Source organism: Aythya marila, assembly GCF_965140915.1.
Source record: "Aythya marila genome assembly, chromosome: Z".
Taxonomy (NCBI): domain Eukaryota; kingdom Metazoa; phylum Chordata; class Aves; order Anseriformes; family Anatidae; genus Aythya; species Aythya marila.
Window position 1 is genome coordinate 24,365,873 of NC_139080.1, and position 105,875 is coordinate 24,471,747.

General features: G+C 38.5%; 1 protein-coding gene across 3 annotated transcripts; it reads left to right on the forward strand.

The window, feature by feature from the left end:
* Positions 1 to 10,515: 10,515 nt before the first annotated feature.
* Positions 10,516 to 98,146, forward strand: HOMER1 (homer scaffold protein 1). Of its 3 annotated transcripts, XM_082784189.1 has the most exons (10): positions 30,072 to 30,106; positions 30,187 to 30,335; positions 31,167 to 31,323; positions 38,391 to 38,522; positions 43,175 to 43,267; positions 50,339 to 50,481; positions 74,476 to 74,632; positions 88,750 to 88,860; positions 90,341 to 90,421; positions 94,371 to 98,146. In XM_082784189.1, the coding sequence occupies exons 2-10, from the start codon at positions 30,277 to 30,279 to the stop codon at positions 94,557 to 94,559; spliced, it is 1,122 nt and encodes a 373-aa protein (XP_082640315.1). In that variant the 5' UTR covers positions 30,072 to 30,106; positions 30,187 to 30,276; the 3' UTR covers positions 94,560 to 98,146. The 3 variants fall into 3 exon arrangements, with proteins under 3 accessions (XP_082640316.1, XP_082640317.1, XP_082640315.1); XM_082784190.1 differs by lacking the exons at positions 30,072 to 30,106; positions 30,187 to 30,335 and adding an exon at positions 10,516 to 10,650; XM_082784191.1 differs by lacking the exons at positions 30,072 to 30,106; positions 30,187 to 30,335 and adding an exon at positions 14,861 to 15,066.
* Positions 98,147 to 105,875: the final 7,729 nt, after the last annotated feature.

Genomic DNA, 105,875 nt, shown 5'->3' on the forward strand with positions numbered 1-105,875 from the left:
TCCACAAACAGGTCAAATCTAATGGCAATATTCTTCCCTAGTAACACAGCAATATATCTGTGAATCTACTTTGATGAGAGATTTCTCTTATATTTTGGGGGTGGGAGGTATGAGAAAAGCTGTTGTGTTTTGATTACAGGAAGAGAACTCGAAACTACAGTGAGAGGTTTTGAACAGCAAAAATATTTCTAAGAAATAAGAGGTAAAAGCATGTAAACTGTAATTATATGCTTTCCATATAATTTCCAAATATTGTCCAACTCTGGAGAGGTGAAGAGGTGTAGGAAATAACATCCTATTATTCTCTTTGTTAGATGTCATTAAGGGAGTACTGGGCAGTAACAGTATTTTTTCTGTGCATATTTATATGCTGTCAAGTCTTTGAATAAACCATTATTTTCTATGGCTTAAGCAGCTCTCTGTTATTGATAGGGAAAAACTGTAAATTCTATATATTTGCATTTACAACTGAGGTAATAAAATAGCTGACTGCTCACCCTCAAAAATAACTCAAACCTGATTACAACAAACAGGTAAGCACCTGTTTGTGCTTTAGTTTTCTGTCATATATACTGGACAGTTCATGCAGGTAACTCTTTGCGGTCTGAGGAGATTACATGTCCAAGAGCATAAGTAAACATGTTGACTTCTTCAATTCTTATCACTTCATTTTTTTATTTATTTTTTTATTATTATTTTTTAAGAACTACAGTGCTGAAAGGTATTAAACTTATTCCTCTTGAAAGGTCACATCATGATTTTCCTTCCTCGCTTGAAGATTGTTTCATACTTATAACTAGTTTCTAACATAATCCTCAAAACACAGCTGCAATGTAACTACTGCATGATGGAAGGGAACAACTTTCAGGATATGCTTTTCTTTAAGATCTTGACTGCTGCCATAGCACCATTCTTGTACATAGGGCAAGCAATGAATAAATAAATAAATAAATAGGATTAGCCTACAAGAAATTGAGATGCAAGCAAGCTATGAGAAAACATCAAAGAAACATCTTAAATGCTAAAATTATAACAAAATATGATTTACTTTCTTTTAAACAATTAAGAAGACATGCATTAAGACTCTGAGCTTTATTGCTTGTGGATGATTCACTGACTCTGAATTTATTAAAAAATGTAGTATATGTCCTCCTCATCCCACTGAATTTTCTGACTGTGGAAAAACTCTTCTGAGTGTGTCCAGATAAAACACTTAAAATGTAAGGAAAAATAAATTATATATAAGCAGTGAATATCGTTTTGAATACATATATATATATATATATTCAAAGTGTTACCAGCATGATGCTCACCAACCCCTTCCAGGAGTGGGGCCAATTGGTGACAAAGTAAGAAATGATCCATTTCACAGAGCCCAAAGTCAGCCAGCATCCCCAGTGAAGTTTTGTTCTGTCCAGGAGGTCTGACAGAAGAAGTTCATGCAAGGAGATGTCTCTGAAAGAGGGTCCATTCTGGGTAGAAATCAAGTTATTTCTATATAGTAGAGACATAAGAGGTCATCAGACACCACCACCTGAGGCAGCCAGTAGCTACTGCTAACTTCTTTTTCCCCTAGGACAGCTAGTAGAGGATGTTTTTTTTTGTTCTCTCAGACAAATGTTTACTTTTCCCAAACAGTTTTTCTACTCTTCAATCTGAAAGAGCCAGTAGCTGTTGCTAATTCCCTTTTTCCCAGGCTGTGTCCCACCCTTTGACTGTTGTTTACCTCTCTGGACAATAAGTAGTTTCTTGGTTTTGTGCATCTTGAGGGTATCTCAGGATGTCTGTGGTTCTCAGGTACCCAGCTGCACTTCAAAGCTGCCAGCTGTGCTTCCCAAGGATGCTTCAGGTTCACAGGGCTGGCTTTTAGGTCAGGTTCCCAGCCTAGCAGCTCCCAGGCTGGCAAACATCTTCTGTCAGTGTTTCAGCAGATATTCTCTGCTGTCAGTGTTTCCCTGTTACAACTAGCTGTCTTTTATGGCTGCTCCCATCAGATAGGGGAGGAGTGTGAGGAGGAAGAAGTGGCCAAGACAAACTGTTACGGACTGACCACAGGTCCCCTTTCCCACCCCCTTCTGCTTCTTAAGGGAGAAGGGGACATAGGAGTGAAGTTAATTCTGGGAAAAAGGCAGAGAGAGATGTGTTCAGGTTTTTCTCTTTGTTTCTTATCATCCTACTCTGTTTTTAACTGTCAGTAAATTAAATTAATTTGCTGCAAGTAAAGTGTGTTTTGCCCATGGTGGTAATTGGTAAATGATCACCCTGTCTTTATATTGATGCATAGATATTTCATCTTATTTTATTCCAAATCCTTTTGAGGAGGGGGACAGAAACTATGGCTGGGTGGGGATCTGCCAGCCAAGGCCAGCCCACCACCTACATCTACAGAAAATAATTTTTCAAAAAGCTACCTAGTATCCTTATTTGACTGGGAAAAAAAAATATCTTTTGGCATGCACATCGAAAATATCTCACAGAAGTTATTGTAGGCTCATAACTACAATAAAGAATCTTAAACCTTAAGAAATTCAAGTTGATGGTTAAAAATCAAGTATGTTACTATGTAGAAGTCTAGATCAAAAAAATTTCCTGTTTCATTAGAACACACATTTTCCTGTTTCATTAGAACACACTCAGAGCTGTCGTCTGGGCGAGTGAGGGGAATATCTCAGTTTTTAGAAAAGCAGTTTACTCAGCTGTGGAACAACAAGGTCTGAAATGGTTTGACTTTGAGGTCACTGCCCAGTATCATTTCAGGGTATGCAGTAGAAGTTTTAGGTTTCCTTCTGTGACAAGTATGAGGATAGATACTATGAAGTTAATTAATACGCTGAAAATCAGATTTGACTTTCTATATCAGATTTTTCTTAATTTTTCTGAGTGGGAGTTGTGCCCTCTATGGTGCTTCCCATAAGGTAAAAGCAGAGATGTGTACAAGAATGCTTCCTAAGGTTTATATAGTTCCCATGAAGTAAGAGAATCTGTTAAAAATAAATAAATAAAAATTAAAAGTACTAACTGCAGTAGACAATGGGGTGGGGTGGGGATGAATGCTACCTCATGGCATCTGTCAGGATACTCTGACCTGCTTTAACTTTCAGACTACATGTACTGGTCAATTGATGGGTAATGGATTATCTACATTTATATGGCTAAAATCAATATCAAGCAGCATCTGAAGAGATTTAAGGCTGAAATACTTAGTAAATTGATTCAAATTACTCTGTCCTGGTGATTTGAACCAATTTTGAGTGCTTAGGGCTCAGTTACATGGGCAAACAAGCTTATGAGCCCAAATGCCTGGTTATTATACACAGGCCCAGCAAAAGGCATGCAACCCCAGGACATCATGCAGTGTCTCAGCAGCAGCACCCTTGTCCCTTCCTGGCCCTCCATGAGGCCGTGCCACAGGAGGAGGATGTTGGATGGGACTGCATGGGAGGCTGCACCGGTTGCCCTGCCTAGCCCATGAGCTGATAGTGTGGCTAACAGAAGACAAGGCAGAGTAGCTGGAAGCACACTGTGAGGTGTTTGGCCCCATCAGCAGGCAAGAGGAAAAAGAAATAGTATATTTTTTTTAGACAGCTTGAAAGAAATATGGGGGTGGAAGTGTCTTGGTTGGTGGTGGGGCAAGACAGTGGGTGCTGACATGGGGCTATTACTGAGCTTGTTAAGTCATTAGGTGAGCAGGATTAAGATGAAAAGACAAAGAGAATAAATGGAATGCATCAGAAAATAGGAACAGAGATAGAGGAGAAAGGTAACATCCCAATCTGAATTCTGTATTTCACAGATTTGTAAAAAGGAAAACCTTAACCCCTTTACATAAATCATAGACATAGAAAGAACTATGCTAAACTATGCCGGTAGAATTTAAATGTAATGCCAGGCATTTGGAGGTTGGGAAATGACAGAAATGATGTTGCTTCTGTAATTTTAATTCAGCTACTTTATGTGTATGCCTTATGTTGAAATAATACATCTGTTAGTCTGTTCAAACAGAAATCCTATTAACACTAATCCTAACTGTTAGAATCCCCCAAATCTTTAGTCTCCCAGGAGATGGATAGAACTCATGCCAACTTTAGAGGAGCCCCTCAGCTAGAATTGCACAGGTAGTGTAGCAAGGAGGAGTTAGACTTCCTGGAACAGCATTTAGCTGCAATGACTATAAAATCATCCTCTCTGTTCCTTTATTTCTCTATTTGCACTTAAAACCTGCTTCTGTGGCTCTTCTATGGCTCTGTAGCCTTGCACTGTAAGCCTTTTTTTCCAGGCAGGTAAAGATTGTTTCCTCCAGGAAAGGCATACTTTCCAAGTAATGCAATAAACAAGACCTCTTAGAGGAAAGTTTTCCTTCTTTGCAGATCTGTCTTCATAGCAGAACTGTCCTATTCATTGAGTGAGGTGGGAATTCTGTGCAATATATATACATTTATATAAAATCATGTAATGACTTCATCATTATGTATATACACAAGAAGAAGATGAGTTTTCCTGTATACCCTCACTTCTGGAATTTCTAATGCTTGGCAGAGGAATGGAAAAGGACTAAAACTGGGGAAAAAAAAATAAATAAAATAAAATAAAATAAAATAAAATAAAATAAAATAAAATAAAATAAAATAAAATAAAATAAAATAAAATAAAAAGATATTCAGAATATTCACGGCCAAATTTCTCTTTCCTGCTTCACAGCATGGAGATGTTAGTACTTCTCAAAGGAAGCTTGGTCAAAACTTTCTCATGGGCACAAGATAACAAACGTGTAGGACTTCATTCTTAGCAGCAGCTGAAGTCCAGGTGCATGGAAACTCTGTAAATAGAATAAATTTATCCAAATACCACTCTCAAAGTCCCAGAAAAACTCACCACTAAGAAGGAAAACTCAGGCAGAAAATTAGGCAGTTTCTTCAAATATTTCCAGAGAGATTCCATTGTTAGAACTTCTAGAAGAATTAAAAAAAAATAAGTAGGAAAGAAGAACTGCTGGAAACAGAAGCTAATTATTCTAAGGCAATCTCATACTCAGTAGTGAATGAATACTTCATATACTGCAAGCTTTCAGACACTGGGAAACAATCTTAATAATACCAATCTACTATTTCAAAGATGGGAGCAATTGGAGGAACAGATACAGAAATCATGGATGAAATTTGGTATTTGTTAGGAGCTCTACTAGAAATCAAGTTAGTCTGTTTTGACAGGAGTTTGATATTTTTCTCTATCAAAAAGAGAAATGCCATATGACTGCTATGACTTAATCTTTCTGGAAACACAGATCATATTGCCTGTAGTGTAAATATTACTGAAAAAGGTTTTTTATAAGTATGCAGTTTCTCGGATGTGACCCACAGAGAAAAGATGGCTTTTTGTCTGCAAATACAGTTTTGCCAAGAAAGGAGCGTTCTTGGAGAGGGTTCATATTCACAATGCCATTATTGCTATATTCCAAAACTAATAAGCAAAATATATTTGTCTTCTTCTTTATGTTGTTGTTTTATGTTTGTTTTACAGTATTTTCAGCATCTTCAGCTGAAATTGCAAAAATACCTGTAAGGAACTGGGGAAACAAGTTGAGTAATGTATCTAGATAAACTTGGAGTACTTAGACAGAAATGACAAGCTGACATAATCAGTCTGTTGGCATAAACTGTGCTTTCTCTGTGGTCAGAAAAAACATGGGAAGGAATTGCAGCCACTGATAAATCTGACTAGGAAATGAAAGCATTACTCAGGGTTCAGTATCTTAAAAAAAAATCCTGTAGGGGTGTAGTGCCACAGAACTGTGTAGGAGATGTGTGATCTATTTGTGGTGGTAAAACAATGAGATGTTGGAAGTGGGTGCCGGAAAACTAGCATTCACTGGCAACAGGACTGAGTTAGAAATATTGGACCATAAGGCATCTGAGGGAATTATGTCATACAGTTGCTTTCAAAAACAAATCTAGTCCTAGTTTCACAGTACCACATTTCCTTGAATATAAAGCAGCACTTAAGTTCCTTCATCTATTCCAGAAGAAAAAAAAAAATGGTGAATATAAATTCTTCCAGAATCCCTCCAGGCCCACCTGATATGACAGTGAAGATTTTTTTAGACTGATGAAAATGCAGACAGAAACCTTGAGCTCAGGGAAGAAGAGGCCATTTACTCTCTTCCCCTCTCTTCTCTATTTCATTTATAAATTAAATACAGATCCTGCCAGTGAAAATGATGGAGAAGTGATCCCACTCACTGAAAGAACCATGTGTGTGGGGAGAAAGATTTGTGATTAGGCAAGAGAAAGCAGGGCAAAGAAAAGGCATAAAAGAGTAGGAGGGAGGAAGAGACACAGAACAGCGGCAGTGCATGAGAAGAAGTGAGGAAAGTGCGAGGTGCTGGCTCCCTCATCTTCAAAGGGAATAAACACTCCTTAGGGATTTTGGAATTTACACTCCTTGGGCATTAAACCAAACAGCAGCTGATGTAAGGGAGCAGCCCAGAGTCGTGGTCGCAGTGGTGACTGCAGGCTGCGATCCACCAGAGCGTGTCTCCCTACAGCTTCCTTCACCTCTCCCACCTGGAGGCAGCGAGGGCTGCCACCCGCATCCTGTGATGATTCTTCAGTCATTGTCTCTTTTACACCTGTTTTTTGAATTTAGTTTGGATGGCTGCTCTTGAAGCTACCAGCTCCTTGAAAATCAACCTTTGGATTGCCAGGAGAAATTATCAACAGAAAGTTTGTATCTTCTATTCTTTCGTCCTTTAACATCTTTTGCTCTGTTGTTTGTGTTGGCCTCAGCCAGAACATTTGGAAAGCATAATTACTATGTTACTTCATATTTTAGTTTGACAGACCAAACTAGCCAAGTTTTATTTTTCTACTCTCAAATAACAGCGCTCAGGTTCCCTAAACATCCTTATCATTTGTCTGGTTTTGTTGTGGGTACAATTCCTTTCTGTTCAAAGTGCTGGCTGGAGCTGAACAAGGGATTACATATCAAATCTTTCAACTGGAATTTCCCTGTCTCTCTTTATCTTTTTCATAGGAACCATAGCTCATAACCAATGTGTGATCTATGTATAGAGATCTGGTTTTGCACGGGAATACAGAGTTACCAGGCAGAGTTACTCAAAACATAGACCCTTGTGTTGCTTCCTTGCTTTTCCAGCCCTGTTCTGCTGCTGTTCTGGGACTTTGGCCAGGCCAGTGGCCATGCTGGTGCTCAGCAGGCTAGGGACTGGGATGGCACAGCCATCTGTGTTTTTTCCATCTGCAGGTATCCCACTGGGAGATTCAACCCACGCTCCTCTTAGAGGTACTGATGCTGCTGCCAAGTTTACAGGTGTTGCCCCAGCTGGTTGGCCATTTAGGGCAAGGGTGTCAGAACAGGGCTTGGCAGCTCAGTCGCTGGCTATGAACACACGTGCCAGGAATACACTGCTTCACAGCAGCAGCCAACAGGCTTTCTCCTGCACCATCCTGTGCTTTGCCCTGCCTGAAGCCATCCACCTCTCGTCTGACGGTGGCATTCCTTACAGAACGTTACAGCCACTGACCTGCTGGTAGTTTCCAGCGGGCAGTGTGTGCTCTGCAGCTTAAGACCGCCTCCACCAGTGCTCCAGACAAAGAGAAGGTTCTAAAGCAATGGCAAAGCTGAACCTCTAGCTATCACCATCGAATTTCACTGCATTGTATTTCTTCAGTCTTCAAGATAAGGTGATCGTGTATCGCTTCTGTTAATGGCACAGTATGCTGCCTATCACTTAATCTCCTAGCTTGCTGTCTTTATATCTGCATGTACAGTGCAGCTTTAGCTGATGGATGTCACCATGTTTTCTTACATTAATTTGTGGAACGGCAAGACGGAGAAGTGATTTCAGTTAGCTTGGCAAGCATAAACAAAGGCTTTTTCCACCAGACAAATAATGTTAACTCAACCAAATCAACCTGGAAACTTATCAAAATTGTAAAAGCATGTAATTGAGAGGAAGCTTAAGGCTTAGAGATAGCTTAGTCAGACCTGAAGAACAATAACAATAAATATGGAAGGGAAGCAAGAAATTACATGGAGCTGCTACGCTTAATTGTAACAATAAATTAACACTGTTTAAAAGAAAAACTAAGAATAAGGAGAAGAATACGGAGAAGAAGGAGAAAGAATACAAAGGAGGAGAAGAAAAAGATACTATGAGATTTGTAGGCTTTTTTTTTTTTTTTTTTTTTTTTTTTTTCCCTGTAGCTCTTGTTACCCTACCCAGGATCTTACCTGTCCCCCCGGTACTCACATATTGTTATTTATAGAGGAGCATGAAACATATAGGGCATTTCACAAGTCAGTATAAATACATTCTTGGTATCCCACACAGGGTTGTTCTTGAGATGGCAGTTTTGTTTTGTCCCTGAATCTGTTCACACCTCTGTTTCTCAAGTGCACATGCATTTTTTTTTCCCCTGGGGGCTCACTGTCTGTTTGGTTTCTTTTATATTTTTTCTTTTATCTTCAGTCTCAGTGAATTCTGTTTTTGCACCCATGCAGTGGGAAAACATCATACTTCATGCAAGCCAAATATGTGAACGAGTTGAAAGGCAGAGAGACAGATGGAGCCATCTCTGTGATATCTAAATAAAATACTTTGGGCATAGTGAAATACTAAAGCATTTTCATTAGTGTGCGAGCTTGAGCTGAAAGAATAAAACCGATGCAACAGTTGCTTGTGTATGGATTTAAAGCCTTGGTTTCTTTGCTCTTGACCTGCTGTTACTGCATGCAAAATGTCATGTGGGCCTTTGAGAAGCTCATCAATCTGGGCTCCCAGCTCCTTGACATCAATGAAAATATTTATAAGGCATGTGCTGTTTACATTTGTCTAGACTGAACTATTTTTTATCCTAGTCTGTAACACTGAAAAGAGTGAAACAATGTGGAAGAAAAAAAAAAAAAAAAAAACAACAAACAAACAGCATGGATCTTTGTTTTTCCCCAAACAACAACTGAGACTGCCATGAACAGGCTTGCTGCTAGAAACCTGTACATCTCGTTTGGTGTTCGGTGGGCGATGCATAGAGCTTCATCTCTCTCAGACTGAGTATGTGAAGCCCCCCGGATGACAACAGCAGCCCAGAAGAGCAAAGCAGCCTGACTGTAACCGTGCACATTGAGCGCTGCCCACACCAAACCTCAGACCGACGCCACCACAAACACTCGGAACTTTCTGTAGCGTGGTGCCCTCGGTTTAGGCTTTAAGTTAGTGAGAAACGTGAAGCTGAGGAAGGCGTCGTTCTCCCCCCCGTGTCCATCCGTGTGGCACCCCGCTGCTGCTGCTGCTGCTGGGGACGACTCACGGCAGGCTTCTCACGCTGGGGTCTGTCCGCAGCTTCCCGTTGCCATTTGGCTCACTCGCCCTCCTCCCTCCTCTCGGGGACGGGTCTCCTTCCCCTTCCCCGGGGCGCCCACCCCCCGCGGCTCGCCCACAGCCCCCCTCCGGCGCCTCCTCCCGTCCCCGACCCGCAGCGGGCGCACGGAGGCGGCCGCACTCCCCCCCTCCCCTCAGCCCCTCCGCCCTGCCCTATTATAGCCGCGCTTCCGGCCCGGCGGTCCGCTCTGACGTCATCCCCCGCACGGCGGTGACGTCAGCGCCGGGAGCGGGGCGTGACGTCGGTGCGTAGGGGAGCGCGGTGACGTGATGGGCTATTTAAGGGCGGCCGGGCGGCGGATGGAGGCAGAGCGGGCGGGAGCCGCGGCGGGGCGGCGCCGTAGGGGCGGGGCGGGGCCGCTGCCAGCGCCCGGTACCGGCACCGCGGGGCCGTCGGGGGCCGTCGGGGGGGTGCGGGCGGCGGAGCAGCAGCAGCAGCAGCCGGGCACCGCCTGACGCGGCGCTGCCTCCCCGCATCCCTCCCACCTCCTCCTCCCTCCCTCCCACCCCAGCGGCGGGGCTGTGCCGAGCCCGCGGCCCCGCCGCAGAGCATCGCGGGCTCGCTCCGCGCCGCCCCTCCCCGCTTCCCTCCCTCCCTCCGCACCGGCACCGACCCCCAGCGCGATGCCCGCCGCCCGCTCGCCGCAGCAGGAGGCGTGACGGCCGCCGCCGGACCCACCGCCGCCACCTCCCGCACCTCCACAGCCACCGCAGCCACCGGCGGGGGCGAGCGCAGCGGCGGCGGCACCCCCGGTGCCCGCGGGGGGACGCGCGGCCGCAGCCCCCCGCCGCCTCCTCCTCTTCCTCCTCCTCCTCCTCATCCTCTCCTCCTCATCCTTTTTCCTCCTCCTCGTTGTCGTCGTCCTCCGGCCGCCGCACGCCGGGAGCCCGATGCCGGTGCCGCGGCTCGCCCAGCCTCCTCGGGAAGATGCGCCGCTGCCCGCCGCGCTGCCGGCGGGGCTGCTGCTAGCCGGAGCGGCGGCGCGGAGCCCTGCGCCCACCGCCTGCCCCCGTCCCTGAGCCGCCAGCGCCGCAGCCGCCAGCCCCGCGCGGAGAGGAGGCGCCGCAGGGAGGAGGGGACCCGTCTGCCCCCGGAGCCGCTGCCTGCGGGCGGCCATGGGAGCCCGGCCCGCGGGGGGCGCTCCCTAGGGTGCGGGCGGCCGCCGCCGAGGTCCCCCCGCCTCCCCCAGCCCCGGGCCTGCGAGGCGAGGAGCGGCCCGCGAGGCACCGCCGGTGCCCGGCGCCGCCATGGGGTAAGGAGCCGGGGGGCTGGGGGCGGCGGGGGGCAGCGCTGCGCAGCCCGCGGGCTCGGGGGTCGCGGCTGCAGGGAGCCCGGCACCTTCCTTCCTTCCATCCCTCCTCCCAGCAGGGCGAGGGGAAGCTTTGCCGTGAGCCGTGCTCCGGCTCATGCAGGAGGAGTAACGCAGGTACCCGTGAAAACTTTCCGCGGCTGTGTCCTCGTGGAGCGCACCCCGCTTCTGTCCCCATCGGCTCCGAGCCGGGTGGATGCCCGTCTGCATGCACGGGCAGCAGAGGCCCGCTGTGGTTTGGCTATCTGCAGGCTCGCAGTGCACGACCAAGCCTATGTGCTGGCTTTCTCAATGCCGGCACGTAGTGAAAGGTATAGAGGTGACCGCTCGAGCCCTTTTGTGTGCTGGTCGTGCAGGAACCTGAGCGTGAAGGCGGTAATGTGGAGGGAGCTGCGAGTGCTTCTGTGCTCGAGCTGCTAAGGGTGCTTGGTATTCTCCAGTGTAGTAATTTGCTGGGAGGGAGGCAACAGCTGCATCCCTGCCGCTGCCCTAGTCGCTGGAGCACGCTCCCTGTACAAGATGCAGGGAGGAACGGCTTCTTTTCAGTCTTTAGGTCTTGTTTTCCTCCTGTATTCATTTCCATTCGAAACAAATAAATGATGCATCCAAGCAGAATAAGCCTAAGCTTGCAGCTGCTGTCTGCATTTTCAGGGAAGTGGTAGTGTGTTTCAAAAACCTGCCAAAATTCTAAATGATAGTATAATATTTTGGGTTTCTGTATTTTTGAAACTGATAAACAGGCAGGATTACTTAGTCTTTTAAATTCACGTAATGGAAAACATTTCTTTAAAATAAGAACTGCTCATAGATTTGTCATTCAGGTGTAACTCACTGCAAATACTGGGAAGGGCTGTAGAGTAATAAACTTGATACTTTCTCCAGAATTAAACCGAGCCTTTCTGGATACAAACACCTGACTTAAAACTAAACAAAAAAAGATGACCCTTCCATTTCATAAACTAACTGCTGCTGCTGTTCTCGTGCAGCGGTGTTCTCATGCAGCAGTTCCCTAATAACAGTACAAACCCTTATCTGTAGAGGGAGTGGTAATAACCCTACATACTGAAGGACTACAAAAATTACTTGGAGAAGGAATGTGAAGTTGCTTGTGTGATGAGTTCTGGGTGGGATCTTGGCACACTGAGATGAAGGCAAAATTTGCTGGCACATACTCTGAAGACTCTTTAGATGGTACACACTGGGGCATGGCAACATAGAGTTCCTTTGCAGAACATCTTTTAACAGATGGACAAAACCAGGAATGTGGGTGTGTGTTACTGGTAGGCTCCCTCCTACGTAAGTGTGACTGAGCAGACCCAGCACCAGCTCTGAGGTCTGCAGTTATGTACTGGACATTTGCTAACATTCATAGCAGAGGTCCTCTTCCAAACACTGTCTTGATCTAAATCAAGATCATCTAAATGCTGTTGCCTGTGGATTTCAGGCTGCTTTGAGACCAGCACATGCTAGACTCTTAATGCTGCAGTTATTTAAAAAATACTCTTCTGATACTCTGCTAAGGTCTTAAAATCAAGCCCTCTAGAAGCAGATTGCAAGTGACTGATTATTCATTTACATGGCCACATGAAGGTCTGTGTACTGCATTCTGTATTTAATGGTGCTGCTGTCTAGCATGAGCTTGTCTGGTGAACTTGTAGTGCCTGGATGGTGGTGAGTTTACCTATGCCAGTGGTCAGAACAAAGAAGGTGTGGGACTATGGAGCAATACTGGCTTACCTGACCAGCAATAGCTTTCCTAGTCGTACGTGTTGTAGCGAAGTATTCACTGTTCTGCCAGCATAGTTCAGCCTGCTCAGCTCACCGTGTGCCATCCAGCACGCGAGGTAATTATGCAGAGTATGCGGTAGGTACTGAGCTCTAGGTGACTGGTCTCTGAAGCTATACGGCAGCTAATTACTTGTTCTGAGAAACTCGCAGCTTCAGAGCAGTTCATAGGGTGCAGTAGTTGAGGAGCCACTATTCTTAGTGCTGTGTCTTGTGTATCCGTGGGTGTTCCTCTTCTCATATGGGAGAAGGTAAATGAATCAAGCCTGAGGCAAAGACCAGGTGCTCTGGTGTTGGATGTCCACTCTTGTTCTTCTACCTGCCGCTCTCTCTCATTGTCTTCTAGTTTGTGCTTCATCAGTATGTTCTGTGCTAGTTCGTGCTGTGTCTCTTTTGTATTGCCAGTATCGAGACATAAAAACATTACCAGTATTGTACAATGGCATCTTTGAGCAGGGATTTGATTATATTAAAAATCCTGAAGAAACAGTTAACTAAACATACTCAGAATGTGTATTGGTAGCCCAGATTAATGTATACATTCACTAGTTAAATTACCGCATTTTACCGGTCATTGGCAGTGCTTTTACTTCAGTTGATGGCAGGGGAATTGGAGGTTAGTATTTGTAGGCTATGGTGCTGTCATTGCTGAGGATGGAGTGAAATGCAGTTGATGCTGGAATCTGTACAGCCATGAATTCTGGTAGAGAGTTTGTTCTGTGAAACTTAATCTCTGGGATTAATTCCCAGTTTATCAATCAGTAGTTTCTCTGTAGCTACTTTCCTTTTTGGCCTTTTGTGTTGTGGACAGGCATCCAAATTCATTTAACTGTCTTTTCCCTTCACTCCTGCTGAATGATGTGGAATTACAAGGTAAAAGTTTCTTTAGATCTGCTTGTCTCTGTCATGTCATGTTAATCAAGGTGTCTTTATAAAGACTTCAGCTTCACTTTTGTTGGACTATATTTAGTATGTTGTCTTCGCAGAGATGGTTATGGTATGTGTCAGTTTGAGATGGCAGAATTACAATACTAGAGTTCTTAAGCTGGCTAGAGAATACTGTGGAAGATGAATATTTTAAGATGTACCTATTTGCATCGTGGTTGCCTGGAAATAAGTGTTTTGTTTTAATTTTTGACAATTAGGGAAAATTGGCTGTTACTGACTGGTTCACTCTTAGCTCCTATCCTTGCTGAAGTATGGTGGGTTGGTCAAACACATTTCCTTAAGGCAAAGTCCTGTTTTGAAGGGAGGGTGCTACGGTATATAGAGGAACTGAGAATGATGAACTCTAGAATGTAATAACTTACAAAGCTAGTCTGAAGCCTTAGAATCTGAAAATATGCATTAACTGGGGACATGGGAAGCTTGCTGTGGAAAGTGGGTTTTGTTTGCTACCTGTTGACTTCTTGCTTTTTTCAGGTGATTCCAAACCAAACTCTTGTCCTATAAGTTTTCGATTTCCTTTCTCTAGCTGGGCGATGAGCACTAAAAAGCTACTAGGAGCCAGAAACATTGTTAACCATTGAAGCATTGTTAACCATTGAATTTGACCTCACTTGAGTTCTTCAGCCTTCTTCACTCCCACGCAGATAATAGGTCTCCCAAAACCTCACCTTAGCAACTTCGATCAGATGTGCTCCTCCTGACACAGAAGTATTGCAGATAAAAGGGCAGAAGGTGTGACTTCTTGGTGGTGTTTCAGTGTTACTTCAATTCCTGATCATCTTGCCATCTCAAGTGCAATATGAGACGCTCGTTGTGGGAAAGCAGCAAGTGGCAGCAAGGTAGTTTGTGGTGTCTCTTGTAGCTGTGTGTAGAGTGTAGCAGAAACAGATCAATATCACTTGCTGTAGGCAACACCCACAAAACTTGATCGTCTGTAAAAAAATAAAAAAAAAAAAATTGGTAAGGTATAAATACCTAGACAGATGGACTGTATGTAAATCAGCTTGAAATGGTTAATAAACTACTTTGTGAGGCAGTAAGGCATGGAGACCTCTACCTGCTTAAGTTATCCTCTGTCACGGTAGTTTTATGAGCATGAAATTAGCATGAGAAATCTAAAACAGCTCTTCTGGCTTGTCAAAACATAACTGAGTATCCTGAATGCCATGGGGGATAACCTCCATATTGATTCAGTAAAGGTGTTTGTAATAACTTAAGGTTTTTTTTGAACATCTGATCTGTTTCAATATTGCTGTGCATTATAGATTGTATTGATCAGCTCTTTGGGTGAAGTCCTAATTCTGCTGACAAACATGTAAATCCTTCTCATTTGTCATGATGAGATTATTTTTCATCTCAATGTCTCCAAGCAAACATCAGACTAATGTTTTTTTTGTGTTCTTGCACAGTCTCCCTCCCAGCCACAACTCCCGTCATCTTGCAGGCCTCATGGTTGGATGTCAGGCCGGCACTTGAGGAACTATGCAGTCTTGGAACCAAAGAGACAAAGAAAGTAATAAACTGAAGTACTGTAGCAGGCCATCACTGCTAACCAGGGAAAATGATAACACCTAAGTGGCATGAGACTGTTTATGCTTCCTAATTAATAACATAAGTTGAAATCAGGTATCGTGTTTATGGAAATTTTGTTGGAAAACATTTTCTCTTTGTGATTGACTCTTAAGACTGTAATTTGATGTAAAGCTCATAGCTGGTCAGTCTTTAAATCACAGCCTTCCAAGTCTATGCCTATGCATTAGCATACTACAAAGAGAAGACAAGATCTAGAGATGCAGCACTGATTTACTACAAGTTTCTCAATAGTGTAGGTGCCTGAAACATGATTTTAGTTAAGCCCATGATTTTCTAGTGTATTCCAGATCAGTGACCATCTAAACAGTGCAAATATTATGTGCAGATTAGAAACCTAGCTTTTCCATTTGTTTAATTATATATATCTTATATAGATAAGATCTATCTATCTACATAAGATATATCTATATATCTATATATATCTTATCTATATCTATATAATCATATCTCTAATTCTGAAGTTGCTAAGGTCTAAAATGAGTGTCAAGGGATGGTCACTCTTAAAGAAGTCCTAAGAGGTAAGGGTGTGAATATGGTGTAGAGTTATCCACTGAGACTAGGGCAATACCTGCGGCTCATGTCACTATAGGCATGTATTTATGCAGAAATTCAGTGCGCTTGGGTTTTAGTAGCGTGCATTTTGTATCTGAGACAACAGTGCACTCTTTCAAGAGAAAAATCTCAGGCTTCCCTGCGTGTGGTTATAGTTCTAGTAGCAGGAAACTGTAACAATGAACAAAGAAACTATTCTGTATTACTTGCTAATAAGTAAAAATAAGATAATTTGGTCCATCCCCTTCTTTTTTTTTTTTTCTTGTTTCTTTCCTTCCTAAGATACCATGTTAGGTATTTAAAAGCCATACTTATACAGAAGACATCTGTAGAAGGTTCATGTGAAGAGACGTGAATGAAGCACAATGGGTGCGGAAGCATCACATTAGTAAATATAACATTTTAGACCTAATTGTGAACATCAGTTTCTTTTCTTGATTCTGTTGTATCTTGGCTTTTATTTTTCCCAAAACTGGGTAATACAGGATCCACTGAAATTAGCATTACACTCAAGACAAGTTAGAGGGAAAGCCAGAGGGAGCTGTGATTTTGTGCCACATACAGTCTTGCACATGCACTGTTGGGCCCTTTTGTATCTATACAGTGTCCTGGTGGTAACGTTGTGTCATCTGCTCCATTCTGCAAAGTAATGGAGCAATTTTGGATTTAGTATTGATTTTTCTGGAACTGCCTCACAAATGTGCTTCTGGCAAGACACTGCATTCTGACACATTTTTCTGGTGGCAGGTAGTGGTGAATGCCAGTCATCATTAAAAAAAATTTAGTCTAGGCAGACACTGTTTAAGCATTCAATAGATCATGCTGGATTGCCAGATATAAGCATATATTGACATTTCCAGTATCTTGTCATGATTTTTTTTTTTTTTTTTCCCCAGCTACAGATACCAAGTGAGCTAACTTAAGACACGAGTGTGACTGGTTTTGAGTAATAGCTTTGCTTGAACAAAGAAGGAAGCGCTTGAAATAGGTAGTTCCTCTCAGGTTCTTCTTACTCCTCCATGTACTTGCAAACAATTCACATGCATTGCTTTGTCCATCTTTTGTGGCTGTATTCTACATCAATATCTTGATCATTAAGTTTTCACTGAGCTAGTCACCAAAAAAAAAGGGAACAACAGAAGATGGGGACTGCTTTATCTTGTTAGCACCTACTGTGGCACAAATGCTTGACTATGCAGTATGCCAGGTAAGCATTTTAACTGAGCTACTACACAGCTGTAAAAATGCAGGAGTTGGCTCAAGCGTAGTGCCATTGCAGGTGAGTTAGGCCTACCTTTTTCTACAGCAGTGTCTGCTTACCCTGGCAGGAAGTGTTGAAATGCCCTAGTTTGCTCCTCAGTTTTGAAGCTGAAGCCTGGAAGGTGTTTCTTTTTTTGAGGCTGTCCACCAGTTTGAGTCTCTCAGCATGTTGAGCAATAGCATTTTTCTTCCTTTCCTGTTGTCTTTCGTAGTGAAAGAAATAGCATAATATAGTTAAGGTTTTAGAATTTTAAAAACATTTTTAAATTACTTGTTCTGTAAACAGTATATTATAGCCTTGAACCCATAGTTAATCTTGGAGCTATTCTTGTAGCAGGATATATAAGGAGATCTTCCTTCAGTTTTGAAAACTGAAGAATGACATTTAAATGGTCAACACTTAACAGTGAAGTGTTGGTGAAATAAATCATCTTTGACATGTGTTCTCACAATTCCTACTACTTGTGCTTGTTCATTTCCAACAGTCTGCTAGCCCTGGCTTCACTGTACAAAAATGTAAAAGAATATTCTGCCTTATACTGTTGAAACCAGTATATGTGTTTTCTCTAACACGTGATTCACAGTGGACTATGCTGCCTTGTAGGGCGATCTTAGGGTACAAAGTATTTTCTATGCCAACAAAAATAAGCGTATATATTCTTGGTAGTTTTGCTGTCAAATTATTCCATACCATAACTGGGGCTCTAAGCAGCTCCTTGGCCAATTGACTTTGAAACTGCTTTTGCACCAGCTGTATTTTCCATTGACTTTTGTGTGAGTATAAGTGACAGATAATCTGCAATTAGACAGGAACAATTTCTTCTCATTTAAATTATTTTCACATTCTGAGTACCGTTTTCCAGTTTTCCAAATGCTTTGTCAGCATTCCAGTATATGTTTCTTCCATGCCAATATTTGTTCTTGTTCTTCTGCAAAACATAACAATTTCATTCTTTCCTAAATCTGTGTCTGATTTAGCAAACTTGCTGCTCAGACATCCAGAACTCTGCATCTAGACATAGGCAGGAATTGGGTTCCTACCACGAAGTGATTGACAATGCTTGGGAAGAAGTGGTGTCTTTTTGAACTTCTTGTCTTGAGCAAGAAATATCCCTAACCAGAGTGGCACAATAGCAGTTAATCTTAACTGAAACTTCACTGTCTTGGTGACCTGCTTATGTCACCTGACATCCTAATGAAGTCAAGTTAAAAAATAAAATAGAATACATGATGTTTGCCTTTGTAAAGAAATGTTCATCTTAATTTGCACATAAGCACTGAGTGTTTTTTTTTTTTTTTTGCAGTTAAGTATGGTACTTAACTGCACTTAGTGCTTCTTACTCTTAGAATTCTGTTTACCAAGTGAAGTAGCTCTGTTGCATAGTATGTACACTGTTTCTAAACACAAAACCTGTTAGTGATCAAGGGATGCCAGTTTCTGCTACATGGACGTGTATTTTCTGCCTCAGTTAAACCTCTTTTGGATGTAAACATGTGAGCACTGTGTGCTTCGGTTGGGTAAGGCTATACTATGTTTTGCATATGTGAGTAAAATGTTTTTACATACAGCTTCTTTGAAAGTGACTTTGCGACGGTAAGCGTTTTGTAAGTAAATAATCACAGAATGGTTTAGGTTGGAAGGGACCTTAAAGACCTCCCAGTTCTGTCCTCCTGCCGTGGGCATGGACACCTCCCACCAGACCAGGTAGCCCAAAGTCCCATCCAGCCTGGCCTTGAGCACCTCCAGGGATGGGGCATCCACAGCTTCTCTGGGCAGCCTGTGCCAGGGCCTCACTACCCTCTGAGTAAAGAATTTCTTCCTTTTATCTAAGCAAAATCTATCCTGTTTTAGTTTAAAGCCATTCCCCCTTGTCCTGTCCCTACACTCCCTGACCAAGAGTCCCTCCCCAGCTTTCCTATAGGCTCCCTTTAGGCACAGGAAGGCCGCTATAAGGTCTCCCTGGTGCCTTCTCTTCTCCAGGCTGAACAGCCCCAACTCCCTCAGCTTCTCTTCATAGAAGAAATAGTACAATAATATAATATAGTAAACCTACTTGTTTCTGACCACTGCTTATTTCAAGGATATGGAAACAGTAAGACTTCGTGTTCCTAGTGTTAAGTATCTATTCTAACATTTATGCAAAGCTGCGAGGGAAGGAAGCTTTTCTACTTGGTTCATACATGAGTTTCGAATGCGTTGAACCCTACCAGTCCATTCAGGTACCATGTGAGAAAAATAGCTCCTGTTCATGAAAAGAGGTAATACTGAGATAACTAGCTAGCACTGGTTCCTGGTCTTTGATTAGATGTTTCCTCACTATAATGGCATGAATTCCTTGCTTGAATATGTTTGAATAATTAAATACAGGCTTTAACATAGGTAATTCTAATTCCTAGTGACGTAGAGAAAATTCTAGTTTTACCAGGTCCACAGAAACTTGGAAAAAAACCCTTCTGTGCAGACTGCTGTGCATTTTGTTTCTCAGTTTGTCAGAATGCTGAGCAGTTTCCTGAGACTGGATTCTGTCTGGTAATTCCACTTCCAAGAAGTAAAGTAACTTCCACATGGGTAAATACCTGGTACCTACCTGCTAACCTAGTCAGAACAACTGTCATTGTGAGGTGCCTTTCTGATGTCTAAATTACATTTTAAAGTGTTGTTTGCAAACTAGTTGATATTTGTGTTCCAGTACAAGTGGCACATGACTCTGCCTTTACCAGTGCAACCAAAGCAAGGATGTGAGCAGCCAGTGAAGAGATGCTTCTTTATTCAGAAGGCAATATCCATGGGTAGTACTGATGGGTTGTGCTTCCAGCACCATCACCTTCCCTGTGAGCTGCTTATTGGTGAGACAGCCTAGTCCTAGCATGGCTCTTCCTCTGCTGCAGTCAGGGTCCATCCCTGTAGCACAGCATTTGGCATGATGTCCTCGAAGCGCCTTGTGTGATTTCTCTTGCAAACTGCTCCAGAGGAATGGGATTGGGGGTCCTGTGTTAGGATGAGTTTCAGACCCTATTTTGCATGTGTGTTGTGAACAGTCAAGGGAATGGAGATCTGTCACTTCCAGTTATGGCTCAATATAGATGCAACCACTGCTTCCTAAATTCAATAGTGCTTACTAGGCTGTAAGTTATTAAAAGGGAGGGACTTGCTGGCATGGTAATGGCATACTCAAAGTGAATTAAAGAGGCTTTATAGTTCCTGCAGTGCTCAGTGGGATGATACAAATTGATTTGTTACTTATGAATATAAAATTAATTTGTTTACCTTTCTGGGAGTCTAATTCAGTTCCTTGACACAAATGAAATAATCTGATTCTCATCTTGTGATGTGGACCAATGATTCTTTTTGAAACATAGCATACAGCTGCAGCAATCTGGAAGGAGCTGCAGTTGGTGGTGGTGGTAGTGACAAAATGTGTGTTTTTCCAGCCCGGTTCATTCTACCCATTCCATATGTAAGTTCTGATACTTCTGTGCTGGTGGAAGTGCGTCTTCAGCATTAAGGCATCTGCAGTCAAGGTTGCAGTAGTGATTTACTTCAAGGCATCTATTTCTGAGGGTTAAATGTAAAAGCTCTCAAAACTGATTGTTAACGGGCAATTTCTTAATGTTCTGGTAAGGGCTTTGTCGGGTTTAAGCTGGAAATAAAGGGAATGACAAGTGCCAAGGCCACTAGAATAAAAAGCATTTTCTCATGTAGAAGGCAGAAATTAGTAACTTAGAGATGAAGAAGGTGAAATGGAATTGGTTGATGGGGTGAGAAGTGGTAAGAAGATGTGGTTATTTCTGTATGGAGATGTACAAGGAAGCAAATCGAAACTTAAAGCCAATAAAGAGAGTAACGAAAGAGCAGTGCTAAGAAACATTACAAAGAGGGTTGCTAAAAATGATGGTGCCAAGTGAGGAAGCCCTATTTTGCTACAGAAACTCATTAGAGACAAATTCCAAGTGCCTCATACTAAACAGGGAAGATGCCTATTCCTTACTTTACTTTTTCCTCATGTGAACAACTTACCAAGCAATCTATTCTTTAGAACAGCAAAATTATGACTAGCATTGAGTGTTTTTTCTCAAAGTCAAAGATGATCTGAAAAAATTAGTTATGTATTTTTAGTGAAGTTAAACTTAATTTTAAATACTTGCTCTGTTTATCTTCTATTTGCTGATTATCTCAGTCAAAGCACTTAATGAAGTGACTGTATGATCCTGTCTTCCTTCTATTCCTTTTAGGTTCCAAAATCCACACCTCTCTCTATTGACAAATACACCATCTGTGTCCCTGTTGCCACATACTCATGAAAAACAGCAGTGAGGAAGTTTGGCACAGGCTATGACAAGATTTGATGAAGGGCACAAAATCACATTGAATGTCAAATTAGAAAATATTGAATTTAGAGAAACTTACGTAGTGAGTGGTAAGATCTTGGTATGGATTTTTTCCAGTAACACTCTGGCATGTTTGTCTGCCCACAGAACTTGAGCAGCACATGGTAGCTGGGGACATTATAGAAAAGGCTTTTCTTCCAGTTTGGACCTTTAAAATATTAGAATTATAGAAATGATAGCAAGTTTGAATTTATTTTTTTAATCAGGTTAACAGTACAGTGTACATATCTTAATTTTATGTGTTCAGAATGCAGAAGCTTGTAGTTCAGTGTGTTCTGTTTTGATCAGGACATAAGGACATGTTGGCTCTGTTTGTTTAGACCTCAGCAGAAGTGTCTTTACCATCTTGGCAGCCTCAGAAAGTAGCAGTGCTAGTGACAAAATGACTACAAAAAAATGACTACACAAAAAGTCATTTTGTGCAGTTAGGAGACAGACTTCTACCTGAGTTTCATCATGGGGAGGGCGAAAAGCTGAGACACTATCTAGAGAGCAGGATGAAATGCTTGAGCTACAGGTGCCATAATGACTCACATCTAAGTAAGCAAAATTTTATTGCAGAATACTCTGTGCTCTGTCCTCTTATTTCAGAAAATGCCCACATACATTCATGTTTTGGTTTCTGCTTTCTCTGATTTGTGACAAAGCAAACCATGTGTTTTTGCTGTTGATCTGGACATAGAGCATATCTGTTAAGGCCACCTGATTTCACTGTGTCAAGGATGAATTTGATTCATTGCTTGCTTAAAGGAAAATGAATGGAGCAATGCCATTTATATTTTCCTTGTATTCTCAGAAATACTAACGCACCCAGGGGATTTGATTTCAACTTCTCTGCTGTTATCTCAAATTAGCTTGGGACAAGAAGAAGGAAAAAAAAGAAATTGGAAGCATCTTCATGCAGTGAAGTTACCAAAATAATTTATTCCATCAATCTCATGAGTTCTAAGTTAATGTATTTCCTATCTGACATTTTAGGTGTCTGAAGAGTGGATGATGAGGCAGAGGACAATTCTTTGCTTCTGAGTGCTTTTGCATCTTCTCTGCCTGGTGATGTGGTGAGGGCCAAAGAAGGCCGGCTATGAGGGGGTTGTTCTTAATGTAAGATATTTAGGCAGAATCTAGTTGACATGCTGTGCTCAAAGTATACGAACTTAGTTCATAGATAACTTCGTTTTTAATTTTGCATGTCTTTTTAATTGTTTTAAGAAATCTGAAGCAATGTGTCAGTCCTGTCTGTGTAGCTCCATGTGTGTAATAGCTTTAAGGTGTATATATGTGTATAAATATATGTAGAGTGATATGTGTAAATACTGATCAGACTGTGTCAAAATGAGTGTGATGTTAAGGTAATGAAAGGAAACAGAACAAAGAGCATCAGAGACAAATGTTTAGGGGACAGCTGTTTAAGGGACTCTTATTCCTGCTGCTTTGGAGGGTTTCACAGTCAGTGAAATGGAGCCTACTCTATTCTTTGCACAGTTTTCTTTTTTTTTTTTTTTAAGACTGCTCCCCGTCCTGCCTGAATAATTTTTTATAGGGGCGTTTTTATAGGGGCATTGATGTTTCAAATATAAGATTTCTGAGAATTTTATGAGAATAAAGACAGGGTCTTCCTGAACTGCCAGAAAGGTTTCAGGTGGAAGTTTTCTTTTGTTGGACACTGGAGATCCAACTGTGAGATAGAATTTGGTGTTAGACAAATATATTTTTTAATTCTACTATTTTTACGGATACTTATATGTCTTGCTAAAGTAGAAGAAAAGGGGTTGTCATCACCAGCAATTCCTTATTAAGTGAACAGAATGTGTCTCTGAATGATAGGGTGTCTCTTCAGGATGAAACAAATGGTACAGGTATAAAACTTGGTGAATATGAAATCCTCTGTTGCATTTCCACTGGAATCAGTACCATGTTATTTCTTCTATATCTGTATTCTTTTTTCTTGTTCTGTCTTCTACAAACCCACTTTCTTCCCTTTACTCAGACTGATTTTGACATTGACTCATAATTTGACACCTTATATTATCATGCATTTGGGGCCAAAACCAAATCCATAATTGCCTATCTTCACTAGAAGTAATACCACTGCTCTGGAGTCCTTTCCTGTAAGATATTTTTCAAATAAACCCATAATAGACTCATTTCCAGTAGTAAACAACTCTTAAAGTAACTTGCAGCATGTTGTGATTTCCCATTCACTGGACTGAAGCTACTAAATCAATTTGAATTCTAAAACCAGCTATGACTCAAAGTCTGTGTCACCGTTGTGCAATGCAGTTTGACTAAGAAGGGAGTCCAGCAATGCTTTTGTTTATTTATGTACTCTTCAATATTAGAAGCTGTTTAATCATTTCAGGAGGAGGTTTGCTATTATCTTTTAAAGTTATTTGACATCTAAGGAATTTTAAAAATCTGAATGTTTGAATAATTATTTAGAATTTTCTGTCTGATTTGTAATTTCAAAGAATTGTAATTATTTCAAAGCATGCTGTGTTTCGTACCATCTTTCAGACTTCCTTGTTCATATGTTAGAGTGAATGAGGAGAAGAAAGAGCATGGGAGTTAGCACAGACTGTGCAGCATAGGCACAGATAGAGGGGACAGAATGGGACAGGAGTCCACAGGCTGGGTTTTGGACCTTTCCTGCCTAAAAACAGGCAATACTCTGCATCAGAATGTCTACTGTAGATTTTTTTAAATGTGTATTGCAAACAGAGGCTATAACTTTTGCTTGGAAAAGCAAACAGTGTTAGAACTGGCCAGAGCTGGTTAAGCCAGCAGGCCTTGCAGATGTCTTGTCCCATATCAGCAAAACCTTGCTTTTTGTTCACCTGTGACAGGAGGTGAATTTCATAAAATGAAAACATGAGCAGATAACTAAATCATTTGCTTCTGGCTTCCCGTGTCTTATGTCTGTTAAGTACTGCACAGTATCTGACTTCAAGCTGAAGCACTTCAGTTGGTCGAAACTTCAGATCCTTGAAATTCTCACAATGTGGCGATGTTTCTGGCCCAGGTAAAGGTATTGTTTCCTTAACCTTTTAGGTTTAATGAAATGTTCTAGCCCATTTTTCTCCCCTCAACTCCTGACAAATTGCTGCTATTACTTGTGATGATATGCTGGCTCAGAAGTGGTCAAAGATCCAATACTGAAAGCTGATCGTTAAATGGGAACAAAACAGTTTAGAAAATAGCTTGAAGGCACTGCTCTCTGCAGAATTATGTAGTCATAAAGCATATTGTATAAAGTAAGTCACTGAATGCTACAAGTAAATAGGCATATATCGTATTAACTTATGTCGGAATACAGAAAAATAAGCTTTTAAGAGCAACTTCCTAAACTTTGACTGTGAGTAAGCCTGCCTTAAACCCAAAACCTAACAGCAAAAGCAAATTTAAGAATGCAAGTGTAAAACTAGATACATAACTGGTGGCATGGAAGATTTTGATCTGTTTGCTAAATTGTAACTTTTTTCTTACTATTTCAAACTCATTTTATGATAAAGTTCTTAGTACATGTATAAAATGTAGAAAGCAAAATCCTAGGACTTACTCATTTCACAAGTATACTGAGTATGTTTCAAGTACTTTATAATCTTCATTCTTATTTCAAGATGTTAATTGTCACAGTCATCTTCTGTCCAGAAAAAGATTTTATTTTAGAGCAGTTTCCCATACAACAATAAGCCAATGTTATGTGATACTATCCCCATAAGCTACTGCACACAGTGTTTATCAGACTTCAGGAATTCACACAGCATTTTTAAAACTATGGAAAATTCTGTATTTTTCTCTTGCTCTGTGTTTACAGAGCCTGTTGATGCAGACTCATGAGAAACCATTGGTCATGTTTGGATGCCATAGTTGACAAATTAGTTTTGACTGTAGCTGCACTGTTAATCTCTTTTCTCACTTCTTTTCAGGGATCCCTCATGAAGCTGCTTAGAGTAACAAAAGCTTGCTGCAGTTTTATGAACAAGCCAGGGAGAGGTGGTTTTTTTCATTTTTTTTTTTTTTTTTAAGATTGTAGTAGGGCATTGGGAGAAAGCTGTAGTTTTGGTATGCTGTCATTTTGAAAAAGCAGAGAAGTCTTTGTCTTAACCTAAATCTGAGGATAACCAGCAAACATGTGAGAGATCTTGTAGAAGATTCACACTTTCTGAGACAAAGAGAAATTGGCATGGATGACAGGTAGTACAGTGGCCCAGAGCTTAGTGCAGACTTACTGCCTGTGAAACTGTGTGTGATGCCTACCAAGAGAGCTTGCAGTCCTCAGGACTGCCAGAGCATGTGTGCAAGGTGCCACGTGGCATGGTCTTCTGTATGCATCACTGCAATGTGCTGAGGGCGGTACACTTTTTGTCCAAGCTTTGTTGTGGGTAGGAAACTCGGTGCGTGGCTGTACCCCTCCATTTCTGAGCACAGGGATGTTGTCCTGTTTTATTTGAATATTTGTAGCATCGTCTCCCTCAGAACCTCTGAAACAAATCTGAGGGGTGAGATCCTGCTTTATGTGTAACTTGCAGATGTGTTGAAAAGGAACTCCAGGCATTTATTGTTGGACTCATCTTGAAAAAAGTCTTGTATATGAACTCCATGTTCCTCAAAAACAGTCTTGATAAATATGGTTCTCTAATGTGCGTTAAGTTTAAGATCCATATTTGGGAAAATAGAAATGGTTCAGATGATGGACATAACCATTCATTCTCACGGACTTTCTGTTACTTGGGTATTTTAGAGCTATCTTAGCTGAGCTGAGTAGAAGGACCCCATCATAATGGACCTGTTTATTCTTTCCTTTTGGTCTTACTGCTTTTTTTTTTTTTTTTTTTCTCTAGTCCTTCATCTCTGTTCTTGTGTCTCTACAGGGCAATCCCTGACTACCTCTCATGTGGTGTGGCACCCCTACTACTAAAGCACTGGCAGTTTAGCTCAGTATGAGGTAGAGGGAGGTTTTTTGTTTGTCTTTTTATTTGTTTTATGCACACTGGAAGGGAAGGCAGCTAGGACATCAGCTAATGTTGTAGAAGTTCACACCTTTTTTTTCAGTGGCCTTATAGTTTTTAGAGTAGTTAAAACAGAATCCCAAGATTGAGAAGATGTAGATACTTCAGCAGTGAAAATAACTTGGAAGTCATGTTCATTCAACTGTTAGGACACAGGTTTGTCTCCTAAACCTAACTAAGGACAGGGCACATACCAACAAATCGATTTGTGTATCAGTGACAGGAAAAAAAGAAAGGTGTGATGCTACCTCCTTAAGTGGTGCTTATCATCCTTCTTTAGTCCTCACATTGCCAGTTAAGTCCAGGAGCACTTACCACTTGCTGCTTTTCAGTCTGTTTGACTATTGTAATGTTGCAGTGTAAGCAAATTAACAGCAGCATAGTGGCTTATAATGTTTTTGCCGTGCCTGAGCGAACATTTGTAATAGTTGATCTGTGTTACTGTGACAGTTTGCTAGTCTGTTTTCTTATTCAGGATATTTCTGGAAAAATGGATGACTTCTCATTGTAATTAGTGATGAGTTCTTGCCTTAGTTCTTATTAGTGCCTTTATTAAGTACTAAATACCTCATGGTCATGAAAGAATGATATGAGAAAGCTGAAAGAAAGAGAGGGAAGAGTAAGAAAGTTACAGTTTCCACAGGATTATTTTTACTTAAAGTTGTTTTTTCTCGTGTAGTTTTTATTGGCAAAGGTACATTTATATGTTTTTATGTATATATACACTTGCACAGTGTGCATGTCTGAGCTCTTAGCAAGAGAAAAAGGAAGCTGTTCTCCTGTTTAATACAACTAGTAGTACTTCAGCTGAGTTAATTTAAACTTGCATACTGGGTGAGCACCGTGTCCTGCGAGGATAATGGAATAACAAAAAGTCTCAGAGTATAGATTGGTTAACTGAAGTTGTAAATATTGTATGTTTTACATACTAACTTATGTTTGCATCTGAATGTTTTAGCAAATCTAAAATTGAAGTAGCTCTATCGTGTGTTGCCAAATGAAAGTACAAGTGATGTAATTGTACAGCAGCTTTGAAGGTCAATAGCGGCAGATTAGTGACTGATTCTATAACACTCTTTATCCTGTAGACGTAAGGTAACTCACATTTGTGTGAAGAAATAATCAGTATAAACGTTCGTCATCAAGTGTCACAACTTATTCTAGTTAATCTAATTTTAGGGACATCTGAAGTTCAGCATCCTTGTTTGAAAAAAAAAAAAACAACTTGTAATTACCCCAGTAATCTGGCAAAATCATAATTTATCTAATTGCTTTATACTTTTATGCCATGGTTTTTAGCAGTTTCTGCTACTAGACAGCTTGTCATTCAGCAGACATCTAGCTTTAGTTAAAACATGGAAAGAAAAGGCTATAACTAGTTTTGAATGTCTCAGTTGTATGATATCCTGATGTATTGTGATAGAATTGAATAGCAGTTCCGGTCAAATGTGTATTCGTTATCCACACATCTATGATTTAGGTTCAGTTCTTTTTTTGTCTTTTTAGTTAATGTGGTTAGGGCCATTATTTTCTTTCCAGCGTCAGCCTTCATCCAAATAATTCTGGATGGCTTCTAAGACTTTTTTTTTAATGGTCTCAGTGTTAAAGAACTGGTTGCATTATGGTAATATGCATTACATTGCATTTGGGTATGCTCAACTGGGAAATACATGGAAGATATTTTCATCTAATATTGAAAATGAGAACAAAATTTTAAATATGAGGAAGTAATTATAGACATTCAAAGGAGCTATAAGAATTAGTTTAAAGATTATGTAAAACAAAAGGGCTATAAAAGTCACTTTTGCATAACTTTTCTGTTTGTGCAAGGGACTGGGGCCAGGAAAACAGACAGCCAACCTCAGATAACTGGGTGGTATAGGAGAACATTAATGATGCTGAGTGTATGAAGGACTAGCAAGTGCATTGATATCCCTTGGCTGTATACCTTCTTCTTTACCTCTCACTGAAACAATACTGTCTTTGGTTTGTTCCATATTCCTCCTATAGTTCTTTGAACACCCAGTGTAGGAGAACACATTCTGGCAGATGGGCTTCAAGAAACCTTAACTTCACAGCCGAAGAATACAATTCTGCTACTGAAAGCAGCTGGCCCTGAGTGCTGTCACTTCCAAGAATTAGAAATCTTACTAAGAGTTCACATGTACTTGTTTATAATGAGGCCAGATTGAAACCCTTTGACTGTGATTACCCCATGTCCTAATTTCTTCTTTTGCTTTTATTTTTGGCAGAAAAATGTATTAAGAGTTTGCCTCTTACTTAAAGGGAGATGATGCCAGGGACAAAAGACATGTTTATTCATGCCCTAGAAATGGGAGAAAGCAAAATAAATAAATAAAGAAACCTACAGTTATACCCAACTTCAAATTTCGGTAGTTCATATCTTTGGGAGTTGATGGAAACATTCCCTGAAGTATACAGCAATCTATTTATCAATTAAGTGGAGTCAAATTCAAAGTAACAACCATCTTAGTAATACTAAAATATTTATAGATTTCTGTGCAATACTGCCTAGAATCAAAGAACAATTTATAGTGGAAAGGACCTTAAAGATAACCCAGTTCCAACCCCTTTGCAATGGTCAGGGATGTGTCTCACTAGATCAGGTTGCTCAAAGCCCTGTCCAGTCTGGCCTTGAGCACTTCCAGATGGGGTATCCACAGCTTCTCCATACAACCTGTTCCAGTGCTTCATCACCCTCTGAGTGAAGAATTTCTTCCTTATATCTAACTTAAATCTTGCCTCTTTTAGTTTAAAATCACTACCCCCTTGTCCTATCACTACAGGCCCTTGTCAAAATTCTGTCTTTCTTACAATACTCCTTTAATCATGAAACGACCACAATGAGGTCTGCCTGTAGCCTTCATTTCTCCAGTCTGAACAATCCCAACTCCCCTCAACCTGTCCTCACAGGACAGGTGCTCCAGCCCTCTGATCATCGTTGTGGCCCTTCTCTGGACCCACTCCAACACCTCCATGTCTGTCTTGGCTGGGGACCCCAGACCTGGATGCAGGGCTCCAGGTGGGGTCTTGTGAGAGCAAAGAAGAGGGGCAGAGTCATTTCCCTTTACCCTGCTGGCCACGCTGCTTTTGATGTACCTCAGTATATGGTTGTCTTTCTGGTTGGCTGCAAGCTCATATGGCTGGCCGATGTTGAGCTCTTCATTTGCTGTCGTTCCCAGGTTCCTCCCCATGTGGTTGCTTTCCATCCATTTATCCTCTGGTCTGTACTCATTTTTGGGATTGCCCTGATCAAAGTTGTGGGCCTTCATGATTTGGTAAACTTTGTGAGGTTCATCTGGGCCCAGTTCTCAAGCCTGTCCAGGTCACTCTGGATGGTATCCTTTCCTTCTGTCATGTCAACTGCACCGTTCAGCTTGATGTTGCCTGAAAACTTCCTGAGGACATGCTCAATCCCACTGTTTTGTGTCATTGGTAGTGGATTATATCAAATAGTACTGGTCATAAGATGGACCCATGAGAGACATGACTTGTTGCTGACTTCCACGTGGACGTTGAGCTGTTGACCACAATTGTCTGGCTGTGACCATCCAGCCAGTTCCTTATCCACCGAGTAGTGCTGCCTTCAAATCTTCAATTTAAAGAGAAGAATGTCATGTGTGACCATGTCAAAGGCCTTGCAGAAGTCTGGGTAGATGACTTTGGTTGGTCTTCCCTTGTCAACTGCTGCAGTCACTCCATCCCAGAAGGCCGCCACGTTGGTTGGGCACAATTTACCCTTGGTGAAGCTGTGCTGGATGTCTTGGAGCAGCTCCTTGTCCTGCGTGTGCCTGAACGTTGCTTCCAGGAGACTCTGTTCCATGTTCTTTCCAGGCACAGAGGTGAGGCAGACTAGTCATTAGTACCGCAGCTCTTCCTTCTACCTGTTTTAAATACAGGAGTGATACTTCCCTTTTTCCAGGCACTGGGACTTATCTGACTGCCAGGATTTGTCAAATATGCTGGAGAGAGGCATGGCAACTCCATCAGTCACCTCCCTCAGGACTCTGAGATGCATGTCATCAGACCCCCTAGGCTTGTGCCTGTTCAATTTCATCAGGTGGTCAAGAGGTAGTCTTCCTTTTCTGGCTAATGTACCCATAGAATCCCTTCTTATGATTCTCTGCATCCCTTGCCATGTTCAACTCCAGCTGTGCCTTGTCTTTCTTTATCTCTTCCTTACCAGCCTGGGCAGCATCCCGATGGTACTCCCATGCCACATATCTTGATAGTGATCATGTGGAAAAGTATGTTTAATGTTTGAAAGTAACTTCTCAGTTACATAATTTTATTTGCTAAACAGTTAACTTTGAACAATGCATGTTACACATACTTAGTGTTTCTGTGAAAACATTGAGGTGTAAAGTTTTAAAGAGTGAGGCTGTCAGAACAATTATAATGTTCCTGATCCTAGTTAATGTCAGTTTTAGAGCAATCACCTTGAATTAGCCATTTCAGTTTCAGATTATGGCCATAAAATGTATTTGAAAAACCAGAGTATTAAAAGACTTGAGAAGATAAGCACTCAGTTTCACACTTTCTGCAATGTGCAGTGAAATGAGATGAAGTTTTACACGTGTATCAGTGGCAGCTTAGCGGGATAGGTGGAAGGTGATAGGAGGGGAGGGAAGTGGATGGGACAGGGCCGAATGTATGTTTAGAGGTGTCTTTATCTGACTGTACAGCTAGGTGTCCATTTTCGCTGCAGAAGGCTTACATTTTGCTTGCGTATGTATGTTAATACTCTTTATTTGCTGTTTGTAGCAACAAAAAAAGTTATTGGGGAAAAAATACTGAGCAAAGTAAAACATGAATATCTCAGTTGGCACAACTGTTAGATAATGTTATTGCATATAAGTTACTTCCCTATCAAATTAATGACTTCTACTTTCTGTTCTTCAGGGAACAACCCATCTTCAGCACCCGAGCTCATGTCTTCCAGATTGACCCAAACACTAAGAAGAACTGGGTTCCCACCAGCAAGCATGCTGTTACTGTGTCCTACTTCTATGACAGCACAAGAAATGTCTACAGGATAATCAGTTTGGATGGCTCCAAGGTAGATTTTATTTTGGAGAACTTGCATGCTGATTGATTTTTGTAATTTTCTAGTCTGACATCCTTCATGTATCTTTCTAGATACTTCTAGCATTAGTGATGTGCTAAAATTGTTATATTGTTTCACTAGATGTTTTCAGTGTTCACTGAAAAAGTGTTTTACTTGTGTTCATATTTATTTTGATAAAGCTGTTGCTGAAGTTAACGATGACCTGCTACTTAGTTAATATTGAGCTGTCTTAAAAAAACATTCCCCATGAGGTGTAGTAAAAAGCACAGGGTGTTACAATAAGCTCTTTTTATTTCGCTGTCAATATCATTGGCTTCAGCATTATGAAAGAGATTTGTTCAGTGCCTGTAATCTCTCAGTAGATACTTCTTTGTTACCTAGTCTTCAATTTTTAGAAGTATAGAATGTGACTCTCCATAGTAAGCTTTTATAAAAACTCATTTGGGTTGGCCTTTAGGTGAGGGTTATCTTTTTTTTTCTAAGTTAGGAAAAATAATGTGTTGAGCTGCTGTTGTAAGAAATATTAATGTAATAATTTAGAGGATTTGGGGTAAAAGCTTGACTGTTGCATAGGTTCTACCCAAGTGGGTATAAGAACAGTAGCTTTACAAGCATTATGTCAGAAACTTCAGCAATAAGATCACTAAAGATATACAAAGTGTAATGGAAAGCTGTAATTCTTTCAAGGTACATCACTTACAGCTTCTGGGGGTGTGTCAATTCATGATGGTTGGAACTAAAACACTGGTAAAGCATAGTAGTATTCACAGAGATTTCTTGGCTATTTGTTGAAAGCTGAAAAGCATTACTCTGCATTTTTAAGAATATCTAGAGTATTTCTATTTTAGTGGAGGAAAGAATTTCTATCATACAGAAGTTTGTAGGAGTTTTTTGTCAAGGATCATTATGAATACCTCTTTTGGTGACTGAGACTGCCATAAAAGTTTGGCAAAATGTCTCAGAGTTTAATTCATACTTTTTCTTCCTTTCCCAGCCTTTTTTCCAATGATTATTCATTCTGTCAGATAATTAAGATACCTTTTGTGTGACCATTTAGAAAATACTTTTGGACTGGGGCTAGATGCTGTATGAAATGGAGGCTGCTAGTTGTAATCTGAAGCACCTAAGCTGATCTGCAGTTTACAAAACCCTTCTGATATCCACTGGAGTCCCTTTGCCTTTGTCTAAAGCTGCACTTCTTGCAATATGACTGCTGAGTTTTTGTTTACTTGCTCTTTTTCTACTGCAGCATTTCCTTTATATGTACAGTACTATTGGCAAAGTGTATTGATAATGCGGTCTGTCACTTAATTTACTCTCTGATCGCTGCATTGTTAATAATGTTTTCATACCAAGTATTATGTGTCTGACTAAAATCGAGGATCACAATCATGATTCAGACCCATTGTTTTAGCTATCACAACACTGCTCTGAAACATACACAGATGAATAGCAGGGGCACGTGTGGAAGAACTTTCAAGAGGTTTGTGGCACAATTCCCAGTGATTTTTTTTATTTCTAATTATGGTCTTATATTTTTAATATATGTGTATATCTGTGCATATAAAATGTATGTATGAAGAGCTAAATATAAATATAAAGCATTCATGATTGTGATATATAGCATACATGTAGTTGTATGGCAGTAACACTACTAGTTTCTGAGCCTATAATGGCTTATATTGTCGGTCACACAAGTGTGAAACTGGCAAAGGATTAAGAAAATGTAAATTAATTCTCCATCTTTGATTTTTGAATTGAAATTGTATAAAGATTTTTTTCTTAATTTACATTGGAAATGTCTCAAACTTGCATGTTGTCAGCTGCCAGAAACACTTGTCAAACTATGTTGGTTTTGCAGCGCTCATCCCTCAAGGGGATTAAATAGATTATCCAACATTATTTTCTTGGAAGACATAGTACTGTCGAGGTTTATAGCACCTTATGGGTTTGTACGTTGGAGAGAATGAAGTGCATGTGGTTGCTCAGCTACAGTGGCTTAGGTGCTGAGCAGTTATTCAACAAGTGATAGCAACTGAAATGCATGTCCATCTAGACTGTAGAAAGGAAAGTTTGCAAGAGAAAGATACTTGATTTGAGTGATAATCCTACTTCTACCATCCCTGTCTCTTTCTGCTCTTTAGGTCCTTCCTCTTCCCTTAGGGTAACTGAAAGAGCATTAGCAAAACTTCACCCTCTGCAAAACCCTCTGCAGCTCTTAAGGAGCATAAGCATTTTTAAGAATATCTGGAGTTATATCTTAGACTGCTTATCCTGCCAGAAGCTGGATGTTTCAAATCGGAGTGCAGAGATACCTTCTCTGAGAGCTATTTTCCATACCTGTCTTTAATTGAATTTGTTTTTCTGAATTGGTAACTGGGACGATTCTTTGATTGTATTCTCAGAGTACCTTGAAACAAGGAAGTTTTGGTGCTGCTTTAAAGGGAAAAAATACATGAGGCACATAATTTCTTTATTTTTTCTCAGTTTCAGTAGGTTTGCTGGATAAAACTTAACTTCTGTACTGACTGACAGAACATGATTAAATATTTCTGCTTGAAAACATGATGTTTGTAAGACGTGATCTTTACTCACCTCTGAGAAATTCTACCATACATCTCAGATATCCACTTGAATTTGCTTGTGGAGATCCTTGGTGTGTTTTGTGAGAGGATTTTTTTTTTTTCCTTATTCCATATCAATTGCTATGTGAGCCAGATTCAACTGAGATAGGTCCTACAGAAACAAGTTATATTTATTTTTTTCACAGATGCAGTAAATAAATGTATCATATAAACTGGGTGAAGCAGCAGCCAAGCATAACTCATCCAAACAACTTTATTCCTTCTCAAAATTGTGTGAAATCAATCATTTCTAGCTTGTAAATTAATGCTTATGTAAAACAAAGCATAGCTGGGCAAATAATTGGGTTAATGCTAGTATTTAGGTAGACTTAACTGTTCCTTTATGAGTCCTTTGAGGAGTAATTCCACAGGATGTGTTATTATTCAGTCCACATAGGTTATGCACTTTTAAAGCCTGTTCACTGATGTCCTGCTTCTGTGTAATCTTGTTTTGTGAAGATACTGTCTTCTCTTAAAATACCTCATACAAGAAATAATGCATCTCCCTCTGACTTGTCTCTGGTAAGCACCATAGTGTTCGGTAAACAGGCCATGTTTTATAGTCGCATTCAGTGTCTGGATCTCTGACACTGATGTCAGGGATATCCTGATGCAAGTAATCTGATAGAATTTAAGGCTGATTTGTGTGACCTCAAGTAAATGTCTTTTATGCAACCTTTTCCTCACACAATCAAAGAATCAAGAGGAAGCCTGAAAAATGAAATCTCTTATGCAACACAACATGACAACACCGAGAAGCTGTTGCTAAGGCTTTCAGATCTCATTAATTATATAGTCACTTCATATCTTCCTGTGTCTTAGTGTTTTGTTTTTTCTCCTAGGTTGTAGAAGGATGCCTCCATTATTTCTTCAGTAACAATATAGACAGACACTAAGATTATTCCCATAACCCCTCTGTCTTTTCCATTCAGTCTCTTGCAGTCACTAAGAAAGGAAAATAAGTGGTTCCTACAGAACTAGTTAACGTTGTGATACTGTTTTCACAGATGCAAAATTAGAAAAAATACAGTAATTTCTGCTAATCTAAAACGAAAGATAACTCTGGAAAATAGTAGTCCGTAGATTCCATAAGCTATGCATGTAATATTTCTGAGTCAAGTTGGCCTTCAGTGTTATTGCAATAAGTGATCTTTACATTTTAAAGACTTTAATATAAGCTAAAGTCAGATTAAATTGATAATCTCTCTAATGATAAATTCAGGTTTAAAGTAAGACCTATTAGCCTAGGTCTTCAGTGATGGTTTTGAAGAACTTCAAAGGTGCTTTGTGTTTTAACTATTATTGGCATCATCTTTAGCACAAGATAAAATCATACTTGACTGCCGCCGCTGCTGCTGTTTTTCTTGCAGGTGTTGGGTTTGTTGTCAGTAAAATGAACAGCTTAGTTAAACACATGCCCTATTTTCTCACAGCTAAACTCATTTGAAAGGAAAACATGAAAGCTATTTTGTTATTCCAACCAAATCTAAAGATAACAAAATCAGTTTTCTTCAAAAGCTAAATGTCTGCCTGTCAGACTGACTCTGTTCTGTTTTAAGATATTCTTGTACATTTAGACTAACAACATTCTTAAAAGATTGATGAAATATTTGACATTTGTTATATTGGTGACTGTACAGTGAAATCTCATGGCATAGAGGAGAGCAGTTAAAAACAGTACCTATTTAAGTAGACAAGACAGGTTTGATTATAAATGATAATTTAAAAATTGAGTTTTTTTTAAGCTGAAGGTTTGAGGGAGTCAAATCTAGTATTTCCAGAAGTGGCTAACAGCAGCTGTATCTGTAGAATGCTCTAGCATGCACACTTCAGGCATAATTCATTTAGCATAAGAGATTGAGCACAGCAATGCTTTTAATTCAGAAAGAACTGAAAGCCTTGATTTTCTTTTAAATTTGGTGTTTCTAATGAAAGGATTTGTCTTTATATCAGTGGGATCTGAGTGTAATCTTCCCAGTGATAAACTTGCTATCTGCAGACTAATGCTGTCTGCTGGAGTGGAGCATACTTATTTTTCTCTGTTGGAAGACAAAGGGCAGAATAACAGCAACTCCTTCTCAGTGCAATTATTTTTTCTGAAGTATTTCTTCCTACCAAATGGAAGGAGGCAAGTTAGGTAACCCAACCTAGATGCAGACTGCTGTAAGAACTGATATCACATCCTGGTCTATGCAGCCTGTTCCTGGATTTTCTTTTATGTAGCCAACCCTGTGGTCAGCTGAAGCAGTGAGCAGCGTCAGCTGAAAACTGGTTGGTTCTTCCAAGGTTTTCCATTAGGTTAGTTTGCAGTCACTGTATCAGATTCCAGTCCTCAGGCTTTCAACCTGCCTGTTGCTTGCAGGTTCTTGTGAGTTTACTCACATTGCTCTTCTCTACCACTTCATCTGATAATCAGCATATATGCCTGGAAGCTCTTTGTAGGCTTTGCTAGCACTTCAGCTGATAATTTTTCAGGGTTGGCCTGTAGAATTCAGACAAAATTTGATGTGGATGGTGGCTGTTCACCTGGGTCCACTTTTCAAGCTTGTCCAGGTCCCTTTGGATTTTATCCCTTCCTCTTGTTGTATGGACTGCAACACTCAGCTTGGTGTTGCCTGAAAACTTGCTGAGGATGTACTTGATCCCACTGTCAGTGTCATTGGTGAAGACAGTAAACAGCACATGTACCAAGACAGATCCCTGAGGGACATGACTTGTCACTGATTTCCACGTGGACATTGAGCTGTTGACCACAATTGCCTGGCTGTGACCATCCAGCCAGTTCCTTATCCACCGAGTAGTGCTGCCTTCAAGCCCTTCTTTCTTCAATTAAAAGAGAAGAATGTCATGTGTGACCATGTCAAAGGCCTTGCAGAAGTCTGGGTAGATGACTTTGGTTGGTCTTCCCTTGTCAACTGCTGCAGTCACTCCATCCCAGAAGGCCGCCACGTTGGTTGGGCACAATTTACCCTTGGTGAAGCTGTGCTGGATGTCTTGGAGCAGCTCCTTGTCCTGCGTGTGCCTGAACGTTGCTTCCAGGAGACTCTGTTCCATGTTCTTTCCAGGCACAGAGGTGAGGCAGACTAGTCATTAGTACCGCAGCTCTTCCTTCTACCTGTTTTAAATACAGGAGTGATACTTCCCTTTTTCCAGTCTGACTGCCAGGACTTTTCAAATGTGCTGGAGAGAGGCAGTTCCCTTAGGACCTTGCGATACATGTCATCAAACCCCATAGACTTGTACCTGGTCTACTTCATCAGGTGGTTTTGAACCTGCTTTTTGCTAACATAAAGATTTTTTTCTATATTGTTTTCTGCTCATAGTATATATAATTTTCCATGAAGTTTTAAGGATGTTCTTTATAAAAAATTTCTCTCATGTCATTATTAAAAAGCACATGCTGACCTATGCTTTTATGAAAAGGGATGTTATTTGTTTCACAAATACAGTTGAAACTCTTGATAGTGCCAGATGCATAGAAAGCATACGTCCATTTCACTTTAATATGCATGTCTTTGGCTTTATGACTAGTCTTTCTTATTTACATTGGTTATAAACTGTGGTAACTGTCAGTACTTTAGTTAAATTGAACTCATTGGTGTCATAAGACTATCCAGGCATACTTTCAAGTCAACTGTTCAAATAGTTCCATATAACAGATTTCAAATGTTAGACAAAGTTTATTGTGATGGAAATACTGTTGAAATCGATGGTTAAACTTCAGCTGGCTTTAGTGGAACCAGCATATCATCTAAAAGTTGTATTTTTCTTTACACGAGAATAAATTTTATGCTGGAACATGTGTGTGTCTTCCATCCTGTACATAAGAACAAGAGGAGAAAAATATGAAGTAGTAGCTCTTCTCTAGTTGTATGACCCTGTCATGGTTAGCCATGTTTGTGTGTGTGTGCGGAGAAGAAACAGGTTCTTGCAATACAAAAGCTTAAAAAGAAATCGTGCTTCTTGATTAATTGCATGTTTTCTGGTAAGAGTTGTATTTGCAATAGTGGGGATTACAACAGATGAACTTCAGAGGCCTTACCTTAGGGAACAAGGACACACGCCAGTGAGACAAAACAAAAAAAGAAAACAAACTTTGCTAGTTCTTTTCTTCAGATCACCTTAGCCTATGTGGATGCTTTAATGGGCTCTTTTTAGACTTATTAAATCACTACTTGTAGTTGCAAACAAGTATCCCCCCAGCTTTTGCTCGTCTTTTTCAGAAAGTATGCCAATATGTTTTCATAGTTTTAGCTGTGGTTGAATTAGAAGACAGTTCCCTAGTTGCTAGTTTGTTTCATTCAATGTACACAGAAAATTGACTACAGTATTGGTAGTTTCAGTTACAAGTAATCTTCAAAAAAAAAAAAAAAAAAACAACTGAAGAAAACAAAAGAAAAACACTTTTTTAAAAAACTTTTACTTTTTTTTCAGGCAATAATAAATAGCACTATCACCCCCAACATGACATTTACTAAAACATCCCAGAAGTTTGGCCAATGGGCAGACAGCAGAGCGAATACAGTCTATGGCTTGGGATTTTCATCTGAGCATCATCTGTCAAAAGTAAGTGTGACCAATGGAAACTATTTGGCTAATCAAACAGCTTAAAAATATTTGTTTCTTTCTGGTTGTATCTTGACTAACTGTTGTTATTTACAAATAATTTACAAAATCTGTATCTGTGCTTATAATGTAAAAGACAAGACGGGTCACGATGGCAATATGTTTTTAACATTTTGATACCTGTGAATTTTCTAACTGATTGAGAAAAGGAGGGAGATTAAAGCTATCACAATGTATGCTCTCTGTGACTTCTAATTATTAGTTAGGTTTCTCAATTTTAAAGTTTTTCTTCTGTTACAGTTTTTCATGACAGAGTTTAAAAGAGTAGACAAAAAAAAAGTAGAGTAGAGAAAAGAGTAGAGTAGTGTTTCTTCTATATTGAGACAGTCCAGAAAAAAAAGTTGTTGATAATCTTCAGATGCATTTTTGTCTTTGAAGCCACATTTGTCTTTTCTGCTATGTAGTGCATCTTGTTGCCAATATTTCAACATCTGTAGGCTTAAGGTAAAGCTAGTGGGAAAACTATTCCATGTAAAATAAAAATACAGTTTCTTGTTCGAATACAAATTTCTTGTTGAAATATTTAGTAAAGAAGCTGAGCCCAATATGGCTTTTCTTTATCTGGTCTAGTTATGCAGGAGGGTAGTCAGCCTTAATCCAAGGAAAGCAGTAACCCCCTTTGAGTTTTTCTCAAAGTGGTGGTATAGTTCCTGTGAGCGCTAATTCTACAATACCTCTTGCTATTGATACCTACTTTAGTAGGTAAGTCCATGAACATGTACAACATCATCTTTCTCTAGATAAGGACTTTCCGTTTAAGAACATATAAGAAGAAAGTTTTACCAAAATATACCAAAGATCTGGAAACCCAAATGCAATAAAAAGGAGTGGTAGTACTTGTTCAAGTAAGGAATAATGGTTGGCTTGTTTCAAAAACAATAACAACAAAAATCAACTGCGCACACACACACAAAAAAAAAAACCAGACCTGCCCGCTTTAGAAAATAGTTGTCACTTTCCAAGGGGTAAGCATGGGCCTGCTAAAAAAAAAAAAAAATCATTAAAAAGAGAACCAGTACATCTCCCTTGTTTGGACAACCTGATATGCTTATAGGGTTTCTTCATTTCATAATCAGAGAGCTTTCATTACTATGAAGAACCACAAATCCACAAAATTCTAAGTGATATTAATGTATTAATGCTGTATATATGCATGTGCATTTGTGTATATTATTGCCTCAGTGAACTTAGAAACTTTCTCATTTATTTAAATTGGTGTGTATGTCCTAGAAGCACAAGCTCACCAATCTGGTTATAACTCTTGCTAATATTTCAAAGAATCTAGCCTAATTATTTGAAAAGCTACGGTAGATATTTTGTCAAATAACATGTTTGATTAGCAGTTACTCAGATTGCTATGATTCATGAAGAATACACAAATCTGTTGAGAAAAATAACAAGTCACAGACCTATTCGGAAGATGAATCCTCAGGACATTTTCAGGAAATTGTAGTATACTATATCGGAATTACAAACTACGATTTTGATTGTAGTAGAAGTTGCTGATCATTTCTACTTGATTTAAGAGGTGAGAATTTTCATATTCGTGTTGTAAAATTAATGAAGATGTATTTGAGGAAAACCAAACCGATTTAGATCATAACCTGTTTAATCACAGGAGCTGGTAGCTGTACTGGTTTTGGAATCAGAAAAGCTGAATTAGAAACCATGAATCTGCTATGTAGTTTTAGAGAAATCACATCTATCTTTCCTTCTTGTCTGTCTGCTCGAGTTACCAACTCTCATTTCTATGCAATGACATTGTAGTCATGTTCACCAGAGCACTCTTTCATACGCCTACTACTGTAGGACATGAAATCTAATTAAGGGCTGGAGGTACTACTGAGTGGTAGTAATGGTGCTAACAAACTGTATCAATGGTTTTATTCAGAAACAGGTTGCTTCTAGAAGTAGCCTTAAAATTGATCCTGGAACGTTTTTCTGTATTTGTGTTGAAGTCTCAAAGTGAACAGCCCTGTTACATGTAATTTGTTTTACAGTAGTGTTTCTGGGCCCCAGAGAAATATTAAAAGTTCCAGGGAGCCAACAACCACAAAACACTTAGACTAGTCTGTGAGTGATTTCAGAAGACTAGTGAAACATAATCAGGACTTCTAATAAAATATTTATTATCATATATCAATATTATCAATATATCATTGTCTGCTTAGCTGTGTCTCTCTAAACAAGCAGATCACTTCCAAAGCTCATACTAAAGCTCATATTAAGTATCTGACTTCTGGACTACTTGGTTCATGTACCTTGGTCCTCATAAACTGATTACTAGTGTAGAGTGCGACAGTGGTAGGCTCTTTCTGTATGATAGTTGTGACTGAGAATATTTGATGGAAAAGTAAGGCATAGTTACCAATTCCTTACATTCAAATAGAATAAAAGAAAATTAATTAAACATTTGTTTATCTTCACTAGACCTTTTCTCAGTATGTCAGAACACAAATTCACTTCAAGATTGTTCTGTTAGAAGTCAGGCAGAAGTCAATGGTACTTGAAAGATGATCTCTATCTTGAAGAGTATTCTCTTCAGAGTAGTACAGTAGTACTGCACTTATTACAGTCCCTCTTGCTGGTGTAGTAGGAGCAGAATGTCTCATGATATTCAGTGAAAAAGGAAGCTCATTTCTCAACCAAAATATAAGTAATATAAAAGATAATATATATAAAATAAACAAAACTTTATATAATTTAATAATCATTTACTATATACAATTATTTAATTAATCACTAAAATTAAATTTTATATAAATGTTTGTATAAAATATAAGTAATAAAATAAAGTACCAAAATATTTTGATAGTCTTGATAGTATTCTTCTGTATGGGAAGAAATACTCCTCAGATTTGCTGTCTCTTATCCCTTTGAACTAGTTGACCTTGTTTATTCTGAGTAATTTAAGAGTACGTTATATGGCAAAAGTGTCATAATGGGTATTCTCCTTCCACAATTTTTCATCTTTTCCTTAGATTATTAATTCTCATTAATAATGAGAATATAATATAATATATAATATAATAATGAGCCTTATTTTCATACTGTAAGATCTTATCTTTGTTAATTAAGGATTGTTTCAAGAGATTGCTATAATACGTCACATGAATGTATCAAGGAATTCTAGTAAATTTATGAAAAATTCCTCTACATTAGCCTTGTTGCCTCTTTCTCAGAATATTTAATGCCTATTTGTTTGTTTGCTGTAGTTTTTGTTTTTTTTTTTTTTACAGTTTCTACCTTCTTCTGTGATACAGAAGATCATATTTACTGCCTAGTGTTTCTTCAGTCCTGTGTTCTAGACATCAGTGGTGTCATGTTTTCTACTTACCAGTCCTCTGTTCCTCAAATCTATTTAAATAATAGGCTACCTGTGAGATTTTGAGGTCTATCTCTGAGTCCTAAATGAGTATCGTATAGATCTGGGGATCTGTTGCCAGTTCTATCATCTATTCTAAGACCTCTTTTGATGCTGGATTAGTTTTTCAGCGTGGCATTTGTCTCCTTCTGTATTCAGGAAGTGTATACTTTTAAATAACCTGCCAGCTGAAATATAGGATTCAGGAGGAGAAAACTGATACTTCCTCAAGTACTAATAGCACACCAGGAGAAGTTTAAAGACAATAAGATTTTTTGTTTCTTGGATAACAAGTGAAATTCTGACTGAAAATAGTTGAGAAGATTATGTCACACAAAAATAGCCTTCATCTTTCTAAATACATGCAGTGCAAAACAGCTTCTTTGTATGCTGTTGCTGGAGAAGTTTAAAAGCTATTGATGAAGGTCTCTAGTGTTTCTGCAAAATAATTTCAGTCTTTAGTTGATTGTAGTAAGATCATATTCTGTACAAAAGTGGTAGCAAGTGAAAATGAGCGCTTGGCTGCTACAGCAATTGGTGTAATGTAAAGCTGAGACCAATGGAGCCAAAGTTTTTTCTGGCCAGAGAATCTAGGCTAAAATCGATTTAACTCTGGAACTTAAGTCTGCACGTATTTCTAAACTGTTGCTTTACAAGTACATGTAGCAGAGAAATCAAGCTTCACATGACAGTTACTACAAGAAATGGACCTGACTAAGTATTCCCACTGCTGATTTCTTAGTTTGCTATTGGAATTATGAATGTTGAAATTTGGGGAAAAATTAGTGTTTTATCAGTTAGGAAAGAATGGAGCTTTTTGAAGTGAGTAGTGACCACAGTAGGCTTCAGAACCCAATCATTCATTGTGAGGAAGAGAGTAAAATCTTAATCTGAAAGCCAATGTGTAAGTCAGTTTTACCGCTATTACTAGCCATACCTGAGGGTCTTTTTCTTTTTCTTTTTAACACTGTCAGCAACAGATGAAACTTTGTTAAATCTCAATTTTCCTGCCATTTAAACGGAGTATGTTATGTCTGAAAGGTACTGGAAGGTATGTCACTGTGTAACTTGCTCAGATAAGTATCTAATAAGGAGAAAAATTAACAAGTTCCACTGACAGAATTTTATGTTGTAAAATGTTAAGTACAGCGTTCTGTTCTGCATGTAAAGTAACTACTTCACGCCTACAATCTCTCTCTCTCTCCCTTTTAAACTTATGTACCTTCAGTTTGCGGAAAAATTTCAGGAATTCAAAGAAGCTGCACGGCTGGCAAAAGAAAAATCCCAAGAAAAGATGGAGCTAACAAGTACACCTTCCCAAGTGAGTCTTACTGCTTGATTCAAGCCTAGTACTTTAAAGTCTATGCTATTTAACTGTTCTTAACTGTTTTAAGAATTTGTATTGTATCTTACACACACATGTTGTACTAAAAAATGAACAAGGTATTGCCCAGTTACCCTGAATCCTCTCAATTGCTCCCTGCAAAGTCCAGTAGGCTGTGTGTGGGTAAGAGGTGGGGAGGGGACACAGCCAGGATAACTGACCTGAAATTACCAAAGGGATGTCCCATACCATGTTAAGGGTGGATTATTTATTTGCTTATTTAGGGAGAAAAATAGGCCTCATGTTTTTTCCTATTCCTTTGAGGTTTCCCTAGAAAAGAATAAAGATAGTGAGCAGTTACCTAAGTAAATCTATAGTGAAGACCTCTTGTGTCTTTTCCTATTATATCTGTAAAACTTAAGTTGATACATTGTAAAGAACTTAATATAAGAATCATAAAAACAAAAATCAAAGCCAAACCAGCAAACTATTTTTGCTTATTTCCTACTGTGTAGTACCCATTTGTGAAATGTGTTAAAGGGAGATGACAGTCACATGCGACTTTTTATTACATTTAGCCATGTTGTAAAACAAGAGTCCAAAAAAGACATCTTAAAACATACAAACTGGTCTAATATAGGCCCAACAGGAAGATAACTTAATATAATGTAGTCATACTGACATTAGTCATGTATAAAATTAATTTACTTGAAAATAGATGCTTTGAATTTGCTTTGAAAAAAAGGAATTGCATGAGGAATTTATGGCTCTCTCTTCCAGCGTTTCTGGCTCTGAGTGTAGCCATGTTTTATTTTAAGTGATAGTAAAGACAAAGGTAATTCCTGCTTTTGGAGAATGAAGCAGCTTTAAAACTTCAGGAGGGACTCCTGAGTTGAGTAGGATTAATGTAGATGAGTCTTTTTTTTTTTTTCTGGGGAGTGCATCTTTGTTCATTGAATCAGTGCATCTCTTGGGTGCTTTGCACTACATTATGCTTTGATGGAAAAAGGATGGCAGGCAGTTTAAAAAGATGCTGTAGAAATAGGCTTATTGCCACCAGAAAGCTACATCTGGTGCTCTTCCAAGAGAAGTCAGTGGAACAACCACAAGCATATACACAATGAACCAACTTCATGTTGTTTTCCCTGGTAGGCATTTTGCCCAGTTGGCTATAAGTATTAAAAGGAAGCTGATAGCTGTACCGTAACAGGAGAAAAAAAAATCAGTCTTTTTTTTTTTAAATTCAGCCTTTTTTTTTTTTAGTCAGGTTTTCTTGACTGTCCCTAAATTTATGGCAAATTCCATAAATAACCACGTAGACAATAGATATGGATATTTTGTTGCTATAACCTAGTATACACTCAGTTTTACAGCCAGTCGAGTACTTCAGCCAGGCTTCTAGTTACTCAGTGTTACAGGCAAAGCAATTACTGTGCTTCTATTTTGACATGTTGATTAATAGTCTGGACTCCAAAGTTAAATCTGACATTGTCAAATGGAGTGACTTACTTGGCTTGGACATGATTTTGAATTACTCAGAGAAAACATCCTGCTTTCATCTGGCTGTTGCCTATGGTTAAAGCTTTCTCTTATTCTGCATGAGCTATTAATATTGTTCATTTTCCTGTACAGAATTCCCTGTATACTTGGAGCCCAACATTTTATGCTGTAGGCAGCTATAGAAGTGTTACCTTGAGCAATTCGATAATGCATGTTGAGAGCTGCAATTTAATTACTGCACACTTAGGAATAATTTCATATTCAGGCCTTACTTTTCATTTCTTGGCTTTTAGCTGTGTTGATAAGTTAGTGTATTATTTCAAAAGATACAGTTAGTGCAAGTGCTGACACATCAGCATAATAGCCGTCACATACTTAATGCTTCTCATTAGTTCCCCAGAGAGAAGGGAGCTGAATCAGGAACTTTGGAGTTTAGAGCAGATGAGAAGCGATGGCTTCACAGCATACTGTAACATTTCCATAGTGCTGGGGCTCCTTCAAAGACATTAATGACTTGGTGTTGAAGATGGGTGGTGGTTGGTAGTGGGGAAGGGAGCTGGGACCCTAGAGGCACTTGATGGAGTACTTTCTGTCACTTTGATTGTCTACCAAAAATGATAGCAAAATACGTAATTCCAGTGTTGCATTTCTCAGTCATTTTACAGCTCTCTTTCCCCTTGCTCTCTGGGGACAGTGACAGGACCCAAGGGAATGGCATGGAGCTGGGATGGGAGGGTCAGGCTGGAGGTTATGGAAAGGTTCTGCACCCAGGGCACTGGGACAGGCTCCCCAGGGCCATTATCCCACTGCTCAACTTAAATTTTGCATTCCTATTGTTTCTTTAATACTGCTTGTTCTCCTCCTATTGACCTGCAGCTTTTGCTTTAATTTCCCAGAATAGCAGGTGATGTATAAACTCACCATTGAACTTGACTCTAAAAAGAACTTTACTTGTCCAGAGGACAGTGGTCTTAACCAACAAATTACAAAAGAGATGCTGCTTTGTTATGTGTAAGTCCCACTGAGTGCACTGCTTTCTTCAAATAAAGAGAAAAGCATTATTGCTGTGTCAAAGAACTTGCACTTTCTACCCACCTCTATTAGGATATATATAATAATACAGATGGGCTGTCTGGAGACTTCAGTCCGAGGTGTACTTGAAATAAGTTGTCTATTTTAGTACTTCTAAGATCACCTGTGCACAGAGGTACCCCATCTGTTGTCCTTTTATCTCAGGTTTATATAACAGGGTTTTGCAAGGGTCTTACCTCGTTTATATAAAAATAAAATACTGTCCCTCCCTGCTCTGACACTTCTTCATTTCCAGACTCATCCTTCAATAAGAGAATTTTTTTTTTCATGATATAAAACCCATGACAAACCACCTATGGCCCATTTTCAGTTGCAGGTTTTCCTGTATACTGAAAGAACAACACTTTGTTCTGCAGTTCACCAAGCTGCATGAAGCAGTAGCCTGAAAACCTTTTTTATTTCTACTTTTTTTTTTTTGAAACTAAATTTAATTAGGTTCAAGTACAGAACCAAATGGTGTGGGTTGGGGTGCCTTACCCCAATAGTCTTAAAACCAACTGGAGTCTGAACGTCTGTATTTTCTTCTTTAAGCCACAGTCTGTCCTCAGATATTTCTTGGGACCATTGTCATTTTAATAATATATCTGAAATCGCGTGGTGAGTAACTTATTCAAAACAGTTCAACTCTTCCTTAAGTAATTCTGAGCCCCTCCCATGCACACTATTAGGAATAGTTAAGTTTTAGTGTTAGATTTATTTTTTTTTTTTTACAGTGCAAGGAATTGGATGATTTGGGCAAAATGGCTGCAGTTCTATTGCTTGTTGGCTTCTTTGTGCAAGCTTGCAAAGCTTTTGTTTGCTTACAAAACTTGTGAAAAAATGACTGTGGGATGTTTGATTTTCTATACTAGAAATATTATAGTGTCATATTATAGTGTCTGACTTGGTAGCTGACAGCTGTGTGCTGTTGCCAATCAGTACTGAACAGAGGAGCTCTTTGAAGAATGGCAACTCCAGGGTAATGGATGGAATGCTTAATAACAAAAAAAGTGAATAATAATAATAAAAAAAATTGATTTAGCTTGTTAATTTTAGAACAACATCCTCCTTTTCTACTGTTCTGTATTTTTTCACCATTGAAAGTTGGCCTGATTGGTGCTGTGAAGTCTGCTTGTTTTACTGTAGAGACTATTCTGTGGCTGCATGTACTTTGTTTACAGGATTCTGAAATTTTAGACATCTTTTGATGCATTGCCCTATGTTATGCATAGTTTGAATACCACAGGCACTGTCACTTATGTATTTCTTGGCATCACCAGCATCCTGCCTCTCATTAGTAGGGCCAGGGCTCCTTTATACCGTGCAGATTTATGACAAACTCTAGAATAACAAAATACTCCCGAGTATAATTTTCACTAACTCATGTGTAAATCCAGTGAGTGACTTGAAGTTCAATATCCTCCAAAAACCTATATATGATGTGATAGTGGCCTTATACACAGGAGAGCTGGTAATCCTTTCTTCTCAAATGTATGAAATACCTATTCGTAGTGCTCTTGAGAGGAAAATAGCAGACCTTAAAGTATATATATTTTTTTCAGAAATATATTCCATTTTCAATTTAAGCACTGTTTTCTCCATACAGGATCTATGCAGTGAATGTTACAACTAAGTTATCCTGCTCTTTCGACAGGAATAGAGGCGTGAACATCTTTTTAAGCTAACCATAGTTTCTTGCCCAGCTCTGCAAAACCATCTGATTTGGATGTGTGAAATTATAATGCAGAATAAAAACTTTGGTACTTAATCTCACAAAAAAATGATTCTATAATTCTTTTGTTCTCTCTAAGTAATATAAAATGCAAATAAGTTATTTGTAAACTTTTTTTTTCCAGTGTAAGTGATGCTTTTTCTGTTGCATTTGGTACTTTATTCATAGACAGCTTCATTACAGTTGGCTGCAAATAAATGTGGCAGGGATAGTTGTGAGTATATGAGAGCACTGACTGACCTACATTAGCAGAAGAAATATGTACTAGGTTATGATGCTTCTCTGCTACATACATATCAGCCCCTCATGAATTTGTAGGCAGTGAAACTTTAGGTATCACATAGACTGCAGTGTTTCTCTGTGTGAATTTTTGTCACTTGAATTTCATTCAAATTATAAGTCTATGAAAGTGCTTTACTGAAGAATAAGTCTAGGTAGAACCTGCACATTTTTCTTCTAGTGAAATAGTTTTCATGCTTTTATAAATAAAACATGTTAATAAATAATCTTTGGCTTTATTTGTGCAATAATAACGTTGCAGGAATTTCAGCTTAAAGATAAAAACAAACCAGTCTTTATGTGATGTATGTATTTTTCAGAACATGTAGTACAGCTGGAGAAGAGGAGGTAGTAACAGAGATTTTGGGGCCCATAATGCCTTTCATTTAACGTTAGTGGAAACGGTTTCCCACATCAGAGGATAATAATAGACAAAAATGCCTAATTTGTATAACACAATGTGTATACCTGAATATCTTGCCAGCTATGCTTTTTCACACTTAATTTCAATTCAGTTTCAGTTCATTAAAAGCATCCTGTAAAAATCAAGATTTATTTTTTTACTTTTATATTATTGTGAAAAAAAAATAAAAAACAATTTCTCTGAAAGTAGGAAACTATTTATGTTCACATAATAAACAATTAGCATTTATTGTATAAATTAATTTGTGTAACAAATTAGGATCATTATTTTCTGCATGATAACCCACAGGAATTTAATAAAAAGGTGCAGAATGGAGACAGTGCACATGTGGTGTTGCTTGATAAACACTAAATACAATAGAACTTCAAGTTAGTATTAAAAATGTTATAGTACAACTCTATCACCCACTAGCTTGTGTTGTAGAGTAAGACACTTGTCAGAATGTGAGATATGTCTCATTATGTGAGAAGTCAGAATAAAAGCACAATTTTGATAATTGTTGTGCTGCAACTGCTTAATGTAATTCAAAGTACGATGAAAACTTCGATCTACTGTATTGTTGGCTAAGTAACACCCAGTGCTTTGTGGAAGGTGACGTTGACAGCAAGAACTTAAATTCATCAAAAGATCTGCATTTTTCCATCTGGTTAAATCTCCAAGTCCTGTGCCACCTTTCCTATAGATGGAGGATCAGATTCATTACTGGCTTTCAAAAAGCCTAATCTGTGTAAAGTAGTTGAAGGCTACAAGTGGAGGCTCAAAATTAGAGCTTGATCTCTTAAGACAGTGAGCATCTCTAGGTACTTAGCAGTTCCTTCTGTGACTGCTGTTCTTCAGCTTGCTATGCAGAAAGGAAAATTCAAAGAGCTGGAAAGAGAAGCAGTTAGCCTTTCAGAGACTTTCAGAGACTGTGCTTGTGGTTCAGTTTAATTATATTAAATAGCAGTGTTATCAGTTACCCATGCAGATGTTTAGATGTTTTGTGGCCATAGAGATGCTTAGTTTTTGGAAAGCTTGTTATTCAGCCATCCTCTACTGTTCAGACACCCCTCCATGACATCCACTGAACTCTGTTCATGAGTCTTCTTCCTTGGAGTTAGATGATTGATTACTAAAAGCTTAGCAAAGTATTTTAAAATCAAGATGAGCTACTTAGCTTATGACTCTATTATCTCCTTTGAAAGACATTATTTGAAAAAGAATATATTAGGAAAGAAAATGCTAAAATTAAACAACATTCAGGGATTGGATGTGGGCTACATGGTGTACATTGTTTTTTAAAAAAAACATACTTTTTGGCGACTAGAAAACAGCAAATAGTATTTGTTGGCCAAAATACAAATGTACATGCTAGCATGGTAAAGGCTGATTGAAAATGCACCAGTGCCTTCTGATAGGAGGTAGCCATTGATATTTATTTTTTTTCAGGTATCCAGTTATGTAGCAGTAGTGGAAGCTGTCTGGTTGTACATGTAGTTGGAGTATTATCCTTCCCAGATAGTACCACGAACAGCAAGAGTGAGGGCCAGGCTAAGGTGACTATGGAAGTTTTGCAGGGACTTTGCTGGCCAAGTGTTCTTTAAATGTGAGGCTGAAGTGTGAGGCTGACTGTACTAACAAGGGCCCTCCCACTGTTCACTTTGGTTAATACTGAATGTGAAGGTTGGATTTTGAAACACATATCAGAATTTGTTTTTGTGTTAGAATATAGAGTGAGAGATAAGAATGCTGGGCGTAAGCAGTCGTCAGTTTGTGATTGAATGTAGTATCAGGCAAGAGTGAGAGAAGTCTGTAGTAAGCAGGATGATGGAGGCTTACAAAGAAAATCATGTGCCAGCTGTGTTTTGCACAAGATGGTGTGAACTGATGGTAATACGCTTCTAAATTAAAATCACATGATGAAAAATAGCTATGGGAGACGTAGGAAATCTGTGAGCCTCATATCAATATTGCCTAAAATTAATATCTTATTTGAGAAATATTATTAGTGCTTATAAGGACATTGCCTTCCTGAGGAGGTCAGTTTGTAATTCTAATTTATTATTTGTTTGTTTTACTTAAGGAATCAGCTGGAGGGGATATTCAGTCTCCTTTAACACCAGAAAGTATCAATGGGACAGATGACGAGAGAGCGACGCCGGAGGTGACACAGAATTCAGAACCAAGGGCTGAACCAACCCAGAACGCATTGCCATTTACCCATAGGTACAGATTCCATTCCCACATCCTAATCAAGTGATACCTGTCTCCTTCCTCGTTAAAGGGACCTTCTCCCATGTTGTGGCTTCCACCTGGCACAGTTAAGAATTAAGTTACCTGATTTTTAATAAAATATAAAATACAGGACTGGCTTTCAGATTTGCAATATACTCTTTTTTTCACAAACCAAAACCACATATGAGGAAATCTCTTGGAATGAGACTGGGGAGGCATTATTTTATAATTTTATCAGCTGAGTGCAATCATTTGAACACTCATTAGTGCAGATGTCCCTTTAACAGGAAGCATTATTTCAATGTCTGAGATCTTAAAGTTAACCACTTTATAGAATATTCCAATTAAATTTATTTTTTCTGCACACTTTCTTTAAATGACTGATAGTATTGGATCAGCCTTTCAGTGACAAGTTGTTGGAAGAAAAGGGACTCTTACAATGCTTCTGGATTATACAATTTAAAGCAATCTTTAATTGAACAGTTCTGACAGTTGAAAACATTTTTCAACTTGTATTGAGAACAGAAGAGATGTGTAGTCCTGCTCCAGACTGAATTATTCATTGCACTAGGAAGCAACCTGATCTAGTGAGAGGTGTCCCTGCCCATGGCAGGGGGTTGGAACTGGGTGACCGTAAGTCCCATGCAACCCAAACCATTCTGTGACTCTATGAATGCTGTACATCATTGTTCTTTAGAAAATGACTTTTTATTTAAACAATGAGTTAAGATGGATGTATCTTGCTTGTTAAGTTATCATTAAGTGGGATACACTTAATAAAACACATTATGGACTGAGACCATGTAGAGTACTATAAATATTTGATGAACTTAGAGCAAAACTAAGTATTCTACATTTATTTATGTTTAAATAACACGGTCTTATTGCAGCTTAAGTTGAGTTTAAGATCAATATCTGGGGAACACTAGCACCTCAGATATATAATGCAAATAATTTGAAATGAGTAAAGATGGTATTGTTGAAGAGTTCTCATTTTATGTAAGAGAATAATGCTATTAAAGGTATCTGGAAAAAATAATCTACATTTTCAAATGAGGAAAAGTAGTATAATTTTGCACTAATTTTTTAGCAGAATGATTCTGTTTATTTTTATACTTCAGCTATTACCAGTGCATCTATCAAATATTTTAGAAGAAATGGTGCTTTGTAAGAGTACTATGTGCATGTTGAAAGAGTATTACAAATGTTGCACATTTGTCAGTGTTCTGTAAAGAATCCGTTTAAACTTGTTACTTCTGCGTTGGAATTCTCAATATTTTTGTGAAAAGTAGTTGTGTTAAAGTCTACACACTAGAAATGTTTCTATGTTGTAGCTGCAAGATCTTCCCTCTCTTTTTGTATGTGTTCTCTGGTATGCTAATGTAGTGACTACTTTTCTCTGCATTGAGCCTGACCGAAGATATTTTTGAAACTGTCCAGTTGTAAGATGGGGTAGAATAGAGGTTATAAAATGTACATTCTTTGCATTTTTCTTTCATGTATGCAGTGTGAGTGCCTTTTTTTAATTTATTGCCCTGTCATATACCACTAGCTAGAATAATTTTTATAAACGACAATTTGTGTAGGCCACTGAAAACCCCAACTGAGGCTTTTTATATACTGCTACTTAACTGAAAAGAAAATGCTTTTAAGTGCTTTCTCACATTTTTTTTTTTTTCATATAGAAGGCAAAGAAGCCTCTTATGTGTGTGTGAGTGTCAAGGAACACTATCTCAACCAGAGGGAAGCTACCATTTAAAATCCTATATATTTCAGAAGTCTCCAGGTACTTCCCAGGCACCATAATGTTTTACAAGTTGATGTCTGAACTCTGTTTGGGAATGAGCTGCCTCAATTGGATTTAATTGTTAGCTATAATGAAACTCTAATGAAGGCTCTCTAAAATGGCACTATATAACACATGCATGAAAGAGATGGAAGGTGGGGCCTCCAGGATTGTGTTAGCTGTGTCTAAGTGGGCATGTTTTTGAGAAGATGTGATAATATTAAGTGGGCAACTAAGTAGAGATACTTGTGTTGGCTGGAAGAGTGCTCTCTGCAGGCAGTCTGCCTGTCCTTGATTTAAAAAGAAAAAAGGTAAACTAACCTTTACACTCTGATCATTTGCAACTCTTTGGGCTTTCCATGTGTCAGTGGTACGGAAAGGGATTGTAGCCCTCATGGTTTCCTGCCTTTTGCTGAAGCTGTGCGTTGGTGGCGCTCCACGTTTGACAGAGAAGTGCTGCCACGCTGAACCCTTTCCCTCTGCACCCTGTTGACTCCTGCTGATCAGTGAGCCTCCTTCAACCTGTGTTTCAGCAAAAGGAAAGTTTAGGTAGTGCTTCTGGGTGAGGAGGATAGTACTGGAAGGTGCGTGTCTAGTCTTGCGTGCAGCAACGCTTTGTACATACTTACTTTTATTTCAGGAACTGATCAGATGCTAAATGCTTTTCAGAAGAAAAGGTTGTACAGTAATCCCTCCAATGAGTTCAGCTGTAGGGGATGTGAGAATTACTGATGCTGGCTGTGCTTCACTTCTCCCATGAATAGGAAAGCTATATTCTACTATGGCATGGCAGTACCTGCTCATCCAGTGAATGTCCTCAGCATAGGCTGGAGCATAGGAAAGGCACGCGTGGAGCCACTTGGCAGGAGCCTGGGCAGCCACAGGGCAAAAGTTTGAGTTTTGTGGGCAGGACAAGGTGCTGTGGCACCGCACTGTTGAGGTGGGAACCACATTGCTGCTGAGAGGTTCAGTGAGCAGAGCTGAGTGCAGGCGTCTTGGCAGTAGAGGATGGAAGTAAAAGGTTGACAGAGGTTGTTTATCAAAACAGTGATCTGGGGAAGGAGTTTATATGTTTTTGTGTGAACTGGAAGGGCCTGATAGGAGCTGACAAGGTCAGAAACCAGAAGTGTGGAGTTCATGCGTTAGTCTACATCTTGTCATTTTTAATCTGCATACTTGAAAAATGTTCAATTTCATTTTGTTATAACACATCCTCTCTGGACAGATACGGCGTCTTCTGCAAGCATTCTTCTCTGCACTTCGTATGTTCTGGTGTAGGTAGTTGAGCTTGTCTTGTTTCTGCAGCATAAATGTAGACTACTTCGGTATTTATAGTTATTTTTTGACCATTTATACCCAAAAGCCGAATAAAAGCATTATGCAAGTCACCAGAGTTTTGTTATTAGAACTTCACTTTCCAATTATTTCAGTAAATAATTGCTAGTATTGAAATTAACTTTGACTAGTATATGTCCACAATTCTATTCATATCCCATGAGCATAACATAGCAAAAGTCAGTCTAGTTGCTTCAATTTATCCATAACTGGGAAGTCCTAAAGCTCTTCACAAGCAGTGTGATTCTAGTCAGATGCGCGAGAGAGAAGGATATTAATCAGTCATCAGCCTTGCACAGAAAGATAAACTCTTGCAATTAAACCTCTTTTAAACCTTTTTTTTTTTTTTTTTTAACTAAATATGGTTAATGTTGAATTATGAAGTAATATCACTTGGGAACTTATTTTGATGTATAGCCTGAGCACTGCTGTCATTACTAACTGTTGCCAGAATAAATGAAAATAAGAAGCATAAACTTGACATTAGAATTTTAATAATCTTGACTGAGACACTGATCAGTCCTTTTCTGAACTGTGATTAGTCCAGGAATGCTTTTTTGTAACAAATGCTTGTTAATCAAGTCTAATATTTAAAATATGACTGAAAAAGGTATAGATTTCCTTTCTTAACTAAATTGTGGTCTGCTTAGATATTGTTATTTTTTATTTCTTCCTTTTTTCCCCCCAATATTTTGCATATTATTTAGTGATAGTTTTTTGTTTTTTTTTTAAACTGAAAAATAGGTTGGTCATGAAATGGAGTTTGGAGAGAAAAAAGATGCTAAAAAAACTTGTAACCACTTACGATGTGCCTGCACCTTGCTTTTAAATAAAAGTTTTAATCATGCTGGTGCATAGTACAGAATGCCTAGTCATCTGAATGAGCCTAAAGGAATACTATTCTAAGCTTATTCAGCCTTAGAATATAAGTCAAATACAAAAACTGAATAGTATGTAAATCTCCAACTGCTGCTTGGGATGTTTTGGTACCTGCTTGGTAAAATCTGCTTAGTGAAGTTGCTTTTTCTCCCTTTTGAAAAGAATACATTTGTTTGTAACAAGTTTTATTCCATTCTTGGTGCTTTAGAAAGCTGTGGGATAAAACATACTTTCAGAAAAAAACTTACTATAAGAGGATTCTTCTGGGATGAATCTTGAACGTCTTCAATTTTCTGTCAAGCATGACTTGAACCTGTTACGTCATTTTTTCATGTAATAAGCTGTTCCATCTAAACTTAAAGAAACTTGGATTTTCTATAACAGTGTTTCGATTAGACAATATACATGTGTTTGTTGCTTGTTCGTTAAAATTCCTATTTTTGTATTCAAACAAGTTTTTAATATGAAATTTTGACTCATTGCCTTAGTGAAAATGGACTTATTTCAAATGATGTTTATATCTTAGATATGTTATTGTCTAGATAGCTTACTATTTAATAATGCTGCATGTAAATCCGATGCTGTAACAACAACAAAAAAGATAAGATCCTCCTAAGATCTTGCTGCTAGCTCATGTTCCTTAACTGAGTTTTCATTAAAAGTTGTATGCAGAAATCTGTTCAGTAGACTTTTCACTTTGCGTATCATAACCATGCACTTCTATAAGCTTAAAATATTTTAGTTACCTTACAGTAAAAGTACTTTGTGGATCATGTTGAATTAAGTTGGCTTTGAAGGCAAGTTTTGAGGTAATAAGTTTTTGTGCTGTTTTTCTTTGGTTTCAATTTATAGTCAAATCCTAATGCTTGGATATTCCTTAGTGTTATATGTAGCTTTTTTTACCAAATGGGGTGGGAGCATGCATAACTTTTTTAACTCTTGATTTTCAACGCTGTCTAAGCTGATTGTAGCATTAATTCATGTTGTGAGGAACCTCAGGAGGTGTTTAATGCCAGCTCCTGCTCAAATATGTCAGCCATGAGATCAGACCAGGCTGCTCTAGGTCTTACCTAGTTGGTTTGAAAACTTCCAGGAATGGAAATGGCTAAAGTTAGACTTTTTTGAAAAGGTTTATCTATAACATAAAAGGCAGTAACTGTTTCCAGACTGCATGGTGCTATAATGAACTGTGGCATCTTAGAGCACATCAGAGGAACACTGGTAAATTCAATTACTCTGTTGAGAAAAGGTGATTATTTCTTCAGGCACATTTAGAGAAGAAACTCAAACAACATTTTGTTTGATGTTGTGAAGGCCTTAGTTGTGGTGTTCTTCTTCCTCTTGTGCTCTACCAGCAAGGCCCTGGTGGTCTCAGGAAGAAGCACATGGAGAAGGATTGTTCTTCCTTTCCTTCCTGACCCAACTCCCACTGCTTCCCTCACTCCTACACTTATGCCTAGGTGACTGGGATTTAGTTCAAGTCAGACAACTTTGCAATAAAAGTTCTTGCTAGGAAATTATTGGTTTGAAGTGAAGATCTTGTGTTTGTGTAAATTATTTTTTCTCTGACTTCCCTGATTGTAACAATTACTGAAAGTGCTATAGGAAATTTGGAATATGTGCTAAACCTTTACATATTTTCAATCCAGTAGTGTGTCAAGCACAGTATAGTACAGCTCATACTGTAACATTTCCATAAGATGTCTCTAGGTATGGAAGGAGAGGTGGAGAGGACTTGTATATACTACTAGAAGAATGGCCATGGTACATGTGTTGCTTACAAATACTTTCAAATAAAGCAGCTGATAATATACATTATAATGTTTGCAGGAATGGATGACAGCCAAAACTAAAAATAGCCCAACACTTTAAAAAGAAAAAAAAAAAAAAAAAGTAATTTCACTGTCTCCCTTGAGCTCCTAAGCAAGTTCTAGTTTGGAGCATGTGAATTATCCACTTCCTGTCATTTATTTAATGAATGCTCCAAGGGGTGATTCAGAAGATGAGAGCTGGGTGTTGGAAAAACAATGATGTAAATACCATCCTCAGGGACCAGTGAGCACTCTAACTTATCTGGCAAGTACATTCTTAGAAGAGGAATACAATCCTTATGTAATTTAAATTAAAAAAAAAAAAAAGCATACAACTTCGAACATGTAATTTTTTCCCCTTTCAATCATATGCATAAAAAATAAAAAGGAAAAAAAGAAGGCCTGGTAAAAATGAAAGAGCTAAATTGCTTAAGGAATAAACTTTCATTTTTTAAAAGAACATATCCATTCTGTTTTACCAATACAAAATATGGATGATATTAAAAGATTCTGTTAACATTTCACCAACTATAAACATTGCTGCTATGATTATCACATACAGCACCAAATCAGTGTTCTTTAAGACACCATCATGAATTTTGTTATGTATTCTTGAAATGTATTCTTGAAAATACCTACTCCCTTTAGGAGTCTACTGTTACTACATAGTGGCTTTTTTGCTATATTTAGGCACTGATGGTGGAGCTATTCTCTTTATTGTATATATTCCTAGTAATTTAGTTTCACAATGAACTTTTGTATGTTCTGGTACTGGGTGTGTATTCTTGTTTAAACTTGTGAGGTTTCTTTTATAGGATTATTTGTACATCTAGTATTTAGAATATCTGTGGTTTTCTGAGTTTTAAGCTCAAACATGTAGTCATCTTTTCAAGAAGAATTCCAACTGCAATTGTAGGTGATCTTGTGTAGACAGTTCGTACCTCATGTTTTCTTCACTCATACTTCCATTATTCAGTGTCTTTTGGCATTACTGACAGGTCCTCATAAGAAATCGTTCTACCAGTAACTAGGGCTAAACTCCAAACTGAACTTTCCCAGGACACCATGAATAAGTCTAAGAGGTTGTCTTTAATACACCAGAGATGTCTGGATAACTTTTGTTGAAATCAGGTCAGCACTTCTAACTATAGCAAATACTTCTTCTACCAGTGGCTTTTGAAACTGTTTTCAACATTTTAGCATTAAAAAGCAGACACCAAAGAAATGCTGCAGCTCTCAAATCACTCTTCTCCAGTGGGGAGAAAAAAAAAGTGAAAAATGATGAGAGGAAATGGACACTTTGAGGAATTGCTATTTTTTTTTATAAATCATCTGTGGAAAGACTTAATACTTTGAATGTACAAATGGCACGCCTTGTTTGGGTTGGAAACCACAGTACATACCTACAGCTATTTTTCAGACACCCATTTAAAAAATGTGTTTACGTGAACAGAAAGCCATTAACACCTGAAGTTACCAGGAAAAAAAAACACACATTTCTATCAATCCCTGAGGTCTCAAGTGCATTTTCTAACAGTCATGACCCTTGAAAAGAGAAGCCTTTATGAAAAGCAAAGGCAGAGGGGATGTTTTGCAGGGCAAATATGACCACACTTTTAATAGTGCCTGATTACTCAGACTTCACTGTCTCATCCTGATTGGTGAGGGAAGTAGGTGTGTGGAACTATACCTTCATTTTAGGGTCAATTTTTGATCAGGAAGTTGGGGGCTTTCTTTAGAGTCTGGAATTTGACTATTTGTAAACAAGACTTTCCTATGGCAATCTGTTTGGCAGGTAAGAGTATCACCCACTTTGCACTCATCAGTACACACATGTGCCTTGCTTCCCCAAAAGCGGACCTCTTCAAATAATGGCCCAACAGGCAGTAAAAAAAAGTATGTTAGAAGAGTAAAAGCTCATAGTAGCTGATACATAGCTGCTTTGTTTCAGGTGCAAAATTCAGGCCACCTATCTTTGCCAACACAAAAACGTAACACTTAGGCAACCATCTGTTTCAATAAACAAGCAGCAAAGAAACTTTCCCAGATTTGTTCGTTTGCTGTTTTCTATCTCTAGAATGGACTCTGGAGTCACAATCTCATTCTGTGAAAGTGGAGAATAGTCTAAATCTGGGTTTCAGGTTATGCATTCCCATCCACACAGAAAACATTGAAATGGCTGCGTAGTTTCAGGGAAAGGAAGATTCAAATCACTCTTAAGTATACTGCAGAAAAATATGCATTACTGTTTTATTTTGATGCTTGTTTCATTTCTTGTTAATTTGTTGTCAAGTTTGGATTATTTTGTAAAATCATTATACAGAACATTGATGAACTTGTTTAATTTATAGCAGTGCTATATTCATGGTAAAATGCTCCTGTCACATTCCTGAGATGTACAGGATTATGAAGCACTCCTGAACAATTTTGAGCTTATAGTCCACAAGCTAAAAAATATCTTTAAACAAAAATGCAGAAAACAAGAGTCAACTTAGTTTTTCATAGTTCAGAAGGCCAACATTTTCAGTCTGGTATGTTAAAATCCATTACAACTCATTCCAATTATAGACTTCAAAATTATAGCTTTATTTTTTTCAAACACTTGTAAACCTGTATCCCAAAGCCATTCTTTCTTGATTTTTTTGTAATGTATACTCTTACTGAAGAAACTTCTCCAGTTGTAACTCTAAGTTCATCTGTATTCCAAAAATTATTTTCCCAGTTTTCTGAAAAGATGGGATCTAAAATTAAATCATATGAACAAAAGTAGCTGTAAAAAAGCTCCAACAAAAATAAGCCCAAACTTTCCAGTTATTAGGTCTTTACAAATGCAGGCTCTGTGTTTCCAAGTTGCTTGCTCCATTGAACACAGCTGATGCCAATTTAGTCCTTTTCTTGCTGATAACATTGTTTGTCTTCTATGTTTTCTGAGGTGTAGTTTTGGATCATGAGACACGTAGTTCTCATATGAGAAGTTGAACATACACATGTAGATAGATACCCAGCTCTCATTTTTATTTTTATTTTTGTGTGTGTGTGCTGCGTGGTTACAGTTTCACCATCATCCAGAATACTGGTTGATAACATACAAGCATGATGAAAACACAAATGGCTTAATTACTATTCTTGAAACACCACAAAACTCATTTTTCTTCTCAAACTTCCAAGCAGAATATAAATAAATACACCTTTTTTTTAAAAAAAACACAGCCTTTAACAGCTCACACTGAAGATGGAATGATCAATTTAGTTTATGGATTTTTATATTCCTTCTAGTCTTTTCTGCATTACTGCCTTCTTAACTGTCCCTTGTCCTTGGAGAAGAGGGAACTCTGGAAGCAGAAATCAATCTACCCAGCACCATTCTCTGTAGTGATTTAATCTTAAGAGCCTATAATTTACTTTATTCTTGTAGTCATTTATAAGTATATGATTAGATATCGGGCAGGGGAATTTACACTGCATCTGACCTAAGTTATAAGGTGCCTATCATCTTAAGTCATATAGTGTTTCCACTTTCAGTCATGGTGAATTATTTATTAATTGTGGACTAAAAGGTACTACATAGATTCAGAAAAGAGCGTTTTGCCATTTGCAAAGCACTCAGGTTGAGTTAATGAAGTCCATATGGACTTATAAATTAATTATTTTTTAATTTATTAGATAACTTTCTCCCGGGGGATTGTCCATAGAAGTCAGAGCCACTGATAGCTGACAACAAATATTTTATTTAAGTTATGGATTCTTTTCCTGTTGAAGTTATGAAATAGATGGGCTGCTCTGCCAAATTCTGTTTGGGTTAATACGAAGCAGAGAAGGTGTGTGAGTTTTGTAAGTGGTTGCACCTCCTGTTCCTTTGCCATAGTTCATGCAAATTAATACCTAGAGCAGCTGGTATGGACTCCCCAGAGGTCACAGAGCAAACAGGCTTGAATAGAGCTGAGCGAATGCTTCTCTCGCCTAGAATATTTTTTACTTCCAGGCACACGTGGAGCCCAGCTTAGGCAGTGACTGTGCTGTGCCTGTTGAATTCTTCAGTTCAGAGCCAACACAGGGTAGTCTTTGTGGTGCAGAGAAATCATGGTAAGCTTGATAAAGCCATTTGATGGTCTTTTTGTGTTTACTAATAGGATCCTGCCAAACGGGTTACCTCTGCCCACTTCTTGAAAGAACTCTTATTTAAAAACTGAAGTTTGACAAAGCAGAGAAAAGCAGTTTAGAGGACTTTCTATATTAAAAATACATAGCATGACTCTTTAGTGTATTTTTAAAATAATTGTTTCATGTTCAAATAAAACCCTTAAGCAAAAAATAGCTTTAATCAAAGTAATTTTTGTACAGAATTTCTGTGCAGTAGAGCTGACTGACTTTCATAAGCTGTGTATGCTTTGACGGGTCACTGCATCCCTGCAAGAGATATAGGACCAGTGGCCAGGATTTTCACATAAAACAAAAAACTTGTTTTTGAGTCTAAATCCTGAAGATCCACACTGACCTATTAGTAACATACTCTTTGGAGCATGACATTTTTGTTAGATGAATTAGGATTGCGGAAGATTTTTCCCTAACTTATAGGTAGGCTTTACAAGTAAACCTAGTTAAGGTAGTAATTCTTGTGGAACATTCTGTGGCCTGTGTTTGCTGGGGTAAATCAGCAAAAATCTGTCTCATTTGTGTGACACTGAGGTCTGTAAATTATGCCTTCTATAGTGCCTGATGCATTTCACCCTAGATAATCACCTTAGATTGATCTGATGAACTGCCATCTGAGGATACTTGTCTTAGCTTTCAAACATCTAAACTCGGAGAAGATGGATTTCATCCACTACGCTCTGCTTACCGGGTCCAGCGTAAGGTTGTACCTCCTGCCAACATTACAATTCAGAGTTATGTGTCATGTTTTTCTATGAAGGTAAAACATTACCCTGCTCCTTGGCATTGCTGTCATCCTGCCATGGCTCCTTGTAGGCTATTATTTAATTCACTTGACCTCCCCAGCTAGGTGATGGTTCCTATCAAGATAGCTTAAGCCCCTGAAAGACTCAAGTAAAAACTCATTGATAAAGAGTCCAAAGCTGTAAGCCATTTCAAAATGCATTGGAATGTACATAAGCATTGTTGAGGCTCCACATGCATCAGGTGTGTTACTGAAAATAGTTGTATCGGGATAGCTGTCACATTGATTGTTTTCTGTTGTATTTTGTTAGGCAGACCCTTTGCAGAAGTTCAGTGGCATCAACCTTCCTGCAGATGTGGGTAGAGGTTAGGGGTAGGCACACATAAACGTGGAAGTAGAATATTTTATAAGTCAAATTTATGAAGTACTTGATATAATCTCTTCTTGAGCTTGAAGAATAGAAGGGGGAATACAGTTAAATGGAGATCAACATCACCTGTAATTTTTCATCAGTTTTATGCTTTAGGGAAGCATAAAAGAGACATTTTTTTGTTTGACAGAGTTTTGTCAGCAATGAATTGGGTGGACACAAATCAGCAATCATGTAGAATATGAGGGTTTCTCTTTACTGGCTTTTAAGCCACATGGCAAATGAAGGAAGCTGGAGCTGGGTGAAAGTGATGAAATAAAATGCCTCAGATGTCTAGGACTCTGTTTTCTCAAGTATACAATAACAAAACATTGTTAGTGGTCCATCCATTGTGATGATTGTAGGGTTGTCACCTTTACAATTTATTTTGTGGCACTTCAGTGTAATGGCATTCTGTCTTCTCATGAAATGCAAAGGGTTCAGTTTCAAAATTCGACTTAGAACTCTGGAAACCATTCTTCTGGGAGGCTGCCACCACATAGGAAATTACAAAGTCATTTTATTTAAACAGCAAGGCCCATACAAAGCAAAACAAAACAGACACACACATACACCAACTGAATTGTGCTTCATGCCAGTAGTAAGTTATCCAACTCTTTCATTTGCTGAAAAAAAAAAAGATATTTTTTTCCCTCTCTATAGCGAGAATAAGCATGGAAATGAAATATGGGTTTGTTGTCTTAGACCAAATACTTTTTCATGTAGGCTATACGTTCCTATTAAGTTGGCCTGAATTTTAAAAGGATCACTAAAATAGCTTGCTACATGCTCAAATTGTGATCCAATCACTGCATGTGACTGCAATTCATCTTGTTTTATTTGTGCTGGGCTAACATTTATTCAGAGCAGTGGGAGGCTCGGGAATGCCTCACAGTAGTTTTTAAACATCTTGCTTGCTTTTAAAAATCTTCACATCCTGTGGCTTGCCCTACCCTATTCCTATTCCAGGTGCCTTATCAATGAAAGTGAGAGAGAGCTCACAATGTTAGAAAATAAATGTGCTCCAACACTGTTATGACATGTAGGCACAGCCTTGTGAAAGTTTGCTATCTGTGAAATCACAACTAGCAGAAGTCACACGCTGCTTTCAACTGAACTAGTAGTTCAGTTGAAAGAAGTGTTGAATTTGGAAGAACTGGTCTATATTCTTTTTTTTTTCTTTCTAACTTTAAGCTAGGTTATGAGCCAAATCATATGATCTGTGTATTGTTCTGAAAAGAGGCTGAAGAAAACAGAATCATTTAGATCCAGCAAGTCTAGGCTGAATAAAAAAGAACTAGCAATGACCAGTGAATTAAGGAAGATGACATTCTGATTTTTTTTCTTAAAGAAAAATTGTTAATTTTTTACAATAGGGGAAAGAGAGAAACTTGTATAGGGTCTGTTTCTTCCAAATGTTCACCTGTTTATCATACAAAGAGTGCCAGTATCAGAGACTTTCATGTATCAAATTTAATCTTTTTTCATCAATGCAGTCTCTCTTCAGTAAATTTGACTCTAGAATCATCCTAGTGCAAGAAATATATTCTTTTTGTGGATTCAGAATTGGTTTAAACAAGACAAACTTAGTACTTTGATTCTCTTAAAAAAGCTGTGATGGAAAACGACATGAATGGCAGTATCCACAGAGAAGTGCTGCAACACACTAGAAAGTTGTTTTGTTTAAATTTGTACAGTCAATATGTGGTTTATTGTGGTCACATAGTTCGTGTGGACTTACTGCTTGTTCTTCAAAATAATTCTGACAGCTCCACAGGTTATTTAGTTTGGGGTCTATACTTATGCTATTGCCTCTGAGTAATTGTACGGCTATCACAGGAGATAAATGAAGCTTAATTAAATTTACCATGCTTTCACGTAGCTTCTGTTCCCTTAATGGAATAAAATGATATTGTTGTCAGCATGTAAACTGACAGTTCATCTCTGATACCAACTGTGCGATTAATTCATGTCGTCATATTTCCCAGGATAAGCAAATTGACAATTGTAATTCAAACATGAATTGCACCAGTAGTTATTATTATTTGATACTGGGACATAACCTAATATACTAGCTGGGCAGACGCCAAATAGTCATCATTCAGAACCTTTTTCCCACTACCTAATTAAATATAAATATTTCTGTCATTCTATAGCACGTCTTTCTGTTCCTGTAGTGGAGTTGTAAGGCCCTGCATCTGCAATGGTTGTTCAGGTAGATTCAGTTTGTTGTGATAGTGAGAACAGGAACCAGCATTAAGGGTCTTAGAGACTGAGACATCTTGTGGTACCACTGACAGGAAGTTCCAATAAAATCTAAAATAAGCGCATGTATACCTTTCACATTATACCACTCGTAATGGCTGCTCTCATCAGCAGAGGTGCCACACACTCTAGTTTAAGCTATGATAGTGCCCAGAAACATGGCAGAAGCTTTTGCAAAGAATTTCCAACCCTGGTGTGTGGTGTGTGTTGGATTTAGATGACTGGGAGAGAGCCCCTGTACCACCTCACTGCAATATGTGCTGCAGCCTGGCTGCTGTTCCTCAGCCCACTCTGGTGCAGCTCTATTCGTCTTCACTCTGTCATTGCAAATCTGTCTATCTCTGCTGATCTCCACAGAACCAACTTGTAGCTGCAGCAGCCTTGTATTGGCCATGTCTACACAGCTAAGTAAAACAGGCCTGGACAATGAAGGCCAAAACCACATCCACGTGTTACAGCATGGGCCTACACACTGTCCCTGTGGCCCATGGCACAGTTACTTTGGTGTAGGGTCCTTTTCCTGTTCCACGTATCTGCAGTGATTTAAAGGCTACGTTGCTACCCCCAGTGTGGCTTCTTCTTGCACAACAGCAAGGACGTGCATGCACCACCAGAAGTGTTTCAGATGGGCAGGGGAGGGCTGCAGGTGGCGTAAAGCCTAGTAGGGTGATTTTGGAAGACTCTGTAGATGCAAGGGCACTATCCCTGCCTTATGTGCATGTCTTATGATCCAAACTGTGCTTAGGATTGGGCCAACTGGTGTGGATCGGAGATGTCTGGGGAGACTGCAAATTTGTATGGCCTTCAGAAGCTCCGGGCCTTCGGGCCCTATTTTACTTAGTGGTGGAGTTGTGATCACTGGGAAAAGAGCTGTTCCTTGTCCTTACTGTCACAGCATGGTGATGGTGAAAGTAGGAGAGTTTCTCAAACTCACAGAGATGTAATTGAGAGTACAGTTCAGATAAACCCTTAAAGCCAGAACATCATTCAGTAAATGAGTAAGAGAACTGAAGGGCAGTCAAATAGTCTCTTACCTTTTCTTACATTACTGACAGAGAACAGATCATATCAATGTACACATAAATTGTTGTTATAGGTAGGATTTTTGAAAGAAACTGGGCTTTTTCTACCTAGGGGCCTCTGGAAAATTAATCTGTACTAATTCAAAGAATTAATTTACAGTTAAACTGCTTTAAATTCTTGTGCATACAAATGAATTCCAGAATGAAAGCAGCCATAATTCAGATAAGTTCAGAGTCAGAATTCAAATAAGTTTAGAGTCAGGGTCATCATGTCCTGTTACCTCACTTGCTGATAACCACATCATCTAATTACTTTTTAAAACTGATTAAGTGCCATAGGAGCCCAAGGCAGTTTGACTTTCTTCACAGCCAAATACCTGGTCATTTTAGAAAATGAGACATAAGTTCCTAAATAACCTAGGCTGTTTTTGAAAATTTCATTTTGTTGGAATATTTGAAGTGCTCAGCACCATAGCAACAGCATAGAATTATGCCTCATCTTCTATAGTAATTTAATATACTAAAAAAAAAAAAAAAAAAAAAAAAAAAAAGACTGGTTATCAGTTTTGAAAAATATCAGTTACATTACAAGTGTGAGAATAAAGTATCAGGTCTAGTGATACTGGTAAGCTATTTCTGAAAAGGAATAAGGGCAAATCTTTTATTTTTTACTTTTTCAGAGGGTGCAATGAAATTTTAGGTCTTCAAGGTCTCACAAGTTTGAGAATAAAATACTCTTACTGATACTAAGTATTATCAATAAAAAAGGCAAGGACAAATCTTTAATTTTTCAGAGTATGCTAAAATTTTAGGTCTGCAAGGATTTAATGGTTAGTGCAAAAAGGTAGGAATTAATTGGCTATGCTTGCTCTTGCAAAGAGCTAAAAGTTTTAAAAAAGAATTATTGATTTTGTTTTATGCTATATGACCTTCATAAAGAGATAACCTAGTGTCCCTTTATTGTATAAAACCAAATGACTAAGACAAAAATTAGATCTCGTTAAAAGAATAAAATTAAAATAAAAGTTGAACCTCTTCAGAAGAATCAGGGATTTTCTTGGTGCTGCTGTGATAAATTAGATTAAATACAAGTCTTTTGTGTTGTGTTACAGTATATAAAAGACATGCATTAAGTTGTTAATAGTGTAGTTTAATGAGAAACACTTTAAATGTCAGCTATGTAAATAGCAGACAATACAAGAAGCTTGGAAACTTCTTTCATTGCTTCTGTGGAGAGGAGTGACTCTTCTCTTTTAACACCACTTTAAGCTGGGTCAGGACTGCGATCTAAATCCCTGATTTATAAGGATCATAGCTGAAGCATTTGTTTTGTGTTAATGCCCTGTCTTCTGCATCCTGTGGAGTGGTTTTCAAGAACTCTTCTACTACTAGTGACTCTTTGTGTTCCAGTAAGCAGTGAATAACACCATACCTGGGCATTTCTGTTTCAAACTTTGTTACCTTTTGGAAGAGTATGATACTGGGATATTGTGCAAAATACTTATATAGAATTTTCTGTTCTTTAAAAAGAATTTAATTTGTTGTCTGTTCCTCAGGGTTAAGCTTCCATATTGAAAGGTTTGTGCTATGATGGTTTCTGTAGGTTCTGTGATGAATTAGGACAGTATTATGAAATATAGAATGTAAATTTAGGTGGTAGAGATAAATAGGATATAGCCACTGATTTTCATTGCATAGTCATCTGCCACATAGTGGAAGGGGTCTGTACCATTACTGAGAGGTTTCTTTGGGCAGCTTCTTTGTGGAAGGTTCCTTCTGCAAAGATTTTGACCCTGCCCCAGTGACTGATAAAACATGACAAGGTGCCTAATAACAGAACAGCCTATAACAACACTGGAAAATCAACACTTCTGTCCACAAGCTGTATGTGTGCATTGGGCAATTAAAAACCGAGCACGGTCAAACTCAAAGGTTAAATGCAAATGAAAGGTTATATTTGAAGCACCTTGAAAGAAAAATCACTAATCACTCCATAAGCACCCTTCGTTCCAAATTTGCAGGAAAAGCTTCTACAATTCAGTATTCTACACTGAGATAGGAATTAGGAGTTCAAGCATATTGTAGCTCTGAATTGAATAAAGAGGTGTAAACAAAAAATAAAAACAAAAATAAAAACAACAACAGAAAATACACCCTGGAGTGGGATAAACCTTCAACCTTTGCAAAGAATACTTTTCAGAAACTCTCTGAAAAGTTATGCTCTCACCTACTGATTTCAGCCATACTGTAGCCTTTCTCACTTTCAAGGAGGTGTGTTATTAATCTCCTCACTTCAAATATGATGTGCCTCATGAGCTTCCCTAATCTTTTTTGCTAGTATCAAATTGTCATTTAAACTGTGCACATTATTCCAGTCTAAAGAGATGATTCACAACTGTTTCCCTGGTTTTGTGCTGATGTAACTCCATTGAGATCATGTCGATATTCCTTGTCCCAAAGGGAAGAACAGATCTTTCATGCTCAGTTAACATTCCTACTTCTCTCCCCAGGGTACCTATTCTCCTTTGCTAGAGATTCTTTTGAATACTCTAATTAAGAATAAGAATCTCATTGAATATTAATTAGTTTTTCACTGGCCTCATTGAAAATATTTAACTCAAAGCAATTTCCTGGTAATTATCTCTTGATTATAATTTTGAGAGACTTACCACTTTTTAAAATAAATTCCATTTTTTGAAATAAAACTTCCTTTTGCATGTGTCCAGTTTGTCACAACTACTGATAAAAATACAAGAAGCAGTAGCCATGAAGAAGTCATTTTGTTTTGTCTTATTTCTTGGGCTTCCTTTCTACAAAAGCTGTCATTATGTCCCTAGCTTTCCTTCTTTTGCTGTTTTTCACTCTAATTACTTAACTATACAGCAGATGACGGCGTCCTTCATGCAGACAAGTTCAGAGTCTTTTCAGGGATTGAATCTATTGGGCTTGTACAAGCAGACAGCTCTGTATTAAGGCCAAAATGGCAAAGCAGCTCAAGACTTTTCTTTCTTGCCTATTCCTGGAATGATGAGATAGGACCTGATTGGTCCTCAGCTCTTTCTTCAGCTTCCCACTCACTCTAGGACTCCTAGTTAGGTATAATTAAATACATGACAAAACCCTTTTCTGCTTCCAAATTTGTTTTGAATATTCAAGAGAGAGGAAGAGACTGCAGAATTTGAATTTCATGCCCTAGAACATATGGTGATTTGGACTAGCAGCAGGACAAACTAAAACCATAATTTTTATATCCTTCCTATCATAGAAGAAGGAAGTGGAAGTAGCTTTTCACTTTTAATAGATGTCCACAGCAGATGCTCTTTGAAATCTCTGAAAAGGGGTAAAATTCCGCAAATGCCAGAAGTGTGTGGTTGTTTTTTTTTGTTCTGTTTTGTTTTGTTTTTCTAAATCAGGATGCGAAGTAAGGAGTCTAAGACTAATTCTCAGTGAGAATGAAAGAGTAGGTTTCTTGTGAACTTTTAGGAATACTTTGAGGAATGCTGCAATCATCCTGTGTGCCAGCAGCGTCATCATTGGCCTCTAACAGGGCAGTCATGTTGTTCCAGTGAAAGCAATTGCAAGCATAGCCCATTGCAGAGTTCTCAGCCTTCTTGCCTGGGATCTCAGCATCATCCAGAAGCTTGTGAAATTATCTTAAAGCACCCTTTAAAGTTTACCATCTTATTGCAACAGCATCATATATAGATTCCATTATTGCAGCCAGGAGCATTAACCATTCTCAGGCCCCTGTAGAAGAACACTTACATGGCTTTATTTCATGTGAAGGATTGCATAAGGACTTCAGGCGAAATTCCTTCCCAAATTCAGCTGAAAGCCTTATGTAAGTCCAAACACTTGCCTTATGCTTCCAAAGAGAAGTGATGCTGATTGAATGCACTAGAACTCTCAGACACTACTGTAAGGGAACCAAATCATTCACAAGAACCCTTTGCCTCCTTGAGCTTGAAGAGCTGCTCTGTGCAGCTCACAAGAAAGGCTGTCAGAAAGGATCAACCTTTGCTGCCAGTACAGCTAATGTGTTGCTACCAGCTTGTTGACGTACCTCTCCTGCTGACTGGTAATGCTTACTTCACCAGGCACTTGGTCTGCTTCCAGCACATGCCTCTATTTATAATCTGAACAGCAGCTACAGGGACTCTGCTCCATTCATATTTGTCAAGTCTTATGGAGTTAGTTACTATACCAGATGTCAAATTTTATAGTGAAAGTACTTCAGTCTCCATTCAACCAAATTCCTCATTTCTGCCACCCCAAGACAGTACTGCTCATCATATATCTGCAGTGCAGACCAATTACACTTGAAGAAAAGAATTTACTTGCCTTTGAGCAGCTGTAGTTTGAAACTATGACTACAGTAGAATAAGAAATCCAACTGTTAAATTAATTCATTTTTAAGCAACAATTCCAGAATTAAAAACATAGAATATTAATAAAGCATAATTCTGCACACCCTTTATTTCTATAAATCTAAACTGAAGCTTAAACCATGTTTTATAGTGTTGATATTGCCTGCAATGCAGCAAGCAATGAATAAGCAACGCTGATTCCAAAAGCAGAAAACATCTTTTAACCTGGACTGCTTTTGTTTCTTTGTTTTGTGAAGGGATCTCTTGAAGTAACTTAATTTTGAATACAACTCATTAATATGGGCTCCCTGCACCTGCATTTGCAAGTCTTCTCTAACTGCCTAAACAGGGGGCCTGGAGCTTTTAGGATTAATTTTCCTTAAGTGACCTACTTCACAGAGAAAGATAACCGTATGTTTATAGCCTCTTGCATTCTATTCAGGTCACAGATGGACAGATAGCAAAGCTATTCTTCAGTCACTTACCGGAGTTGCAGCTAATATCTAGTGAGAGTGGAGATCAGGTCAATGTTGATTGGTCAGAATGCCTAAAAGTATTGAAAATCATCAAATCCTACTTCAGTCTCAGGAGATGTCACAGTTATGCCCTAGGATACTAGTCAGTGGTTTGCTCTAGGAGTGTGTTGTAGTAGTGATAAAATTATTGTGTGCTATAGAAGTTAAATATCTGACTTTGAATCCTCTGCCTTGAAGGTGGACACCATGCACCATTCTGGCAGTGAACATGTCTAACATTACCCACATACCATGTACTGTGGCCAACAGCAAGGATCAGAAGTTCTGGGAAGTTTTTGAGCTTTTACTTGCTAAGAAGTGCTTATGATCCCATGAACAGTCATCACTGTAGACATAATTTTACAAACAATCGCTGTGACCTAAACCTGTGTTATGGAAGAATATTTTTTTTTATACCATGTTCAGTGGAAACAATAAAACTTGTATTTTGCTGTTAACCATAACAGACCTATTTTTGCTCTTGCATTGGGTTTATCCTCCACTGCTGTAGAAACACTTATGCAGCTATGTTTGTAAAGCAGTTTGTCATCTGTGTTCAAATATTCAGAATTTTCACAAGGAAATGACAAGGCTTCATTTTCTGTTATGATACTTTTAAAAGTTCAGTGGAGCTTTTCGTGATGAGAAGTGGGCAAGAAGTATGAAAAATGTCTCTTTTTTTTGAAAGACCAACTTAAAGTGTGCCAGGAAGCCAGTGATGTTAATTGTGACAAGTCTGAAGAACTAAGTATTTAAATTGTGACAGTGCCAGCAAAAGGATGCCTGGCTTTCAGAACAAAACAAAACAACATACTTGTGCAGGTTGAATTCTTAAACTGCAAATGTGTGTGTGCCTGTGTCACTGTGTTTATATGTACAGCTCAGCTTTTTGCTCTATGGTGTAACTCTGAAGGGTGTCCTGGCAGAAGTTACATTGTAATTTGGATCACTTTAATCACTGAATAAATGTTGCCATTTCATGTGGGCCAGTAATCTTGGAACACCTGAAGAATGTTTTGGTTTTGTTTCATTGTGTAATGGTTTTGTTACAACCATTAAGACAACCTGACAGAGGTGTGTTTGTATTTCCTCTGATGCAATGTAATACAGTGAGGGCAAAAGCAATTCCTTTTAGCAAAAAGCCTTTCAATCAGGAATTAAATAAAAGATTTTAGAGAGAGACAGTATGGGTAGCCCACCTACACCTATCCTAAGGGACATTAGTGCAGCTGTTTCATCATAAAAATCCTGGCCACAGACTCTAGCAGTTGTTGTGAGCCCTTTGGGTTTTCCAGGCATGGTACTTTCAGCTTCAGGACCTGAGCGTTTACCATCCCAGGTATTAGCTCCAGAATTTTCTCTCCTGAGGGAGAATTCCCTAAAGTATGTGCCTGAAGTGTGTGTTTCTCAGTGTTCACGTTGGAGCTGTTAATAAACTTGATCACATGTAACCCTACAGATCCGAGCATCAATGCACATAATCTTAATCTAGTTTAAGAACAGCCTGTTGTAGGTGTGCTTTGATCTGTTTCTAAAATAATTAATTTAAATCAAGATAAGTCCAGTTTTAGCCAAAATAATTCACAAACCATACATTTGTCTGTGTGCATGTGTGTGTGAAAAGTTATTTGAAAATAACTTTGTACTGCTATGATTGGTTACAGGCTATTTTAATCAGATTATGATTTTATGAAGTATGGAAATAAAAAAAAAAATGTGTCTTTGGCCCTTGTTTCTCGGTATGATATCCATCACATTTTTGTGTCAGAGAATGTGGAGTTTTTTTTTCAGAAGAAACAGGATGTCTAAATAGTTGAGAAGTTATAGTGTATTATCAAATGCAAAACTAGACTAAATCAAGTAATTTGCTTCTATTTGTGGAGCAGTAGTACAATCTACAGAAGATATTGTAGAGATTAGTTGTAGGAAAAAATGTACAGTGTATGTTATAAACAACTTCTGCATTACAATAGGCATGTTCAAACCCACTGTATTAGATTTCTTAGGGGTAAAAAGTAAAGTGGAGAAATAGCACTAGTGCAGTCCTGTTGAAAGTGACTGATTTAAAATAACAAGCTCCAAAGAAACCTTCCAGCTTTTGAACCAGGGTAGCTATTGCAGCTACAGAAAATACATGATTTTTATTTACTGTTGACGTTCCACTGTACAAGAAATAACTGAAGAGCCTCCTAGCTGCTTTCTTGTCAGGGTTTCTTGTAAGGGCACTCGGCAAAGATGCAGGTGAGACATGCCAGGAATCCCACTCATGTGGTTACTCAGCGTTGGCTAGGACTCTGTCTCCTGGGATTTTCATTGCTTATAATTTTGCCTTGTATTATTGTGAGTATAAACAATACGTTGAAAAAGATCCATTCACTACCCTTTTTGCATTGTCAGTTATGATATGAAGCAATCAAATGGTTCCCTTCCTGTAACCGTCCCAGATAATTAGCTTGTAATCTGCAGGGTTACATGAATATAGAATCTTGTGTGTATATTTTTTCTGTGAGAAAAGACAAATAGGAAGATACATTTTGTAAACGTGAGTAAGTGTCACACACACAGTTAACTTCTAGTCCTGCTGTAGCAGGGCTATGAAATAGGACCACTCGCATGAACTTGGTGTGGAGATTTGTTTGCAAGATCAGAACATCTAGGAGGAAATGTGATTATGATGATGAACTCAAATTTTTCACATGATTTGTACAGAATTTGTTGATCTGCTGTGCTACTATAGATGAAAAGTAAATCTGTTCAGAGAAACAGAAGTATAGATATTGTTACATAAATTTGTTCTCATCTTCTTTAATATGTGAGTCAGTGCTCCCTAATGAAGTAGAATTATCATTATATTAGTTTAGTCACTGAAGATTTAAAATTTCCAGTGGTGAACTTCTAATTAGTTGAATAGATCATGAAATGGTACAGCAATTTGAAAGAACCTGTATTTCTTTTCTGAAAGAGCTTGTATTCCTGTTCAAGGGAAGAAGCAGTATATTTGAAAGAAAATGCAGGAGCATGGAAGAATCAGACATCCCATTTTAGTGAAACAGTAGATGTGATCTGAATTGATAATGAGTGGCACTTAGTGACTGGTTGACTTTGAACACCTGAGGAGTTTTTATAGGAATCGTAATGTTTTTGAAATGTGCATTTGTGGAACAGACTGTGCATATGCAAGAAGTGAGAAAAAGAAACTTGGTGGGTGAAATGGTGGCAGAATGATTCATATGTGCAAAGTTCAAATAAGCCTATCAGCTTATATACAAAATATCAGTAAACTATAATTAAACATATGGTCCCTTCCAACTCAAGCCATTCTATGATTCTATGATATTAAATTATATTAATTATTAGAAATAGATTACAATAATTATTCATAATTCACTATAAACTTATATGCAAAGTCATTTTGGTTAGAGTTACAGATCATTAGTTGTCAGTGATGCCTTTAATAGTAAGTTAATTAGACAAAAATTAATTATTTTCTTTATGTATTTTTCATGTAGGTGTGCAACTCACATGTGGTTGTCTTTATAAAAGTAAATGATAATGACCTGTTTGTGTACAAATACCTTCACCTGATATATAAGATGTTTTTCCTTTGCATTCTAAGTAGAAGGACAGGGTCTACAAATGATGGCTAATTATTTCTGAAAATTAAAGTCCTGTATTCGTGCATATAATAACTAAATTATAGGCAAGGATTGTTCCTCCATGGCTACATTAATAAATCCCAACATCACAATCCTATTTGCAATAAAGCAATAATATCTCTATGCTTCTTGATCCTTAGCTTCTTCGCTGATATTACTGAAGTATTATTAACAGCATTATGTTGTTGAAATTCAAGATCTTTGATTTTGTAAGTCCAAATTAAGTATGGTATTTAATAATAATAATAATAAAAAGTATATTTCAGGCATAGAAGGCTTGCATTAGGGCAGCTAATCCGTAGTTCCAAAGCACTACATTAGCTCTCTTAATCATGTTGGTGACAAATCTTTCCCTATAATGTCTTTCATTAAGTAATACATTGAAAAAGCACTTATACATAATACATATATATTAAAGTGATGACTAATCATGTGCATATTCTAGAATTACAAGCTGTTGCTTTTCCTAGAATCACAGAATGGTTTGAGTTTGAAGGGACCTTAAAGATCATCTAGTTCCAATCCTCCTGCCATGAGCAGGGATGCCTCACACTAGATCAGGTTGCCCAAGACCCTATCCACCTGATGTCTTGAACCCCTCTAGGGATGGGACATCCACAGGTTCTCTTGGCAACCTGTTCCAGTGCCTCATCAACCTCTGAGTGAAGAATTTGCTACCAACATCTAAGTATTCCCCCTTTTAGATTAAAACCATTACCCTTTGTCCTATCACTATCTGCCCATGTAAAAAGTCACTCTCCACCTTTTTTATAAGCCCCCATTAAGGACTGAAAGGCTGCAAGGAGGTCTCCCCTGGAGCTGGTTGGATTTCATCATCCGTAACATTTTATTTTAAGAAAATAACCTCTCTTGAACTAGGAAGGTAGAGGTTGTTTTCCGGTAAAGATATAGCTATATTAAAAATTTTTTTGATGAGTACTTTCTGAATTTGAAGTTTTGATGATTTGCACACTTGTATTCTCACTTGAACATTTAGTCCTAGAGGTTTGAAGTCTCTGACCATTCTCATTCTGTCTTTGCAGTTCGACAATCAGCAAGCATTGGGAGGCAGAACTGGCCACGCTCAAGGGTAATAATGCTAAGCTCACAGCAGCCCTCCTGGAGTCCACTGCCAATGTAAAACAATGGAAACAACAGCTTGCTGCATATCAGGAGGAAGCAGAACGTCTTCATAAGCGGGTAAGTCGAGGCAAACAGCCAGGATCATTGAGATGGAAGTCCTGGTGACTGTATTCACTCATTTTGAAGTGGAACAAATAAGCTTATTGTTGGGGCTTTAGGTAAATCTTTGAGACAGACACTAAAGATCACTTTAAAGCACACACTGTTTCTCAGGGAATTCTTTTGTAGCAGTTCCTTTTCTGCAGAGGGTTTTGTTGTATCCAGAGTTATCTCTGCTGTAAACCTTAGGCCACCTTTGCCAGCTTTCACTCCTTGTTTTATGCCAGCTGCATCGCATCTGTTTCAGGACTTTCACCATAACATTACATGTGACTCCCTCCTGCCTCTAAGCCTGTAGAAACTTGACATCAGATCTGTAAGTTAAAGGAAACCTGTTGTAGTTCCCAGAGTTACCAAGGACCAGCAGCTTCCTTTTGAACTTGCACCCAAAGAAAACCAACCGTGTGTAGGACCAAACACATTATATGCAAATAATGGTCTCCTCTTGCATTCATGCAAGAGGAGCAGGGTCTTCTTCCCTTCACTGTAAAATTTGCAGAAGTCATTTGGCAAAGCAGAAATTAAAACACAATTGGGGTAGGAGTAATAGCCTTTGAGAGAGGAATAAATCACAAAATCACAGAATTTCTAGGTTGGAAGAAACCTCAAGATCATTGAGTCCAACCTCTACCTAACGCTAACAATCCCCACTAAACCATATCCCTAAGCTCTACATCTAAACGTCTTTTAAAGACCTCCAGGGATGGTGACTCCACCACTTCCCTGGGCAGCCTGTTCCAGTGTCTAACAACCCTTTCGGTAAAGAAGTTCTTCCTAACATCTAACCTAAAACACCCCTGGTGCAACTTTAGCCCATTCCCCCTCGTCCTGTCACCAGGCACGTGGGAGAACAGGCCAACCCCCACCTCGCTACAGCCTCCCTTGAGGTACCTATAGAGAGCGATAAGGTCGCCCCTGAGCCTCCTCTTCTCCAGGCTGAACAAGCCCAGCTCCCTCAGCCGCTCCTCGTAGGACTTGTTCTCCAGGCCCCTCACCAGCTTCTTCGCCCTTCTCTGGACCCGCTCAAGCACCTCGATGTCCTTCTTGTAGCGAGGGGCCCAAAACTGAACACAGTACTCGAGGTGCGGCCTCACCAGAGCCGAGTAAAAAAGCTTATATAGCTTATAAAGCTTATGCAGTGTTGAAGTCTGCATTGTGAATACAAGTATACAATTCCTCTTCTCTTTTCACATATGACACTTAATATATTGGTATAATTTATTCATGTTTGTCCATGTGAATTTAGTGTAGGGCATACTTTTGTGCAAAATGAAGGCAAGCCTACACGTGTGTAGTGAAGATGTATTTAGCGGAGCTTTTCTAGAGTTTTTTTTAGTATCAGAAGCTGAATTTAGTTAAGAAATTAAAAAAAAAAAAATGGCAGAAGACCTATATACTTTTGTGGATGAAGACAACTTTCATGAATAAGCTGACAGACATGAAAGGTAATGTAGCAAACACAGCAGATTTTTAAATTTGATTTTATAGACTGTAGTCTCTTATATGAAATAAGATATGGAAATAACAGTTAGCTAAACCCTGCAAATTCCAAAGGTTCTTTCAGACCTGCACTGGACCTGTCCAACTGAAGGCTATCACAGGAACAAGCATCATATTGATCTGAGGACGAGAAATTCAGCAGGTTGCACCTAACCTTCGCCCAGCTCTGGAAGAGTAGTGAGAATTCCCATGACTTGAGAAACCTGGGGAAATGTCAGGTTGTTGGGGCTGTCCTATACCTAGACTGAACTGAAACAAGGATCTTGAAATCCCAGCCAAACGAGTTTAATAGGGAGGAGTGACAATTTCCAATGGACACTTACTGCGTGTGTGATACCTGTCTGAATGAAATGAATGAAATGTAATTAAAACTGGTTCTTTCAATTGAAGAAATTGACAGTTGCTGACAAAATTGTATTGCTTTGAAACTTTTCTATTCAGGTACAAGTTTGTCATATATGTTTGTATAGAGATGTTTTCACTTATTTGTCTCATTTAGGCATCTCCCTTGGCAGGGTGGAAGTTCTAACCTGTTTTCTAGGTTTGTGGATGAAAGATAATAGTCATATTTGATAAATTTTTGATACTGCAGAATACCAGGTGAATTTCATTACTAGTGAAGTTTTACTGTGAAGAACTTGTTTCTCAAATATAGACATAATGAGGTATCATTCTTCTTAATAATATGTATTAACAACTTCAGTTGCAAAGCTGAGAAAATAGAGTTCTGATCCAACAACGAAAAGAAAAGCAACACAGAACAACAAAAACTGAATTATTTACCTGCTCTCTGTGGGGAGACCCAAACAGACAAAATGAGCATGGCATGGTGATAGAAGGTCCCATTTTCTTAATATTACTGTCACTCTTAGCCCTATCCTGTCATTGGCAGTTTGTTACTGGCAAACACAATTAATGAATATAGAATTTCTTTGTATGTTACTTTGCTTGCACCTGATACTACAGTAGTAACAGAAGTAGTAACAGAAGTAGTAACCAAGCGAACGCAGCAATTTTCCCACAATTATTTCGTATTTCTGAGGAAATACAGGATGTTATAACATGGAATCATCTACAATGTTCTTTTACAATCAGCTTTTATGTGCTTGTATTAAATCTTTCTGTAATCCATGACCTCGGGGCTTACTAATATCTCACAAACCTCTCTGCCTATGTCTCAGTGGGCATGCCCGTAAATTACTACAGCTCAAGAATACTGCCCTCTGTTGGAATTGCTTTGAGAAAGATATAGACTTGGCTAACACAGTAAATCAAACTGTCTAGGCAAAAGTGTTCAGAGGGTGTTAAAAATCAATTTATCTGTTACCCCTGCAGCACAATACAAGAGCTATTCTAACCTGCATGCTGGGCACTGATCTTTCAATTTGAAGTAGTTCCACATTCCAAAAAGAAACTGTAATTCAGATATTTCTCTGTTACATGGACAGAAAATGTGCTTTTGAAAAGGTGAATATGGAGACTGTTGGCTATGGTATGTTTGATAGCAAGCAGCGTTTAAAGACTATCATGTAATCATTCTGTTAGGTTTATCTGTTAAGCTTGGTGTACGCACCAGCTGCAACTGATCCAAAAATGCTCCCTAAATTGGAATCCATTTCTCCTGAGATTATGTAGAAGTTACACATCATGTTTTGGACGGTCCGCTTTTTTTATATAGATGATTCATATAGACACAGAAACATGAATGGGTGTACCAGTCTAAGACAATTTCTCCTGAGATTATGTAGAAGTTACACATCATGTTTTGGACGGTCCTCTTTTTTTATATAGATGATTCATATAGACACAGAAACATGAATGGGTGTACCAGTCTAAGACAATTGACTAACGTACTGAGTTAATTTGTTTCTCTAAGTGCTTGTCCTTCTCCATAGATAATCATCTAGGTAATCCTCTAGACATGTGATGAACTCCATCTTTAGTTCACAGAATCACAGAATAATTTAGCATGAAGGGGAACTTTGGATCTTGCCCAACTCCCTACTGAAAGTATGTCCAACTTTGAAATCAGATCCAGCTCCAGGGTTGGATAAGGTTACTCAGGACAGTGTGTCAAATCCAGAAAAACAGAGAACCCACAGCATCACTGGACAACCAGTTCCAATGCTTGACCACCCTTCTTGTCAAATTGGTTTTCCTAATATCTATTCAGAATTTGCCGTACTGCAACTTGTGGATGATGCCAGTTCAGAAGAAAAATGCTTTTTAATCCAAAAGAAACTGCGTTGAGAAAGAGTTGATAGATGATATTTTAAAATACTTGTAGAAAAAAACACTTCAAGGATAAACAAAAGTTTGGAAATTAGTTTGCATGTTTAATTGCAATGTAGTTGTTGTTTTATATGCAAAAGTTGGCTGTTACAGCATCTTGCCCACTGGAGAAGTAGAATGTGTGTAGATCTGTATTCATTAGAGGGATACACACACTTATAAGATCATAGTGTTGTACAGAATAGAACAGCTTTCAAAATAAAGAACTGTACTTCCACCACTAGCTGTTAAGTTTAGAGCAATTTAATAACATATTATGTGGTTTATATATAATGCAATTGTGGTATTCACTCCTTACATGCTTTAAGAATATCTACAAGTTCAGGTACCTGAGTCATCTATCTGCAAGCCACAGCAGACTCATGCCCTCTGTCAAATGTGGTAGTAGTGAGGAAATAATGCATATCGATTAGGAAATTTTATCTTATTATTTCTGTTTTTAGCTTCCTCTTTATATAAATAGCTTTATAAATAGTCTTACTTAAATAATTGCCTCTATTTAAAAATAAGGGAATGTTTTTTTAGTGCTACTATTAGGTGACTTTTTATGGTACCTTTCTCCACAGTTTGAACTTTGTCATGTTTTATTTATATATAAATATCCTTTGATTTTATATCATATCCCACCACTAAACCATGTCCCTGAATGCCACATCCACACATCTCGAATACCTCCAGGGATGCTGACTCCACCAATTCCACGTCCCTGGGCAGCCCGTTACAATGGTTGTCCACCCTTTATGACAATAAATGCTTCCTGATATTCACTGTAAACCTCCCTTGGTGCAACTGAAGGCCATTGCCTCACATCCTATCACTTGTCACCCAAGAAGAGTGACCAACACCCACCTCGCTTCAATCTCCTTTCAGGTAGTTGTAGAGAGTGATGGGGTCTCCCCTCAGCCTCCTTTCTTCAGACTAAACAGCCCCAGTTCCCTCATCCACTCCTTTTAACTCCTGTTTTCTGGGTTCTTTTCCAGCTTCATTGTTCTTCCCTTAATGTCTTCCACCAACTCAATATCTTTCTTGTAGTGATGGTCCCAAAACTGATGACTCAAGGTGCTCAAGGTGCGGTCTCACCAGTGCCATGTTCGAGGGGACAATCCCTGCCCTAGGCCTGCTGGCCACACCGTTTCTGGTGCAGGCCAGGACACTGCTGGCCCTCTTGGCCAGCTGGGCCACAGCTGGCTCACATGCAGCCAGCTGTCAACCAGCACCCCCAGCTCCTTTTCTGCCAGGTAACTTTCCAGCCACCTGCCCCAAGCCTGTACCACTACAAGAGGCCAAGTGCAGCACGCAGCTGTTAGCCCTGTTGAATGCCATGCAACAGGATGCAGCCCATTGACCTAGCCTGTCCAGATCCTTCTGCAGATCCTTCCTACCCTCATACAGTATTCATTGTAAACTTTGACTTTTCAGGTGTTTTAAATTCTTTTAAACCCATCATTTTTTTTCTTCCATAATTGTTTTCAAATTTGACTGAAATAGTTGCTCTGTGTATCACAGATTACACTTTTAAAGTAATAGAAACAAAGCTATAATGCCCCCTCTTAGATTTGTGATTTAATTTTTAAAAAATTAAGTTAATTTATTATCTTTTTTTTTTTTGATTAAGATTTCCTCATCTGATAATTTAGTTTCTCACATTAACCTGCACTTATTTGCTTTCTCTGAGGCTTTTGTTTTCTTTGTTCCATTTATTCTCTGCATTAGTAATGCTTAGAGCTGAGAAGAAATAGAATACAAATTCAGTGTGTCTGAGTGCAAAGTTCTCCATAAATTAAAGTTTTGTGCTCTCTTCTGTTATATTTTGAGCTTAAGTCAGAAATACTGTATGTTGATATTTTGTCAGATATTTTTCAAAAGTTGACTAAATTTTTGAATGGACTTTTCCTTTCAAAATACAAAGAGAAAATAATTTTGAGAAGACACACTGCCCAATCAAGAGCTTAACTTAAAGCTCTGAGCCTTCTGTCCTCTAATCTGTTCAGAAGCAGCTTAACAACAAGGATTTCCCTTGAGCAGGGTTGGGGAGCACTCCTACACACCCTGCATAACATTTGAAGTCAAAAGGGATTCATGAGTTTAGAACAGCTCAGTAACAGAAAAAAACACCAACTGAAGTAGCTACTTCAGACAAATAAAATAGCAGTGGTACTAACATTAATCCTGGTATCATAGAAAGGAAATGATTGAGTGGTGATATAAATTATGCAACATATCCCAAAGTTTCATCTTTGTCATGTAAAAAATTACAATTATACATTTTTTTTCTTGCATGCTAACTGCTAAAGTAAATCATCCTATGACACTGGGCAATAGCTCAGAGTAATAACACCAGTGCATAATAAAAGAGCTGCAGTCCATGAAGATCATTTATCTGCAGGAAAAGAAACCTGCAATGACAAGATGAAGGCAAGTGATCAAGTTCTTGGGTATTTCTAAAAGAACAGAGAGGTAAACTCTTGAATTCTAGGTTGTTATTTTACCAAGATTACTTAGGAAATTAGATAAAATTAGCTTATTATGTTCTGGTTCTTTCATCTGGTGAATGAAATAAGTATGAAGACATCTTATGCAGTCATCAAGAACACCTGACGAATAATGGATCTTGAATTTCACTACTGTAAAAAGAAATTTTGAAGTGGAAATTTAAAAAAATGCATGAGCATACAGAAATAAAACTATGATCATTTTACTATGCCATTTCTATGCTGATTAAAGAAAACAAATGTCTAAATGCAGTTGGTGAAGTCCACAGGAAGTATGAGGCCCCATATAAATCATCTGCTCAGATTATCCTAAAAATGTCAATAGAAAATCTTTGCAGACCCTTAGCAGTCACCTCCACATTTTCACCACCTGCATTAATAATTGAATAGCCAAGACTCAGTTTCAAACGTGCAGATGTGCAACTGCTTGCTGAATCAGAGCCCATACTATGGATTTCTGATTTGCTGAGAAGTCAGTGCTCATTGAAGAATTTATTATCACCAATATGAGACTACTGTGAATAACTTACTTGAGTGAGGAAAGAAATTTTCTAAAAGTGGAAATATGAAATAAGGTGACAGAAAGAGTGGTAAGAAGAAGAGATTTAATCCAAAAAATTATTGGCAATGCATGCTTTTTGTGTGATGTCTACCTTTTGTTATACAGTCTTCAAGACTGTGTCCCTCCTGTCCTTCCTGAAAAATATGGACTTATATTTAAACTTAGATTGCTTGATTAAAGAAAAAGGCTACTTGAGTATAACTTCCTTCTTAAATTACTGTAATTAGCATGCAGCTTGGTAGTCATGTGGTGCCATTCTTTAATGAAGAAAATAGATAAGCATTTTGCAGGGTAAATATGGTTCATTTGGCAATTTAATTGAAACAATGGGACTATCATTTTGCTAACATTTTTAATGCATTTAATTGAAACAAATATGTGTGCAGTTGGACCAATCCTAAGGGAACAAAAACCAGACAAATAAATCTGTATTTTTACATATGCAATCCATTAATCTGGAATTGCAAGCAAATTTTTGTTGCACTTGAAAATCCTGATAAAGCAAAAATACATACGTAGCTTTTGCCCAAGTGATGTTAAGTAATGTTAAATATTGACCAAACGTTCTGGGGAGTGTTAAGTTAAGAAACAACAAGTTAAGTTTCTGTGTTGGAAAGGCTAACTGTTCTAACTGTTAAGTTTCTAGAAGATATGTGGGAAAACAGTGACTTTGCTTTTTATTTTTGAAATTGCAATAATTTCTTAAAAGAAGAGTTTATGTTTTAAAGTAGGCTGTAATTATCTTCCTAAGGTCTGTTATCCTAACAGTAGAACTAGTTTCTAATAAAAAGAAATCCACAGTGGTATTTTAAAAATCCTTGAGAAGAGCCTTGTGACTTGACCACCTTTGTTGCATGATATTAGGGGATAACCAAGGGAAAAAATGTGAGCATTTTATTTCAAGGGATATGTGTTTTTCTCTCAGATGTACATTTTTGTCCAATATCCATTTCAGCTATCATAAATTTCATACTGGTTTTGAAATTTTATTTGTTGTCAGTCTTGAATTTAGAATGTCAGAATGATTAGAATGATTCCTTGAACAGAAGTGTCTACCACAGACTCCCAGGTCCCTTTTTAGGCATGATTCCTAATACTTATAATCCACATCTAGCCTTTATTAAGATTCAAACCTTGTTTAATACTTAGAATTTACTGAAAAAATTGCCCCTTTTCAGACAAAGCAGGTGAATCGGGTTATAGTAGTTTTGTTTCCTGTAATCAGAATGTTTTTGTTTGTTTGTTTGTTTGTTTGTTTGTTTTAATGGATGGTGAACTGAAGGCAAGTTCTTTATCATCTTCTTCTGCTTGCCTTGATTTGCTTTTAGAGTAGATTTCCATTTATGACCCAAGACAATATCTTTATATTTTTTTTTGTGGAAATTCCTTTACACTGAATGTGGGGTGATAAAAAAGTAACTGCTGTTACTCTGGGATAGTAAAAAAAAAAAAATGTGTGTTTTCTTAAGGACCCTCATCTCGATCTTCATCATCTATCTAAAAAGAAGGAATATTATTAAGATCTGCAGGTTTTACAAAGTGCACTTTGTGGAGACATACTGCAGCATTTTTATGTAGTCAAAGCTTTGTAGAATGAAATACAACTTATAATTCCAAAACTCTATTAGAGAATGAGGAAATTGCAAGGTCCTCAGGATTAAAAGATGACATATCTGTATTGTGTTTGCTATTGCATGTATTTTATGAACTGGTCAGATAGCAGATAAAAAAAAAAAAAAAACAAAAAAAAAACCACTTTCTAATTGAATTTCAGACAAAGGGATATTCCCTGAAGTTAGCATTAACACTATCACTTGCAAATAGCAATGCCTGGCTGAAGCTCAGAGCATTGATTTTAGTACACTTCTTGTATTTTCATATTTTCCTACTTCAGTCTCATTTTGTTTTTCGCAAAAATCAAGCAGATGATGGATTATTCCTCTTTCATCTCTGCAGAAATATCTAACTGTAGAAAACATTTTGATATTTCCATGGCTTGAGGCTTCAGTGCCCACAGAGAAAAATGTGTCCTTTTCAGCAAAATCTTTAATTGATTTCTAAGTTGAAAAAAGTAATGTATTGTTGGTAATACACAAAACTCTTCCCCTTATCCTTAGGTTATCATTTTATCCATAGATAAATCTTGGAAGACTACAATAGTTAATTTGCTGTCAGACGTGATAATACGATGGTGCACTTTTTGTTTTTTTCAGCAGCAACATAGGAAAGCAATTTTCCTTGTTCTCTGCATTTTCACATTTATTAGAACCAAATTTTTTCTCAGAGTTTTTATTCTTGAAAGCCATACTAGATTGTTTCTTATGGTTGTCTTGTTTGCATGCTGTCTTCCATCTTACTGTCTACCATGAAGAACTGAGAAGCTTCTTCTGCAAAAGTTATGTGAAATTTTATGCAGTTATTCCTTGTTTTGCTGAGCTACACAGTATCATTTTTCTACTTACTCTGGAAAGCAAAGGGCTCTTTTTAATTTGAAGGACGTTCATCTTCAATTATTGATGGAATAATATCACAATCACGGTTGTAATCCATTAAGCAAGATAACTGCACCAGCTAAAAATACATAAATAATACTTAAATTCTGTCTTGTGTGAGTACTCTCTCTGTTCTACACTGTGGCCTAGGTTAGTAGACCTTGAATACTGTGTTCCACAATAAATATGTGGAATACCTTTAGGAAACAACAAGTTAAGATAGTCAGGTATATCTATAAAATAGACTAAAGCAACCCCAAAAATGTACTTTAACCCATATTTCTCAGCATTTTTGTAATAGCTAAAGTAATTTCTGTATGAAGTTTGAAAAGAAGTTCATGACTTGTAGGTACTGACTCTTAAGATAATAAAAAAAAAAACAGTTTGTTGATTGAGATTAGAAGTATACAAATCTATCTCAGGAAAGTGGTATTAAAAAAATTAATCAACTTCGAGCAAATGTAGCTCAGATTCATTCTGTCAGTACTTGCTCTGGGAAGGCGACCACTTGAAATGTTTCTGTCATTCCCACTTCTTTGCTTCAGTCTAACCAAAGTCTTCACTCATGAAGCAGTTGTCTTTGTTAGGATTTGATACAATCTCTACATTTGTTTTCTTCATGCTTTGATTTGGTTTGTTTTCTTGGAGAAGCTCTGTGCAATTACTGTCTTAAGCTTATATAAAATCTGTTTCCCCTTCTGTTATGTGGCCTCACTCCTCCTGTCTTGGCAACAGCTGCACAGTATGATGAAAACTTCTGCCTGGCATTCTCCTCTATTTATAGGCTATTGACCTTAGATCAGAATTTCCAGAAAACTCTTCAATGGCTTCTGCTGAGAAGGCTTAGGCTCTGTCAGAACAAGTTGCCTTTCTGTCTGATTTCTACTGATGTATTTCTCAATAAAGTATGCATTTAAGTACAATAATGTCCATATGAGAGAAAAAATAGCCCATTAAATCATCACTAAAAAGCCCTTTCAGAATTTCTTTCTCTACAAGCAATCCTTACCTGGATGACAAATGTAAAATACAGAAGCAGGGGCTAAGAATAATATTCCTTTAAGTCTCAAATATGAAGCCACAGTACAGACTTTCCAGATTTGCAAGTCAGTGCAGTCTTATGATGAAGAACCTTGTTTGGTCAGTTATTGTTCAAAGACTGTTTTTTCAGTCTTTGTCAGAAGTCAGAATACAGTCAGAATTCTGTACTGGAAACAAGTTTTAATCAGAGATTCATTATTTAGTGTTGCTGTGAAAAGACTTGAATGATTGCTCGAGTCTTGCTCTTAAATGTGAAAAAATAAATGAGGAGATGTCCCTGAAAATAGCATGTGGGAGGGTCAGACTAAAGCATTTTAGCTTCCTGTTATGCCCCCTTCTGTGCATAACACATAAACAGTTATTTTTGATGTTTTTTGAACCAATGGTCATTAGAAAAATAAATTCAATTTGAAACAAGGAAATAGAGCAAATAAATGTTATCCATGTTTTTTTGCCTAGAGCTTTATCTTTTGTTACTTCTGTTTTCAATTACGTATGCTTTATATCGCATCATTTTCCATCTTACTCTACAGATTTTTTGAAAGGTTCATAATATGATTTTCTTTTTTAAAGGTGCATTCAGCAAGAGAGCATATTTGACATCTTTTCAGATTTGTATAGGAATGGGCATTTAAATAAGATTATTATTAAAGTAAACATGTTTTTAAGTTGAAAATTTTTTCCCAAGTTACTGTGCTTTCAGCAGTAAAAAAATAAAATAAAATAAAATAAAATAAAATAAAATAAAATAAAATAAAATAAAATAAAATAAAATAAAATAAAATAAAAAATTGAACCATGCATTATTTTCTTGCACAAGCAGTAAAAAATGGGTGTTTGCCTACAGGAAAGCTGGACCAGAGCAAGGTATCGCAGCCTCTTCTGAGAGCAGTTGACTGTTGGCAAGAAGGTTTGTGGAGCAAACTGTACCCTGCTCAAGCAAAATCAACTGTGTTTGCTTAAGCAATTTCAATAGGTGTCTCAAGTTAGTATGTCCAGAGCACACTGAGGAGCGTTCATACGAGGCATGCAGCTAGTGGGTCTCTCACAGGAGGCATTTCTGGCTGGTAGCAATACCTGCAGCCAAGAGCAAGGTAACATTTCACCCACCCCAGCTCAATCCACCAGCCCGCTCAGACTTCAAGCTTGCACTAACAGTATGCATGCATCCTCACCCTGTGTGCCTGCCCAGAGGAAACCCCATGGAAAACAGTAGGGTTCAAGCTCTTCCTAAGTCACAGGGAGAGACACCTCTGCCCCCTTGCTTCTACAGCACCAGGAGAAAGGTGTTTTGGGGGCTGATTTTTCCCGTATCTCCTGTTGAGGCTGTACCACTCGGTGTAAATGAGTATTCACTGCACCAGTACTTGGTAAGAGCCAGTGGGCGTAACAGCTTTAAGAGAGAAATTGACCTTCTTGGAGGTTATTGTATAAAGTTCCAGACTTACAAAATGGGTGGAAAAGGGTCTGAATGTGGGTTTCTAAATCAACGCTACCTCTGGGTTCACAGAAGCTTCTGCGTCTAATTCAAGACTTTGTTCAGCAGAAAAGTTTGGAAATGTTTACTAGGTTGAACTTCAGAAGGCATGAAGATGGTTGATGTGGATAAAAGTGTGGTGACGCTACTAAATGGTGAATGGTTCCTGGCTGGACAAGACCCTGAGCAGTGAAATACAACTTCAAAATTGCCCTGGTTTTGAATGAGGGGCCTGGACCAAATGAGCACCAAGCTCCTTTTCCAGCCTAAATTATTCTGCGAGTTGGTGATTCTTGATGTGTTTACACAGTGTAATGTCAAACAACATGTTAGTTCAGGCACTGTTTAGACATATAGCTTTATCCCAGCTGATGCGTTGCGATTCTGGTTGGTTGTGTCTGTGTAGTTATTGTACTGAATACCGTAACAGTAACAATTGTTAGCTTGTAACAGATGTTACCCCTCCCCCCCCCCCCCAAAAAAAAAAAAAAAAAAAAATCTAAATAGATATATTTTTGTGCAGTTTTGGCAAATTGAGGAAAAGGTCTAAGACTGCAATCAAAATGCTCAGTGACGTATAAAACTGAACAAACTGCTGTTACTTTGCGCCATGAGCACAGATGTTTCTTCTGGGGCAATTCCAGTAAATAAGATAGTTCTTGGGGGGTCCTGTCAAGCTACCTTCTCTTCCCTCATTCTCCTTTTCCCTCCAAAAAATTGCTGTAATTTTAGTGTCTCTACATTTATTAACCTGGTGTGCAAAAATGTCAAATGACAGCTTTCCAGGAGGAGAAACGAGACTACTCATCGCTGTTCAGGCCACAGGGGAACACAAGGGAATTTCATGCCCTGTGACTCAGAAAGAAAAGCTGAGAGGGATTTTGTTTTAATTTTCTTGTATTTCAATCTTGGCTTTCCCTCAACTTCTCCCTGCATTCAGTAATCTACTTTTTAAGTTTACAAACCATTCAGAGTCTTAAATTACTGGCATCACAGTGGCTTCTCTGGCTAGACTATATTGGTGGTGGAAGGCACCACCCTTGATTCCTCAAGATTTTCATGTAAGAAAGAAAAATGTCCTGGAGAATACATGCCCTCTATCTAGGGGCTACTTTTCTAAGGAATTTAATTTGTGACCTAGAGGTTTTCCTTGACAAATTGGGTAGCACAGAAACATGCTATGTTCAAACTAGTTTTTGGGGCAGATTTGTTCTGTAGGTAGATGTTGCAGCTCTCTCAAACACTGTATACTAAGATTGACAGACAGTCTGGGAAAAAAAAAAGTTATTGGTTTTTAAATTGTATTTTTTTTACAGTTTGTTCTTAAACAAAAAGGTTTTAGTGCAGGAATCCATGCAGACGTGCAGTGTGAGAGTTCTCTGAAACTGTGCTGTAATTTGAGAGATACATGAACAAAGTCTCTCTGTGTAGACTGTAGCTGCATGAAATTTTATTTCTTTAATGCATAAGCCATTTTTGACAACCATTTTTCTGTGAATGTTAGGATATTAACATCTCATCAATTAAAAAAAATAAAATTAAAAGGGCATACTATTGCCAGGTATCTTATCTTATCCAAGGGCAGATGGAGAATGTTTGCTGCCTGCTAATAAAGAGGAACTGTACAAAGCCAAATTGTGCCATTAGTTGTTAGTTTTGTGACTGGGAGATGAAGTCTGAGACTACAGGAAGTAAGAAGCTGGCAGCTGTACATTGGTAGCTGAGTATCTTCTGATGCAGAGTCAGAAATTGAGGCTGTGAAATGTTAATTGGTGTGCTAGGAAAGGGGTGAGCATTGTGGCTTAGTTGATTAAGATGGTGCAACATTAAAAAATGTCAGATGGAGAGGTTACTTAGATCTGTGTTTAATTATCTAGATGTTACTGTTTCTGAAATGGTAATTCAGCTTCTTCTGTAAAATTTTCAATAATTAGTAAGTATAACTTTTAATTAATGTTCTTTTCAGCCTGCAATATATTAAATTTATTGTTCCCAAGTTATTACAGTAAACATTAGAAGTCACAGCAGCCATTTGCTGCAAAACAACTTGTTAAGGAATTGTATGCAGACTTCAAAAGAACAGCTTCACCATTTTAATCAACATAAGTCACCCAGAACTAAGGGTATATTTCAAATTCAGCTATTTATTCTAAGAAATACTGGTACCTTGAAATTGTTGCAATTAATTCTCTGTGTGTTGCCACCACTTATTTCAACAGGTGACTGAGCTAGAGTGTGTGAGCAGTCAAGCCAATGCAGTCCACACACATAAAACAGAATTAAACCAGACAATACAGGAATTAGAATCTACGCTGAAGAAAAAAGAAGAGGTACTTGCTAATGTTTGTTTTGGCTTTTTTGTTACATCTATTCTTAAGGCATTCAATATTAATCTTGCAATGGCTAGCAAATGTTGCGGTACTTCCTTTTAATTTTTCAGATTACTTGAAATGATTAATATTTTTCCTTCTACATCTGTCCAATATAAAGCAAGGTATCTGAAGAACAAAAAATATATTTTTTTTTCTTTGCTTCTGCTCTTTGCAAAAGTAAGTCTTCGTTGAGGCACATGTGGTTTTTTTAGAGCAATCACCACACTGATGCTGTCCACACTGACTAAGAAGGGAAGCAGTCATAAGCATGCTTTCCTTTTTCTGGAGAGAGAGGTTTGGAGCAAGAAATATATCAATGCCATTTTTCAGGCCAATCTGTTTTTCAGTCTATGTTAATATAGCTGACTTTTATGATCCCTAATATAAGCCCTCTCCTTCAAAGCGTGCCAAAACCCCAGCCTGTAACTTGGATGATATTTATTGTGCCATCTGCCTTGGGCTCAGTCAGCAACAGGAAAATACAAAGAATTGGAGTAACACGTGCACTGGCAGGGGTCCTAGAGGAAAACAGATTTGTGCCACAGAACAACTGGGGATTGCCCCTTTATGGATGGGAAGAAGGAGGTGGAGGGGGCCACGTATGATGGTTTGCTTGCCCTGTTTAAGACTAGATCCCTTGAGCCCTACATGGGCACAGACAAAGCACACACTGGTATGTACATTTGGAGGGCCAGTGTGTCCCACAGGGTCTCCAGCTGTGTTGTTGTTAGCTGTTTCTGAGAAGGATGCAGGAGAAGCGCTCCTAGGAGCAAGCAGAACATCCTCCCAAAATGGAGGAAAGCCTTCTTCAAGCTCCCTCAGACACGAGATTAGCCTTAGGTTGGTAATGATTCCCATTTTGGTGCCCTTGCTCTTTCAAATTATGCTGAGTTGCTGAACGCAGAGATACCTTTCCGAGAGGTATTCTGGAAGGTAAATATGCCCCTGTAGGGAGAAATATTTGTTAGCTTTAAGTTTTTTATAGAAATCAATGGTTAAGGCTGGCAATTTTTTGATGCTCAGCCCTGCTGCTAGTGACATAATAAGCAGCGCACAGATGAAAATTGGATTTTTCTCATGAAAAAATGGGGGAGGATAGATTATAACAGAACATAAAAAACAAAATTGTTTCTCAAATTACAAGGACCCTTAATATTCCAAGAAAAAAAAAAATCAAGTCTTTTGTATGGAAAGGAGGCTTAGACTTGCATGACAAAGAAAATACTTATCTTTATTGTTTATTCACAATGGGATTGTCTTTTGGGGACTGTGATTCAGGAGTATTGGGAGCAGAGCTTAAATGTCACGTGCTAAGATAGGCAGTAGCCAGTTGCCAGTTTTGGTATCATTGCTATGGAGAGGAAGAAGCAGCCAGCTTACCTGTACTGAAGCCAATCCAAATAATGTGTTGCTAAAGAAGTTGTTTCTTCTCCTTCAGGAAATAGAAAGATTGAAACAAGAAATTGACAACGCCAGAGAGCTCCAGGCACAGAGGGATTCTTTGACCCAGAAGTTACAGGTGAGCTATAGTGCATCATCTTAATTTAGGTAGAAGGGCAAAATGATCTTCAAGTGAGCAGTTTACATCAGCAACTTCTGCTGTATTGATCGAAGCTTCTGGGTAAATACGTAAGTAGTAAAGTGGTGGGTCAAGATGCTTCTGGGGAATTAGTACCACAATTTCTACCTGGGGTAAGTCATTATTTTTTCACTGAGGGAACAGAACCAAGTTTCATTTATAATGCCACCGAACTCCACCCAGCTCTGAGGCAAGCAGATGTCCTTCATCAATACATGTTGTGGGCAGTTCTGGTCTCATTTTCACAGCAATGCCTTGTCATAGGTCTTGTGTGCCACTAAACTATCAGGCTTGTTGATAGGCATCATGTTGGGATGAGTCTATATTCAGCTTCTAAGCATTCTCTGATAAAGGTTAGAGTGTTCTTGCAGAATACAGACTTTAAAAACAGAATTTGACATTTTATTTTGAGGATTATATATAATTATTTAGAATATTTTTTTTTTGTTTTTGTTTGTATTACTTTGTTTTGTTGTGGTTTGTTTTTTGTTTTTCTTCTTTTTTTCTGGGTTGATCCTTCACTGTGTGTATAGCCAGATACCTCAGCCTACTGGAAGCAGTGCTATGTCTGAGCTCCTGTCCTTCTGTTGCTGGGCTGACCAGCCAGCACGGACATGCCCCCCTTAGTAAGAATCAGCTTTCTGATTGAGGCTGACCCAGAGCTGAGATGGGTTTAAACTCTGAATTCAGACATCAGAGTTTTGATACAGCTGGAAACTCAGGCATTAAATAGCTCCAAATCCAAAGTGCTGAAATATGACCATCACTATTCTGCATCTTGACCTAAATCGTGGCAAAAACAAGCTCTGCCACAGCTAAAAGATCATCAAGCAGATATTCTTTGAAATGCGATATGTGAATTGAAACTTTCTTGAATCTCATTTTAACCTACAGAATAAACCACATTAGAACAAAATTACTGTATTCATTCTCCCCCATTCTTAAGTCAAATTATTTGTAAAAAAAAACTATGTTATTACAGTGCTTCTTTGAAGATTGTTTTGAATATACCTGAGCTTGCCTGTTTCACTATTCCAAAAATTGTTGCTGACTTTAAGCATGGGAGTTTTCAGATGAAAAGGAACTTATATGAGTGACTTAAAAATGAGCTTATAATGAAAGAAATTGTTCTAGCAGTGGCATATGTAATAATATCAGCATAATATCACATGAAAAGTAATAATGAGCTGAGAAATAGCTATCCCTAGCAAGCAGAGTTATGAGAGACTAGCAAAAGGCTAAAGATCTTTGAGAATCTGTAAATCCTAACATTTTATTAATAATTGTACTTCACAAAGATTGTAGCTTCCTTTTGAAATATATATTTATCTTAGGAACCAAATGGATGTATTATGTACATAGGTCCATATGTCACATTGTAGGTGATCACTTTCTCAAAATGGTTAGGATCTGACATAAAAGTTGCCGTTCTTCAGGTTAAAGCTTATTACTGACCTGATTCAGCTCTTACAAAAGATCTTAAGTCTTTGCGTACTGAAGTACTCATCCTGCTTCGACAGCAGTGGCCTTCTCCAAGCCAGTTCACCCTGCACCTGTGATGTCAGACATATGGTGTTTTCTTCCGTAGCTCTGGTCTGACCATCCCACGTCTGTTCTCTTCGTTGACTCATTGTCTGTTTTCAGAGTGATTGTCTCCAGGGTCTGTATCTGTTCATCAAACACTTTTCTCTTCCGCTTCGTTTTTCATCCTCTTGTGTTCACAAATGGATTATGTAACTCTATAATATTTTGGAATACCACCTATATGAAAAACAGTATACAAAGAAATTATTATTTCAAGGTATGTCACATTACTGAAACATTTATATCAGGGAATGAATTTGAAATCTGTCACTGAGAAATCTCAGTGAACAGCAGTACGTTATCACTGCAAAGGGTAAGTATCAGGGCCCTTGTTACTTAATAGTTTAATTAATTAAGACATCTCAATCAGTCATGATCAGTGTGACTCTCACAGCAAGTCAGGATATCTTTATTACCGTGCCTGATCCCTAAATACAGCTGTTGTGTATGATTTGAATATTTAATTCTGATCTTTTATCTGACTTCCACAAGAGATTATTACAGTGTGAATAGCAAAAATTACTTATTAATAATTTATTTATTTTCTAAAAGAAAATGATTTGTGAGAAGTGATTATTCCTGCTGTAGGAGCTTGAAAAAAACAGTGTACAATAAACCATGTAAAGGGCCTGAATGGATCAGAAGAGTAGGCTTATTGCCCTGTGAGATTAACTGCAAATAAAGTGAAATGACACAAGTAGGAGAATGGATTATGTTACGTGGATAGCTCTCCCCTTCTTCCATTAAGAAGCAGCAATTCTGAGGAAGACTGTAATAGGAAGCTGCACATGATCCAGACATGAACTTGTAATTTAATACTACTATATAAAACTAATCAAGGGTAAGATGTCAGGATCACAAGTAAAATTTGGTAAGCAGTGTTTTCCAGAAACCAAGAGTGGGCTTGAACAGTCAGTATTGTGTGAAATACCGAAAGGGCTGTGCCACCCAGCAGAACTGAGGGGACGCTGAGCCCCCTTTCCATGCCACACAAGGTCACTTTGCCCTGGAGGGCCCGAATCCCTGTGGCCCTGAAGCCATGTAGCACGTGCCAGCGTTTGGTGTGGAGGTCAGGTGTAGGCCCAGCGAGGGACAGCCTGCAGCAGGTACTGACAGGGTTACAGTCACCTAGCTTGTTTGCTCCTAACACCTGTGAGGAAGCTGATCATTGCCTAAGCACACACCTGTTTCAATTTACGTAGTTTCTACAAGCTCACCCTTTCAGCTAGTTTCCTTTAATCCCTTGGCAGCTATTTTATCTGTGTGAAACAGATTAAAATAATCTTTCTCTTGATCCTGGCGGCAAGGGGTAATGCCTGCTCTCAGCTCTGTTGTTCGAGGCCAGTGGCCAAAAATCTGTCATTTTTACCTTGCCCCTTTACAAACAAGCAGTAGGTGAGGCACTCTGGTTTTGAGGAGATGTAGCTGCATGAAACAAGTTGGTCTGAAAACTGAGAGCAGCTCCATTGAAGCTGTGTGACAAACCTGCTGTAAAGGCTGGCAGAATTTAAAAAATGTCACTGCACATAAATAATAATTCAGTATGCACTTTTCTGGAAAATGGCTGCTTAGGGTGTATGGTGTACCAAGTGCACTGTCCCAGTGCTGCCTTCGAAAGTGGTTTTCTTAGCTGAAATTAAGAAATTATTATCTGCCCCTGCAGCAGAGCGGCCCTGAGCGCTCCTCCAAGCACTGACGGTGGTCTCAGCCTGACCACTGTGCTGCAGACCTCGCCGACAGGGCAGCCAGATGGGACACACAGCCTGTACTTGAGGCTTTAAGTATTCTACAAGTGGTTTCACCTTGACCAGTCTTGCTCGGTTTTATTCCAGTCCTAATTTTCAGTGTGAAAAGGTGTATAACGTGGGACAGAACTAAGGTGGTACTCCTCCGTACATAAAGCAGTGATCTGGATGGGCTTCTGTGTGAGTCCATCTGATGGGGACTGATGTCCTTGAGCAATCCACGTAGTCTAAATAAGGAGAGTTTTGAACTTAAGTAATCCTTTGAGAAGCTGTTTTCACTAGGTGGCATATTTCTGAATGGCAGAAGTGATGACTAAATACATTGTGCACTGAGTAAATTTTATCTCTGTTCAAACGAATCTGTCCTTCAGATGAATTATTGAAAAAATGGAGGAAAGGATATTTTCTCAATCCAAATAATAATCTGGGCTCTGGTTTTGGAAACTTCAAGGGGTCACAAATTATTCTAAAAACAAAAGTAGTGCATGAATGCCAGGAGGAGGTTAAACTGCTTTCTGTTTGTAGATAACGCATTAACATGTTATGTATTTTCTCTGAAGGAAGTAGAAATTCGAAACAAAGACCTGGAAGGCCAGCTGTCTGATCTAGAGCAACGTCTGGAGAAAAGTCAGAATGAGCAAGAAGCTTTTCGCAATAACTTGAAGACACTTTTAGAAATTCTTGATGGAAAAATATTTGAACTAACAGAGTTACGGGATAACTTGGCCAAGCTGATAGAATGCAGCTAAAGAAAATGGGATTTCAGTGCCAATCAGCTTAAAGATGCACTGTCTCTCTTTGTAGGACTGTGTTGGGCTCTGCATCAAAGTTGCACAAAATTAGAAAATGCTCCTCTGAGAGGGCTTGTTTTAAATTTGAGTCATATTTCAATGTAAAATTTAGAACTCAGCTTGTAGCTAGTTGAAGAAAAAGAAACAACGAACAAAACAAAAAACTTGAATTACAAATTACCTCCTTGTACATTATTGGCCATAGATAACTTGAAAGATATTAACAGTAATTGAATGCAATCCTTTTCTAATTATCCAGTGATGGAAGAATTAGCAGTGTCCCAGGTCACATCCCCTTTTTGTGATAGACACAATATAGGTTATTTGCTGTTTTATTTATTTAAAATATTTAATTGCTGTGTTTTGTGCAAGAAGTTAGTGATGACAGCCCTGTATTTTGTTGTTCTTAATAATTTCTCAGGATACTTTGCACTGTGGAGAAACAGTGCCATTACCAATTTATTCTTGCCAGGGGTGAGAGAGAGTTGCATCTTTAATTGAAATGAAGTTATTAACTGCTTGTGTAAAGTTCTTCCTTTTGGGGTACTTCAGTTGGTTGGTCAGTTGGTGGTTGTTTTTTTTGCTTGTTTGTTTGTTGCTTTTGTTTTTGCCTTTTTTTTTTTTTTTAATTTATTTACTTATATAAAAGACCGTATTTGTTTATGGAATTTATGCAAGTGTTCTACAATATTGTCCAATGTAAGATTTACTTTTTCACATGAATTTCATGTAATTACAGTGAGATACTATCTTCCACTAAATTGTATTTTGAAGCCAACCAATGATGGCAGGTGAGTCCCCCACGAAAAAAAAAAAAAAAAAAAAAAAAGAAGGAAAGAAAGAAAGAAAAAAAAAGAAATGAGAACTTTAAATGTAAAATTTAACATGCACAGGTAACAAGAAATAGCAAGCCAGTCATTTGTTTTCTGGCCTTGCTGCGTGTATCAAATATGTATGTTGAATTAACTGTTAGCCTGTTCTGCAGGAGACTTTTTCAGAATGTCACATGAATTTCAGGTTTTGTTATAATGGCTTATGGGGAGCACTGTTTATTATAGACTGCATTAAGAGCATAGAGCTATTGCAAGGGATTACTCATATACTGAACTTGTCCTGCCAAGAAAGCTGTTTCTAGAAGTTTTGTTGTCATAACAAATTGAAATGGAGACATGTTTACTCTTTTATGGGTCTTCATATCACATCTTTATTGAAATGACACCAGGCAATATTCTGAACTGTTAACTAAATGTTTAAAAACAGGAAATAATTGAATTCAATTATCCTCAGTGAGCAGGTTTTAAAGTTGTTCTGATGTAATTTTAACAGACTTTTGGCAAACACACATTTCTTTATATAACAGATTTCTTTAAAAAAAAACACACACACAACTCTTTGAAAGGTAAGCCAAGTGTCATGTGTCTCGCATCAAAGTACATTCTTGCCATAAATTGCTTGTAACTTTGAAGAGGGCTTTTTTAAAAGGTACGAATGAGTGTCAGACTTCAGAGTCGAAAGATGCACTGACCTTTGTTTGCTCCCCAAATTATTTGAATGTTAAACATGAAATCTAGCTGCTTATTAAATTTGTACAACACAATGTTCTCCACTTAGAGACTGCTATTGATAACTAGGAAAGTTTGTTTTATGTGTGTACTGTATGTATATACCATATAATACACACAAGTTATCATTTATATTAGAAATACATGCTTTATTTCTAAGATATTGTTTTTTTTTTCTTTACCAGTGATTTATCAGGTGTCCACTGACTAGTCAGGAAAATGGTTTAGGTCAAATGCTAAACCACCATGTATTATACTGTATGTAATGTACACAATGTTTAAGTTTTATCCATATTTTTAGGGTATTTTCTCACCTATTTTATTTATTAATGGGGTGGGGGGAGCTTGATTCAGCGTGCTACTGGTTGAAAACTTTGTGGTGAGCTACATGTTTTTCATTTGGTGGATTTTAGGCAATGGTGTGTACATCTTCATCAGGTCCACATGAGCTAGTTTCGCCAGGTTTTAATTTGCCTTGGTGATGTTTGGCCCTGATTCTCCTGTCACTTGTGCTGCTGTAAACCAGATGTGTCTCTGATGTGCTGTCAGCAACATTCAGTTGGCATAACATTTGTGGAAGTGCAAGGAAAATCTGGCCCATTAATGCTCGATGGACGTATAAGGATGAAGAAACTAAAAACAAAAGAAAGTTGATGATGGAATAAATGTAATATTATTTTTAATGATATTATTATTGACATTTTTAAAGATATGATGTCATTTACATGTGGGAAAATAGTGGACAGAAATATTTCCACTTAAATTTTGTGAATATGTGTGGTACATGAGTATTTCTATGTATACGTACACACACATATGTATATAAAGAACATGGAAAAATTTAGATGTGCACATTTTTAATATTTTCCTATTGAAATTAAATTTTAAATTGGAAATTGATATTTGAGAATTTCTTTTCTCATTCAGTAGATATGCTTCATTTCATTTTTTACAATTACTGAGGGCTGCACCTTTGAATTCCTAAATAGTTGTCAAACATAAATATGGGGATATGGTGGACATACGTGCACATATAAATAAAATCTGAATGCTAAGAGGATTTTTAATGTTTATTTACAGTAGTTGAGTGTTTAGTAACTGAAACCTAAAGTTCATACTTGGGCGGTTAGACCTACTATAGCCTCTCCAATTCTGTTCTAAGATAGTATTTTGCCTGTTTGAAACGTTATTTTTCCCAGAGGCAGGTATTAAGAATTGTATTTATCATTGACGAAACTATGGGGATGTATATACCTGAAGACAGTGTTGAGTACTGTAGCATGAAAACATGAACTTGCACGGGAGAGGCAAACAGTCACATTGCATATAATTTGTTTTATGGCAACTACAGTCATGTAAAAAAAAAAAAAAAAAAAAAAAAAAAAGCAAAAAGAATTACAGAAAAAAAATAAAAACAGAAACACCTAACAAAAACTAAAGAAAAGTCATAAAATACCATTTTATTTTGAAATACATTTGCTGTTCTCTGGAGAATGTACTTTTATTCTTTATTTTTTTTCTTTAAATCTTTTTCAAGTATGTGCAAGTGATAGCAGCAGCTACCTTAATCTTTCAGGTGCTACTGGATTTTGCATTAGCGTGTTATGTTGTGAAATCCTGACTTTGACATAAAAGATTTTTGTAAGTATATCCCCGTCTGGATAGTTAGTTTTTGAGTGTCTTGTTCATAATCCAACTGCCTCAATGATCCAGAAACTTCATTTTTCTATGTGGACAAAGTAAAGTGTGTGAATTCATGTCTGTTACAGACTGGGAATTTCTTTTCCTGGCTAATATACCCAGGAAAGAGGAGAACAAAATGAACTGATAATGTGGAAATATTGTTATGTGGTCTCTACAAAAACACATTTTCAGGTAAAATATAAATAAATAAAGGGCTAAACCAGATGTTACACAAACAAGTATCGTTTAATGCTACTGGTGGCATTCCCAGGACAATTCCTTTAACAAAAACCGTACAGGAATGAACGATGCATCAATTAAAGATGAATATTTTGGGATGTGTCTTGTCAGTTGTGGAAGGTTTCTGTTTTCTGTTAATTTTTCTACCATTTAGGGACTAACTCCATGTTAGCCCCTTCAATAAGGGGATAAATCTTACTTTTTTAATCATCTTTCATATTCTGTACTGAAGCGGCTTTTGAACAGTGATCTGTGAACACCACATTCGTTAGGAGGTTCATTTCAAAGGCAAAAATCAAAATATTTTTTTTCAGAAATACAGCATGGAAAGAGGGCTGGGATGTTGCAGATCTCAATTCTCTGCAGCACTGTGGGTGTTAACAAAAGCACTCAACTTGGTTGGTTAAAGAAATCTTGGATCTTGAGGCCAAATATCAGTCCAGTAGGGAGATTAAGTTTGGATGTCAAAGACAATTGAGAAAAACAAACATCAAGAAACTCCAGCGAAATGTGTGTAGTCTCGGTAACTGAACATGACAATTAAGTGCACAGTTCTATGCTGATTTTTTTTTTTTTTTTTGGGAAATAGACCTGACCGTGCAAAACAATGTTCAGATCATCTTGTTTACATTTTCTCAATAATGCTGCATGTGTGCACTACCTCTGAATGGTGCTAAGCAGAGAACATATTTTACGGAGTAGTATACATTTTCTAAAATATCGATTTTTGCTTTATAGAATTAGTTCCTTGGCTTACTCCACTTACTTCAGATAAGTACAATGAATTTCACCCGTTCTGTTAAACGTTCAGAAGCAACAAATGGAGTTTAGTTTGATCCTAGAGTCAGCTCAGCTCACCTCCGCCGTCCTGGCTAAGCAACGCAGCCAGCAGGCAGGTGCAGTGGTTGGCATCGCAGTGCCTGCAACAGCTCTGGGTCGTGGGGTGGGTTTGTGCTCACTGTCACGGGGTCTCACAGCTTGCCTGCCACAACCTCTCAGGGACTTGCAGCTGTCAGTGCTGCCTCTGCACTGGTGGCAGCTCCTCCTAGGACCAAAGAAACACAGGCCTAGTTTATACACGCTTTCTCCCTCCTAGCCTGGTCCTGCATAAGCTCAGCTTGGCTGGAACAACACGTCTGGTAGTTTGTGTCCTTTTCAAATGCCAGTTCTTATTCTGATGGGCATGGGAAGGAGGAATGACTATCAAAGACGTTACAGATTGGGGGGGGGGGATATGTAGAGTTGTCAAAAGGATTCCCTTAGATGGCACCAGTAGCTGTAAAACAGGCAAGAAAGTTTTTCACAGCAGAGGACAGACCATCTGAACCATGCAGCAGTGACAGAAAGTTTGTTAAACTGTGTCCTGCTTCCTCTAGGTCATCACATCATGCCAATATTGAGCACATCTGACTTGCCCTGAAACTATACTGCTTCCTGAGGTCAGCGTTATTAGGCTTTATAAACAGAGCCAAATCCTGGCAGTCTGCAAACCCCACTCATTTCCAATCTTTCATCTTCACAAGTCTAGAGGTTTGCTGTTGGTATTAGGCACTTGCAGCAGGTGAAGACACTTCCTATTTTTCCTGCCCTCAGCTCCTACCATCTGTGGTGTTTGTGAAACAAAGTTCTGAGCTGGGTTTAGGAGGGGTTTCTCACTCTTGTCTTTAACTTTGAAGTAGTTTGGCATCCCTGCTCTGGGGATTCTCATCTGCTCCCATGCAAGTCTCATCTCACTGCAAGGATTGGATCCAGCAGTGTCTCAGCCCTCTATGCCTCCACTAGACTGAGAGTAGCAACCCAGAAGTTTTCTTGGAAAGAGAACTTACATTCCTGTGACAGGTCTGAAGAGGAAGAATTTTTTTTTCCCAGTAGATCAAGAAGGATGCAGAGTCCTGGACCATCACAAACACTACATGCATCCAGGTACTAAAGGGAGAGGAAGACCTACACTGAAAAGGTATGTTTAAGTAAAATCTGTGTGTATGGGTTTCCCCCTTTTGAGTCACATTACATATGGCCATATAGGCATTTGCAAGCTAAGCTTTCTCCAAGAGGAAACAAGACCTTTGAAGTTCTCTTAGTCTGGATTATATATGTTAAATCATGGCAGAATTCTCTTTAAACAAAAACAAACACAAAAAAGCAAATGGGAAGCAAAATGATCTTGTCCTTCTTTGCAAGAGAGACATCACAATCCTTAAATAGTAGATGGAAATGTAAAAACAAAACAAAACAAAACAAAAAATTTTTTTCTCTACGTCTCAATATACTGTTCTTTTATGATTCCAGCAGTGTTGTTCCTCAGGAACCCACAGCAGTGGGAACCAGAATATAACTCAAAAACAAAGAAAAACACAGTTCTCTCCTTGACTTTTACTTAGTGAGAGTACCCAGGGTAGCAGGGGGTAGCTGAGCAAAAACAAGGGTTCATCTGGAGCAAGCATCCTGCACGGCACTCCCTGCTCCTCCCTGCTACTCACGGTGGTGCTGGCTGCACCCCTGCCCATCCTGGAGGTGCCCGAGGGTTTGCTCAACTTTGTTCAGGAGCTGCTGACTCGAGCTGCAGCACCGTCACTGCTGGTCAAACCCTTTTGCTGCAGAACACTCTCCACATCTGGATATGGGCATGCAGGGGGAGAAAATGGATGGGGATGTTTGCTCAGCAGCTCTGAGAGAAGCAGAGTAACTTGCTGGTTTGATATAAGCACCTTTTCCCCCCCCCCCTTGAAAGAAAACGAAATTATGAAAGTATTATTTGGGGTGGTTTCTTTTATCTTTCAAACCTACAGGTCCAAACTTTATTTCAACCCTTTATTTTTTCTTCGTTTTCCTTTTTATTTGCATCCGTGTTCTTATCGTAAATACAATTTAGAAGCACACAGAAGGTACATGGATGTGTGTATGGGGTGAGGTTGATTCTGTCTGAACATGACTTAGTCTTAGAGGAATTGGAAAGCCACAGAATTGGAGAGAAGAGGCAATGAGGAAGCATCAGGCGTGTTCTGAACAAGTGTTGCCAAAATGCGCTGCTTGGAAATGTCACTGTAGAAAGACTGCAGCTGCAGTATTCCCAAATCAGATTGGGAGAGCTCGTCACAAAGCTTCCAGCCTGGGCTGGCAGGTTGGGTAGGTAGCGATCTGTCCTGTAAAGTCGAAGGTTTTTGTCACTCGCTCCTTTGATATCTTCTAACACCAGAAGGTGTTACTACCTGGGGAAATTGAAAGCTGAGCTCCATGACCTCCTGTAAGAACAGCTCTGCCTTGTGTTGGAAAATGCTGCTGCATGGAAGTATATTCATGAGATTTATTATTATTATTATTATTATTATTATTATTATTGTTATTGTTATTGTTATTATTATTAATTAATTATTTATTTATTTTTAAGGCAAGCCATAATCTGCTATCTCAATGACATGTTGAGGGTTGAGGGAATAATGGAAAAAAACCTTTATGAACTCTTGGGGCACGGGTAGGTCCCTGCTGCTGGGAAAGTTCCAGAAGGAGCAGGACCTAAATTTTGTGTTCAGTTTAAGCAAGCTGGTACCAACAGCACTACATTCCCTCTTAGTCAGAAGCATTCCTGAAACTTAGCATCCACAAAGGAAGGACTTCAGCAAAATTGTGTGTCTAGGCCTGGTAAGGCAGAAAGACTTCAGATCTGTGGGCAGCTGGTGGCTGGGAGCAGAACACAGGTCAACCCCATTTCGCTGATAGCGCAGCCTTGGCAAATGCTGGTTAGATTTCTGTTTGACATCTCTTATTGCAATTAAGATGTGTTTGCTAAGATATGCTAGTTTGTATACAAACCTAAGCAAAGCATGTCATGGTAGGCAACCTGCAGATGTTTTCCCCAGGCACATAGCTTGAATAGACTTTTTTTTTTTTTTTAAGTGACAAAATTTCATTTCCTGAACAGAAAGGTGCTCCATCAAGGTAGTTTAATTAATTCCACCTTTGACTGAGAAAAGTAGAGCCCTACACTCCTCCCAGCTTTTCCCAGAGAGGATTAAATCAGCATGCACATGCTATGAGCATCGCTCACCAGCAGGTTGCTTTCCCTGGTTGCATCTGTTGGCCGTGAGCGCTGGAGGCTGAATGTCTGGAGGCTGAATGTCCTGGCCTCTCAGAGGGCCAGCCTCCACCAGGCTGAGCCTCCAGGTGCTGTTTGGTTTAATGATGAGTAGAAGAGTGAGGTAAGGTGGGTGTGTGTATTGGAGCTGTGGGGAGCAAGGGGATGTATGAATAGTCTGTTGCAGAGAGGATGAAGTAATTTGTTCATACAGCAGTGGTGGGCAGGATGGCAATTAATGGCCTGATGTTAATAGCCTTCAGCCTCTAGGCACCGTGACGGCTCATTCAGAGGCTGTGACCTTACACCAATAGAAGCCCTCAGGAAACTTACAGGAATAACATAGGTGTATGTGTTCCAGCAACAAGGGGATAGGCTATGTGATTTGTTTATTTCTTAATGCCTACTCAAGACTTTTCCTTTTCCAACATGCCATTACAAACCAAGCGTAGTGTGCAATTGCTTGTTAATGTTTTATTTTTGTGGGTCTCAGACCACTCCGTCTGTCAGTTTACTCTCAGCAAGTGAACAGGAGGAAAAAGAAAGGTCATCGCTTTATGGTGCTTCATATAAAGCTGATTCACAAAACATCTGTTGTGGTTAAACTGTGTAGTTAACATGCATGGCAGTTAGAGCATATGTTGATGATTTTGTACATTAAGAGTTCAGATGCATTTCTACTGAAATTTAATGGGATCAAAATAAAATATCGAGGAAGAAAAAGTATAGTCAATATAAATGCTCTGTATGTATTGCATGATTCTTTGATTTTGTTATTCCTGTGACTTTTAAATAGTGAAATACAGAGAGAGCATGATGCAAGTTAGAAAAGAAGATTAAAAAATGAAGTAAACAGTAAATGATGCTTGAAAGACAATAAATGTGCTTGGCCTTCTATAACCAATGCAGGATGCAGGTAGTGAAAAGAGAAATCACACTGAGAAAAATCACCTACTGTCTTTGGTGGCAAGGAGAAAGTGAAAAAATAATACAAGTGATTATCTCTGGCACAAACCTCCAACAAACACCACAGACAGCTCACAATTATAGTAGGAATGATGGGAGAAGGTGGCAGATGCCTGAGCTTAAATGCAGTGCACTTTTTTTTTTTTTTTTTTTTGCCAGTTTTTGTCAATTAAAGGGAAGAGGGCATGCCCCAACACTAGTGCAGACAGGCAGCAGCTGTAATAGCCTGGGCAAGAATCTCTGCCTGTTTCTATCCACCAGCCCTCCCCACCAAGGCAAGGTGTCAAGGGAGATCACGGAATTGTAGGGGTTGGAAGGGACCTCAAGAGATCATCGGGTCCAAACCCCCTGCCAAAGCAGGTTCCTCAGAGCAGGCTGCCAGGTAGGCGTCCAGATGGGCCTTGAATATCTCCAGAGAAGGAGACTTCACAACCTCCCTGGGCAGCCTGTCCCAGTGCTCTGTCACCCTCACCGTGAAGAAGTTCTTTCGCATGTTGGTGCGGAACTGCCTGTAACCCCTTTTGTGGCCATTGCCCCTTGTCCTGTCCCCACAAACCACTGAAAAGAGGTTGGCTAAATGCCTCTGTCTCCCATATTTAAGGTATTTATAAACATTTATAAGATCCCCAAAACATTAATTAAGATCCCCATCTTCAAAGATCTGCCATCTTTTGTCACTTTAACAAAAGTCAAGTCAGTCAACACAACAAGGATGCAGATTTGCATGAAGTCTGGAGAGTTACACAACTGAGAGTCTTGGAACAAATGAGGAAGGGGCAGGAGGGCATTGCGATGGCAGTAAGACGACTGCAGTTCTGCAGGGTGGAAAACTGCTCATGCCTGCACCCAGGGCTGGCCACATGGCCATGCCAGTAGTCACCTGGTAAAACCTTTGGAGTGATCTTTTGCAGTATCAGCAAAGTGATGCTTGCGTCACTTACATGGCCTACATACTACATCTGAAATTTACAGATGTTTTACAGTTAATTACATTGCTCCATCCTAAAAGAGGAAAAAACATGCTGGCAAAACTTCATGGCATTAGATCTACATAAGCTGTTTGTGGCATGAGCATAAAGCTTGGGATTTGCTGGCAGTGCTGACACACGGGTGGCTTGCTGTAACCTCCCTGCTACAATAGAAGGAGCAAAACCTGTACAATGGGAAGCAGCAGTAAGAGCTGCCAAAAAAAGGAACATTTCTCAGGTTTTGAAACAAACTCAATTACCATATTTATCTCTCCCTTCCCCACATCCCCTCATATACTGATCATAAACTGGTGGAAGGAGACCAAACCCTAAATATACCCATGATTTCTGTGAGAAAGAAGTGTTGTTTTATAACTTAGAGATGGACTGTGGCCCAATTAATATTTATTTACAATGTACCTTTCCATCTGACATGTAACTAATATGAAAAAAAAAAAAAAAAAATGATGGTTCTACCCATCTCCCATCTTCTATGTGTTGTGCACACATTTAGGCCTTATTCTGAGTAGCACACCGCTGCCTTGAAGTGTGCATCCAGATCCATTCATTAATTTGCAAATCTGCTGCATGCATTAGACATACTTCCAGGCTGTAGGAATACCCCTAAAAGTGATTAAAAAAGGAGCTACTGACCTGCTCGAGCCAATGCCAGGGTAGACAGCAGTTGATGGCAACAAATGCTCTTACATACAAGTTTGTTCTGTGGAGCAAAACGTGTGTGGAAGCAGACTTGCCAGACCAGATGTGAGCACACTGCTGAGCACAGTGAAAGCATTTAGGAATACACCCTGGCTACAAACATAATCCTCATCTTTCACAAGCAATAGTCAGAGATGACTGAATAGTTTGCTTATTTCAAAGCAGATTTCTTACTTGTTCTGCCACAGTGCAAAATTAATAGCTTATGCCATTATTACCAGAGGCGAACAATACAAGAAAAATTTTGATTTGTATTTTGATGAGACTCTTTGCAGTGTCTCATCACTGCAAAGCAAACCTTTGCTTCAGGTTGCTATTATAAACATTGTAATTTTTTCTACTTTTCTCAGGATTATATATCTCTAAACGGTTCTTGTTGCATAAGTACACAGTTTATTTCTTTTCTTTTTTCATGCTAAAGGACCAGCTGGGCATAGAATCTGCCTTTGACTTACCCATGGTGCAGTTCTTGTACCAGAAACACAGGATTGGAAGGAAAAAGGTGCACAATGCAAACAGACCCCTATGCACCATGAGTATTTTTGTAGTTTTATCTCTAGATAATACTCATTTTGTGGTATTACTTAAAAACACACACACACACAAAACAAACAAAAAAACAACTGGCAACACTAGTCTGGGAAATGATCAGCTGTGGATTTTAGGGTATTTTTCCTTCAGAAAACAGGTAGAAACTTTCTTCAAAACACTCATAACGATACCTGTAAAGTATCTGAGTTATTCATGCATGATCTAGTTTGTTTTTGAAATATTATATTGCACTTACCCCAAAAAATCAAAAATAGTGAAGGTTTTCAATTTGAGCTTTTCCATTATCATTACTGCTCTTTGTAAATTAAGTGGTTGCAGTTGAAGGCTTGTTCTCTCTTTCCATAGAATGCCATTGTCACTAGCTAGCTCTAAAATGTAGGAGACTGCAATAAGGGATCTAAGCTCTTAACATTTCTGGACTTAAATTTCTGCTCTGTTAATAAAGGGTTTTTGTCTTTTCATTAAGAGATGGAAACTACTTTTTATTTGTATTTAAGCCCAATTATCCTGC

Excerpts from the sequence above, each read along its gene's own strand:
- HOMER1 (XM_082784189.1), top strand. The coding sequence starts at position 30,277 with ATGCATGTCATCAGACCCCCTAGGCTTGTGCCTGTTCAATTTCATCAG. Across the intron at positions 43,268-50,338 it reads TAACAAGTACACCTTCCCAA|GAATCAGCTGGAGGGGATAT; the intron begins GTGAGTCTTACT and ends GTTTTACTTAAG. Across the intron at positions 50,482-74,475 it reads GCATTGCCATTTACCCATAG|TTCGACAATCAGCAAGCATT; the intron begins GTACAGATTCCA and ends CTGTCTTTGCAG.